We start from the raw sequence: 144179 nt of genomic DNA on the forward strand, positions 1-144179 counted from the left end.
TAGTTAGTAGCCAACACTTTGAATTGCATTCGGAGACCAACCGGCAGTCAATGCAGCTTGCGGAGTGATGTAGATACATGGGCAAACCTTGGTAAGCCCATGATAGCTCTCATGGCTGCATTTTGAACTAGCTGACATCTCCAAACATTCTTCAAAGGTAGCCCCATGTAGAGAGCATTGCAGTTGATCCTCAAGATAATAAGGGCATGAGCAACTGTGAGTAAAGACTCCCTGTCCAAATAAGGCCGCACATGATGCACCAGGCGACTCTGGGCAAACGCTCCCCTCACCAAAGCTGAGAGATGGTTTTCTAAGCTTGGCTGTGGATCGAGAAGGATACCCAAGTTGTGGACGCTCTCTGAGGGGGTCAAAAGTCCCCCCCAGGGTAATGGATGGAAAGATGGGATTGTCTTTGGGAGGCAAAACCCATAGCCACTCTGTCTTGTTGGGGTTGAGCTTGAGCCTGTTAACCCTCATCCAAACCCTAACAGCCTCCAGACTCTGCACATCACTTCCACTTCTTCACTGAGTTAGCATGGGGTGGAGTATCATCAGCGTAAATACAGTAGTTTCATCTCATGTGATACATAGCAATAGTACTTGTTGAACTATGTTTAACTATGAAGAAAGTTCCCCAAGCAATTAGCAGTCCTGCTAAAAATAATAATAAGACAGAATGAACAAAGCTATAATCCAGAAACCCCTATAGATTTTTTATTCCATAATGTGATCAGGTCTTTTACATTTCCCATTTCATTCTGATTTTCATATGGAACTAGAGTCTCATTGGAAGCTTACAGATTGCTGCTTTTCGTTAAATAACAATTACTATATGTGCAGAATATTGGTTTTGAGGGAAATGGTGTATTTGCTAATGTTTTCTCAAATAGTACTTGTACATGCAATAGCATATTAGGAAGATATCAACTCCTTTTCTTTAAATAATTTTAGCATACAGATGCTCTAGCTATTTGCAAACATCTAACCAAGTCCAGGTGTTCTCCCAGCAGGAGTGAAGTTATTGCAACACTTGTCTCTCTTGCTGGTAATTTTTAGCTTGCGTGTTGCACAGTTTAGTGGCAACAAAGCAAAACCACATTCTTAGAGAAGTTTTGGAAAGCAGCTTAATTTGGATTTTTTTCTTCTTCTTGGTATCATGAAAATAAAGCTTTCTATTTATTTTCTGGCAGCCAAATTTTGTGCAATTTCATCAAAGTGAGATTTAAGTGCAGGGCAAAGACTGAATATCACTTACAAAGCTATTTTGTTCAAGTGGAGAAATCAATACCTGATATCCATAATGGAAGAAATCTGAGAGGTGCAGTTTCATGAAGACATTCAGATGAATCAAGGAGCATGAGAGAATACAGGTAACAAATGTAGTACAAGCTCACTGGATGGAACTTTCAAATCGAGCATTTAAATTAATGCTAAAGGATGCTAAAGGAAATAAAAGAATGCTAAAGGAAATAAAAACACTGGGTCATCCAAAAGTTGTGACAGCTCCAACACTGGAGGTTTTTAAGAAGAGATTGGACCACCACTGTTGTGATTCAGCCTGAGGCTCCTCAGGGACCGGCTGGAGCTCTGCCGGATCCATGCCCAGAGGAGGAGGACAGTGACCAGGAGGGGGAGGACCAGGCAGACGGGGGAGAGGAACGTCAGGAAGAGGAGGAGGGAGAGCAGCCTGAGACCCCCCCCGGGGGGGGGGGGCTCTCCCCAGCTAGTAGCCTGGATTCATTGGATTAAGGCGCACAGGCTATAATAGACATGAGGCAGCGACGTGCAGCTCAAAGACGGGGACAATTAGAAAGGTATTTCAATCCCTGAATTGGCAACAGATGGGTTTGGGTGTGGTTCTCCTCAGCAGGGTTGAAAAGGCAGGCCCGCCCTTACAGTCTTGTGGAGAATTATCAACTGGGAGTCCTGTGACCTTGCTTCGATTCTTGGCGTCTCTGATCTTGGCTTGTGGCCTAGAAGTCTGAAAGACTTGGGGGAGGCGTGGGTTTTATTATCTCCAGCATTGTTTTTGCCAGCAAGAATCCTGTTTTATTGCCTGGCCTTCGTGAAACCTCTGTGATGCTTCATAGTGTTCCTGTCTGTAAGAACAGTTTTTGTTACCTGTGTTTGCTTTCAATTATATAAACTGCCTTTGCTTTTTACCAGTGTGTCTGGCTACTCTTTTTGGTTGGTATTGGCGTCTGGGGGGACCCAGACAGAACAACCATTTGTCGGACATGTTATAGGATTTCCTGCTTGAGTAGGGGGTTGGGCTTGAAGACCTTCAAGATACCTTTTCGACACTGTTATTCTGTAATTCTTTTGAGGAGGATATGATTATATTTTTAGGACATTGCCCCTTAATTTATCTTAAAGTTTCACCCCATGAACATATTTTTCTTTATTACATTTCTTCTTTCTCCCATGTTTGCTATCTGGACTGAAAACTTACCAAGAATTGCCTGCGGAATTGCTTGCAGGAATGAAGGTATAGTAGTTGGAACTTTGGCCAAAAGTGGCCATGTTATACTGGACTTCATTTTACATTGGATTTCAGAAGATCCAATTTTTAATGAACTCAGATGGAAGGAAACATATGAAATCCTGCAATAGATATTTAGGAAAAATGGAAATCCCACTCAAGTAAGATTATCAAAAGTGCAACCACAAGAAATTTTTAGCAAAAAAAAAAAAGAGGAGACATTTAAAAACATCAATATAGGTACAAATATGAAATATAGAAAAATGCATGCAGTAACCATTTGGTGTCATCAGATTTCTGGCAGAACACTAGTTGAAAAACACTGCATTAAGGTGTGCATCCTGAAGCTGAAATAGAATTATTTTATTGGCCAAGTGTGATTGGACACACAAGGAATTTGTCTTTGGTGCATATACTCTCAGTGTACTTTTAAAAAGATACATTTGTCAAGAACAATGAGGTACAACACTTAATGATTGTCATAAGGGTCAAATAAGCAATCAAGTAACAAATCTAATAAATTGAATTGAATTGAATCAATATAAATCATAAAAATACAAGCAACAAGTTACAGTCATAGTCATAACTGGGAGATCTGTGATAGGAATGATGAGAAGACTAATAGTAATAGTAATGCAGCCTTAGAGGATGGAGACAGAATCAGCAAGTGCTGGTACTGCGTGGGGGTCTGTGGCTACGGAGTAGCAGAGAGAGGGAGAGAGAGACAGACAGAGAGAGAGGCTGCGCCATGTACCCTCGTCAGGAGTGCCGATCATGAGCAGGGCAATAAGTGGAGGCCGTTCACTCCATTCCACCCGCTTTCCCTCCCCATTTTTTGGAGGCTGCGGGAGCCAGTAGGAGGGTCGAAGTGAAGGCAAAGCTGGAGTGGATGCCTTCCACTCCGCCTTCCTTTTCTCCTGCCCTCTCAGGCCCCAAGCATGAGGAGAGTAGTAGTGCGGTGGTGTGTACGCAAGCGCAGGAAGGAAGCATGAGGAGGAGCAGGAGAAAACCTTGAGCCACCTGGCACACCTCAGCTCTGGACTGGGAAGCTCCAGGTCTGAAGTGCTGGAGAGGCAACCGCTCCTGCCTTCTTCTCTTCCTCCTCCTCCTGCCACTGCAGTCTTTGGCCCCACTGCGAAGGGCTGGAGGGGTGCTGCTGCTGCTGTCGGCGCCAACACCAGTACTGCTGCAACTCCTCTTCCTGCTTGGCGGCTGCTGCTGCTGAGCATGATTGATCTGCCAGACACGAGATGGAGGAAGAGGCTGCCCCGCTGCAGAAGTGGGTGGGATTGAAGGGGGAACCTGTTTTGCCTTGCCTTGCATTCATATTAAGTCACGGAACCCCTGGCTGGCCCTTGTGGAACCCTTGGGTTTTGCAGAACCCTGGTTGAAAAACATTGCAATAAACTGAAGAACAGATATATAACCACAAGGCATTTGACAATTTCTCTTTAAAATCATACTTTAAATGTCTGACTTTACCTTGTGTTGTGGTTAGCTCTGGCCCAGCTCCTGCCCCAAGGACTGTGGATGTGGGGGAGACATCCACATGCTGCAGGCCTGTTTTGCCCCCGGTGGAATCTGCTGATGAAGGCTCATCTGACCAAGAAGACATGAGTGACAGGGAGGAGGAGAGTGTGGCAGACAGCTCAGAAGGAGATCAATTATCTAGCTCCTCCTTGGATTCAGAACAAGAGTTAATGATACAGCCACCCATGTGGAGAGCGATGCATAGGCAACAGCAACTGAGAGATTATTATCAAAGAAAATGAGGCCACCTGTGGTTGGGTGGGGCTGTGGTAATTAGTGAGGCTGCTATAAATAGCAGCCTGTGGGTTTGGCCATTGTGGAGGATTATCTGATCGTTGTGTTTCGTGACTGCTTTACTGACTTTGACTTTTTGTGTGCTGATTTCCCCCCGCTTTGAAACTAAACCAGAGCAAAGTGTGTTTCATTTTGTGAAAGAAGAAGGACTGTGAATTACCTCACAGCTGCAAGCTAAGTATCACAGAACTGATAAGGGACTTGTACAAATTTGTTTGGAGACGAGTACTCTTTGCTATACCAAAAGAGGGCTTAGTTTAAGTGAATTTTCATTGTAAAGAACATTGTTTTGAATTTTCAAATGTGTGTGTGTTTGAAATTTGTACCTGTGAATTTTTGGGAGGATTCTACCAGAGAGCCCGACAGAACACCTTGTTATATAGGAAAGCCGTTCTTGCCTAAATTTAATCAAAGTTGTGTTAATTTTGCTATTGCTGTACATTCTCCAATGTGATATTGTGGGTAAAAGTGTCTCTTTATTTAATGTTAAGAAAGATTTCTCCTTGCAGCCTTTAGCATATATCCTTGCAGCCTTTAGCATATATCTTAATATAGTGGTTCTCAATCTGTGGTCCACAGACTTCTTGGAGGCCAGGATGCTATTACATGGAGTCCACGAAGGCTTGAAGAAATGTTATGATTTAAATCTTCATGGTCTGAGGTCAAGGTCCGTGGCCACAAAAGGTATTTAAGGGGAGTACATGGTGAATAAAAGGTTTGAGAACCACTGTCTTAATAGATTGTGACTTTTAAAAAATTCATTTGTTCTGGAAAGGTTTTTGAGAAACAAAGTTTCAATTCAGTTTTTGTTTTAAAAACTTCTATTTCTGCATATGTCTTTCCAGTAATTTAATTTTTTAAATACATCTACCCAATATGAGAAATTTTTTCTTCTGTATTACAACATTTTCAATATTTATTATTACATGATTTATCTATTTTTGCAGTTATGGACAGAGTTATTACCATCTATAAAATATTTAGTACCATTTTTTCTTAATTTACAGCTTTAGGATTTTTTTTTTACTAAATTCTTTAATAAGTCCCTCAGCTGTTGTAATGTAATTTTTTCTTTAAAGGTTTGTGCCCAGTTTATCACACAAGATTTTCCTACTTCTATCTCTGTGTCATATTTCAGGAGCAATTTATATATTTGTCTTAACAGGTGGTTCTTTATACATATTTCAGATTCTATTATTTGTCTCCTTCCTTTTAAGATCACTTTTTATTCTTCCAGAAATGTGTAAATACATCAGCCATGGTCAATTTCAGCTTATACCAAATAATTCACACTGCGACTTCAGCCTGGATGTTCCATATCCACATAAGTGATTGTACTTTCCTTACAATATTTTTTTCTTCAGAATAAGTGGCATTTGAGAGTGAAGCTAAAGGTGAGAAACAAAGTCAATATTGTCTTGTTATTGTTATTGTTGTTGTTGTTGTTGTTGTTATTGTTATTGTTATTAATAATTAGATTTGTAAGCCGCCCCTCTACGAAGACTCGGAGTCGCTCACAACAGACAATATACAGAGTACAAATCCAATATTGAAAACAATATTTAAAACCCTTATAGTAAAAAAAAAAAAAGTAAAAAAACCCAACACTAACAGGAAAAGGGAGCTGCAGTTCAAAATAAACAAACGGAGGGTTAAAAATAATAACAATAATTAAAATGAATGCAAACTCCAGAGCCAGCAGAATTACATACAGCAGAAAATGTGATAGTTGCATTAACACAACAATTTAGAATGGTTATGAAGAATACTCGAGACAGGCAGGCTCAAAGACGGTTCCTTTATTTAGCTCTTTTTGGAAAGTGACATTCAGCAGGGAACGCGTCTGCTATCAATGAGAAAAGCCGCTCTATTTATACTTTTGCGGCTCGCAATCAGACGCGACCTCTTGTTATTTACATTTTCTGCCCGGAGACAGCTTTGTACAAGGATTTAACTATTTACATAGGATTCAACACCCCTCCCTCCTTAGTTCAGAATATGTCAATCAGTTAACCATGTGATATAGTCCTCCAATCTGCTCGGTCTACGCGAGGCTCTCTCCGACCTGCGCAGATCAGTTAAGTCCTCGCTTTCAATGGTGGAGGTCGGTTCGCCTGTACCTCCCCAGTGCGGCTGGGGCCGAGTTTGAGCTCCGGCCTGCTGAGTTGAGTGGGCAGGCACAACACCGACCTCTGAGGATGAAGATGGCTCGGTGTCGCTGGAGGACCGTTCCTGGCTTGGTAAGTCCATTTGTAATTCCAGTAAATCGGGTTGTGAGTAAAAGTCTGATAGGGGGGAAGAGTTTTCATTAGCGGTTTGTCCCTGGGAGGATTCAATGCGTCCTCTCAAGTGATCAATGTGCCGCTTCCACATGCGGCCATCTTCTAATTGTACATAATATGTTTTGGGAGCAGTTTGCTGCACAATCTTTCCCTTAATCCAGTTTAACCCCCCATCAAAATTTTTAGCAAAAACATTTTGTCCCAGGTACAAATTCCTTTCAGGATTTACAGACATATAATCAAGACATTTATTATTACAATATCGTGGGTGTAACCTGTCCAGAGGTGATCTGAGTTTTCTACCCATTAGAATTTCTGCAGGACTCTTGTGTGTAAGGGAATTGGGTGTAATATGCTGTACCAACAAAAATTGGTCCAAATGTTGCTGAATTTCTCCAGGGCCTGCTCTGCGCAATGCTTCTTTGGCCACCCTTACGTACCGTTCCACCAAACCATTAACCCATGGCGAGTAAGGTGATGTGAGTGCCTGTCTGACCCCCAAGTTACTGAGGAATATTTCAAATTGCCTGGCTGTCAATTGGGGCCCATTGTCTGACACTAAGATGTCAGGACAGCCATGAGTGGCAAACAAATGGCGCAAAACCCTTATTGTAGCACAAGTGGTTATATTACTCATTGCAATTATCTCAACCCATTTGGAGAAAGCATCTACCATAATCAGAAAATACTGAGACCCTATTGGGCCTGCGAAATCAATGTGTATCCTGGACCAAGGCCCAGCAGGCTTTTCCCACTCTACTGGAGCTGTTTTGGGGGGATTAGGCCGTGACTCCTGGCATGGGTCACACTTGGCTATCCACCGTTCAATGTCTGCATCCAGACCTGGCCACCACAAGTGCCCCCGGGCTAGACTCTTCATTCTGACAATACCAGGATGGCCTACATGTAACATAGTGAGTACTTTGGTCTTCAGGCTTTCAGGAATGATTACTCTATCACCCCACAATAGACAACCCTTAATAAAAGACAATTCTAACCTTTTGGTTGTAAACTCACTTAATTTTACCTCCTCGGGGTCTCCGTGCCATCCCTTTAGTACACAGTTTATAACTTTTTGTAGAGTTGGGTCTTGCTGGGTGTGCGCCACCACCTCCTTTGCTGTTGTTATTGAATTTTCCTCAAAATCTATTATTAACACATCCTCAGATGGGGCTGGGTCTTCAACTAAGTCTGACATAGGGCACCTACTTAGGCCATCAGCGTGGTTGATGGTTTTGCCCCCTTTGTGAATGAGCTCATACTGGTATCCCGAAAGAAATAAGGCCCACCTAATTAGTCTGGGGGACATAAATGGGGGTGTTGGTTTGTTAGAGGCCAGAAGGCCTAATAAAGGCTTGTGGTCAGTGATCAATTCAAACTTCCTTCCAAACAGATAGTTATGGAACTTTTTAACCCCAGCCACTAAGGCTAAAGCCTCCTTATCTAGTTGGCTATAATTTCTTTCAGTGCTGGTCATTGTTCTGGAAAAGAAAGTGATTGGGGCTTCAGTATTATTAGGCAGAACATGTGCCAATACCCCACCTACCCCATAAGGTGAAGTGTCGCACGTAAGCCTGACGGGTAGTAATGTGCTATATTGAACCACCACGCTTTTAGAGGTTAATAATTGTTTAATTTGAAAAAAGGCTTTGTGCTCAGTTTTGCCCCAGGTCCAGGGAATTCCCTTCTGAAGCAGCCGGTGTAGGGGTTCTGCTGCCGTTGCCTTCTGTTTCAAAAAGATAGAGTAAAAATTAAGAAGGCCTAGAAAAGCCTGTAACTGTTTTATTTTTTGGTTCTGGCGCTTCTGTAATAGCTTTTAACTTTTTGGCAGTGGGGTGGATACCATTCCCATCTATTCTATATCCTAAGAATTCTACACTTTCAGTTCCCCACACGCATTTGTCAGGTTTGATCCTCAAGCCCTTAGATTGCAGTCTATGCAAAACCTCCCTTATTCTTTGGTTTAGTTGTTCCTGGTTTTCCCCACAAATTAGTATATCATCAAAGTAGGGGATAGTCCCCTTAACCCCGGTCAATAAACGTTCCATTATGCTTTGAAAAATCCCAGGGGCTATGCTGACCCCAAATTGTAGTCTGGTGCATTTAAAAGCACCCCTGTGGGTAATGATAGTCTGTGCTAGAGATGTTGGTTCATCAACTGGGAGTTGTTGGTATGCCTATGCGAGGTCGATCTTTGCGAATACCCTCCCTTCCCCCAGGGAGTGAAGGATTTGTTGCACTACTGGAATGGGGTATGGCTGATGTTGGAGGGCTTTGTTGAGTGTGGATTTATAGTCCGCACAGACTCTTAAGGAGCCATCTGGTTTTAGAGGTGTGACTATTGGCGTTTCCCAAGGCCCTTGTTCTATGGGGACCAGGATGCCCTGGGCTATGAGTTTGTCGAGCTGTAGGTCAAGCTTGGGGAGAAGAGGTAAAGGCACCCTTCGGGGCTTGAGTCTGACCGGGGGGACCTTAGGATCAATAAAAAATGATATAGGGGGCCCTTTATAAGTTCCCAAGGTGGGGCTAAAAACCTCTAGAAATTCCTGTAAAAAATTGGGAATGTTATCAGAGTTAACAGTACAGTCACCCGATATTTCAATACCCAATGGGTGCATCCAAGTTAATCCTAGAAGACAGTGTTTAGCCCCTGCAACCACAACCATAGGAAGGAGACATTTAACATTTTTAAAATCAACAGGTACATGTACTTTTCCTAACACAGGTATGATATTCCCTTGAAAATCCCTAATTACCAATGTAGTTTGCAATAGATCAGATTGTAAGAGGTTAGGCATGTACATCTTAAGTTTCTCCCATGGCATAATAGTATATTTAGACCCCGTGTCCAGTTCCAGATTGCATGGTTTGTTGTTTAGGAGCAGCGAGGTTACGATTTTGCTCCCATTTTTTGTTGTTGTGCTATTTACAGAAAATTGTTCGTTACCTCTTGTGTAGTCACGGTTAGCGGTTGGGTAGTTTCAGCGGCTGGAACCTCGGGAAAATCTGTTGTCTCGCGGTTGGGTTGTCTGGTTGGAAAATCGAGGAGGGCGAGGAGTGGAGAAGGATTCCTCGGGCAGAGGGGCTCTGCAGGCCTCAGCGATGTGGCCACGTCAGTTGCAGCAGCGGCAGATGGCATCCCGGAAAGGGCAGCATTGGCGCGGATGGCTTCCTCGGCAGCCGGAGCAAGGAGCAGTGGGGCGAGGGTATCTGGGTTGTCCCGATTGGTCACTCTGGAGTAGGAGACAGTTGTCCTCGGCGATGGCAGGTGGGCTGAGGTCGTCTGGGGCTTCGGCGCGGGAAGGCGAAGAGACGATTTTGGAAACGGTTTCTCGTTTGTCATGTTCTTTTAGCTCTTTGGTGGCAGCGTCGGCGACCTCAGCGGTTTGTGCCAACTTGATTACCGCCTGGAGAGTAGGCTCGTCTTCGGTGAGGAGCTTGTTGCGGACTGTGGCATTTCCCATGCCGAAAATGAGGGCATCGGTGAGGCGAGCTTCTGGGCTGTCAAACTTGCATTTTGACAGCACCGTTCGAAGTCGTGTGGCGAATTGGTTGATGGACTCGGAGTCGAGTTGTGTCATTCTAGAGAACTGGTGCCTGAACACGACGGCTGGTTTCGTGGGTTTGAAGTGGCTAGCGAGCCTTGCTTGTAGGTCGTCCCATGGAACGGATTTTGCTGGCAGCGGGTCGGTTAGAGTTTGTGCGAGGTCGAAGATTTCTGGGCCGCAGTAGTTTAAGAAAATTGCCCGCTTTCGGTCGGCATCCCTCATCCCGGCGGCTTCGAGGAAGATTTCGAATTTTGCCATGTAGGCGTCCCAGGATGACTTCTCCGGATCGAAGTATTCAGGAGCCCGGCCAATTTGAACGCGTGGTTTCTCCGTCCGTCGTCGCCAGTGAAGAATACTCGAGACAGGCAGGTTCAAAGACGGTTCCTTTATTTAGCTCTTTTTGGAAAGTGACATTCAGCAGGGAACGCGTCTGCTGTCAATGAGAAAAGCCGCTCTATTTATACTTTTGCGGCTCGCGCCAAAAGGAACTGTCATGCGTCTGAACCAATCAGACGCGACCTCTTGTTATTTACATTTTCTGCCCGGAGACAGCTTTGTACAAGGATTTAACTATTTACATAGGATTCAACAGGTTACTTTGTAGCTTTATGTGGAATTATAATGGCCTATCATTTTGTTTTCTGTTATTGTATAGTATCATATTTGTGTTTCTGTCTGCATGGGTACCCACCCACCCAACCACACTCTTAGAGCTGGAAGCTGCAATAATGCTTTCATACACCAGGGCCATTGAATAGCGCCATTAACACTCAGAAAGGCATCAAGCAAGGCTGCATGGGTTCAACCCCTTCATTCTTTACATCAACTGCCATTTCCTCAACCTGAACATCCAGATTTTATTTGAAGTTTCACTCCCCAAAAAATAAGCTGGAATTTCTGTTTTATTTTGTGCAATTAATGCAGCAATACTCCCAATAATACCGATTGATCTTGAATTAGCCCAATATTGCAGAGAAGGTCAGCAAGGAATTCAATTATCAGAAAATCAAAATTATGACATTTGCCAATATATACTCCATAGCCTTTGCTCTATCACATATTTGGGAAGACCAGTTGTCCTGATAGACAGTTTTCACCAGGGGGGGAAAAAACACTTAATCTCTGCCCTGGTACAGCCAACAAAGTGAGGAGAGCCTGTGGTTATTACACCTACTTAATATACAAGTAGCCCGGGTTCAAATTCCAGAAAGTGTAGGGCTGGCTGACAAGAGTTAATATAGCTTGAAATAGATCTATAGTAATATCCCTTTATTTCTTTGTCAGTAGAATACAAATTCAACATCTTAAAATTAATTCATTTCAACCTAATTTGGATGACATCATAAGCAAGATACTCTTTGTCTCCTTTCTTTGAATTTTTCTCTTTCAATAGTAGAACATAAAACTTTCAGAAAAAAACTATCCTGCAACCTGTAGCTCATCCGCTGCAAAAATATATGGACAACTCATCTAGATCAAGGGAAATCTATAGATGCAATTTATATCGACTTCTGCAAAGCCTTTGATTCAGTGGTCCACGACAAACTACTCCTAAAACTCAAATCCTATGGCATCTCAGGATCCCTCCACAGCTGGATTAGAGCATTCCTGTCAAACAGACAACAAGTGCTCAAAATAGGAAGCACCATATCCACCCCCGTCCCAGTTAAAAGCGGTGCTCCCCAAGGTAGTGTACTGGGACCAACGCTCTTCATTCTCTACATCAATGACCTTTGCCATTACATCACAAGCAACTGTGTCCTCTTCGCTGATGAAACTCTTCAACACCACCAACTACTCTCCAAAAAGACCTGAACTCTGTTTCTGAGTGGTCCAACACATGGCAACTCCAAATCTCAACTAGCAAATGCTCTGTACTACACATTAGGAAAAAGAATCTGAACTCCAAATACGAGCTGAATAATCAAATTATCACAGATAATCCCCACTCGGTTAAAGACCTCAGTATATTAACAACAAAAGGTTTAAGTGCCAAAGCCCACTGCAGCAACATAGCCAAGAAGGCTTCAAGAGTTGTAAACCTAATCCTATGTAACTTCTGCTCTAGCAATCTCACACTACTTACCAGAGCTTACAAAATGTTTGCCAGACCCATCCTCGAATACAGCTCATCCGTTTGGAACCCATATCTCATCTCAGACATCAACACCCTTGAAAATGTCCAAAGATACTTCACCAGAAGAGCCCTTCACTCCTCCACTCGAAACAGAATACCCTACGAGACTAGACTTTCAATCCTGGGCCTAGAAAGCCTAGAACTAAGACACCTTAAACAAGATCTAAGTATTGCCCACAAGATCATATGCTGCAATGTCCTGCCTGTCGGCGACTACTTCAGCTTCAACCACAACAACATAAGAGCACACAACAGATTTAAACTTAATATTAACCGCTCCAAACTTGACTGTAAAAAATATGACTTCAGTAACCGAGTTGTCGAAGCGTGCAACTCATTACTGGACTCCGTAGTGTCATCCCAAACCCCCAACACTTTACCGTTAGATTATCCATGGTTGACCTATCCAGAATCCTAAGAGGTCAGTAAGGGGCGAATACAAGTGCACTAGAGTGCCTTCTGTCCCCTGTCCTATTGCTCTCCTATATCTCCTATACCTTTCTTCTATTCATATATCTCTTCTTCTATTCTTTCATTGATATGTTCTATTACTATATCTTCTTTTCTATTGTTTCATAGATATATTTTACTATGAGTATCTCCTCTATAACCTTCATCATGTATTTTACTCTGTGTGTGTGTGTGTATGTGTGTGTGTATATATGACGGTCTTGGTATATTCGGGTTTCTTCCCATGTAGGATTTGGAAATTTCTGGCGACGTTTCGACGAGGTCCCACTCGTCATCTTCAGGCTGGTGTTTCTGTCCTTGTTCTAAGGTGAACACTGCGAGACCTGAGCTGCCTTCCTTCTTCTGTCTCTTTTTGTATTACACACCCCAAGAACCAAGACATAGAACAGGACAATGGCATCGCCCTCCTCCCTTACATCAAAGGCACCACAGATAAAATCAGTAAAATTCTCTGCAAACACAACATCAAGACAGCCTTTGGTACAGATAAAAAAATAGCCAACATCCTAAGAAACCCGAAAGACAATATCCAACTAGAAAACCAGGGAGTTTATCAAATACGGTGTAAAATCTGCCCAGCCACATATATTGGACAAACTAACAGGAGAGTAAATGCATGTGTTGCAGAACATAACAATGCATTAAAGAAAAAAGAAAAAACCTCCTCCCTTTTCCAACACTTCAAAACTACAGGACATGAAATTGATTTTGACAGTACCAAATTAATTTCCAAAACAGAACACTACAGCAAAAGAATAATCATGGAAGCCATCGAGATAGAAAAACATCCCCAAAATATGAACAAGCGGGATGATACCTCCCACTTACCAGACATCTGGAAACCAGCCCTCAAACATATCCCAGCCATAGAAACCAGACTCAGAACACACATTGCAAAACAATCAAGTAGCCTGCAAGTTCCAACTACTCAGGATATCACGCCTAATCTACAACCATTAACTAATCAGCATACCTCAGCTACATCAGCGACCCCAGATGTTACCTCACTGACTCACCAGGAAGTTTCTACACAGCAGGCAATTGCTGAGCCATCAAACCACACCCAGCCACCAGTATTTATAGAAGGAAGGCAGCTCAGGTCTCGCAGTGTTCGCCTTAGAACAAGGACAGAAACACCAGCATGAAGATGACGAGTGGGACCTCGTCGAAACGTCGCCAGAAATTTCTAAATCCTACATGGGAAGAAACCCGAAGATACCAAGACCACCATACCTGTACCCGTGAAAATCTATGAAAACATATATATATATATACCCACTAAAACTCTCATTGTGTATTGGACTAACTAACTAAGAAAGAAAGAAAGAAAGAAAGAAAGAAAGAAAGAAAGAAAGAAAGAAAGAAAGAAAGAAAGAAAGAAAGAAAGAAAGAAATCTAATACCTTTCTCTCTTTTTGGCATAAGTGTAATTGTAATATGTAATCCTAATGTATTGTAAACCATTTTATTTTCTTTTGTAATCCAATAGATAGTTTAGGATCTAAATTATATTTTCCTGTGTTTGTACAGACAATAGCTTTATTTTACTGTGTTCTGTACAAACAGAAAAATATAATTTAGATCCTAAGCTATCTATTTTATTTGGGGAGGGGGGAATGGTTTATAATGCATTAGGAAAAAATATACATGTATTTTTGTATGTGTTTGTAAAGGCAATAGTTTTATGTAACATAGTCTTTCACACCATTATTGATGCCTCTGCCTGTATTTTTCTTTAGCTATTACAATATGCCTAAAATTGCTGAGCCTCACAGACAGATCAACTTTGGTATCTACTTTATATATTTGATCTGAGTGTGTTCTTCAAAGTATAGCACCTAAAATTCCCCAGATCAATAGAAGAGTTGTATTCTTTTAAATACTCAATTATTTCAGTTTTGAAGAGGTGGACTGCAAATGTCAAGAGTGATATTGATTGGTCTTGATACTTTTCTTTTTTCCAAATACAGTACTGCTAAAAATCAAAATCGAATATCATGTTTTCTCATAACTACTTTGGTCAGATGAATACCGTATTTTATCAATACAGGCATGAATAATTTTTCTAGTTATTACAATAAACATTTAAGGAAACTTGGACATTGCATATTTCTTTTAATCCTTTCCACTTCAGGTTTAATTCAGATGAAATACATACTTGTATTACAATTTTTAAAAATATATGATATTTTGAGTCAATAAATAGAGATGTTAGCACAATTGGTAGTATAATGAACAATTAAAAGTAATGTTCCACATGGAGACAATCAAGCTAAATGCTTGAGAGACTTCCTAGCACTAAGGAAGCATAGAAACATAGAAGATTGATGGCAGAAAAAGACCTCATGGTCCATCTAGTCTGCCCATATACCATTTCCTGTATTTTATCTTAGGATGGATATATGTTTATCCCAGGCATGTTTAAATTCAGTTACTGTGGATTTACCAACAACGTCTGCTGGAAGTTTGTTCCAAGCACCTGCTACTCTTTCAGTAAAATAATATTTTCTCATGTTGCTTCTGATCTTTTCCCCAATTAACCTCAGATTGTGCCCCCTTGTTCTTGTGTTCACTTTCCTATTAAAAACACTTCTCTACTGAAACTTATTTAACCCTTTAACATATTTAAATGTTTTGATCATGGCCCCCCTTTCCCTTCTGTCCTCCAGACTATACAGATTGAGTTCATTAAATCTTTCCTGATAAGTTTTATGCTTAAGACCTTCCACCATTTTTGTAGCCCATCTTTGGACCCATTCAGTTTTATCAATATCTTTTTGTAGGTGAGGTCTCCAGAACTGAACACAGTATTCCAAATGTGGTCTCAGCAGCGCTCTATACAGCAGGATCACAATCTGCCTTTTCCTGCTTGTTATACCTCTCGCTATGCAGCCAAGCATTCTACTTGCTTTCCCTACCACCTGACTGCACTGTTCACCCATTTGGAGACTGTCAGAAATCATTACCCCTAAATCCTTCGCTTCTGAAGTTTTTGCTACCACAAGCAATATGACTTTGTTTTTAGAAGATACATTTGTTGGTGGTAATGTTAACTAATCTTGAAAATCTAAGCAAGTTCGTCCTGCTTAATATTTAGACAGAAAATCAGAACACTCCAGGAGATAAATTAGATTAGAAAGTTGAAAAATCATCCCAGAAACAAATAATGGAAATGCATATTTATACCTTCTGGGGAGGTCATTGAGGTCATGGTTGTCCCAAAGGTGCTTTTTCAAAAGGAAAGTGGATTTTTCCTTGAAGACATTTTGCTTCTCATATATGAAGCTTATTCGGTTCTGGATGTCAAAACAAAGAAAGTCCAGTTGCCTTTAGAAAAAGGCATATCTCTACAGGTAATCCACAAGTTATGACAGTTCACTTAGCGACCATTTGGTTTCTTTGCCTGCTTCATTGCTTCAGGACGTTCATGCATTGGTAGAGAACAGAGGCATAAAGTACCATGAGATCACATAAGATCAGTAGCATGAGATTTCATGTTACTGAACTTGCGTGATCTCATACTACTTTACTAAACAATCAATAAGTTTTAAAAACAAAACTTGAATATATTAAGTATTGTTTGCTGTTTGGAAGCAGAAAATACTTGGGAAGCAATCTATTAAACTGAGATTTTATGTATCTGCTGTCTGAGATAAATTTCAAGACAAATAAAAATTCATATTAAAAGGCATAATTTTGGATACAGAAAGTTCAGAAATATATAGACTTTAAAATGGCAATTGAAATCTGTACTTAGTTTGATTTTTGTGGATGATATTTAAGAAAATAAAATTAATGCTGGAATAGAATTAAATGTATGTAGTAAGGAGACTTGTCATTCTGATATGGTTTTTAATCCACCTTCAACAGTATGCATATTTAAATTGTTATTATTTTTCACACAAAAAAGTGTTACAATATTGTAAGTCTTAAGATTGTGCACTAAACTGAAACTAAAATGTTTTGGAAAATAAGAAAGATTTTCAAGTTAATAATTCATATGATAATCTTCAATGCATAGATGATTAATGAAGCCTTAAAAATAGATTTCATCACAAAACACAGTTTGCCATAAGAGTGCATTGATCTCTATAAGATTGCTGGTGGCAGTTTATCCATCATTTCAGAAAGTCATTTTTCTTGGAAAAAATTCAGTCCAGAGTGAATTATATCATAAAGGCACAGGAGGTTTTTCTATTTGAGTATCAAGAATCTCAGCAGAACATTATGGCAGCCAGGCTGGTCTAATTCTAAAGATTAAGGCACTAGGCTAGAAACACTGTGAATTCTAGTCCTACCTTAGAAATTGAAGCTGACTGGGTGTCTTTGGGCCAGTTATTCAATCTTCCAACCCAACCCATCATACAAAGTTATTATTGTACAGAAAACAGGAGAAAGGAAAAATATGAAGTATGCCATCCTGAATTAATTATAAAAATAATAAAGGTGGGAAATAATCAGTCAATCATCAATCAATCAATCAATCAATCAATCAATCTGTATCTACTCTTGAAGAGAAGCTGAGAATTTCCTTGATTTTTTTTCAATTTCATGAGACATTTAACACTTCTTCTCAAGAATTGCAAAGCAGATTTAGTTAAGTAAAACCAAAATCACACGGCAAAAAAATCTCACAGGTTTATTATTGCTTGATTGATTGATTGCATTTAACCAAGTTGCTCAGGTTTTGAAAATAGGAAAAGGAGAAGCATCAAAGGGTCCACTCCTTTGATCCCCATGGCAGAAAGATTTGATCACAAGCATAGTCAAGTAGCAACAATGCATTTTTGTACGTTTCCTGTCTATGAAGTAGTCAGTTAATAATACAAGTTATAAGAAATCATAATACCCATATTTCAAGAGGTGAACAAAAATTAAAGCCCTTTCACTGTGCACAAATAATTTATTTAAATCAAAGAGGCTATGCCAAATATTTTAGGAGTTAAATAAAATACAGTGAGGTCGGCAGCAGGATAATTCATATGTAGCAATAATAGAAGAAATTACAAGACCTAACTGAAATATTGAATCAGAAGGTTTATATATATTTTCAGTGTATGGAACCTTTGGGGATGTTCTTGAATTTTCAAACATTAAGATAGCCATTCATATTGATGACACTTTTTTCATATCAAGCTGAATTGTCAGGTAAAGAGGGATGTGTATTACAAAAAAGCAAGTAGAAAGTCATCTGTTTTGAAGGCTAATACTATAGAATTGAGTTACAAATTTTATCTCCTTTATCTCTGTGGAGATTCCAGCATTAGGGAATGTTAGGTTCTTTTTGTGTTCAGAGTAATTTATATAGTGTCATCTGTATGAGGCCACATATTACAGTTTGCAACAGACAGGTAACACTTTTGCTGGCTTGTATACTTGAATAACACTGAAAACTTAAAAAAAAAAAATTCCAGTAGTAAGTTTGGAACCATTTGCATAATTCAAAGAAGTAGAAGTTGTAGAGTAATAATATATGCAGTATACATAACAAAAATCTGGTCAGGTCTAAGTTTATAACAACAGTATATGTGAACGCTGAAGCTGGAAACGTAGGAACCAACAATTCTCAGACTAAACTGAACTTATTTATTATTTATTTATTTATTTATTTATTTATTTATTTTGTCAAACAATTATAGGGTGGTAATTTGTACAAATAAAACATTAGATAAGTAATGATAAAAAGTAACAAAAGAAGACAATAGGACAGGGACGGTAGGCACAGTGGTGCGCTTATGCACGCCCCTTATAGACCTCTTAGAAAGGGGGAGAGGTCAATTGTAAATAGTCTAAGGTTAAAGGTTTTGGGGTTAGGAGTAGAAACCACAGAATCAGGTAGTGCATTCCATGCGTTGATTACTCTGTTGCTGAAGTCGTATTTTTTGCAGTCAAGTTTGGAGCGGTTGACATTTAGTTTAGATCGATTTCGTGCTTGTATGTTGTTGCGGTTAAAGGTTAAGTATTCTGTGTAAGTACTAAATCGATGTCTCCTAATGGTCAAAAAAGTGGAACAAAAAGGCTTAGAAATGTGTGTGTGTATTTTGTGTGTGTGTGTGTGAGAGAGAGAGAGAGAGAGAGAGAGAATCAGACAGACAAACAGAAGGAGACAAAGAGAAAGAACTATGGCAAGATAAGTTGTAAAATGGAGTAAAACTCACTTAGCAAGAGGAATTTGGGGCTCCACTGAATTATACATTGAGGATTACTGTATTAAGAAAGGCAAACATACACGCACATGCATATAGACATACACACATTCATACATGGGCTGCTGTGCATCTGTCTATTTTTAAGTAAGTGCCAAGTATGAATTTAAGTGACAGAGAGCTAAGATTTATTGCAGGGCCTAACATAAAACCTGAGACTGTCAGAACATCACAAAGAAATGCCTGTTTGTTTTGTTCAGGTTTCTTTCCTCAATAAAGCTTTGCCAAATAAATAACTGCAGTACATGTTGATTGCAGTAAGTCACATTTGCAGTAAGGAGCACTTTAAAGAGCAAAGCAAACTTTCCAATCTGTTCATATCAACCCCAATGAAATATTTTGAAGTTCTGCCTACACAAAGGCAGGTCTGCCTGTGGTCTGCTTTTATAAAAAGGTGCAAGGCACAGCTGGAATTCATAATGTAAGATGAGGCTGCTAAATTGCCATTGCAAATTCAGTATATTTCAGGATTTGGATTGTACCTCCTAAGTTCCAATGCCAGAAGCAAATCCAAAATTCTGTGGGTTACATCTCAAAAAGGTTTGCTTGCATTGTACTTTAATTTTACTTTAATTTTGCTTGACTTTTCTTTTTACTAAATCATTTTTAAGCTGTACTATAATTATAAATATATAAAGAATACAAGACTCTTGTTTTTTCACATGCAAGCAAACAATGAAAAATACAAGATTATCGTGATGGATTCAAATCAGCTAATAAAGTCTATTCTCCTATGTGGCATTTCATACTAAATTTTGTACTCATTTGTAGAAGCAGGCAAGCTAATAGAGATGAGTGTGCTAAATTTGAAAGACTGGTATGTTTCAACTAATGCTGCCAGTGAACATATAATAAAATGTGGATTATTTATGCTTGTCTTGTTAATTGTTTTATCATTCCTTTGTGATTCTTAAATATCGTACATTTGTTTTTATTGTGACTTCATTGTATTTTACTTGGCTATTTATGCTGCATATTATTTGGACATCTGTATTGTATGAGATAATTTCTTTTACAAAGCATTTGACAGAATGAGCCAGTAAACAATGCCCAAATTGTTGGGAAAGCATGGTGGGCTGAAATCAAACATGCTAAATGTTTAAAAACTGAAAAGAGATGAATTGGAATTGTTAACTCACACAAAAAGAAAGCTTAGAGAAGCTATAAATATTTTCTCACCAAAGAAAGAAGCATTATAGCATAAAACAGATGTCCTGGGTTTGTATCCTGGGTTTATGTTCCATGATATTATCCTTCACCTGGAGACAGTTTCAAGGAAGAAATTCTTCCACTGTCATTAGGTTGCTGGAAAGTTGGAATATTCACTTACACTGTAGTTTCATCCTTCCAGCTTTTTAAAGATTTGTCAGTTTTAGTTGCTTCTGGGTATGCAACGGAAACAAAACTGTTAAATGAATATAATGAGGAACAATGCAAAACAATTTAGCAGAACCTGAAAGTGGGGTCAAAAGATGAATCAGTCTAGAATCTTTACGGAGCCACAAATGGACTCAGTCCAAGCACACTTGAATCCCTTTAAACTTTACCTAGTGCCAAAATAGTGCTATTTGAAAAGATAGTGTATTAGTTTAGTATCTCCTGTGCCTAGGCATGATCAATAAATCTATTTAACTGGAACTTCAAGTGTGGTCCTGGTCTTTTGTGCCTGACAGCACTGTGTATGTTCATATATATGTATGCATGCATGTATGAACACACACACACACATGCAAACATACACAGGAAGAGATATATTCTTAACCAGAAAATATGATAATTGGTTTATAGATCCACTGTATATAGACTCCCCAGACTGCATAGAGCCATATGTGTTTTACAAAACTTTACAGTCTTTTTCTTTTTATTAAACAATCCAGTTTAAGGGCATGTTTGCATTCTGGGATAACTGAATCAGCAAGCTCAATAGGCCAGTGACATTATTTCATGCTTGTCATTCAGGCATAGATTTTTAACTTTAGTTCAGTAAAAATCCACTGGTCCATCCAGTGTTATGTCCAAGCAGTTGACTTAGTTTAAGCAAAATTATTAATGTGATATTTTAAAAGAATCTAAATATGTGGTGCCTAGCCTTGAATTTCAAACAAAACACCCAATTTAAGGCTCTTCCCAGAGGGTTGCAGAGAACAGGTGCAATTAGGAAAAAAGACATAGCATTCACCTAAACAACCACAACAAAAAAACACTGGCAATTACCAGCACCTGAGGAAAAGTGATATCAGATACAGATTTTCTTAATGGCTTTACAGTCAACACTGAGCTTAATGAGGCAAATAAGAAAAGCCATTGGGATCTCCTACTTGATTTATATCAACAAGTAACTTCCATGGAGCTGATATATGGGGAAAAGATGGAATCGTATGTATTGAATAGCTATCCTTATTTGCCAGTAAGATTTAATGAATGCTATTAGATATTTTGCATGTGAAACGGTGGATTAGGTTTGTACACAGGCCTTCCTGCTCTTCTATTCTTCTTGCATGGATCTGAAAAGGACCTGTTTCTAGCATGTGGGTTTTATTTCTCATTGTTTTCCACTAAATAAATCACTAGAAATGTACTACGTTCCTTCTTGCTTCCAAAGCTCTATCATCATCCCGGTGCTAAAGAAGCCCACCATCAAGAAACTGAATGATTACAGACCATATAGTTATAAAAACCTTTGAAAGGCTAATGATGTCCCACCTGAAATCCATCACGGATCCACTGTTGGAACTTCCTGCAATTTACATACTGTTCTGTCTGGGTCACTCCAGAAGCCAATACCAACCCAAAAAAGAGAAGCCAGACACACTGGTAAAAGGCAAAGGCAGTTTTATAAAATCCAAGAAAAACACAGGAAAATGCTGTATCTTCAGATATATTCACGAAGGCCAAAAGTCCATGCAGCAATACAGAATTCTTGCTGCCAAACCAAAGCTGTAGATAGCAGACCTATACCTCCCACGGATCTTCCAAAGCTGCTGGGCCACAAGCCAGGAACAGAGACACCGAGAAACAAGACAGGATAACGCCACGCCAAGCTGATAACACTCCACATGGCTTAAAGGGCTTGCCTGCTTTTTAAACCCTGCTGATGAGTACCACACCCAAACCCAGCTGTTTCTACTTCAATGGTGAAAATATCTCTTTAACTGCTCCTTTCGTTGCTCTGAACGTCGCTGTCTCATGTCAATGACAGCTTGTGCGTCATCACCTAATGACTCCAAGCTACTGGCTGGGGAGAGCCCCCCCCCCCGGGGCTCTCATGCTGTTCCCATTCCTGATCTTCCTCTACCCCGTCCGACTGTTCAGCCCCCTCCTCTGTGCTGTCATCCTCCTCCGGGCATGGAGCCAGCAGATACAAAGCTGGTCCCTGAGCAGCCTCAGGCTGAATCACAACACATACCAAGCAAATAGATCGACAGATGATGCTGTCAATATGGCTCTGCACTACATCCTACAACAGGGGTCCTCAAACTTTTCAACAGAAGGCCACTTCCCAGTCCCTCAGATTGTTGGGGGGCAGACTGGATAGGTAGGCATGGCTTGGTGGCCATGTGTGAGTGGGCATGGCTTGGTGGCCATGTGACTGCGTGGGCATGGCCAATTTAGCAGTCCATTTTGCCAATTTAGCAGTCCATTAAATAATACACAAAAATTAAGTTTCATGTGTTTGTTTTCTTCCTTCGGGTGTTTTATTTGCTTTTGCTTGACTTTTCCTTTTACTAAATCATTTTTAAGCTGTTTAAGAATCTAGTGGTCCACTTCAGAAAACTCATAGTTCCCCCCACCCCAATAGAATGGACCTGTGAGAGTGGATGAATATTTTTGAAAAAAATATTTCTGATGTATTGCTTTGACATTTCTTTTAATGGATGACATAGATTTTCAACTTTGGTTTGGAAAAATTGTATTCTATTATGTATCTCTCTTGGAAATGGTTGCTGTTTTTATTCTGTTCCACATGCTGGAGGTCCATCAATGCATTCATGTGGCAACCCCCTCAACCTTCAGCTTGCTTCATGGTAAGGTTAGAGCCAAAAACATCCACTGCTAATCTTGAACTAAGAGTTCTCTGCCATGCTGCTCATCCACTGTCAGTGAAATGAAAGATGGAGAATTATTGTGCTTCATTGCAAAATGTCTTCTATCAGTTCTGATAGATGGAATTGTGAGAAAAGTATTAGACTATCAATCTTAGCCAATTCACTCAACAGCCTGGTAACAGACCCCCTTAGTCTTAAACTCTGAGTAATTGTGAACTATGGCATGAAAGCTTATTCAGTTGATGCCAGGGGCTAAAATCTGTACGATTCGTAGTAAGCTATAAAGTTTCTCAATGAAAAACCCAGAAAATGCTGTTAGAGAAAAGCTTCCTCTTTGGGGTCATTCCATGAAGCAATGTAAAAGATGACAAATTGGTACTTGAGTAATGTGGTTAAACCAAATGTCACTTGTAGTTAGAGACCTTTTAGTAAAAGCCACCTTTGCCAAGAGAACATTTTGGGGTCAGTTATAAACTCTTGAAATATAGGGATTTTAAGAAAAGTCGACATCCCTGGAAGGATGGGTGGGCAGACATATGCTGAGGCATAAAAGCAAGCCACTGAAACTGTCTATTGAAATGGCAAAGTTCCAGAATCTATAGGAACTGCATGGTGACTAATTGATAAAATTGGCATGTTCTCTCTTTCTCTCTTCCCACTCTCTCCATTTCTCTCTGTCCCTTCCTCTGTCTCTCTCATTCTTCTTCTCCCGTAAATCCATGGCAGAAAAAACTTCTGCAGAAAAGAAAATACTGCAAAACTGCCATGAAAGCTATTGGAGAGTATAACCAGCTGTCGATATTGTAATAAAAAAACCAACCCATATTCTAAATAGTATAGTTTAGAATTAAGTATATATTTATGTCACTTAGTCCTTATCTGATTATTGTTTTGGTGTAAACTGCCAAAGCCAATACTTACTTTAAATGAACTTCTACCTCTCTTAACTGATAATAGTAATTTAACTATTTATCCATCTATCAGAGCCAAAAAAAGAAGTGGACATAGCAAGGATGTTTTGGGGGTTTTTTGGTTTACATGAATTACAGAGCCACACCCCGCCCCCGGCAAAAATATAGTTTCTGTCAAATTATATATTTTTTAATATGACAGAGGAAAAATTCTGAAATGCAGGGAAAGTAATAATTTTGATCATAATTAAATTCACATACGTGTGTGTATGCCACTCCGAGTCTCAGTAAAAAGGGCAGCATACAAATCATAATCATAATCATAATCATAATCATAATCATAATCATAATCATAATCATAATCATAATCATAATCATAATCATAATCATAATCATAATCATAATCATAATCATAATCATAATCATAATCATAATCATAATCATAATCATAATCATAATCATAATCATAATCATAATCATAATCATAATCATAATCATAATCATAATCATAATCATAATTCCGAAAAAGTGGTCGAAAATGAGCAAGCAAAACTACTGTGGGGCTTCCGACTTCAGACTGACCGAATTCTGAAGCATAACACACCAGACATTGTGATCGTGGAGAAAAAGAAAGTATGGATCATCGACATCGCAATCCCAGGAGACAACAGAATTGAGGAGAAGCAGCTAGAGAAATTAGTGAAATATGAAAAATCAAGCTGCAATGACTCTGGCATAAGCCAGTGAAAGTGGTCCCAGTGGTACTTGGCACGCTGGGCGCAGTACCAAAGGATCTCAGCGGACATTTGAAAACCATCGGAATTGACAAAATCTCCATCTGTCAATTGCAAAAGGCCGCTTTACTGGGATTGGCAAACATAATTCACCGCTACATCACACAGTCCTAGGTGCTTGGGAAGCGCCCGACTGGTGATGAAATACGAAATCTAGCATAGTGATCTCATTTGCTGTGTTGTACTGATAATAATAATAATAATAATAATAATAATAATAATAATAATAATAATAACAACAACAACAACAATAACAACAAAACAACAACAACAATAATAAATGTATATATGTGTGTATAAATGTGTATGTATGTATACATACATTTACCTTTTGTTGTAGATTCCTAATTCTTTGTTCTGGCAGTTGAATTAAAGAGAATTTAATATACATTTGCATTGTGAATTGTGATTCTCCAGATATTTAATTCCCAGCCTCATTAATGCTAGTTCAACGCCTGGAAATTATGGTTCAACAACCTCTGGATGTCCACAAATTCTTCATGCACACTCTACCCCAATTTGGAGCCTTTCAGAATATTAGAATTGCTGTTCACTTCTCCAAACAGCACAGAATCAGGATGGAAATAACTAAATATACAGGTCTTTGCCACCCCATGGATAGAATAATTATATACTATTCAAAAGCTTCCTATTAGTTCCCTTTTTCCAAACTGCAATCCCTGGGGGGGGTGTTTTCTTTTGCCTGCAGACAAACATTGTCCAAATGTGCACAATTCCAGACTTTCCTTCTGCACTGTGGACAATGCACTTACAATATTCAGACAATTGCTAAATTCCTGTTTCTTGGTTGTTGTTGTTGTTGCTGGGGGGGAGGTTTGTGTTTGTTTTTTTTTGTTTGTGCATGTGCACTACACTCCCATTTATTGTTTTTTTTTTTCTATTGCATCTATAAATTAGATGTCATCTTTTGGATCATGATAATACACTTGCCAAGTATAATCACACTGCTGTTGAATACATCAGGCAGTACAAGGCGGGATTATATTTCCCCTCATGGAGGATAAAGAAATATTATGGATTTTATCACTGACATGTGGAAAAGCAATCAGACATTACATTAGTCAGCTGTCACTGCCCATTTGCCTTCTTATTTTCTCCTGTTATATGAAGAAAAAACATTTCCTTCCCTTCATGGCTCCACTGAAACTGACATGGCTTTAGCCGAATTAAGCAAATGTTTATGACAAATATAATATCAAACTTTGGATTTCATTGATGCTCTTTTGATACTGTGTGCTTTTTCTGCACAGCAAGATTTTGATGCATTATAATATAGTATATATTTAACCTTCAGTCTTCTTAGCCGAACCTACATTTTGTATTGATAATTCATGTCACAGTATGGATGACTTCTTTTTAAGGGTTTGCTTGATTTTTTATTTTTTTTTGTAATAAAATTTCAGCTTCCCAGTGAAAGGCATCACACAATAACAAATGTATCACCTTCACTGCATTTGTAAGAAAATAAAGGTTTCCTTTAGATAACAAAACTCCCTAATGTATGTAACGAAGTTGACATCTATATATAGTATAATCAACTTCCTCTGTGTGCTGTGATTTTCTGTTCAAAATGACAGGTCACAACAATAACTTCATTTATAGACACTATAACCTATGAAGACATAGTGTTTAGAATAACACATAAGATTCCACAGCTGCTATCTGTCTTGCTTCGAGGATAATAGGACTGAGAAACTTGAGTAGATCCATAATCTGCCAGTGTGAGGCAGCTTAATATTTCCGGAAAAGGATATTTAGCCTGTAAACACTCAAAGAAAAATCTTACTAAAAGCTTGCTGATACATATATATGAATATTTAAAACCAACTTTTCATTTACAGGAAAGTATTTAAGATTTTCCCTCATAAACAGCACAGTTGTTTGGCCACTTTTTAAGTCAGCTTTTCCCCATGAAATGAACATATTATCGTATAAAATGTAAAACCAAAAGAGAAAAGTTTTCTTCTCAGATCAGGTCATTTTAATTTTATTGTATATGTAGAAACTTTGCATGAAGAAACCTTGAGCAAGTTCATCTGCTTGTAGGGCATTGCGCCGGAAGTGGAGTGAAAACGTGGACACAGAGCTGGATTTAAACTGGGTCATTTTTATTAATTAAATAAAATTTTATTTAATTCAAAACCAAAACTGGGACCCGCAGAGGTCAATTAAGAACATTTGGAGCGGAAATGATGTAATAAACTTCCTGGGCAACTATGGGCGTATTTTCTATTAATTGAGGAATGCAGACGAAGGTAGTTTTTAAAAACCTTTTATTTTTGAATGTAAGTACTTATACAAATGATGCCACTCGGGTAGCCATGTGTCTTTTTCTTTCTATATGGCAGAAGGGCCATTTCATGAAAAAAATAATGTCAAGAATTAAAACAAGCATTCTGGAGATGCAGGTGAATGAATGACACTAATCACAATCGTGACCTGTCACTCTAAAGATATTTCTTTTTTTAGATGTACGAAACAGTAATACGTAACCTTGGAATGTGCAATATTTGGTTACCTGGAATCACCTGAGGATGGACAAAACTAAGAAGCTGAAGAATAAATAAATGCCACTGCAGCTGTTGAAAAAAGGGAAAACACTGATTGTGAATGATTGTGAAAAATTATGGGAAAGTACGATTAATGGCTTTGGGAGAGCTGTTCCCTCAATAACCACTTTCAACCAAAATCAAACCTGGAAAACATTGGGGTCAGCACTATTTCTGATTGAACTGACAAATCTTTGCACATGGAACCCTTAAAGGAACATATTAATCATTCCAACCACTTCCTCCAGGGAACTGTGGATATACAGGATTTATTCTCCCTATTGAGCAGCTGAACAACATTATAGGTTTATATTTGTTTTTAAGGACAGTCTGATGATTATATATATATATATGTGTGTGTGTGTGTAGATTGTTCTGAGTTCGGGTTTTGCCCCGTGTAATATTTTGAGTGTCTATGCAACGTTTCGGTGAAATCACATTCACCATCATCAGGCTGAAGTTTTAAGCTTCGTGCTGTTGTAAATATGGAATGTTTGCAACTGCCATTTCTTCCTTATATATAGTGTTAGGTGTGGAGATTTGGTTTGAATGTAGCAAATAGATTGGGTGACTATGTTTTAGTGATTTGATTGGTTGGTGGAATCACAATTACTTGAAGGATTGACATGGTGATTATTATGAGATGTTTTTTTTGTTTAAGGCTGGTTTCCAAATCTCTGGTAGGCGGGACGTATCATCCCTTTTGTTCATGCGGAGGGGGTGTTTCTCAATCTCTAGAGCTTCCAAAGTAATTCTTCTATATAAATTTTCTGTTTTGGAAAGTAATTTAGTTTTTTCAAAGTCAATTTCGTGCCCTGTTTTTTTAATGTGCTGGACAAGGGAGGAAGTGTATGTGTGTGTGTGTGTGTATATATATATATATATATATATATATATATATATATATATATATATATATATGTTAAATGTTTTTTTAGCTGGAATTTTTTAAAATTAAGGGAGACTAGGATAGATCCATTTCGGCCTTATTAGGCCTCATCAGCTAGCCACACCCTTTCTTTACTGGGATTCGATTCGATCTGGGAAGCTTCTGCATTGTAAAGCAGAGAGCTAGCAATTAGACCCATCAGATCTGAATCCTCCCAGCTCTGTACCAGGGAGGGGGTATATGTTTTTCTTATGTCGGATCACCCTGGTATATTTTTAAGGAACGTCACAGCTCCTTTTTTTTTTTTGCCTCTAGGCCCAACCCAGGGCCACTGCAAGGCAGTAATATATTTATAGCCGACAAACTATATTTTGTATGTGTTAAATGTTTTTTTAGCTGGAATTTTTTAAAATTAAGGGAGACTAGGATAGATCCTATATATATATATATATGTATGTCACATGTTTAAGCTGAATTTGAAAATTAAGGGAGACTAGGATAGATCTATTTCGGCCTTATTTTGGCCTCATCAGCTATCCATACCCACTGGGACTTGAACCTGCAACCTTTGCCTTGTAAGGCAGAGAATTATCCTCTAGGCTACAGTATCCAATCCCTTCAGCTCTGTACCAGGGAAGGGTTACATATTTTGTGTCGAATCACCCTGGTGTATCGAAAGAACATCACAGCTCCTTATTTGCCTCTCGGCCCAACCCAGGGCCATTTCCAAGGCAGTTAATTTTGTTGATAGCCAACAATTCTATCTATATGTGTCACATGTTTTTTTGCTGAATTTGAAAATTAAGGGAGACTAGGATAGATCTATTTTGGCCTTATTTTGGCCTCATCAGCTAGCCATACCCACTGGGACTTGAACCTGCAACCTTTGCCTTGTAAGGCAGAGAATTATCCTCTAGGCTACAGTATCCAATCCCTTTAGCTCTGCACCAGGGAAGGGTTACATATTTTGTGTCGAATCATCCTGGTGTATCGATACCATATATAATTTTCTGTTGGATCACCCTGGTATATTGAAGGAACATCACAGCTCCTTTTTGCCTCTAGGCCCAACCCAGGGCGTTCCTTCAATATACCAGGGTGATGCAACAGAAAAAACATATAGCCCCTCCCTGGTACAAAGCTGAAGGGATCAGATCTGGTGGCCTAGAGGTTAATTCTCTGCCTTACAAGGCAGAAGCCCCAGGATCAAATCCCAGTAAGGGTATGGCTAGCTGACGAGGCCAGAACAAGGCCGAAATAGCGCTATCCTAGTCTCCCTTAATTTTAAATATTCAGCAAAAATATGTGATATATTTATATCTGCAGTGAAAAATCATCACTATCTGCTTCCTGTAGCTTTCTTATTTGCATGTTGGAAATAAAAGTTGTTCTGATGGTTCCTACACATAATTTGGTATCTTGTTAATAAATTGTAAAATATGATCATGAATTGTACATTGAGTCTCCTCACTTTGTATATCATATAAGCACTTTGCATTAGTTGATTCAATGTTGCATATCAACCACACACAGTATTGGATAACTTAGTCAGTCATACAATTGATTTCTTTATGCTGCTCTCAGATGCTGCAGAATATGAGTCTCATTTCATTAACAATTGGCATATGATTCTTGCGAAAAGATAAAATGTATGTGTAAGTATGTAGGGGTGTGTGTGTGTGTGTTTGTTTTCTGTTGAGTCGCCCTGGTATTATTATTATTATTATTATTATTATTATTATTATTATTATTATTTTATCAGACTTGTATGCCGGAGGCTTCCAAATATGGGAGCAAGCATCCTGCTTTCCCTTTTGCCTCTCGGCCCCTCTTGGTGCCATCCAAGAAAGATAATTTCTTTTTATATAGTTGACAAACTATTTATTCATTCATTCATTCATTCATTCATTCATTTATTTATTATATTTGTATGCCGCCCCTCTCTGCAGACTCGGGGCAGCTCACAACAATAACAAAAAACAATGTATCACAAATCTAATATTTAAAAGTCTCTAAAAAACCCTTATTTAAAAACAAGACACACACACAAACATACCATTCATAAATTATATAGGCCAGGGTGAGATGTCTCAGTTCCCCCATGACTAACGGCAGAGGTGGGTTTTAAGAAGTTTGCGAAAGGCAAGGAGGGTGGGGGCAATCCTAATCTCTGGGGGGGAGCTGGTTCCAGAGGGTTGGGGCTTCCACAGAGAAGGCTCTTCCCCTGGGTCCTGCCAAACGACATTGTTTAGTCGACGGGACCCAGAGAAGGCCAACTCTGTGGGACCCCACAAGGGAGGGACCTAGAGGTTGACCTCTGACCCCCCACTAACACTGACTGCGATCAACCAGAGAGATAGGAGGAGAACCACTGAATAACACTGCCTCCCACCCACAACCCCTCCAGCCGGCGCAGAAGGATACCATGGTCGATGGTATCAAAAGCCGCTGAGAAGTCAAGAAGCACCAGGACTTAGGATAAACCCCTGTCCCGGGCCCGCCAACTATAATATACATATGTAACATATTTTTGCTGATAAGTGAAATGGAAGGGAGACTAGTATAGATCTATTTCAAACTTGTTATGCTCTTGTCAGCTAGACATACCCTTGACAGGATTTGAACCTGTAGACCTCTTATGTTTGTTTTCTGCCGAGTCACCCTGGTATACACAAATATGGGAGCATGCATTCTGCTTTCCTTTTTGTCTCGACAGAAAACAAACATATGGCTGTTCCCTGAAAAGCTTTTCAAGCTGATTCGGAGTCAAGCCTGTAGATGTTAATATCCTGTCTTGTATGCACAAAAAGATGACACCACAACTGAATGCAGCCCAATATGATTTTTACTGTTTCCTATCGCTTTGGTAGTAGGGTGTATCTGTCTGTGTGGCATGGACATAAATCTATTGTAAGTAGTTAGCAAGATATGGGTGAAGCTTTTTGGTTAGGTGGAATTGTTTTCTAAACTAACCCTGTCCCTGTTAGGATTGGTTAATAGAAAAAAAATAGCTGTCCCTTTTTGATGATCCTATGATACCCTAACCTTCATTTATTGATCTACATAAGGATGATCTAATGGAATGTGCACCAGGAGAAGGAATGTGGGGAATTCCAGCAAGATCAATGTGTGAGAAGGAGGAGGAATATTGTGGGAGAAGATAGTGTATCCCAGAGAGCAGTCCAGAATAAGAGGCTGCAGTCCTAAACTAAATGGGAAAGGGAGTAAGAGGTCCAGGTGGCCACACCCTAGAATCCTCCAGGTTATATTTATTAGGTTAAAATTATTTAGTTTGGCAAGATTCTGTCCATTGGGTGAAAGCAAATCAAGAATTGGATTGGATTTCACTGTATTTTCTTCGGCCTTGGACCTGACCCATGATTTCAGGGGACAAACTATAATATCAAGTAACCTTCCTTCACATCTATTAGATATATACTATAAAAATTGTTGCTATCTACATTCTGATATTTTAAGACATCTAAACCAATAAAACCAGCAAGACCACTTGGGGAATCAATCAAATGGTGAAAAAAGTCTGGAATCCCCCACAGGAATCCTTCACAAACCTGGAAATCTTTTAGTTACATTTACAGGAATATTTCTAGTTGCAATTGAATATAATTCAAGAAGCAAATGGCAACTGTGGTGAGGAGAGTCCAAAGTCAAAAGCATCTGATTTCATTCAATACTTCTAATCTAAAAGTTCAAGAACTCAGATTCAGTCCTGAAATTAGTTATACTGCCCTATTTGTTGTCATTGTTGTTGTTGTTGTTCTTGTTGTTGTTATGGAACTTAATGGACAACTATGAAGAATAATGGGCAACTTGGAAGAAGATTCAAAAATATGCGCTGATGATAACTTTCGTGGATAAGGCTTTAAATTCTTTCGCGTCCTGGAGAGAAATCACTCCAAAATGTGGATGAAACCAACCTGATTTGATTAATAGCATAGAATGTTGCATATACTTCAACCACTTCACATATTTTTATCCTACAAACAAACATGAGTCATCGTGAACATAGTAAACACAGTTTTACGTGACACTTGAATAATGGGTAATAAATTATACAAGATATAGTTATGAATGAAAACCCACAAAACAATAGAATTTAAAAAACTGTAAGTAAATAGATGACATGTCTCTGAACAGCTGGATCTCAAGCACTTTATGGATCCCAACAACTGTTCTACTTTGCAACATCTAGGATCAGCCATGTGTAAAATTAATATATCTAAATGAGCTGAATGGAAACAAAAGTGTGGGTGTGTTTGGTTGAGTCCGTGGAGCTGTAAAAACCACCCATCCTGTCAGTAAAAACACTTGCTGAAAGAGCTTAACAGCAATTATAAACTCAGAGCTCATTATATCCCTGCTCAAACTAATATAGATACAGCATGATTTAAGATTGAAAACTGTGGCTAACAGAATTAGGCTGCTCTGCATGAAACTAGGTTTATATAATCAATGTTGCTTCTACTAGAAAAGTGGATTAGCTTTTCTTTTAAACAGAACTAAAAGTTTTGCAGTTAATTTATTTTAATAAGCATTCAGTCACTTGGCTGCTGCAGAGAAAGGGCTAGACTGTAATGAAGCACCAGGAAAAAGAAAGCAAGGCTTAATTATTTTCCAGGGTCTGTAATGAATAAATTAGGCATACCTCAGGCTTCACCAATTTTAAAGAATTTATTACTTTAAGAACTATATCATGACAAAGTCAATTTTTCCCATTTAAATGCAACCTGATTGATGTGATAACATGTACTTGTGAAATGTTTCGTGTTGTCAATGTAGCTTCATAATTATATGCTAAGGATTCAGATTATGATTTGCTTTTGAGCAGTCCTTCCATTTTCTTAGGCTATCAGATAAAGATAGATACTACGTATGATAGGTAAAGTTACTTATCACAATGGCTCAGAATGAGAATAAATGGATACATGTAGTCTTCGACTTTGAACTTGTTGATTAGTGGCTGGTCAAATTTACAATGTATCACCCAAGGGTACTTATAATTTAGACTTAGAAGTCTTAAAATAACTTTGTCACTTTGAATGTACACTAATCAGCATACATTACCATAACCAAACACTACATACATGCATGCATACATACATACTTTGGGTCCAAAATTCCAATATCTGGACTCTCTACATTGTCATGTGACTTCATGTTGGGCATGTAGTAACCAGCCTACATTTTTGACCATTTGCAATTAAAAGTTATGTTTTTCTTACAAGCTGTCATTTTTTCCTTGTGTTTTGTAAAAATGTCCGATAGCAAACACTTTAGTTTATGACTGCAGCATTCACTTTGCTACCATCTTATTTCACTCAACAACTACCACAAAAAAAGGTTTTCTGATTGTCATGACTTACAATTGTAATTGACAGGTTCAATAACAGTCATAAATTGAGAACTACCTGTAATGGTTATTAATGTCCCAAAAATCTTTTATATACATAGCAGACAGAGGTGGGTTCCTCCCAGTTCAGATGGATTCTATAGAACCAGTAGTAACTGGCAGCCTAGTTCAGATGGATTCTATAGAACCGATAGTAACTGGCAGCCTAGGAGTGATCCAGGCCAGCCATGCCCCTGAGATGGTTTTCTCCGCAGTGCCGTAGACAGCACCATCTTGTTTTTTGTAGCTTTTTTATAGTACTGTGCATGTGCAGGAGGTCATTTCAGGGAAGCAACTGTTATGGAGATCTCGGAGGCTTGGTGGACAACCAACTAAATATGAGCCAGCAATTGCAGCGACGACTAAAAAAGCCACCATAATCTTAAGCTGTATCAACAGAGGGATATACTCCAAGACTAGGGAGACCACACCACACTGCATTAAGTTTTGATCACCACATTATAAAAAAGACATTGAAACTCTAGAGAAAGTGCAGAAGGTAAATACATACATACACACACACACACACACACACATACATACACACATACATACATACCATATTTTTCGGTATATACGATGGTACCTTTTTTCCTCAAAAAAGTGTGTCAAAAACTCGGTGTATCTTATACACTGAATGTTGCCAGGTGTTCGGAGCAGAGGGAGCCAGCTGCAGAATTCCCAAGCTTCCCTCCTCGCGGGAGACCAGCCCTTGACCAAGGAGCCCTTCTGGCAGGCCAAAAAGCAGTTCGGGTGAGTGGCTGTGGCAGGGGCTGGGCAGGTGCTGCTTCTCCCCGGCTGAGGCAGCTTTGAAGTCAGGCGATTGGGGTGGGGGCTGATGAAGCCGATCCCCCTCCCGCCAGATGATCAGGGCCACCCCACTGGCCTCCTTCCTCAGCTGGATGCGCAAAATGCTGAGAGGATACCTGCCTGCTGCTCTGCAGCTGCCACTGTGCACCCCACCTCACCTGCCTGGCAGCGGCTGTTCCTCACGGGTTCCCTGCCAGCATTGCCCCCAGTTTGGATGGGGCAGCTAGTTGCCGTGGGCATCCGAACTGAGGACAGTGCTGGCAGGGAGCCCGTGAGGAATGCCCACCACCAGGCAGGTAGGGCTGGGTTCACAGCAGCAACTGTGGAGAAATGGGCAGGCGTCTCCTTAGTGCTCTGCACATCCAGCCAGAGGAGGAAGCCCTGATCATCCAGCATGAGAGGGTTCAGTTTCATCAGCCTCTACTCGAATCTCCCACCTTCGGGGTTGCATTTGGAAGTATGCGGCCGTTGGTGAAGGGTGCTCCGAGCGAAACAACTGACACTAGATAATTGGAAATAATTCATATACTTCTGAGCATAGAAAAGAAATAATCAAGTATTGTGTTATTATTCATCAAGTGAACATCTGTCAAAGTAATTGTATAATAATCTTCATTTATATAATATACCCAAAGTACTTGGCTTTCATTGTGATTTTTATAATCTGCATGATGATCTATGGCACATGTGGCTTCTACTACATACTATGATGTAATCCTCTTGATAGTCTTGAATCTCAGCTCTTATCAGCCCTAGGCAGAAAGGCAATGATGAATATAAATTTACTTTATATACTTTAATAACGAGTGATGTCTTGTTATTCCTTGTATCCTATTGAGGTAATCTAAGAATTCAAATGTTTGTCGATCTTCATGGCAAATTTGAAGTGAGAAAAAATCTGAGAAAAATATTTTTCAACACATTCCATTTGAGGTAGTGTTTGGATTATACAACAAACAGTGAAATAGTTTTCCTCCTCTAAAATCTAACTGTGTCTTATACACCAGTGCATCTTATACACCAAAAATATGGTACATACAGACATACATACAAAATAAATACATACAAAATGTGTGCTTCCATTGTGGTGTGAACCAGTACAGAAGGTAAATGGAACCCACCCTGATAGTAGAGAAGATCTTATTACCTGTGCTCAACATATAGCATCAAAGCAAAAATGCAGTAGGATTAAAGATATAGAAAATAAACTATTTTGTGTCCATGGAAATAGAAGCTTCATCAGTTTTAATTTTAATTGGGATATCTCAAAGAGTGTAAACATTTGCTCAACATCACTGAGCTACTTGGGATGTGTCTTGGCAATCTCTGTCCTTGTACTTCTTCACTTCAATGGACAACTCTTCAGATTAAAATTTTGGACATCTATCAACTTCTGATGTTTGTGCATATAATATGAAACTTCACTCTGTAGCATTAGGGGAATATGAACATGTCTTGTTCATCTGATCAAGAACATCAACAACTCTAAGAGTTATATTATCATATAAAAATGGAACTTGTCACAATAGCAAATATATTCACATTCTACATCAGTTTAGTGGAAGAATGGCAGCATTTACCATTGATGCCCTTGAGGTATTTGATGTTTGATGCCTCTAATGCTTGTACTGACTTCTGTTATTTCTAGGCACTTGATTATCCAAACATGTGGCAGAGAGCTGAATGCCTACTCGCAATCAATCCAAGCTACATTCAAGTTGGTCTTTGTTTTCATGCAGTTTTCCAAAATAAACTTGTCAGTTAGGAAATGATCTTTTGTTCCTCTGCTGCTCAGGCAGCTTCCTTTCTGCTTAGGTGTAAAAAGCTTGTTTTCAGCTAGATGCTGATGGACTGCATTAGCCATCATACCAATTAGCAATCTGAAAGCTGTTAGTAAACAGGTAATTATCCTGTAGTTGCCCCTGTTGTTGTATCTTTCACTATCAGGTAGGTTTTACAAGATGTTAATGAGTTTTCAATTTCACCTCCATGCAATACATTGTTAAACTGCTCACCAACAACTGGTTGCAGACCAGTCAGATGAAACCAAAAAGCATGGACTTCATCTTCACTTGGTGCTGGACAATTCTTGATTTTCTGTGGCTTTTTTTCCACCATTTTCACTATTATTATAATGTCTTGAATTTCTTTTTACTTTTTACTCTTATCCATGTCCTTTATCCAGGTTGCATTTTTGTTGTATTTCTTCGAGTTGTCCCATAATTGTGCCCAGAACTTCATTGTTTCTTCTTTGTAAGATATTGATATTGTAGTCTCTCCACTACTGGCTTGATATACTGTATTTTTCAGAGTATAAGACACTTCTCCCCCCCTCGCCCCAAAAAAGAGGTTGACATTTGTTTAACCAATAATTTGATTTGTTTAACCAATCTCTTTTAACAGGAGATGTTCCTGATGATTGGAGAATGGCCAGTGTTGGGCCTATCCACAAGAAGGGCAGTAGAGAAGAAGCTAGTAACTATAGGCCAGTTAGCTTGACATCAGTTATAGTTAAAATAATGGAGACTCTACTCAAAAAGAGGATAAATCAGCACCTAAAAACCAATATCTTATTGGACCCAAACCAGCATGGCTTTACTTAGGGCAAATCATGTCAGACTAATCTCATTGATTTCTTTGACTATGTCACAAAGGTGTTGGATGAAGGTGGTGCCGTGGATCTTGCCTATCTGGACTTCAGTAAAGCCTTTGATACGGTTCCACATAAAGAGCTGATAGATGTGAAGATTGGATTTGCAGATGGCTGAAGCGTAGATATCAGAGGGTTGTTGTTAATGGCGAGTATTCTGAGCAGAGCCTGGTTACAAGTGGTGTGCCACAAGGGTCTGTTCTGGGTCCTATCCTTTTTAATATCTTTGTGAGTGACATAGGGGAAGGTTTGGTAGGGAAGGTTTGCCTATTTCACGATGACTCTAAAGTGTGCAATAGGATTGATATTCCTGGAGGCATCTGTAATATGGCAAATGATTTAGCTTTACTAGATAAGTGGTCAAAGCATTGGACACTGCAATTTAATGTTTCCAAATGTAAAATAATGCACTTGGGGAAAAGAAATCCTCAATCTGAGTATTGTATTGGCAGTTCTATGCTAGAACTGGAGAGGGGTGGCATACAAATCCAATAAATAAATAAGTAAGTAAGTAAGTAAGTAAGTAAGTAAGTAAGTAAGTAAGTAAGTAAGTAAGTAAGTAAGTAAATAAATAAATAAATACTTCAGAAGAGAAGGATTTAGGAGTAGTGATTTCTGACAGTCTCAAAATGGATGAACAGTGCAGTCAGGCAGTAGGGAAAGCAAGTAGAATACTTGGTTGCATAGCTGGAGGTATAACAAGCAGGAAGAGGGAGATTGTGATCCTGCTGTATAGAGCGCTGGTGAGACCATATTTGGAATACTGTGTTCAGTTCTGGAGACCTCACCTACAAAAAGATATTGAAAAAATTGAATGGGTCCAAAGATATTGGTGGAAGATCTTAAGCATAAAATTTATCAGGAAAGACTTAATGAGGTTAATCTGTATAGTCTGGAGGACAGAAGGGCAAAAGGGGACATAAAACATTTAAATATGTTAAGGGGTTAAATAAGGTTCAGGAGAGAAGTGTTTTTAAAAGGAAAGTGAACACAAGAACAAGGGGGCACAATCTGAGGTTAGTTGGGGAAAAGATTAGAAGTAATGTGAGAAAATATTATTTTACTGAAAGAATAGCAGATGCTTGGAACAAACTTCTAGCATACGTGTTGGTAAATCCACAGTAACTGAATTTACCAGGCCTGGGATAAACATATATCCATCCTAAGGTAAAATACAGGAAACGGCAGACTAGATGGACCATGAGGTCTTTTTCTGCTGTCAATTTTTTTTCCAGCTCTAATGAGATGCTAACAAGTGAAGTGATCTTCTGTGCTTTGCTGGTTAAGCGATCTTCCCTTTTCCTGCTTTTTTCATAGCTTCTCCCTCAACAATCAGCTGGGCTTCTGGGCTTTAGAAGCCTTTTTTCAGCCCTAATGCCAGTGAAGCGATCTCCCGTACTTGATAGCAAAGTGATCTTCCCTTTGCCTGCTTTTCCCATTGTTTCTCTTGCTGAAGAGAGAGAGGAGTGAAGTGTTTTAGAAACTGTTTTTTTCCCCCGACGAGGAGATAAAAAGCAAACATATGTGCTCAAAACCAGCAAACTAATTTGTTGAAGCTGACTAGACTAAGGACTAGATAGATGAATATCTGGTAGGCAAATTATTTTTTCCCTATTTTCTTTCCCCAAAACTAAGGTCTTTTTTTTTAAAAAAAAGTTTTTTTATTTTTAACACATATATTCATACAAATGTCAATGCATATACCTACAATTATATCAAAAAGGTGCCCAAATCCATATTCCTAATAATTTCTATACCCATATTACACCTTTTTCTTTTTAATAAATCATCAGGTCTGTCTTATATTCCAGTGTGTCTTATACTCTGAAAAATATGGTAAATTTGTACCCTATGACTATTTGTACTTATTTGTACCCTATTTATATAATTTATCTAATGTACTTATTTGTTTTAGTTTTACCATGTTATTTTTAATAAATATTAGTGGACAAACTAAGAATTATGTAGTAACTATAAAGTGATCTAATTGTCTGAGTGTGTCTGCATCTACTTTTATTGGAAGTCCCAGTGAAACAAGGAAGCAGTATATCCACACAAGCAGGCAAATTCCCTTTGAAGAAGTCACATGAATATTGCAAAGGATGTGGCTGCTTTCATACTTCAAAGAGAAATGCTTTGCTCATGTTGACCCACGTTTTAAAACATCATTTTCAAATGCTTGCGTAGTAATTATCAACTTGGGTCCCCCACTTAATCTCTAACTTCCGCTTCTGTTATGACTAATCTGTAATCCATTGTATGCAAAATAACTCATAACCCTTTTCACCAAAAAGTAAAATGAATTGGTGGAAAATCAGTAAAGCATTAACACATAAAGAAATTAATCATGAGAGTTCAATGAACAAGATAAGTTTTATATATCATCTAATTAATAGCAGTGTTTATTATATAGTATATTGCAGATGTTGGAATTTGTATTAACTAAGAGAAATGCTATTAACTTGAGATGGTCAAATTTAATTTGCTAATTTGGGATAAAATTCTGGTAATTAAGTTCAAAATGCTGGTCCAAAATTCACTGGTATTAAGTTTAAAATTCATTGGTGTCTTAGACTAGATAAAACTAAGGGAATAATGGAGTGCCTGTGGGCAGGGCCCATTATATCAAATAATTTATCAAGTGTCTTGGATGGAGTTGCATTGTTTGAATGGGTTTGTGCTACTCTAGACACTCCAGTGTGTAATTTGGAGTTCCTTTTAGATTCACAGCTTCTCCTCAAAGAATGGGTGGCAACCAAGACAGGAAAACCTCCATGTTGAGTGCCAGTTATGCCCTTTTCTGAATAGAACTATTGAAATACTTATCAATTTCTTCTCTTTCTCCTTTTTCAGCTGGTATGATAACTATATTGAGTGCCCTCCCAAAGTCACATGTAATACCTCTGCTCTGTGAGTTGCATTTTGTGAAAGTTTGCTACCCCATCTAGTTCAAGGTATTGGTTGTGACATTTAAAGCCCTACAAGGAATGGGCCAAGTTACTTAAGAAATTGCTTTTGTCCCATTTCATTGATTGTCCCACCTGATCAGACAGAGATTCCGGAATCTAGAGAATGTTTTTTTCTCTGTTGTTCCTCTCGCAATGCAGAATATTTTCCCCCTTGGGGGTATGGCAAGCCTTCGGTCTCCAGATTTCTGAAAATAAATTAAAACATAGTTCTCATCTAGGGAGTGCAAAGGTGCAAATAAACATGGGGCTTGTTGGTGCCCTGAGAGCTCTCCCACAAAAAAAAGAAACAGAGAAAGAAAGGAAGGAAGGAAGAAAAAAAGAAGGAAGAAAGGAAGGAAGGAATGAAAGAAGGAAAGAAAGAAACAAAAAAAGAAAGAAAGAAAGAAAGAAAGAAAGAAAGAAAGAAAGAAAGAAAGAAAGAAAGAAAAAGAAAATTTAATTCTATCATTTTAACTTTTATGTACAGGTTTTTTTATAGTCTGACATTTTTTCACAACCCAGTCTCTTATCTTGGGAAATGGGCAGTTCAGACACGCAAAATAAAATAAAAATAAATGAAGTACATTTTTCCCATTTATCCTCTATAAACACTGTCTTTTCTTCTTACCTGTAACTAGGGAATAAATTATATGAAGAGGGTTCATTTAAACACCAAGCTTCCATCATTGACATCAGGTGAAACTAGGGCAGGAGAGAATGTTGTGGGCAGCCTAATCTTGGTTTCTTCACTCTTGCTGAGGAATTTCCTGGAATGCATGGAATTTTTTTCTCAGAAACATCAAGGACACTTCCCACGGCCGACTTACCGGCCGATGGGGTTTGCGGCGATCGGCAGGAGAGGAGGCCGCCATGTTGGGGGCGGAGCCACGGCACCCACGTGGTAAGGGGTGCCGTGATGACGTGGTGTGGTGCGTGTGCACCGATTGGCCGGGCGAGCCAGGCAGCCCTATATAAGGGGGCTGCCTCATGGCGCAGCAGTCTCGCCCGGATCAGCGTGAGGCGAGGTTGCTGCTGCTGCCGGCTCCGGCGACCTGCGTCATAGGCCTGGAGGCCGGCGAAGCAGCCGATCCACGTGGGACACGCAGCCTTTTTTAAGGCCTGAAGAGCCGCGAGCGGCGGCTGGAGGCTCAGTTCGCTTCGGCGACACCCCCCACAGGGTTTGGAGGCGCATTTGGGCTGCGGTATATGGCGGGGGTGGGAGAAGTCGTTCGGGGGCCCGGCAGTGGGCTACGGGGGGGCAGACCAGAGGGCTAGGCACCCCCCCATCGAGCCACGCCGCACCGGTAGAAAGCGGGCCCCCAAGCGAACATGGAATGAGGCCCCGGGGGCAAGGCTGGCCAGGAGGCCAGTTGATGAGGGCAGCCCCAGGGGGAAGGTGAGCCCCCGGGGGCGCACAGTGGGCCGAAGGGGAGCCTCATTAGGGGCGAGGGGCCGCCGCCAGGGCCGGGCCCTACCGGTGGAAGCACTGGGGGGATCAGGTGAGGCCACTGGGGCGGAGGAGGGGGCCTTCAGCGGATCGGAAACGGGTCTGTCTGGGGTAGAGGCCCCCGCTGCAAGGCCTGCCAGGAGGGAGCAGGAGGAGGGGGATTCACTTTCGGTTTCCTCACATCTACTGTCTTCCTTGCTTGAGAAACTTGATGAGAGGCCAAAGAAGCGAGGCAGGTCCCAGCGGGGCCAAGCCACGTGCGTTGCCAATGCAGAGGGGTCTCGGAGCTCATCGGAGTCAGCAGAGAGCCCACGGAGAGCGCGGGGGACTCGGCGCGCAAAACAGAAAAGCAGGCGGAAGAAGGCCAGGAGAACGGTGTCCGGCTCCGAGGACGCAGATGATGACTCTTCTCACTGGGGTGAGTGCCCTGTGCCTAGGCACCAGTGGTCCCTCCCAAGGGGGCCTCGCGGCAGGCTACGGGCTGCTAAACGCACGACACGTGGGGCTCATAGGACCTGGCGCTCGCGCACGGCTGCTCAGGTTTGGAGGAGGGGGCGTAGAAGGGAGTTGGCCAGGAGGCACAAGAGGAAGAGGGATACCTCGAAGGATAGCTCTGGGTCGACCACCTCTGGGTCCACCAGCACCTCTTTTGACAGCGATAATCCTTTCGCACCTGGCCTCCCGGACACTCCGCTCAGTATGCACATGTCCCAGGCCCTCAAGCGTAAGATTTGGCGTGGCGCTTATGTTGACATTTTTCAGATTTTACTACCGGAGAAGTCTAAAAAGGATAGGGATAAAGAGGGCAAGAAGGGGTCAGATGACCCAAAGGACACCAAAATGGACAAGGGCATTCTGGCGTGGGCGTATGCATTTTTGGCCTACCACTCTGTGGTTGTGGAAGATGACGTCCATAAGACCCATGAGCTCATCTTGTACATGAACATGATTCTGAAGGCTTATCAGGAGTTTGGGGGCGAGGCTTGGAAGCAATATGACGAGACCTTTCGTAGGTTCGCCGCCCACAATAGACATTGGCCTTGGGATATGAGGCATAATGATTTGTGGCTTCAGGCCACGCAGCAAGCGTCGACCCCGGCCAGTGGGCGGACTCCCACTGGTCATTTGCTTTTGACGCCTGGCAAGGAGGCTACTCTTCCCCGCCCGGCGGTGGGCACGGGGACCCCGGCCTCCGGCCAGCGTAGCACGGCGGGTTCGTCCTTTCGTGGCCCGCCGTACTGTTACGAGTACGGCGCCAGGGGGGCCTGTTCAAGGTCATATTGCCGTTTTCGCCACGCCTGCGCCTTGTGCAATGGCAGGCACCCGACCTCCGCTTGTTACAGGGGAAGGGGAGGGGCCGGCTCCAAAGACGCCGGGGCCCCTGCCAAACCCCAACCGGGAGGAGCTCAAAGTAAGGGGCCCAACCCCCGTTAGGTTGGACAGGTTGAAGTACTGGCTCACCGGCTACCACCCCAAGAAAGGTGCTGATTTTCTGCTCGCGGGGTTTTCCGCGGGCTTCAGGATCCCATACAGGGGGCCGCGTAGGGCCTGCCTGGCGGATAATTTGAGGTCGGTGGCAGGTATGGGCCACGTAGTGCGGGACAAAATTATGAGGGAGGTGCGTGAGGGCCGGGTTTTGGGCCCCTTTTCGGAGCCCCCCTGCCCTTCCTGCAGGTGTCCCCACTCGGGGTGGTGCCCAAGAGAGCCGCGGGAGAGTTCAGGCTCATACATCACCTGTCTTTCCCCCCTGGTGAATCGGTGAACGATCACATTCCCGAGGAGCTATGCTCGGTACGCTACACACCATTCGAGACGACTGTCGCGATGGTCCGGGCGTGCGGAGTAGGGGCGCTGATGGGAAAATGTGATATCAAATCGGCATTTCGGCTTTTGCCTATTCACCCGGGGGATTTCGACCTGTTAGGTTTTCAGTTTGATGGCGGGTTCTTTGTTGATAGGGCCTTGCCAATGGGTTGTTCAGTGTCCTGCTCACTATTCGAGAAGTTTAGTTCATTTTTGGAGTGGGCACATGTTAAAGGTACAGGCATTGCGTCTGTCGTGCACTATTTGGATGACTTTCTTTTCGCCGGGCCGGCGGGTTCCGACGACTGTCAGCGGGGAATGACAGGTTTTCAGGATTTATGCTTGGATTTAGGCGTACCTTTGGCTCACGAAAAAACCGAGGGGCCTTCGACCAGACTGACATTTTTAGGCATCGAGGTGGACTCCGTTGCGCAAACGTGTAGGCTACCCGATGATAAACTGACGAGACTCAAGGATGCGGTGAGGGTTGCCCGAGCCGCTAAGAAGGTGACTCTTAGGCAGGTTCAGGAGCTGGCTGGCCTGTTAAATTTTGCTTGTCGAGTGATAGCGCCAGGTAGGGCTTTTATGTTTAGACTGTATAGGGCGACGGTTGGCTTGACGAAACCGCACCACAGGATCAGGTTGTCGAGGAGCGTTAGGGAGGACCTCGGGGTGTGGCAAAGGTTTCTGGACGTGTACAACGGTGTGTCATTGTGGAGACAGGATATGCTGCTGAAAGCGGACTTTCAGGTGAAGTCCGATGCGGCGGGCACGACCGGTTTTGGTGTGGTATGGCAGGACAAATGGTTTCGGGCTGACTGGCCGCAGGAGTGGCACGGTGAGGCCGTCTGCAGGGATTTGACGTTTTTGGAGCTATTCCCAATTGTCGTGGCCATCGAGCTGTGGGCCACCAGTTTTGCCGGGAGAACGGTCCACTTTTGGTGTGACAACATGGCGGTAGTACACGTAGTGAACACACTCTCCTCTAGAAATGAACGGGTTATGGGTTTGGTCCGGCATATGGTAGCGAGATGCCTAGCCAATAACATGCTCTTCCGGGCCCACCACGTTCCAGGGGTAAGAAACGGGGTGGCGGATGCACTGTCAAGGGGGCAGTTGGCTAGGTTCCGGCTGCTTGCCCCACAGGCCGAGGAGCACCCGGAAGCAGCCCCACAGCATCTGTGGCTGATTGGAGGGCCGACGTAAGCAAGGCCATGGATTTGTCCATAGCCCCAAGCACCAGGAGATCATACCAGCGGGCAGGTAGGGAATTTTGGGCTTTTCGTCATGATAGGAGATACGATCAGCTTTGGCCTGCCCCGGTGGAACACCTGCTCGAATTCTGCGCACTTAACTGCCGCCGTGGGTTGTCTGCCCGGACGATTAGGGGCAAGCTTGCTGGCTTGGCCTTCGTGGCCAAGTCACGGGGCTTTTTGGACACCACAGGGGATTTCAGGATTAGGAAGACATTGGAGGGTTGGATTAGGGAGAAAGGTCAGGCCCGGGGTGACAGCAGGCGTCCCCTAAAGCTCGCCCACCTGATGGGGCTTTATGAGCTGTGGGCCGGCTCTGCTGCTCTGAGTATGAGGCATCACTGTACCACGCGGCTGCGGTGACCTTGTTTTTCGGGGCTTTTTGGGTTAGTGAGGTTCTTGCAGCTTCCCGAGCCGATAGCTCCGGCCAGGCATTTACCACGAGGGATATCAAATTAAGTAGGAGCTCGGTGTCCCTGAGGCTTAGACGGTCCAAGACCGACCAAAGGGGTCGAGGTGTGACGGTCCGACTTTCCCGGGCTAACAACCGTAGGGTGTGCCCGGTGGCGGCTCTGGTGGCGTATTGGGCCCATAGGGGCAAAGAGCCGGGCTTTCTGTTTTGTCATGTGTCCGGCGAACCCCTTACCAGGTACCAATTCTGGGCCGTCACGTCCAAGGCGCTGGCAAGGCTGGGCTTGGATCCCAGGCGTTACGGGACTCACTCATTCAGGATAGGTGCAGCATCGTTGGCAGCAGTCGAAGGTTTCAGCAGGCTGGATATAAAGACAGTGGGCCGCTGGAGATCTGGGGCCTTCCGGACGTACATCCGCCCTTAGGTGAGTGGGGTGGGGGGGGGTCTTGCCGGGGCCGCCACTTCTGATGCTGCTCTGCTTCCTCCCTTCCTCTAGAACGAATACATGGCAGGCACCGCAGAATCCTGATATGTGGCCACAGCATGGTGTACTGGGCCGAGAGGAGGGCCCGTGAGACGACGCCCGGCACGCAGCTGGAGATGGATCATCGAGTGGTTGTTCAGTGGCTGGGCCGTCGAGGCCTACGGTGGCGCGAGGTTCTTCCCCTGTTATTCAACAGTGGGAAGGTGCAAGGGGTGCCGGGCTGTTTGGTTTTGCACGTTGGTGGGAACGATCTGGGATCGATGACAGGTGTCGATCTGCTGTGGCACATTTGGGAGGGCTTGCAAGTGATCTGGGAGCGGTGGCCAGATACGTGTGTGTGGTGGTCCAACATCCTGCCAAGGAGGAGTTGGCGGCAGGCTAGAATCCCTATGGCGGTGGATAGGGCCAGGAAGAGGGTAAACAGAGCGGTTAAGAAGTGGGTAGTTCAGGCCGGGGGTGGAGTGATAGACCATCCAGACATCAGGGCATCCCTAATAGACTTGTATAGACAGGACGGGGTACACTTGACCGACAGAGGGAACGATAAATTTATAGCGGACCTGCAGAGGTGCCTGCACATCTATGTGCAGGGGGGGAGCAGGGGGAATAAATTAAAATTTCACCCCCTGCTGTGGCCGATAGGGGGCGGAAAATAAAGTAAATAGCAACTGGTGATCTCCTTTAGGGGCACCTCTACTGAGGTGAGGGGCGCGCTCCTTCTCGGATTACAGGGCTCGACCGGCTTGGGTTCGGGGAGGGGGTCGCTCCTGTGGCTCGCTTGCTGGTGATTAACATAGACCAGTAGCGAGCCATCCCACACGCCATGGGTGGCGTGGTAACGGTGCAGGGGGCAGGTGTAGTTTACCAAGACCCGCACCCAGTTTTAAGGAGTTTTCGCCCGAGTGTTGCTCTGTTGAATTGGCTTAAAAGTTAATTCCGCCCCCATTTGATTTATGCACCCTGCAGGTCATGTGGGGTTAATTGTTTAAATAAGTTAATCGGTTAAAGAAGTTAAGTTGAGTTGTTTGAATAAAAGTGACCCCATTATACCCACACCTTGTGTCCGACTATTACTCCGCCTGCGCCGCAATTCCCACGGCCGACTTATCGGCCGATGGGGTTTGCGGCGATCGGCGGGAGAGGAGGCCGCCATGTTGGGGGCGGAGCCACGGCACCCACGTGGTAAGGGGTGCCGTGATGACGTGGTGTGGTGCGTGTGCACCGATTGGCCGGGCGAGCCAGGCAGCCCTATATAAGGGGGCTGCCTCATGGCGCAGCAGTCTCGCCCGGATCAGCGTGAGGCACCCGCCCACCCTCCCTCTGTTACAGGGTGCATATGATGGGTCGCCCTCCGGGGGCCGAGTAGGAATTTTTTGCAGTCGCAGCAGAATTGGACGAGCTGCGATTGTTTTTTCGCCTACTCCACTCTGTGCGTGGGAGTGTGGTTAGGGGGTGGCCCCACCAACTAGCGCCCTCCCCCTTAGGGTCACTGGGGGGAGGGGTGGCCGATAGGGGGCGGAAAATAAAGTAAATAGCAACTGGTGATCTCCTTTAGGGGCACCTCTACTGAGGTGAGGGGCGAGCTCCTTCTCGGATTACAGGGCTCGACCGGCTTGGGTTCGGGGAGGGGGTCGCTCCTGTGGCTCGCTTGCTGGTGATTAACATAGACCAGTAGCGAGCCATCCCACACGCCATGGGTGGCGTGGTAACGGTGCAGGGGGCAGGTGTAGTTTACCAAGACCCGCACCCAGTTTTAAGGAGTTTTCGCCCGAGTGTTGCTCTGTTGAATTGGCTTAAAAGTTAATTCCGCCCCCATTTGATTTATGCACCCTGCAGGTCATGTGGGGTTAATTGTTTAAATAAGTTAATCGGTTAAAGAAGTTAAGTTGAGTTGTTTGAATAAAAGTGACCCCATTATACCCACACCTTGTGTCCGACTATTACTCCGCCTGCGCCGCAACTATGAGTCATGATAAAACTGCAGATTCTTGCTACTAATGCTTTTCCTTGATGTATGTTGTCCCAAGATCTTTGCAAAACTAAGTTTGTTTGAGAAGATAAAACTTACATGAAAAACTGACTGGTAATCATTTATTATTATTATTATTATTATTATTATTATTATTATTATTATTATTATTAATTGGATTTGTATGCCGCCCCTCTCCGCAGACTCAGGGCGGCTAGCCTAGTCCAGGCCACAGTAATGATTTAAAGTTATCTAAAATTTCACTTGGTGATTTGTCTGTGCATAGAGCTTAATGTAGAAACAAAATATGAATATATGGAGTCTTTCCTTTATGTATTCAGGCAAGTGGTTTGAAAATGAGTTGTGTTTAATTCACAGCTTGGATTGCATTATCTAAGAATCTGCTTTATTCATATTCTGGATTAGAGAGACAGTCCTCATATTCAATCTGATATGAATATATTGTTGTACAGGCTTAAACTTAATCCAGAGTGTAGTTTCAAAGAAATCCAAGAAAGAGAGAGTTTAAATTTTGAATTCACCTGCCACCCGAGCTCTGCATTCTTTTTGTTGTATTTAGCATAACTCTTATCATTTGAAACATGACGGAGATTGTTAACGGATTAAGAAAAAATAAACCCACATATTTCTCAAGATATAAAATATATAAAATATATAAATTCAGAATCCATTTCATTTACCTTGGCAAAACAACTAGATACCATGTGTCTTTTAAAAGTTGAGAATATCTGAAAACTTTGCAGAAGCTTCTTTTGTTAATCCAGTACATTAATTAATTTCATTGCTCCTTTTTGTCCTTTGATCAGAATTTTGTAGGATTCTTAGCTTTAATCTAAGCAAGGCCATCCATACAGCCTTATTTTCTTGTACAATTTATGGATTTTCCTCACTATGTAAAGTGGATCAAGGAAAATCTCTGTGTCTGAATTAACACGAGAGGAGATCGCTTTCCATTGTGCAGAAACCCCCGTACCTAATAAATTATGCTGCCATTTCACAGTAAGTCATGGACTACAATTCAAATACTTGACCTACCATATCCATTTTAACTCCCTGTATTTGTATTGGCTTTTTTCAATATCTCCAGAGGTTATCTGGATGATTCTTTTTAAGTTTCTTTGTGGAAGCATAGATTAAACTACTTTGTAGTCAAATGTTTCAATATCCCTTTAATTAACCATATACCACTCAAACTTTTTGGAGGGGGAGGAAATGTGTGATTCATCCAAATTATATCTATCAGATATAAATTATATTTCAGTGATCTAAATCCAATTAACCTTCAGGAAAGCTAGATATATCTATCCTGCAAATGATGTTAATTATGATTCAGAAAACTAAGCAATTATTGGCCATGTTTGACAGACATTTTATGTTACTTCCTGATACCACATACTGTGAGCTTCCTTGATGCGAAAGGTAAAAGTATTAATTTAGATGAGGTCACTTATGATTCATGAGTTGAATATATCTTGACCATTTCAAATAATACTTCAGTTTCTTTAAAGCAATAGCTACCATTATCCTCATATTTGATTTCAGAAGAAAGTAAATAACAGCTATTATGACACAGATATGCACCTAGAATTGAAAATAGATACAGCACAGACCAAATATTTTTAAAGAATGCCCTGAAAAGCTACTTCTGATTTTGAAAACCTCTTGTGATTTTTTTTTTTTTAAAAATCAGCCACATGTAGCCTCAAGATTTCCAGAAGCATATTAAGATTCACTAGACTTCAGCAATTGAGCAATGGAAACATTTTTAAGGTGAACCATTTAATTGCAAACATGTGTCTGCTTTTTCACTCTATGACCTGTGTTGGACATTAGTTTTCATAGTGACTGAGTGTCCTGAACTGTGACTAAAAAGTTATGGACATAAGGTAGGCTGGAACAGTTATAGAATAGTTGTAAAAATGGTTCAAGATCAATGGCATAAAAATTAATTTTGAAAGCAAAAGTGGAATTGTGTGGAATGCATGGGTCTATCATTGTTTCATCATCAAAATCTAATGAAGATAAGGAGGATTGGCTTCTTCCTGGGCTGTCTGCCAAGTCCCCCTCTTCCATCTCACCGACACTTCCTTATTCAGAGGATAATTCACCGGCCGACTCCGTCGGCAGCAAAACAGGCCTATGACATTTTGATGTTTCCCCCACATCCACATCCACAATCGTTGGGGCAGGAGCTGGGCCAGAGCTAACCACAACAGATATAATAATATTCATATACATAATATTAGTAAAAAAAAATATAAGGAAACATTAGGACAGGGGATGGAAGGCACGCTGGTGCTCTTATGTATGCCACTTACTGACCTCTTAGGAACCGGGAAAGGTCAACAGTGGATAGTTGAAGGGTAAAGTTTGGGGAGTTAGGAGATGATACTACAGAGTCTGGTAGTGAGTTCAATGCATCAACTAGATGTTTACTAAAGTCATACTTCCTGCCGTCTAGTTTGAAACGGTTTACATTAAGTTTGTATTGTTGTATGCTTGTGTTTTTTTGTGGTTGAAGCTGAAATAGTTGTTGACGGGAAGGATATTGTAGCATATGATTTTATGGACTATATTTAGATCATGTTTAAGGCAACCTAGTTCTAAGCTTTCTAAACCTAGGATTGTAAGTTTAGTTTCATAGGGTATTCGGTTGTGAGTGGAGGAGTGAAGGGCTCTTCTGGTAAGGTATCTCTGGACATTTTCTAGAGTGTTTATGTCTTAAATGTGGTGTGGATTCCAGACTATTGAGCTGTATTCAAGGATAGGTCTGGTGAAAGTTTTGTATGCTCTGGTTAGTAGTGTGAGATTGTGGAGCAGAAGCTACGTAGGATTAAGTTAACAATTCTTGAAGCCTTTTTGGTGATATTATTCCTTCAATAGCTGCAAAACAGACTCTATAGTAATTAAAATTAATAAATAGCATTGCTTAATATCCAGCATGGGATATTATGAATATATGCTCTGGAGGTCTATTCATAGATTTCTACACAGGCATAAAGAAATTCAACTTGTTAGAGTAGGGCCTTTTGCTCCTCTGATCAATAATTCAGGATTGGTGTCCAAATTCTGCCAAGTAAAAATTCCCAAAGGAAACCATGACTACAGTTCTTAGATTTCCTGAGAAGGCAATTAGAATGCCAATAGCAAAAAATATGAACAATCTATGGCAAGATCTATTAACATTATTTTGGTTAGGACTGTCAAAGGGCACCATTTCTTAGTGTTGTGGTTGGCTCACGGCCAGCTCTTCTGGCCACTGATTTTGACTCAGAGGACCCGGGTTCGTCAGATCAAAGAAGACCTCTATGGTTTAACAAGGAGTCAGACAGTGAAGGGGACGGTGAGGTTGATGTGGAAGGTGAGGCAGTAAGATCTGCAGAGCCTGTAGGATCTCCAGTCAGAGCCTCATCTGAGTCAGATGAGGAAGGGGTGATGGATGATCCCATCCTAAATGTCAGGGTGTGTAGAATACTGGGATGCCAGGAGCAGCTCTGCAGACACAGATGGAGATTTTAAGGCACAGCTGTCAGCAATCAAGGAAGCCACAGCAGGGTTAAAAAGGGAAGGGCTGCAAAAGGCGGTGTGGGAAATTATCATTTGGATTTGAGAGAGAAACAGAGACATTGACATTTCGTGGTCTAGTTTTTACTTTGAACAACTTTGAAATTCTGACATTCAAGCCAAGTGAATAATTGGCAGAAGTGAGTCAGAGAGACTTTTGTTGCCATCTTGAACCATTAACCCTGACCTCTGAATCATAAACTAACATTCCGTTGTGATGCCTGTAGCTTTAAGCCAATTTGTACATAAAAAATAACCTTGCCTTTTGCAAGCTCCTGTGTGTGTGTGTGTGTGTGTGTGTGTGTTTGTATACTGCTTCGCTGGGTGGCCAGCCGGCCAAGCCGAATACTTAGTAACTCTAGTACCTTTGCAATATCATCCTTGACTCTCTATTGATTTCTCTATTCTCTCTATGTAATTCCAAAGAAAGTATAGAACTGCGATGGAGAACCTATGGCACACATGCTGGAAGTGGCATGCAGAGCCATCTCTCTGGGCATACCAGCCATCACCCATTGATCTTATCGATTCCAGCATGTACATGTACACCAGCCAGGTGGTCTTCGCGTGCGCATGTGCACCAGAAACCAGAAGACCAATTGATCGGCATGCACATGCATCTGGGGAGCTGCACTTCCAGTTTCTGGCACTTTCACACACCATGCATGGTCCCACTTTGGTACTCTGTGCCGAAAAGGTTCGCCAACACTGGTATAGAAGCTTGTTATGGAAGACAAGAAGAAAAATGTTAGAACAAAATGTTCGTTTGTTTGTCAAACAGCTACCAATAGCAGATATAAATATGAACATGGGCAATAAAGGAAATGAATACAAATAAATTGGGTCAGTAGGACAGGGACAGTAGGTACACTGGTGTGCTTATGCACGCCTCCTTTATGGACCTCTTAGGAATAGTTTAAGGTTGAAGCTGTGAGGATTTAAGGTTGTAACAGGCGTAGAGCATTCCAGGCATTGACCACTCTGTTGCTGAAATTCTATTTTCTGCAACCGAGTTTGGAGCAGTTTACTTTGAGTTTGTATCAATTGCTTGCCCATGTATTATTGAGGTTGAAGTTGAAGACATAATTGACAGGTAAGACAGATAAGACAACACAAAGTAGGGATTGATAGCGTTTTGATCTGAAGTGAATCCATGGATTTGTGGTTTATTAACTTTTATTTTTTTTTAATGTGATTTTTGTTAACATGAAAAATTAAACTTGCATTTATTTTGATATCATGACTTCCATGGTAATGACAATTCATCAAATAACCCTACAAAGCATGAAATATTCTTTTAAAAGCAAAATGCTTTTCAAATGTTTCATATACAAACATACATTTTGCAAGTACAGTCAAGTTCCCAATGGAAGGCTGGGCAAAAGTTTTATTGAGTTTAATGAAGTTGGATTATACTGTAAAAGTTATATAGATAGAAACTAAGAGAGATTTATACTTATATACTTCTAAATTATACATGACTCCCATTATTCATACCGCAGTAGCCACCAGAGGGCATTGATCAGGCATTCTAGAGTCAATGGCCTAGACACACTTTTTAAATTTCATTGTGGCTTTGTTGAGATAAATCTGCCAGCAGTGTTGTGCTAATAGGTATCCCTTATGGTTTAATTTTTGAATCTGACAGATCAGATAAGATTTTGCTCTCGTGCAAAAGGGAAAGAAAAAGGCAAGTACAGAGTAATAAAATAACCTTGAAGAGACAACTTAATTAGTATTTAAGTGATTCTGATTTACGGTGTAATTCGTATGGAAATATGTATGCCCACCTGCATATCAAATGCAGCTCCACATTTGTGATATTTTTTCCCCATACTACACAGTATTTGATTGCTTTGTTCAAAAGTAAAGAAATTGTTTCAGAGACTTATCTGCATGAGGAGATTTATATGATGTGCTGATGTATTTGAAGGTGGTTGTAGGCCCTAAGTAGTGTAATGTATGCTAGAATGCCAGAGTCACCTTGAACTAGTTGCTGCAACCTTGGAATTGTTTAGTCAGGCCAGATGGAAAACTGCATAAAGAGCAAAAAGCTCATTGATAGCCAGATGCTCTACACAGGGTATATTTTGTTAGGCAAGTAAATGACACAGAGAAATATCTACAGCAGTGACTTCCCCATCATCAGTATAATGAAAGCCTGTTGCTTTGATAGAAATTCTGATTTCAAGAAGAGAAACCATTATTTCTCATTTTGACTTTGTGTTTCAGTAGCATCCCTGGATTATATAATGAGGACAATTCTGTAGTTTTCCTTGTCACTTTTGATTTTTGGTAAATCAAAAATTGTTTTTGTAAAGACATTTATCTTTGTTTTCCAACGTAGTGTGGTGGACAGGTAAAATTAATCTTAGGACATATCTGCATTATTGAAATGTGTATTGTTTCATTCCCACTGCCATATGACCATAGTTTAACCTTTTTTCAAGTGGTATAGCAGCACTATTTTCTAAATCATGCAGGAATCTGAACAGAAAAGGAAGGGGAGGAGAGGAGAGGAGAACAAGGGAAAGGTTATATCCTTTATCTTTTAAAGAAAATTTGTTTATTTTTTTTAAAAAATGGTTACATTAGAATTCTTGCACAGAGCTTTAACTTTTTTTGATAGAGAAGTCTCTACATTTCATTGGAAGAATACATTTGGATCCTCATGTTTAAAAAAATAACAATGGGATTCACTGGAGATTCTCATTCATCTAGGTCATGGCTGTTCCCAAAGTGCTTTTTCAAAAGGCAACTGGACTTCCTGATTTTTCTTTGAAGATGTTTTGCTTCTCATCCAAGAAGCTTCTTCAGTGCTGCAGAAACCTCTTAGATGAAAAGTGAAACATTTTCAAAGAAAAACCAGAAAGTCCAGTTGCCTCTTGAAAAATGACCTCTGGGATACTGGAATTTGGACTTTTGGAAAAGGTTAATGGTAAGCTCAAAAATTCATCTGATAGTATTCACCTCTTTTCCTCTGGTTTTTGGTTTGTGTAGAAATTTGAGGTAGGGCATGATGTCTCAGTGGTTAAAGACATTGAGTTTGTCAGCCAGAGAGGCAAGAACTCAGTTTTGAGACCCGAGCTTGGTGCAACAGGGGTGAACTCCTATTACTTGCTTCAGCTCCTGCCAACTTAACAGTTTGAAAGCATGCAAATGCAAGTAGATAAATAGGTAACACTTTCGTGGGAAGGTAACAGCGTTCTGTGTGGCTTTGGTTTATAGCAATGCTGGTGACATAATCATGGAAATTGTCTTTAGGAAAGAAACTGAGAGAGTACCATACCCTAGAGTCCAACACATGTAAAGGTAAAGAGAAACCTTTACCTTTTTGGAAATCTGAACCTGACTCTTTTCAGTCTACGGCTACACAAGGGGTTTTTTTTAAGCATGATTTTCCCAATTGTTACACACTTGCTCTACTTAAAAATGTGCATTTCCTGTGTATATATTAGAATAGCTAAATTAAAAAAGGGGGGGATTTGTGCATGTGTCTGCCTGTAAGCAAATGTTTTAAATCAAATGAATCAGCCTGATGGACCATTATTTCTGTCCTGCCTCTGTCAGACAAAAGCCAGATATACTTGCCTGAAACCTGTTACAATTCACCTAAATTAATAAAAATACACAAAGTTGTCCTGTCTCATTCTGAATATACTGTAGGTCTGTCTAGGCTAGTATTTCCTAAGAGAGGCAGCCGGTCCCTACCCTTTCTCTCCGTGATCCATTTTAATTGCAGCTGCAGGAGATGAAGAATGGAATAGCCTCCATGTTCAGCATGACTTCAGCAAGCAGAACAAACATGAAAGAAAGCTGCATAAATATGTAATATACAGTTTGCCTTGTGGCTCACACAGGCCAGCTGTGCATAAGATGTGTTGAGTTACCTAGAGAAAACTAACATTCTTGGGCAATTGTGTCCCCAGTGTCAACCTAAGGTTGTCACAGATGCTAGCGTAACCCCAATGCTGACAATATTTATAAACTGAAACTCTGCCACCCAAGAGGCAATTGTTTTCTTTTGCCTCTTTTTGTAAGAGGTCTTGGTGACTAGAATTCACCGTGCTCAGAAGACCAAGACAGAATCAGCATGCAGGAGAGAGAGAGAAATTTTTTTTAGCAAAGAGACGTAACACAACTTATTGTTCTTTTTTAGGATGTTGATGAAGGGCATTGTAGTTAAGATAAAGGAGCTTTCTTCCTCTCACACAAATACACGGCCGGCATTTTAAAACGCTGGCCGAAATTGCCCTCAGGAGCCGGAGAGATGCTGCCCGTGCTTGTGTGCTTTCCGGCTTCCAGCTGCAGCTGGAAGTTTGGCTTTTGGCAGCACGCCAAGTCAGCACAGTGCCTCCTGGGCTCAGAGGGATGTCCTGAGCCACCCTATTTAAGGGCGGCTTGAAGCAACCTCCTCCTTTTTCCCTCAGCTATCCTGAAGCAAACACCCACCCGCCCTCTTCTATCATACAGCGTGCCTGGACAGGGTCGCCTCGGAGCCGAATAGGAATTTTTTGCAGCCTCTCCTATGTGTGCGGCCGTTTTTTGCCTGTTCCACACTGCCGTTAAGGATGGACTGGTTAGGGGGTGTGGCGTAATGTAGATATACATTTGATCAATTTGGCTTCCCTTTGGTCACTGGGGTTGGCAGCTAAGGGGCGGAAATGGGCAGTAGGAGCAACTGTGCATTCTCATTTTGGGCATCTTTTCAAAGATGATGGGCCACCTCTCCCCATGAACTATAGGTTGGTGTAACCTCGGGGATTGGAGGGAGGATTCCCATGGGACTCACCTTATCCAATTTCCCTTTGGGATTGGAGGATGAGCTTCTCCCACATACTTATGGGCATGGCTCGGATCCAGGTGAAGGTGGTTACCTTCACCTGGTTCAGCAAGTGTTGAATCCTATGTAAATAGTTGGTTCCATGAGAAACGCTGTCTGAGCTGGATGGCTCTTTGAGGGTTTGCGCTGACTATAAGTCAACGCTCAACAAAGCCCTCCAACATCACCCTTACCCCATTCCAGTGGTACAACAGCTCCTTCACTCCCTGGGGGAAGGGAAAGTGTTCGCAAAAATCGATTTAGCCCAAGCTTACCAGCAACTCCCTGTCGATGAACCGACAGCACTCGCACAGACAATTGTCACCCACAGGGGTGCGTTTAAATGTACCAGATTACAATTTGGAGTAAGCATAGCTCCCGGGATTTTTCAAAGCATAATGGAACGTTTGTTGTCAGGAATTAAAGGGACCATTCCCTATTTTGATGACATTTTAATTTCAGGAGAAAACCAAAATCAACTCAACAAAAGAATAAGAGAAGTATTACATAGACTACAAGATAAAGGGTTAAGAATCAAACCTGACAAATGTGTGTGGGGATATAGAATCGATGGGGAAGGCATCCACCCCACTACTGAAAAATTAAAAGCCATCAGGGAAGCCCCAGAGCCACAGAATAAAACAGAATTGCAGGCATTCTTAGGCCTTCTAAACTTTTACTCTGTCTTTTTAAAACAGAAGGCAACAGCAGCAGAGCCTCTACACCAGCTACTTCAGAAAGGAACCCTTTGGACATGGGAGAGAACTGAGCACGAAGCCTTTTTGCAAATAAAGCAGTTGTTAACTTCCGCAAGTGTAGTAGTCCAGTATAGCACTTTACTACCCGTCAGGCTTACGTGCGATGCGTCCCCATATGGCGTGGGAGGGGTCTTGGCACATGTGTTGCCAAATAATACAGAGGCCCCAATTGCTTTCTTTTCCAGAACAATGACCAATACTGAGAGAAATTACAGCCAACTAGATAAGGAGGCTCTAGCGTTAGTGGCTGGAGTGAAGAAGTTTCATAATTATCTCTTTGGCAGGAGTTTTGAATTGGTTACCGACCACAAGCCTTTACTAGGCCTCTTAGCCCCCAACAAACTCCCCCATTTATAAGCCTCTTAGCCCCCAACAACTCCCCCATTTATGTCTCCAAGATTAATTAGGTGGGCCTTGTTTCTCTCAGGATACCAGTACGAGCTCATTCACAAAGGGGGTAAAATCATCAACCACGCAGATGGTCTTAGTAGGTGCCCAATGGCAGAGTTAGTAGAGGACCCTGCCCCATCTGCTGATATTTTAATGATAGAATTCGAAGATAACCCACTAACAACAGCAAGGGAGGTGGCTGTGCACACGCAGCAAGACCCAATTTTGAAAAAGGTGGTAAACTGTGTACTTAAGGGGTGGCAGAATGACTCTGTAGAAACTAACTTAAGTGATTTTAAAACCAAAAGATTGGAATTGTCATATGTTAAAGGTTGCCTGTTGTGGGGTGATAGAGTAATCATTCCTGAAAGTCTAAAGACCAAAGTACTCACAATGTTACATGTGGGCCACCCTGGTATTGTCAGGATGAAGGGTCTAGCTAGGGGGCACTTATGGTGGCCAGGTCTGGATACTGATATTGAAAAGTGGATAGCCAAGTGTGATCCATGTCAAGAGTCTCGGCCAAACCCCCCCAAAACAACTCCAGCAGAGTGGGAACAACCTGCAGGGCCTTGGTCCAGGGTCCATATTGATTTTGCAGGGCCAGTGGGGTCACAATATTTCTTAATAGTGGTAGATGCATTTTCCAAGTGGGTGGAAATCATTGCAATGAATAATATAACCACTAGTGCCACAATTAAGGTTCTGCGCCATTTGTTTGCCACCCATGGCTGTCCTGACATCTTAGTGTCAGACAATGGACCCCAATTGACAGCTAGGCAATTTGAATTATTTTTAGATAACTTGGGGGTCAGACATGCTCTCATCTCGCCTTACTCGCCCTGGGCTAACGGGTTGGCAGAACGATACGTTCGGGTTGCAAAAGAAGCATTGCGCAGGTCAGGCCCTGGAGATGTACAACAGCATCTGGACCAATTTTTATTAACACAACATATTACACCAAATTCCCACACACACATAAGCCCTGCTGAAATACTAATGGGAAGGAAACTTAGATCCCCACTGGATAGATTACACCCAAGGTATTGTACTCATAATCCTATGTATGTAAATCCTGAAAGACAATTGTACTTGGGTCAAAGTGTTTTTGCAAAGAATTTTGATGGGGGTTTGAATTGGATGAAGGGAACAATTGTACAACAAACTGCTCCTAAAACATATATTGTAAAATTGGAAGACGGTCGAATGTGGAAGCGGCACATTGACCATGTACGAAAGCGAATTGAAACCTCCCCTGAGCAAACCGCTAAAACAGACTCTCCCACTCTAATAGACTGTAACGCGCAACCCGCCTTAATGGACATTCAAATGGACCTATCGAGCCAGGAAGGGTCCTCCAGCGACGCCGAGCCATCTTCGTCCTCAGAGATCGGTGTTGTGCCTGCCCAATCAACTCAGCGGGCCGGAGCCCAAACTAGGCCCCAGCCGCACTGGGGAAGTACAGGCGAACCGACCTCCACCTTTGGAAGCGAGGACTCAAATGAACTGCGCAGGTCGGAGCGAGCCCTGCGTAGACCGAGCAGATTGGAGGATTTCGTCACGTGGCTTACTTGATTGATGTATTCTGACTAAGGAGGGAGGGGTGTTGAATCCTATGTAAATAGTTGGTTCCATGAGAAACGCTGTCTGAGCTGGAAACAGGAAGTCGCGCCTGATTGGCTCAGACGCTGGCTGCTCTCTTTTGGCGGGAGCCGCAAATGTATAAAAGAGCGGCTTCTCTCCAGGTTAAGCCAGACGTGTTCCCGCTGATTGTCACTTCCCTTTTAAGAGCTGAATAAAGGAACGGTCTTTACTTAAGCCTGTCTCTGGACTTTTCAGCAAGGAGTTATGCCCAATAGTTGCCTATGAATATTTTGACAAGTAATTTCCTCCCTATTAGTTGTTGGCCTCTGCAGGTCCTTTTGTTACACTGTTATAAAGTTTGATTGATATTATTTAAATTTACGTTATTTAAATATATGCTAATTTAATAAAGTGACTCTATATTAAATTCCAGCTACTGTCTCAGCGTCGTTATTCCGCTTCCGGGGCAATTTTTTTTGGTTTATTTGTTTGTTTTACTAAATTTATAGGCTGCCCAGGGCAACTTATAACAAAAATTTGTGTATTGCTTTGCTCAGATTCTTCAATTATAACTGTAGAGTACTTTGAATCCTAATGCATTGGGTTAGAATGGGCAATAGAGCACGGGAAAAATCAAAATGTGCATTTTTCAAAAAAATACACTGTGGCACTATTTGAAACCAGTTGTTTCCTTTTGGGAAGCTATTAGATAAAAAGGCTTAGAGGATAATAAGCAGAAGTAAAGTGCAGGCTTGGGGCACTGAAGAAAGTTTAACCACAAGATATATATTTTTTCCATTCCTGAGGACATTTCTCTGTAAAAGCACAAACTGCACAAAACAAAATTGATGGGCCTCAGTAAAGGATTATTATGCAATTGATGTGAACTAAAAACAAGGAAAAATCCAGGAGCATTTGACTGATTTCAAATGATAATCATTTGGCCCTCTGGTAAGTTGAATATTGTTTAATATATAATAATTATGGACTGGGGGAGGAGAGAGACAACTTTGGCATATTTCATCCTTGGCTCATTCATTAATTATTGAGGAGCATTGGAAACCCTGCTGGAGGATAAAACCAGCAGATTTATTTTTAACCATTTCATCCCCTTCCCGATTGCCCATAAAGCCACTTTACCTTCTGTTCAGAGGATCCCAACTATATACTATATACTATTAGTAATCATGTCTGTTCCAAAAAAACCCCCACAACTTTAACATAGATTTACCAGTGGCCAAATGTAAATGCTAGAGTAGATGCTATTTAATAAATACTGGACATGCACATGTTATAAATTAAATATTTTTATTTATTTTATTTATTCATTTGTCCAATATACAAATACATAGGAAGAAAAATAGACATGTAGTAATATATATAAGGGTAAAAGTGAACTTAGATGAGAGGATATATGAAAGAAAGAAAATATATATGATAAGTGAGAGAAAGGAAAGACAATTGGACAGGGGACGAAAGGCACAGCAGTGCACTTATGTACGCCCCTTATTGGCTTCTTAGGAACCTGGAGAGGTCAATCGTGGAGAGTCTAAGGGAAAAATGTTGGGGGTTAGGGGTTGACACAATTGAGTCTGGTAATGAGTTCCACGCTTCGATAACTCGATTGTTGAAATCATATTTTTTTACAGTCAAGTTTGGAGCAGTTCGTATTAAGTTTGAATCTGCTGCATGCTCTTGTGTTGTTGCGGTCGAAGCTGAAGTATTCATTGACCGGTAGGATGTTGCAGCATATGATCTTGTGGGCAATAAGAATGTTAAGATAGATGATAGATAGATAGACAGACAGACAGAAAGACAGACATACAGACAGATAAATAGAAAACAGAGGAAGCCTTAAAAGTAATATTTTAGTCATTCTATTTCTTCTGGAAGGAATGAACACTCAGTACATAGGGACTTCCTAGTTTTTTCCAAGATGTTACTGGTATTAATTCTGCTGCTTAAAAACTAACATAGGTAACCATTTACATTTAAATATGTGAGCTGTATAAAGGTAACATTTTAAAAGTTTTAAAATTTGTATTATGAGAATGTGTGTCTTGATAATCTATGTAGCCACCCATCCATTTATCTACTCTGCCTGAACACACATAGGGAGAAAGAGTTAGAGACAGATGAAATGAAAAAGAACAATAGAGAATTATTTTGAATGTGTTGACATAATGAATGTTTTCAGAAGAGTTGCTTATTTCTTTGTTGCAACAAAAGCTGGTCTTGCAATACCAGAAGATGATAGTTTTTATGAAGGGACTGTACATTTTCCATAACTACCAATGTATATATTTTATGAAACAAATATAAACTATTAAATGTAGTTTGATAGTTACAAAACCCTAACTTTCATGATACCAGATCTCTGCAACTGTTAAGGGAATCACCTGTGAGATAATGTTCCATATTTTTTGGCAGGTGTCTCACAAATATTTCACTCCTAATAGTATTTCTTCAGATGTTAAATCCCTTTCTTGACTTTTTTCCTTGGCACAGATAAACAAAACCATTAAATGGAGTCAGGTGTTTGGTATCCCAGTGCATGAAAAACATTGTAGCTTAAAACTTTATAAAACTTTATATAATGGTTGCAGTGAGAGTTCAGCTAAATTTGTTCCCCACTAGTAAACATGCATTGGATTCTTCTCTAAATCATAATCAAGACATTATTTTTTCCATTGGAGCAGTTATCTGATAACAGTAGACATATTTTTCATTTAGGCATATAGGTCTAGAATGAAAGGAAATGTACTTTTGTTCAGTAGGCAGAAATGATTGCCTAGGCAAAAGTGGCTGACACTTTTAAAACTTCAGAACAAATTCAGACAGACACCTCCTGTTATGTCCTGAGAAGGAGGAAATTTTCACTCCAGTCTGACAAGGAAGTGAAACAGGGAAATTCTGATTGGCTCCTTCCCAAAAGGGCTCCCTATTTAAACCCCTGCCAAAAGCATGCAGGGGCTGATGTTTGAACACTATAACCAATAAAGACTATTAATCCAACTAGATATTTGGAACAATAAATTCCAATCCTGGAACAATGGATCCCTCCCCTTTTTCAATTGTTGCAGCTCAGTTCTGTATCTGATCCCAAACAAGAGGTCTATATTAAAATAAGACTAACTGAACTCAGTGACATATATTTCCAGATATGTATATATAAGAATGTAGCTTATATGCCTGTGTATATTATAGGGTCCTTCAGACAAATAGAATAAATCCATTATGGATTTCAATGGAAACAAAATAGTGTTACCTACATGAAAAGTCTCCATTAATATGCAATCTATTATTATTCACTTAATATATTTGCACAAAGAAGTGATTAAAGTTATATCTAAAAAGAGAGAATCAATTAAGAGAATTTGTCCATTATGTATAGTTTTTAAGTGCATACTTCAAAAAGAAAGTTGCAAAAAATGCACATGGAAAAAATGAATTGTTTTTTCTTTTAAAAAGATTAAAATAATAGGAGGACGAATACCTTAAAAACAGCAGGGAAAATAGAAAAGAAGAAGATCTGTCAATGACTAAGAACAAGAAAGTTGTTGAAAGAGACCAAGGGACTAATTCTGGCTGCACAAGACCAAGCTTTAAAAACAATATCGCTGGTGGTCTTCATCCCCCGGCGCTTTTGCAGGAGGAGCCAGCAAGCCCTATAAAAGGCTTCGCGAGATCTCGGCCAAAATCTTGGGTGGCTTGGCCACCCGATGACGAGTCCGGGGAGGAGCCAGCAAGCCCTATAAAAGGGCTGGCTGGCTCGAAAATCCTCCTTTCTCCCCGAACTCATCAGAGCAAACACACACCCGCCCTCGCTATCTTGCAGTGTGCCACTGGGGGTTGCCCTATGGGGCGGAATAGGAATTTTTTGCGGTCTTGGCATTAGCCACGATCGTTTTTTCGCCTATTCCACACTGAGGTGACGGATAAGCGGCTAGGGGGTGCTTTGCCCCTGTTTAGGTTAATTGGCTTACCTTTGGTCATTTGGGTAGGCAGGTTAGGGGCAGAAAACTGGGTGGTGGTTTAGCAACTGCGTGTTCTCCGTTGGGCATCTTTTGGGGATGATTGACAGGTTCTCTCCAAAGGCTTGTGGTGCGAGTGACCTGAGCAATTGGGGGGAACCTGTCCTTGGGCCCCGCCCATTTAATTCCCCTTGTAGGGGTTAGTCGGCGGGACCTCCCACATGCAAGTGCATGGCAATGTCTCAGGTGAGGGAGGGGTCCCTCACCTGGATTAGCATGGAGCTACACCCATAAGTTGCCCCAGAAGTTTTTCTGACATCATTTTCCGCCCCAGAAGCAATTGTTTGACCCTGCGGGTCCAGTTTAGGGTTATAGTTAATTATGCTAATTATGCTAATTTATTTAATTAAATTATGCAAATTTAATTAATAAAAATGACCCAGTTTTAAATCCAGCTCTTGTGTCCATGTCTTTACTCCGCCTCTCCTGCAAATGTATAGAGAGTCAGAATTGTGAAGACCGCAGCAGACATCAAGTACCACCTTTGAAAAGAAGCTCAAGAAAAACAAACAAACAAATAATCAGAATGGAGTTGGAAGGGTCCTTGGAGGTCTTCCAATCCAGCCCCGGCTCAGCAAGAGACCCTGTACCATTTCACACAAGTGACTGCCCAGTCTGTTCTTAAACACCTCCAGTGATGAAGCACTCACAACTTCTGAAAGCAAGCTATTCCACTAGTTAATTGTCCTCACCATTAGGAAGTTTTTCCTTAATTCCAGCTTGCTTCTCTTTTTGACCAGTTTTCATCTTGTACCTTGTGGATCTCCTGGTTAGCTGCTGCAAGAAAATCATGCAGACTGACTGCAAACAATGGCATGACAAAATAACAACAATGGTACATTAGAAGATCTGCAAGAAATACCATTTGCCTGTAAACAAGATCTGGTGGAACCATAAAGTGGAAAAAGTCATAGAAAATTAAAGGAGCTAAATTGGTCTGGGACTTTAGAATTCAAAGAGATAGGCGCCTGCCATATATAACTTTCCATATTCAACAACGGTTGATAAAAAAGAGACAAAAAAATCTGAGTAGCGATAATGGCAATATCTGGAGACAACAGAACAGAAGATAAAGAAGTGGAGAAGAAAACAGGATGGAAACAGAAATAGAACAACTGTAGCAAAAGAAAGCAAAAATTAATACCAATAGTAAATGGAGCTTGGGTGCAATCCCAAAACTATGGAAGGGCTTATTGAACACCATTGGCATTGGCAAAATCACCACCAATCAATTACCAAATGCAACTTTGATTGGAACAGCTTATATACTGCGATTATATCCCAAACACCATCAGACTTCTACATCTGCTTATCCCATGTTCTTGGGAAGGACATGATAGATGGACAAATCCAGTCTGAACATCTGGCTGACTGTGCAATTAACCATAATAATAATAAAACCCTGAGAACTGAGATGAGAAACTGTTTTTTTAAAGGAGCAGATTTGATATACACATTAGCTTACATAGCATGGATAAGATGCTTGGATGAGATAAATAATTTTCCCTTTTGCTTTTTTATGGTTGCTTTCCTAGCCATATGATAGCATTTAAAATTTAATTGCAATGGGTTTGATTGTGTCCTCTTTTTTTAGGGATGGGAAACAATTATTGGAAAAATTCTGCCTAACAGCCTAAAAAAATGTTAGGATTCATGCTTGTAACTCTTTGGTCCTGGGAATATAACTAAAGAAGCTCAAAATTATAGCTTCTTTGAATTTGGCCTTTGCAAGCAATTGAAATACAGCACATCTGGTCTTTCCTGGAATTCTCACAGGGACACTTTACCCATGTTTTAACTAACCATGGCAGATAAGAGCTGTCATCTTAATGTCATGCTAGTTCAGGGAAATCGTTTGTTCTTACTTCAGATAGGACCAGCTCATCAGTCAGAAGAGTTGCTTAACCTTAGGCAGATACAGCTTTCACCCAGCCCTCCTCCCATGTACTTTGAGATAAAGACATTAGTATGTGCAGCTAATGGCTACACCAGTTCTGTATATCCTGCCCTTGGATGCCAAAAGTATCCTGCAGCTTTCTTCATTGGGATGATGAGAGGGATGTAAATACATCTGTAAATGTATTTACAGATGCGTAGCCATGGAATGTTAGCTTCAGGAAGGAAAAAAAGAAATTAAGAAAAAATCCAGAAAGTGTTAGAAGTATAGCATAAAGTTTCTTGAAGCTAGTACTTTTACCTTATTCCAAAGTTAAAACAATTGCCCTTTTAATCATTAGAAAAGAAATCCAAATAATCAGATAAAGATACTGTCGTGTCTTAATATTTATTAGAGTAGCTTTGCACTTTATAAAACTTTGCTACTGTAAACCTGTATCTAGGATTTAGTCAGGGTCGACACCAGAAATCAGAATGACTGGTCTGCTGAAGATTCAAAAAGCACAAGACTAGTGTCATTATGTCTTCAATCTAGTTTTCTTGATGCCATTGTCTTCTCATTTGGTTTCTCAACCACTTGTTGTGCTTCTCTCTCTCTCTCTCACTCTCTCTCACTCACTCTCTATAGATAGATAGATAGATAGATAGATAGATAGATAGATAGATAGATAGATAGATAGATAGATAGATAGATAGATAGATATTTGATTTTTATGCCGCCCTTCTCCTTAGACTCAAGGCGGCTTACAACATTTTAGCAATAGCACTTTTTAACAGAGCCAGCATATTGCCCCCACAATCTGGGTCCTTGTTTTACCCACTTTGGAAGGATGGAAGGCTGTGATGAGATTTGAACCGGTAACCTACAGATCTACAGTCAGCATCAGTGGCCTGCAGTACAGCACTTTACCTGCTGTGACCACCCCAGCTCGTTACTTCTTCCCCTTTCTCAGGATATGAGTCACCATTTGAACATGATGCTCATAAAGGTGAGATCAACTAAAGTTCACCTTTAATACATGACAGGTAATTGGGTCCAATTGTAAAGTACCTAATGTTCAGTGCTCGGTGTTGTGAGTGCTCCTTGTCCACCTCAGGTCATGTCAGATTCTGAGGAGGATGAGCCAGGTCCCACTGGATACTCTGGGCTAGGGGGGTTGCCAGCTGATTGAGAGTGAGGGGAAAAGTGACCTGAGTGAGCCTGAGGAACCACTAGAGGGAGCTGATATGGAGAAGTGGTCCCAGTCAGAGGATGAGGAAGACATTAGAGTAGAAAGTCAATGGATAGACCCTTGCTATAGAAGATTGCTCAGAAGGCAAGATGAGTTGTATAGTAAAATGTATTAGTGTATTGATTTAGTCTCTTTGTGATGTGATGTCACTTCCAGGAGTATAAAGGCAAAGGATCTTGGAAAACTGGGTGTGGGAATTCAACGTCGTTCAATGGAAGAGATGTGAGACTGGGGTGTGTGATTGAACAAGGCTTTAAAACCATGATTTCTGCCACAATAAAACTAATTTCTCCACTGGATCTTGTTGCCAGGACTCCGGTGAGCAAAATTCATATGCTTAAATGATAAATGGGCTGTATTATCTAAGAATGCTGATTTGGTCGAATTTGACGCCTTTCCCGGACATTGTTGATGTTTAGTTCTAAAGAGAAAATACTCCCTTCTTCTTGGCCATTTAAAAGCTGCTTTTCATTATGCGTGCTTATATCAATAAAGAGTTTGATTTATTCATAAAATAAAGGATTTTTGAGTTGGGGATTTAGATCCGAGGGTCGTGCATAGAACACCCAGTATCCAAGAAAAGGTTATATAGACTGAAATGTTATATCCACTGAAAAGAGATTGGATTATGTTTTCTTCACATATAATCTCCATAGGAACAGAAATATAAGTGACTGACAACAATATAGCTTGATGCAGGTGGATGAGCCAATCAGCATCAGGTGGTTGCCCAGTTAGATGGTATTTGGTGTATTTGAGAAAATGGTCTATCCTACAACATATTCTTTAAAGTTTTTATGGGCCAGCAACTCCCTCAGTCAAACCCCAACAACATAGGATTTTGTTGGGGGGAATAGAGGAGGAAGGTCTGTTGGATACTAAGAGCCAGTTTGGTCTAGTGGTTAAAGGCAACAGACTAGAAAGTGGGAAAGTGGGAGTTCTAGTTCTGTCTTGGCCATGAAAGTGGTCAGAGTGACCTTGGGTCAATCACTCATTCCCAGCCACACTGACCTCATAGGATTTTTGTTACAGGAACAATAGGAAGAAAAAATTATGTAGATATGTTGAAAACCTACTGTCATTTGTAAAAAATGATAAAGGCAGGATGCAAATAAATAAATAAACAGACAAAAATATGTTTGTTGCATTCAATTTATAAAAAATAATAAAATAAATAAATAAAAAATGTATGTAGTGTTTGTGTGTGTCGGGAAATGTAGACATGGTTCAATAACATGTGAATTTGCCTTTGCTTGGGATCTTTTATGATTCTCAGAAGGCTAGCTGCCTTCATGAATAATTTTGCAAGGTTTGGCTGAGTTTCAAGCAATATAAGGCCAAGCACTGAGAGAAAAGATTTATGTTTTCCTGGAGAAACTAAGACAGCCTGACTGGGTTCAACTGACTTTTATTTTGAGAACTATGGCTCTAAACCCCTATCAAAATAAAGCTTAGAGGGACAGTTTTCATGACAGCAACAAAAATCATAATCCAGCCCTCAGGATGCAAAACTCGGCAAAATGTTAAATAAAAGAAACTCTGCTACCAAACACACAAGGCTGAAATAGCTGGGATTTGCACAGCTCTAATTATCACCACTGCACTCCAGGCTAATGATTATTTCAGCAGAACTGATCATATGAAATATGCACAAATGCTGCATATATGAGCACATATTACAGTGAATACAAAATATTATTTGCTTCAGGAGCAAGTATGCAACTAGAATGGATAAACTTTGTAAAATGGAGAGATAGGAAGAAGAAAAGGAGCCAAATGATAGTATGGGTTTTCTTGTTGCATTATTTTGTTTTCGGAATCATTTTTTAAATTGTTATCTGATCCCAATTAAGATAAACTGGTCATTATCAGAGTAAATGTCTTTAGCTATGAAGTCCAAGAAAGCAACTGGCCCTTAATATTACAGATATTTGAGTCCAATTTACAGGCCTATGTCAAATATTTATATTTAACCTCTACTCTTACTTGCAATGATTATGTTATATAGTTGGATCATGAAAAATGTTCAAGTAAACAATAAAGCTCAGAGGGCATCAAAGAATCCACATTTCAACCCTGAATTACAAATATTCACTTTTGTTATAAATATTTAAGATTTCTTCACAATTCTGTACATATTAGTAAGCTATCAAATTCAGCTGTGATTAGAACATAGAACAAAAAATAATAAGATTGGAAGGGACCTTAGAGATCTTATCTTCCAACAAACAGGAGATCCTAAACCATTCCTGACAAATGGTTGACCAGTCTCTTCTTGAAAACCTTCATTGATGGAGCACCCACAACTTCTGGAATCAAGCCATTCCATTAATTAATTGTTTTCACTGTCAGGATGCGTCTTCTTAGTTTAGATTGCTTCTCTCCTTGACTAGTTTCCTGATATTTCCAGAAAAGAGTTGTAAAAACGATTATTTCAAAAGATGAACAGATGTTGCCTGTTTAATATAATAAGGGTTGATAAAACTGATAATTTCAGTTAATGCAACAAATGTTCCAATGTTCCTTAAAAGCTAATTTAAGGATAATCATGGCTAATGGGTCATTGTTTTATATCCACTTTGTTGTAAACCATCCTGAGTTATTTGGGATTGGGCGGCATTGAAGATAGATAGATAGATAGATAGATAGATAGATAGATAGATGGATGGATGGATGGATGGATGGATGGATGGATGGATGGATAGAGAGAGAGAGAGACAGACAGACAGACAAAGAGACAGACAGACAGACAGACAGACAGACAGACAGACAGACAGGATACATGGCTTAGGACCAGATTATCTTCGAGACTGTCTTCTCCCTCATAACGATCGTCAGAGCATCATCAGAAATCCTCTTTTCCAGGAACCTGCCCAGCACTTTTCTAATCTTCTAGGCTACTGAAGTAAGCCATCTCTACGCCTCGAAGTGGATATCAACACAATATGACTGGAAGGTGAAGATAACCATGAATTTCCAAAACTGCATTTCTGAACAGCATTAAGTAAACACAGAGCCAAATAAATGGTAGCTTAAAGGAACTCAAAACAATGAAGAAAGTCTGACCTAAGTATCCTTTATCTGTACGCAAAATTAAACTTGCTAATATATTAGCAAACTTGCAATATATCTTTATAGCCAGGATGGTGAACCTATGGCACACATACCAGAGGTCACACACAGAGCCCTCTCTGTGGGCATTCAGGCCATTGCCAGCTGGTCTTCCAATTTCTGGTGTGTGAATGTGCGCTGGCCAGCCGGTGCTCACATATGCTGGAATGTGGGAAATCCGAAAACCAGCTGTTCGGTGTGCATGCATGCACTAGAAATTGGAAGACCAGCTGGCCAGCATGCATATGCATATCAGCCAGCTGGTATCCCGGCATTCTGGCACATGTGAAGGCCAACTGACCAGTGTGCATGTGCACACCAAAAACTGGAAGACCAGGTGACCTGCACATGCATGTGCTGGTCTTCCAGTTTGCATGCTCTGGCATGTGTACATGCATGCAGTTGCATTCTAGTTTCAGCCCTCAGTCCTGAAAAGGTTGACCATCACTACTTTATAGTCTTTCATTATCAGAGACTTTATAGATCTCAAGGTGTCAACATTACATTATGACATGCAGCTTTGGAAAGAATACCAAATAGTCATGGACCTAGAAGTCATATTCCTCATGATTTTCTTATGGATTTATGCAGTATTATCCTGTTTCTCAAAAGCATGATATATAGCTTAAGAGTTTTCCTATTGTCATTGCGAAGCATCAAGAAGCATTGATCAAGCAACACATCTTATTTTAATGTACCGAGAGTACAAGAGAAAACAAACAAACAAAAAAGTATGGATCTTTTAATGGGATTGAAACTGGTGGCTATTTTTCTGGGATTGATTGAATTGGATCATTAAATCTCTTTTGTTGGCTTTAATAGAGAATGATTGAAAAATCAATGGATACATACTTCAGATCACAGAAATGATGACATGTCAAAATGTCATAAGGGCTGAAGGGGTAATGATAGAGCTCAGAAGAAAATGGATAAAGTCTCTCTGTGACTATAGTGCTTGCCAAGTTGAAAACATGAAAGCTACTAAGTGAACAGGCTTTTTGCTTTTTTATAGCCTTCAACAATTATTGTGACTACATTTTTCTTTTGTTCTAAATTGAAAAAAAGCCTCCAAAGAAATCTCAAGGCTGATCATTCTTCAGTAGTATGAGAAAAAGACATTATCTCAATAGCTACTCAACAATATTCCAATTTACATATGAAATTACAGAAGCAAGGAAACACTAATATTAAATTCCCCACACTTGATTGTTGATATTAGTATCCTCTTTTTTATTGATGGTAAATATGCATGGCATATTTCAAAGCAAAATGAACTATGCAAATTTTAAATACGTTTTTGGAGTATAAGATGCTCCGGACTATAATATGCACCTACCTCTTAGGGAAAGGAAAACAAGAAAAAAAAATCTGCCTCTGCCTCCCAGCAACTTGCCTTCTTGCAGCAAACAGCAAAAAGCCTATTTCATTTCACTTTCAGCTTCAACATGGCCTGATTAGCATAAGGGGGGGAGGGAAATCTACCTCTGCCTCCCAGCAATTTGCATCCTTGCAGCAAACAGCCTGCTTCAGCTTCAGCAAGCCTGATTAGCGCAAAAAACAACAACAACAATCTGCCTCTGCATGTGTGGAAGTGGCAATACCTGTAACCTGAAACAGCAAATGGTCAGGAGGCATTCAAATCATCTGCTTGTGTTAATCAGACTGAAACTGAAACATGCTGTTTGCTGTTTGCTATAAGGAGGCATGTCAGGGTTCCAAATAGCATTCAAATTTAAATCAGAGTCCCAGGCAAAGTCTTCATCAAAGTCAAAATTTATTGCCAAAGTCATGTTGGCACATCTGAAGAAAACCTGAATTTGACACTCCCAAGGTTCCTCACCCAGTTGAAAGTTCACACCCTTGTCCCCACCACCAAATCCCATCCAAGAGATCATCCAAGGGCATGGGGTGAGGTATCATCAATATGCCGATGATACCCAGTTGTACATCTTCACCCCATGTCCAGTCAACAAAGCAGTGGAAGTGATGTGCCGGTGCCTGGAGGCTGTTGGGGCCTGGATGGGTGTCAACAAACTCAAACTCAACCCAGACAAGACGGAGTGGCTGTGGGTTTTGCCTCCCAAGGACAATTCTATCTGTCCGTCCATTACCCTGGGGGGGGAATTATTGACCCCCTCAGAGAGGGTCCGCAACTTGGGCATCCTCCTCGATCCACAGCTCACATTAGAGAAACACCTTTCAGCTGTGGCGAGGGGGGCGTTTGCCCAGGTTCGCCTGGTGCGCCAGTTGCGGCCCTATTTGGACCGGGAGTCATTGCTCACAGTCACTCATGCCCTCATCACCTCGAGGCTCGACTACTGTAACGCTCTCTACATGGGCTACCTTTGAAAAGTGTTCGGAAACTTCAGATCGTGCAGAATGCAGCTGCGAGAGCAATTATGGGCTTCTCCAAGTATGCCCATATCACTCCAACACTCCGCAGTCTGCATTGGCTGCTGATCAGTTTCCGGTCACAATTCAAAGTGTTGGTTATGACCTACAAAGCCCTTCATGGCACCGGACCAGAATATCTTCGGGACCGCATCCTGCCGCACGAATCCCAGCGACCGGTTAGGTCCCACAGAGTCGGCCTTCTCCGGGTCCCGTCAACCAAACAATGCCGTCTGGCGGGACCCAGGGGAAGAGCCTTCTCTGTGGGGTCCCCGACCCTCTGGAACCAGCTCCCCCCTGAGATTAGGATTGCCCCCACCCTCCCTGCCTTTCGTAAAACTCCTTAAGACCCACCTCTGCCGTCAGGCATGGGGGAACTAAATATCTCCCCCTTGCCCATGTTGTTTTGCCATTGATTGATTGACTGTGTGTCTGTTTTTATATACATTGGGATTGTTTTATGAATTTATTAATTTTAAACTGTAATTAGATTGGTGGGCATTGGATTTGTTATTATGTACTGTTTTTATTATTGTTGTGAGCCGCCCCGAGTTTGCGGAGAGGGGCGGCATATAAATCCAATAAATCTAATCTAATCTAATCTAATCACATTGCCCACTAAGGTTCTGTCAACCTAGTCATTCCTCCTCCCAGCTTCCAGGCAGGTGGTGGACAAAGAATGACCTTGAGCATGTAGAAGGAATGTGTTGTCTACATGTGATCCCTCATGAAATCACCACTCCCAGATTCAATAGTCATCCGACCTTCTAAGAATAGTGTTGCGAGTAATGCCTAAATCCAGCATCGCTTGACAAGGAAAATTGCTGGGAGGCAAAGGCCAAGAATGGGGGGCAGTCTATAATATGCATCCAAATTTTAGGGAGGAAGTGTGTCTTATACTCCAAAAAATACGGTATGTGTTTCACTAGATAATTTATATCATCTAGCAGTAATTCATATCATCTAAAGAATTTTATCCCGGATTTCCCAATAGAAGTAGAATTTAATGTTTATCTTCTGTTTTTGACCTCTTAACAATATTGAAGGATAATGTAACTCACATTATTTAAATGCTGAAAGAGTTTAGTGCTATTGTAAAACATGGCATTAAAAGATTTAAAGGAGAATATTTGTAGCTCCCTTTTGAAATGAGGGGTCTTTATGATGTTACCTAGCTTTGGAATGAAACATCTGCAAGAAAACAACCAAGCTCATAGAGCACCAACGACCCACCCCATTAAAATATGTTAATACAATTTCTAAAGACAACAACAACATTTGATAACCACACTGTACACATGGAACATGTTTTCTAGCCAACTTTTAAAAAGTAAGAATGAACATCTATTTTAATATGTACTGATTTCTCACTCCTTGAAGTAATCTTACTTCTAGGATAGATCTACTCTAGAAGTCATAAATTTCTGTCTTAATGATATGTTAAGGCATCTATTTAGAAGATTCAGGAAAAACATAGCTAATACTACAAGACATCTGTATCTAATAAAAATGACTTATTGAGCATAAGATTTTGTCTTATTTTTATGAATGTTATTAGCGTTATAGCTCTTGATATGTGGAGGGGGAAATCAACAATAAATGTTTAAAGAGTCACAGAATTAGTGAGAAAAAACCTGAATTCATTTGACAATGCATAAATTTTATTAAAGGTATCGGCTTTAATTTTATTAAAGGTATCGGCTTTGCAATTTATTTATTTATTAAATTTATATGCTACCTATCTCCCTAATAAGCATCCAGTGGACTGTATTAAAAAAGGCCATCTTAAAAGCCACTGGACTTTATGTAAGACAAATAACTAAAGGTAAAAGGAAGAAGAAACCGCTATGGTTTAGCAATGATGTAAGGGCTATAGTCAATGAAAAAAAGGCTGCCTATAGGAGGTATAAAGAGTCTGGAAGTATAGCTGATAAGGAGGTATATAAAATGAGACAGAAGGAGGCGAAACAGATAATATATGCTGCTAAAGCCTCAAAAGAGGAAGAAATTGCCAAATCTGTAAAGAAGGGGGATAAAACCTTCTTCAGATATATTAATGATAAGAAGAAGAAAAACTGCGGCATCACGAAGCTTAGTACCGGGAATAATACATGCATTAATGGGAATAAGGAGATCGCTGACCATTTCAATAGCTACTTCTGTTCAGTTTTCTCAAAAGACACCTTACAAAATAATACTATAGAGGGATATAGCATTGCTTCCAGCTGTACGGATTCAGCTCCAGTGATCTTAGAAGCCGATGTCTTAGAAGAACTTGAATGATTAAAGATAAATAAGGCAATGGGTCCAGATGGCATCCACCCCAGAGTTCTTAAAGAACTCAGATCTGTCATTGCTACCCCCCTGACTGATTTGTTTAACCAATCCTTGTTAACAGGAGAAGTTCCTGAGGATTGGAGAATGGCCAGTGTTGTGCCTATTCACAAGAAGGGCAGTAGAGAAGAAGCTGGTAACTACAGGCCAGTTAGCTTGACATCAGTTGTAGTTGAAATGATGGAGACTCTACTCAAAAAGAGGATAAATCAGCACCTAAAAAACAATAACTTATTAGACCCAAATCAGCATGGCTTTACTGAAGGCAAATCATGTCAGACTAATCTCATTGATTTCTTTGACTATGTCACAAAGGTGTTGGATGAAGGTGGTGCCGTGGATATTGCCTACCTGGACTTCAGCAAAGCCTTTGATACGGTTCCACATAAAGAGCTGATAGATAAATTAGTGAAGATTGGACTTAATCCCTGGATAGTTCAATGGATTTGCAGCTGGCTGAAGCGTAGACATCAGAGAGTTATTGTTAATGGCGAGTATTCTGAGCAGAGTCAGGTTACAAGCGGTGTGCCACAAGGATCTGTTCTGGGTCCTATTCTTTTTAATATATTTGTGAGTGACATAGGGGAAGGTTTGGTAGGGAAGGTTTGCCTATTTGCCGATGACTCTAAAGTGTGCAATAGGGTTGATATTCCTGGAGGCGTCTGTAATATGGTAAATGATTTAGCTTTACTAGATAAATGGTCTAAGCAATGGAAACTGCAGTTTAATGTTTCCAAATGTAAAATAATGCACTTGGGGAAAAGGAATCCTAAATCTGAGTATTGCATTGGCAGTTCTGTGTTAGCAAAAACTTCAAAAGAAAAGGATTTAGGGGTAGTGATTTCTGACAGTCTCAAAATGGGTGAACAGTGCAGTCAGGCGGTAGGGAAAGCAAGTAGGATGCTTGGCTGCATAGCTAGAGGTATAACAAGCAGGAAGAGGGAGATTATGATCCCACTATATAGAATGCTGGTGAGACCACATTTGGAATACTGTGTTCAGTTCTGGAGACCTCACCTACAAAAAGATATTGACAAAATTGAACGGGTCCAAAGACGGGCTACAAGAATGGTGGAAGGTCTTAAGCATAAAACGTATCAGGAAAGACTTAATGAACTCAATCTGTATAGTCTGGAGGACAGAAAGGGGGGGACATGATCGAAACATTTAAATATATTAAAGGGTTAAATAAGGTCCAGGAGGGAAGTGTTTTTAATAGGAAAGTGAACACAAGAACAAGGGGACACAATCTGAAGTTAGTTGGGGGAAAGATCAAAAGCAACATGAGAAAATATTATTTTACTGAAAGAGTAGTAGATCCTTGGAACAAACTTCCAGCAGATGTGGTAGATAAATCCACAGTAACTGAATTTAAACATGCCTGGGATAAACATATATCCATCCTAAGATAAAATACAGAAAATAGTATAAGGGCAGACTAGATGGACCATGGGGTCTTTTTCTGCCGTCAGACTTCTATGTTTCTATGTTTCTATGACTGTGGAAGTTTACAGAAAATAAATAAATAAATAAATAAATAAATAAATAAATAAATAAATAAATAAATAAATAAATAAATAAATAAATAAATAAATAAATAAATAAATAAATAAGGAGTTAATTTTTTAAAAAATTAAATATTGAAAAAAAAAAACCCTGAACCCCACCCAGGAATAAGGACTTGTTGAAATAATAATCGTTATTGCTTTAAACATATTTTTCTAGTTTAGAAGAAAAAACAGTTTAAAGGTGATGTTCACTATACTAGTGTATATTTAAGGAAGAAAAAGCTTTAAAGGTACTAAAGTTTAGATCTGCATTTAAAATCTGTTTCAAAAGATTCTTTGTTTTATTTCCCCATAATCAATACGCTGATATTGCGACCAAAAATTTCAAGGAGAATTCTAGCTTCAACGAATAACTTACATCCCCTAACTGTTCTAAAGCTGGTATTGAAAATTATCTGATTGCCCATACTTGAATGTAATAATTCTTTCAGGACTTCTCCTTCTCATCTCAATTAATACCATGAAAAAAAAGTCATTTTTTTCTATATATTTTAAAACCATGTTACATGTTTGAGGTTCAGCATTTTTAATTACATTACTCACAAAGCAGTTCTATGAGTACAGTTCTCTCATATAGTTCATGACTTTTGTGACTTACTTAAACCTTAAGATTTATCTAAAATCTTATTTTAATATTGAGTGGTTCTCAATCTTTCTAATGCCGTGACCCCTTAATACAGTTCCTCATGTTGTGGTGACCCTCAACCATAAGTCTAGCGACAATTCTTCAAATAGAGTTTTATGCTGATTAGCAGGAAGGTCAGAGGGAAAACCCCCACTGTAAATGCCTGATTGGTTGCATTGTAAAAATATGTTCCAAGGCACCAGAATAGAAGCTTTAGTTCCTAACACCATGGGAAATTTGTCTTTTTGTGAAATGGCCATTCGACCCCCAAAACGATCCCAGCCTTCAGGTTGAGAACCACTGATATAATATCATGAAATGAGAGCAAGCTGAAGCTTTTGAGGACTATGAGGCAGGAATCCTGTAGAACGATGGAACAAAGTTTAACAGAGTCTTAATACCACTCTACTACGCCCTGGTCTGACCACACCTGGAGTACTTTATTCCGTTCTGGTCACCACACCTCAAAATAGACATTGAAACTCTGGAGAAGGTACAAAAAAGAGCAACCAAGATGATTAAGGGATTGGAAACCAAGACTTACGAAGAGAGACTGAGGGAACTGGGCATGGATAGCCTAGAGAAAAGGAGGGCCAGAGCGGACATGATAGCACTCTACAAGTATACAAGGGGATGTCACAGAGAGGAGGGGATCACTTTATTCTTCAGAGGGCCGGATGAGGAATTATGGCTGGAAGCTGACCAAGGAGAGATTCAACATGGAGATAAGGAAGAACTTCCTGACGGTCAGAGCGATCAACCAATGGAACAACCTACCAGCGGACGTTGTGAACTCCAACACTCTGGACATTTTTAAGAGAAGATTGAACTGCCACTTGACTGGTGCGCTATAGGGTTCCTGCTTGGGCAGGGGGTTGAACTCGATGGCCTTCATGGTCCCTTTCAACTCTAACAATGAATAAATAAATAAATAAGAGAAAACTGGAGAAAACAGTTTAGAAAGAAGCTGATTTCATCAATAAAGAAAGAAAGGAACCCCAAAGGGAAGGGAAAAACCTGGTTTATTGGAAAATAGATTTTGGCATAGTCTCAGTCGATGACTCTTCTCCTAGTGGTTCCTTAAAAATACTGATGGATTAGTTTTATTGTGTTTAAAAGTCAAAATGTCTGGAGTGGATTTGCTTAACTACAACATTCCTATTTTACCCTATACAATCTAAGCTGCAGCTTTCTCAAGAAAACAGCATTCATAACTATCCACCTCTAATTCATACTGCTCGGTGCAGCCCTAAGGTCACAATTATTTCTGAATTCCACAGCAAATAAGGACAGGATAAGATGACTAAAGCAGAATAGCTGGATATTTTACCCTTCCCTCCTTGCTGCAGTTCGGAGAAGTCCTCCTGGCTGAGAACAATATGTCACCTCTAATCTTATTTCCTACTCACTGCCTCCATTTTCATTAACCCAATTTTGATAGACCACGAGCTTTGTTTTGAGAATAATTGTGGGAGACTTAGAAAGGACAAAATTGATAGAATCAATTAAGAAACCAATCGGAGAAGAGTATTTTTCTTTTCTTCTTTTTTTATTAAAAATTATTCCTTTTTCTGAACAATGTCATTTGGAAATAGAAATTTAATGCCAGAAGTTTTTTAAAGCTTGCACACATAGTCACATACACGCACACACACAAGCACACACATTATGCACTATGTCTGTTTTTTCCTTTCTTTTTTTTTTCTCTGAATATAGTACACATTTTGTTCTTCTTAAGAAAATCAAATAAATATTTCAATATTATTCATTATATGCTTTTTAAAAATATAATTTGTTTTATAATACTGTACAAGTATAAATAGGGTCATATTTCATTATTTTCTATTATAAGTGGTTCCTCCCCTCCCCTTTCCTCTGCTCTCTTCCCCACTCCCTTTTTTCCTTTCCATTTTTTTTTAAAAAATTATAAAACCAATAAAAATAGATAATATAATAAATAATAAAAATTAATAAATAATTTAAAAAGGAAAAATATTTCTATTGAACCAAGTCTCTTAAACACTAGGCAAAATGTTTGTTATTTTGTTATTTTAATAATAATGGTAAAAGGAAGGTTCCAATGTTATTACCATGCAAAATGTCTGGAAAGGTATTTTTAAAAATTAAACATTATTGTGTATACTTGTATCAGCCTGCCATTTATTTGTTTGTTCGTTTGTTTGTTTTCTATGCCTCCCTTTTTGAGGCGACTCAGGGCGGCTTACAACATTAATATAACAATATATAAGAAATCTAATATCTCTAACATATGATAATTTACTAAAAACATTTAAAAGACGCCATGAACATTCGCATATATTCATCCAATCCAATCATATCTCATATCGTCTGGAGACAGTCTCATCACTCATGGCCAAATGTCTCAGGACAGACATATAATTCTTTAGTCAGTTTAAACTTCAGCTGCCATGAGCTCCAGACAGGAGAAGTTTAAATTCTAAGTGTAGACATACCTCATATTGCCTATTCATTTGCTGGAGGGATGGGAGATGTGAGATGCTATCTAATTGTCTTATGCTCCAAATGGATCTAAGAAGTTACAGCAGAAAGGAAAGTTGTATATATCTATCACATGTTTTTTTGCTGAATTTGAAAATTAAGGGAGACTAGGATAGATCTATTTCGGCCTTATTTTGGCCTCATCAGCTAGCCATACCCACTGGGACTTGAACCTGTAACCTTTGCTTTGTAAGGCAGAGAATTATCCTCTAGGCTACAGTATCCAATCCCTTCAGCTCTGCACTAGGGAAGGGTTACATATTTTTGTGTCGAATCACCCTGGTGTATTGAAGGAACATCACAGCTCCTTATTTGCCTCTCAACCCAACCGTTTTCGTAGATTTTCACAAGTATATGTATGTAGATTGTTCTGAGTACGGGTTTTGCCCCGTGTAATATTTTGAGTGTCTATGCAACGTTTCGGTGAAATCACATTCACCATCATCAGGCTGAAGTTATAAGCTTCGTGCTGCTATATCTATAAAGTATATCTACAGCAGCACGAAGCTTACAACTTCAGCCTGATGATGGTGAATGTGATTTCACCAAAATGTTGCATAGACAGTCAAAATATTACATGGGGCAAAACCCGAACCCAGAACAATCTACACACACACACACACACACACACACACACACACACACACACACATATATATATATATATATATATATATATATATATATATATATATTTTCATAGGTTTTCATGGGTATATGTATGTAGATTGTTCTGAGTTCGGGTTTTGCCCCGTGTAATGTTTTGAGTGTCTATGCGACGTTTCGGTGAAATCACATTCACCATCATCAGGCTGAAGTTTTAAGCTTCGTGCTGCTGTAAATATGGAATTTACAGCAGCACGAAGCTTATAACTTCAGCCTGATGATGGTGAATGTGATTTCACTGAAACGTCGCATAGACACTCAAAACATTACACGGGGCAAAACCCGAACTCAGAACAATCTACATACATACATACATACATACATACATACATACATACATACATACATATATATATATATATATATATATAGTATGTTTGAAGGTATGCCCACTTAAAATTTAAAATCTATAAGGTTTTTCATATCACGGAAAGAAAGGAATAAATATTATCAATGAGGCCATGTTTCTATATTAACTTTTCTATTCACAATCTCTATTCTAAGGGTTAGAAATTACTGAAACAAAGTTAAATTAGAGTTTTAGAGAAAGACTCAAAAACCAAAAGGGGAAAAATAAGTTTCTGTAATGTGTATTTCTACATGTGTGTTTGCTTATTCCCACATTTCTAAATCAGTATCAATTCAAAACTAGCTACATAATTTTGCAAGCCAGCGTATTGTTTTCTTTTTTAAAATAAAGACATTTAATCATTGTGCCAAAGGAAGTGGCATTCCAGAAATAACAAAGGGAAATTGAAAACGGAGGCTTTTTCCTATGAAATGTACAAGGCTCAGTTCAAATTGATATTTAAGAATGTTATAGTTGCAAAAAGGAATTGCTTAGAAATAAACCATTTAATGTTTAGGGGGGGAAAACCCTCAGGACACTCACTGCATGCGAACATTAAATTAATGAAGCTTGTATCAGCAGAGCAGTTGGAAATTTTTAGCTATAATATAATCTTAATTTCACTGAATCAGTTGGGGTTTTACTCATTGGTTTAATGAGCTAATAGTATACTCTTTGCTATCCTGTTCTATCACCTCTTTACTAGCCATTCTGTTACTTTGTTAGCAGGAATTTGTTTGGATAGGGCAGGATTCTGAAGCAATGACGATGATTAAACAATCATATTTTTTATTTACTTGCCATCACTACCTTAACTCATAATTGATCAAAAAATATAGCAAATCAGGTATCCCTAACTCCTAGGTCACAAACCAGAACCTGTCATTGGCAGGAACCAGTACCAGTTCCTGGTACTAGTATCACCACCTCAATTTTACCTCAGATTAGCCATTAAATTCTTACAGGAGCACAAAATCTCCTCTAAACTGCACAGTGCTCCACTCCCATCCCTGGTCTGTGGAAAAATAGTCTTCCACAAAACTTGTCCCTAATACCAAAATATGGGGGAAGTTTGAGTTAAATACTATTGATATGAAAAGGAAGCCTCAAGCTATCGCCTCAATTTGATAATTCAGTTCCATATTCAGGAAATGCAGATATGGATGAGTTTTATTTAGAATCACTCCCTGGAACTGTGAGAAACAAGATCACTCTATTTAGAGACATTGACCCTATCCAGACTACTAGATTGATCCAATTCAAGAGAGCTTCTTCTCTTCAAAGCAAAGGAACAAAATCAGGTCTCGGGCTAATTGCCTGGATTCAAATTAACACAGTGGTTAGATGTGACTGATCTCAGCTTTTTCAAAACTGCATCTTTTTGTGTGAACAACACATGCACAGCAGCCTCTTCTAGCATGCAGATCAAAGTGGAGATGATGCTGTGATCTAACATTTCAAAGGTAAATACATCCTCGATCTTAAGGTGGGGCAGCTTCATCATTTTTTTAAAGGTAAGCCACAAAAAAACTATTTGTTCATGGCTTATTTGTACTGCTCAGTTAACCCATTCAAAAATTGAGCCTTAACATACTTTCGAAGTGACCTTGGGTGGATTTTCTGTTCTTCACTTGCAAAATACATGATTCCACTTTCTATTGCCTTACTTCTATCTATTTGGGAAAGAAAACTTTTGTTTGTGCAATTTCTTCAGGAACTTTTTTGGCTACTTTGCAAAAAAAAGGCTACTCCTTCAAATGAGTCTCTGTTGTATCACAATTCTAGTCATTTTCATATTTCCTCTTGCTAATACTACTGAATTAGCATAATGGCTGAAAGCTTTTCTTAGCACATGGAAGTTTGTGGATTCAAAAGCTGGTGGACAATGATGATTCTTTTCTTGAGTAGCTGGTTTTCCCCCATGCTTTTTGAAAAATAAGTAACTCCAAGGTTTTACCATTACCTGAGAAAGAAAGACTTTACTTCCAGCTTCCAAATAGCTCAGACAAATCTATGCTCATCTCCCATAACATTTACAAAAATTGCAATCATCCATTTGTGTTCTGAACATACTTATCATACTCAGGGCAGATTCTACATCCCTACTGTAATCTTATAAAGGGAAGCTTGCTTTTGGATAATGAATACAATGACTATGCAAGTGTATGATAATTTTCATAGCATTATCATTGATTAAACATCAAAAACATTTTCTGTCTCATATCTGGATGTTATCTATTAAGTTTTGTCAAAAAAAAGTGGAATTCCCATTTGGCCTCCAACCTAATCCTTTGTCTAACTACTAGAAACATTATGTAGAATGGTTGAAAGGATGGTTGAGCATATAAGTGAGCAATAGAGAGACTGTGCATACCAATGAGTGTTGGTTCAAACACCAGCATACATTATTTGACAAAAGAATTCTTGATAGCACTCAACATTATTTACTGATAAATTACAATGGAATTCCTGTGGTATCACATATTATATTCACATTAAAACCAAATGAGCTCGTTGTGATTAATGTTACTGCAATGAATTCTAAAGGAACTGCAAATGATTACCCCTTCTCATTGTAAAGTGTTGCTGTTAATAATTAGAGCTGCTACACAAAAAGGTACACTTTAAGTAATCATCATAATTAATTCTTTCAGTGTTGTATTATCTGTTGCTGATAACAATGACAGTTTCCTGATTCTTCTGTGGTTGTCACATGTATATCTGTCAATTCTCCTTTGTTAGACTCCTCACTAGATTAGTGTCAAATCACAAACATGTCAGTGAAAGATGACCTATAAGAAATATATTTATTATGCTACTATTATCTTTTTAAATATGCTGCTGCAGCAGTGTGTGTCACTCTACTTCCTCCCTCTCATATACTTTATGCTAGTATGCCAATTACTAAACAATGTCAAAATGGGTGAAATTGTGTCCAATTGGGCTACTTTGGCTTGATTAAAGTAAACCAAAATTGTTCTATACTGCAGGGAGGGCTATGCTGCTATAGAAACCCAAATACAGCTTCTCTTTTTATAGCCATATACATTTGGGTATCTATCTTTATTCACTTTTATTTTTCCTATTTGGTTAATAGAAGGCTGAGAGAGAAGACAAGTGAAAATGGCTATTAATTAATGTGGAGTAATTTCCCACAGTCTTCAGTTACAACAGTATGGTAAAGGATAGTAAAACCAACTAAAACTTGATCTTCTGAGCTCCGTGTTTTTTATTGTATCAGGATGAAAGGGAGCCCAGCCCCAGCATTTCTTTTTAAACTTGGCTCAATTTCAGAAAATCTAGTTTTTTCTTTCTGTATTCTATGTAACAATTTTTAAAAAAATATCTACAAAGAATTTGATATAGAAGGGTGGTCACTTTATCCTCCTGTTAGCTTCTGCTGGTGTTTGTTTAAATTAGAGATTGCACTTAAACTGCATATTTGTAATACCATCTTTCCTATAGATTATCCTGAAATTATCAAGTGATGATTCCAATAAAGAAGAATATTTGTAGCTCAGGGTTGAAAAGAGGGGTCCTTGGTACTCTGAGCTACATGCTATACTCTACATATGCTACTGTCAGGCCAAAGCCATTTTATTTGGGATATTTAGCCTGCCACACTTTATGCTATTTTAAAAATGTATTCTTTGCTATGGGAGGGGTCATCTCATGAGGGATGTCTGCATGCAGCCATAATAAATGGCTTCTGAATTGTCAAGATCATCTTTTTTTCTTTGTACTTCTGCACCTGCACTGAAGGAGATGGGAGTTGCTGCCAAGGCGGCAGATGAAGATTGGTAAAGGTGTTGAACTTGGGGGTGTGGGGACAAAGAATTGAACTTTCAATTGGGGGGAGAAATCCCTGGGAATTCAGATTTATAGCTAATACAAACACCTCCCCAACAGCAATCAGCACTAAGATGAGCATATATAAACTCTAAGATTAACATCAGTCCAACAGTCTAATTGCCCAAGTTCGCCTGGTGTACCAGTTGCGCCCCTATCTAGACCGGGAATCACTGCTCACAGTCACTCATGCCCTCATCCCCTTGAGGCTCGACTACTGTAATGCTCTCTACATGGGGCTATCTTTGAAAAGTGTTCAGAAACTTCAGATCGTGCAGAATGCATCTGCAAGAGCAATCATGGGCTTCCCCAAATATGCCCATGTCACAGCAACACTCCGCAGTCTGCATTGGTTGCCGATAAGTTTCCAGTCATGATTCAAAGTGTTGGTTATGACCTATAAAGCCCTTCATGGCACTGCCCAGATTATCTCCGGGACCATCTTCTGCCGCACGAATCCCAGCGACCAGTTAGGTCCCACAGAGTTGGCCTTCTCCGGGTCCCGTCGACTAAACAATGTAGTTCGGCGGGACCCAGGGGAAGAGCCTTCTCTGTGGCAGCCCTGGCCCTCTGGAACCAACTCCCCCAGAGATTAGAATTGCCCCCACCCTCCTCGCCTTTCATAAGCTCCTTAAAACCCACCTCTGCCATCAGGCGTGGGGGAACTGATATATTCTTTCCCCCTAGGCCTCTACAATTTATGCATGGCATGTTTGTATGTATGTTTGGTTTTATAAATAAGGGTTTTTTAGTTGTTTTAGTATTGGATTGTTACATGCTGTTTTTATCATTGTTGTTAGCCGTCCCTAGTCCACGGAGAGGGGCAGCATACAAATCAATCAATCAATCAATCAATCAATCAATCGATAAATAGATAAATAAATAAATAAATAAATAAATAAACAAACAAACAAACAAACAATACTCAATGAATTGCCAAACAAGGGAACAGTAAACAGCTACCAAAAAACCTTCAAGACCACTTCCATCAACACTGACAGAGCAATACATTCAAATATAAATAGAGAGCAAACTCCATTCTTTACTAGCACTGATGATATTACCTATTTTGAGTAATGAAATGTCTGCAAGAAAGCAATTAAGCTCAGAAAGCACGAGGACCTCTCAAGTGATGATTCAGTAATTAAAATTATGGAGCCTTATTTAAGGTGGGCTTTCATTACCTTATCACAATAAGCACCATACTCCTTATCTTGTCTAGTGACATACCAAGTCTGATTCATTTCAGAGGAGCTACTACATTGCTAACAAGGAGAATCACTAAGCAGAGTTGCCAAATCCATTTGGTTTGCAATCCTCCTTATTTTTCAAGGTTTCGGGAATAAACAACCATACTATTAAGTTCACCATGCTATTCAGATAAATATAAGAATGCGGGCCTGGAAAACATCATTTAAATGCATGGTCATAAATTCAAAACATTTTCCTAGTGACTTCATATTTGCCCTTTAGATACGCCTTCTTTGTTACTTAGTCGCATGGTATGAATCACTATTACAAATGCCCTTTCCTTGAGCAACTGTCATATATTCCTCTCTCCTTTTGTGTTTTCTGACAGTTCCAACTTGCATAAAACACCCGAAAATCATGTTTTCAACAAATGTATTCACCTGTGGATGATAAAATGAAAGAGGTGGTGGCTGATAGTGCTGAATTATAGGGTGATGTTTAAAAGCTTAAAAATGATAAAGTCTTGGGGGTCTGTAGAGTTCAACATCCATTAAAATGTCTATTTTCAGTCAACCTCAGCTGAAAGTGCAATTCATCCATTCCATTTTGTCCAGAACAGACCTGACAAGACAACTTCTTGCTCGACATTGAAGATATTGAGGTTTTATTCCCCACCAATAACTTTGCATATTCCAGTATGATAGAAGTATAGGAGAGTAAAACGACCTTCACTGAGTCAATTCACAGATGACTCCTATGTTTTGAAGGGTGAAACAATTCATTTTTTAAACAAGGCTCATAATGTAGATAGTTAGAACTCTTTAGAATAGAATAGAATAGAATAGAATAGAATAGAATAGAATAACAACTTGACCCCCTCTTCTTTGTGACAGCCTCTGGGATAATGGAATACTGCTATCATTTCACCCCATGTCCTTCTTTAAATTAAACTAGGCATACTAATTTCCAACAACTATTTTAACATGTTTTAGCATCCAGTCCCCTAATTATCTTTTTTGCTCTTCTCTGCACTATTTTTAGAGTTCCAACATATTTTATACATTGTGGCAACCAAAACTGGATTCAGTCTTTCAAGTATGGCCTTATCAAGGCATTATAAAGCAGTATTAACATTTCATGTGCTCTTGATTCTTATCTGTTGAGTTGATAGGTTTGTCTCATAATAAAAAGATACAACCAGAAACCAACAGTTAGAAAAAAAATAAACAGTATCAACATATTCATTTTGTTTTCTTTAAATAATCTAGCCCAATTCATTTTTTTAATCATCAGTTGAGTGTAGATCAAGTTACAAATACAAGAATTAAATTGACACAAAACTAATATTGATGCCAGCTTTGTATCCAAGGGGAAAGCATTCCATCATCAGGGCACCAATGGTTTGAAGGGTATGCATACTGTAACTAATATCTGTTGTATCCTGAAATGGCTACCTTGTAACGCTGTAAATAGTTTGTTCCTCTTTCCCAGCGCTGTCTGAGCCCAAGCAGGAAGTCGCTCCTGATTGGCTCAGACGCGGCCGGCTCTCGCTTTGGCGGGAACCGCAAAAGTATAAAAGAAGCGGCTTCTCCCTGCAGAGCCAGTCGGTACTCGCTGAATTGTCACTTTACCTTGCTGAGCTGTCACTTATTCTCTGAGCTGAATAAAAGTACCGATTGCTCAAACCCTGTCTCTGGGTCTACTTCACTGGCGACGAACGAACGGAAGAACTTCGCGTGCAACATGGACAAAATCCAGATCGGCCAGGCTCCAGAACTTTTCGATGCCGAGAAAATGACTTGGGACGAATACATGGCCACCTTCGAGATATTCCTCGAGGCGGCGGGAATGCAGGACGCCGGAGCCGATCGCAGACGGGCTATTTTTCTAAACTACTGCGGCGCAGAGATCCGTAGACTTGCCCAAACTCTCACCGAACCAGAACAAGCAAGAGCCACAGCGTGGGACGTCCTTCAACAGAAACTAGCGAGCCATTTCAAACCAACCAGACCAGCCGTGGTTTACCGGCATCAATTTCACATGATGGCTCAGAGAGAAACCGAGTCGATAAGCCAATTCACAACGCGGCTTCGAACGGTACTCGCTCAATGCAAGTTTCAAGATCCGGAAGCTCGCCTCACCGACGCCTTGATTTTCGGCATGAAGAACCACACAGTGAGAAGTAAACTCCTCACCGAAGATGAGCCGACTCTACAAACCGTAATCAAATTAGCGCAAACCGCGGAAGCAGCCGACGCAGCGGCAAGAGAATTAAAAGAGCACGGAAGGCGAGAAACCATTGCCAAAATCGACGCCGAGTCTCCCAGCGCCATGGGAACAGACGTCCGCGGCCAGCTAACTAGCAACGGGGACGACTGCCTCCTCCTGCAAGACCAACCGAGACACCCTAGAGCTACTCATCCAGCCCCCTGCGCGGGCTGCCGGGGAAATCACCAGCGCCATCGATGCCCGTTCCGCGACACCATTTGCCGCCGTTGCAACCGGAGAGGCCACATCGCCATCGCATGCAGGGCAACGGCACCAGAAGAAACTTTTGCCACACAACAATACCAGCGACCCCAAAACCACCCCCCCCAATCGCGAGAAAGGAGACCGTTCCGCAACTCGGGTCAAAGGAATTACCCCACCGCTAACCGAGACTACAATAGAGGTAACTCTCAATATTCCGTGAATAACACGGCAACCAAAAAGGGGGCTAAAATTGTTATCTCGTTGTTGCTAAATAACCAGCCTTGCTCAATGGAGCTAGATACGGGTTCGAGATATACCATCATGCCCTGGGAAAAATTTAAGCTATATATGCCTAATGTGTCTGAGGCTGACCTAATTCAAACCTCTTTGGTGATCAGAGACTTCCAAGGGGGGGTAATCTCGGTCCTGGGAACTGCAAATGTACCTATTGTATTTAAGAATGTCAAATGTACCCTTCCCATGCTTATTGTGACGGGGGCCAAACACTCCCTGCTAGGGCTAGCATGGATGGAACCGTTGGGGATTGAAATTTCGGGTGTGTGTAATGTAAACTGTGATATTATGCCTAACTTTGTGAAAGAGTTCCCTGAAGTGTTCAGCCCCACCTTAGGATCGTATAAGGGAACCCCCATATCTTTCTCTATTGACCCCAAGGTCCCACCAGTTAGACTGAAACCTCGCAGGGTTCCCCTCCCGCTTCTCCCCAAGCTAGACTTACAGCTGGACAAACTCATTAGTCAAGGTATCTTGGTCCCTGTGGAACAGGGGCCATGGGAAACTCCCATAGTGACACCCCTGAAGCCAGATGGCTCCTTAAGAGTTTGCGCTGATTACAAATCAACCCTGAATAAGGCACTCCAACACCACCCCTACCCCATTCCGGTTGTGCAACAACTCTTACACTCCCTGGGGGAAGGGAAAAGGTTCGCAAAGATCGACCTGGCGCAGGCTTACCAGCAACTTCCGGTCGATGAACAAACAGCAAACGCTCAAACAATTGTAACGCACAGGGGGGCTTTCAAATGCACGAGGTTACAGTTTGGGGTGAGCATAGCCCCAGGGATATTCCAGAGCATCATGGAACGCCTATTGTCAGGGGTAGATGGGGCCATCCCATATTTTGATGACATCTTAATTGCAGGGGAAAACCAGGAACAAGTGAACAAAAGAATAAGGGAAGTACTTAAGAGGCTACAGGACAAAGGGTTACGAATCAAGCCTGATAAATGTGTCTGGGGAACTAACAGTATTGAATTCCTAGGATATAAAATAGATAAGGAAGGTATCCACCCCACAACTGAGAAGCTGAGAGCAATTAGAGAAGCCCCAGAGCCACGAGATAAGAGTGAGTTGCAAGCATTTTTGGGCCTCCTTAATTTTTATTCCGTTTTTTTAAAGCAGAAGGCAACAGTAGCAGAGCCTCTCCATCGTTTACTCCAGAAGGAAGCCCGCTGGACATGGGGGAAAATTGAACGTGAAGCCTTTGCTCAAATAAAAAATTTACTAACTTCTAAAAGTGTAGTAGTCCAATATAGTGCCTCACTACCCATTAGGCTCACGTGCGACGCTTCGCCGTACGGCATAGGAGGAGTCCTAGCTCACGTTCTACCTAATCAGACAGAGGCCCCAATAGCATTTTTTTCAAGAACCATGACCAGCACGGAGAGAAATTATAGCCAGTTAGACAAGGAGGCTCTGGCATTAGTGGCAGGGGTAAAGAAGTTTCACAATTACATTTTTGGAAGAAACTTTGAGCTAGTCACTGACCACAAACCCCTACTAGGCCTGCTAGCCCCCAACAAGCCCACTCCACCTTTTATGTCTCCAAGACTAATCAGATGGGCCCTTTTCCTCTCTGGGTATCAGTATGAGCTCACCCACAAGGGGGGGAAGGAAATCAATCATGCAGACGGCCTCAGCAGATGCCCCATAGCAGACTTGGTAGAAGACCCTGTTCCAACCACAGACGTGCTAATGATAGAACTCGAGGAAAACCCACTAACCACAGCAAAAGAGGTAGCTGCACACACGCAGCAAGACCAAATCCTGAAACAAGTAGTGAACTGTGTTCTAAAGGGATGGCAAAATGATATTGTTAAACCTGAATTGTGTGATTTTAAGAACAAAAGGCTTGAATTGTCATATGTAAAAGGTTGTTTGCTGTGGGGGGATAGAGTGATCATCCCCAAACGCCTAAGGGAAAAGGTACTCAGAATGTTACACGTGGGCCATCCTGGGATTGTCAGGATGAAGAGCCTAGCAAGGGGGCATTTATGGTGGCCAGGGCTTGATGCTGATATTGAAAGTTGGGTTTCAAAGTGTGACCCGTGCCAAGAGTCTAGGCCCAATCCCCCCAAAACAACTCCGGCTGAGTGGGAACAGCCTGCTGGCCCTTGGTCTAGGATCCACATTGATTTTGCTGGCCCAGTGGGGTCTCAGTATTTCCTAATAGTGGTTGATGCTTTCTCCAAATGGTTGGAAATAATAGCAATGAACAACATAACCACAAGTGCCACTATCAAGGTATTGAGCAGACTGTTTGCATCCCATGGTTGCCCTGATCTATTGGTATCTGACAATGGACCACAACTAACAGCCAGGCAATTCGAATTATTCCTAGATGGCCTGGGGGTCAGACATGCCCTCATCTCGCCTTACTCGCCCTGGGCTAACGGGTTGGCAGAACGTTACGTAAGGGTGGCAAAAGAGGCATTGCACAGGTCAGGCCCTGGAGATGTGCAACAGAACTTGGACCAATTCTTATTAACCCAGCACATTACCCCTAACTCGCACACACATGTAAGCCCTGCAGAGTTATTGATGGGGAGAAAGTTGAGGTCACCACTAGACAGGTTAAACCCAAGGTTCTGTTTGAATAATAACCAAATGTGCATAAAACCAGAAAGAGAAATGTATTTGGGTCAAAATGTATATGTAAAATGTTTTGATGGAAATGTAAACTGGATGAAGGGAATTATTGTTAAGCAAAATGCACCCAAAACTTATATTGTTAAACTGGAGGATGGTCGTTTGTGGAAACGACACATAGACCACATTCGGAAACGAACTGAAAACCAATTACAACAACCCGCTGACTCGGACTCTCCCCCTTCAACAGACTTTTATACATTGCCCGAACTAAAAAACACGCAGAGAGACTTATCGGGCCCGGGGGAACCATCCAGCGACGCCGAGCCATCCTCGTCCTCCGAGGCCTTCGTTGGGCCCGCCAGGCCTAGTCCGCCGCACCGGGAGAGCAGCGGCGGGCCATCCTCCACAGTCAGTGGCGAAGGAGAAAATGGACTGCGCAGGTCAGCGCGAGAGTCTCGAAGGCCTCACCGATTGGACGACTTCGTCACGTGGCTTTCTTGATGGATGGGTCCAACTATGAGGGGAGGGGTGTTGTATCCTGAAATGGCTACCTTGTAACGCTGTAAATAGTTTGTTCCTCTTTCCCAGCGCTGTCTGAGCCCAAGCAGGAAGTCGCTCCTGATTGGCTCAGACGCGGCCGGCTCTCGCTTTGGCGGGAACCGCAAAAGTATAAAAGAAGCGGCTTCTCCCTGCAGAGCCAGTCGGTACTCGCTGAATTGTCACTTTACCTTGCTGAGCTGTCACTTATTCTCTGAGCTGAATAAAAGTACCGATTGCTCAAACCCTGTCTCTGGGTCTACTTCAATATCCATTAGAAGAACACAACATACTTCAGATGTGTCTAATAGTGCTGAGAATTTCTATATACCATATTTTCGGAGTATAAGCTGCACCAGAATATAAGTCACAGCTTAGTTTTAGGGGAGGAAAATAGGGAAAAGAATCTGCTTGCCAGGTATTTATCTGGCTACTGTTCTTAGTCTGGTCAGCTTCAGCACATTATAATATCCCCTGGTTAGGGCTTTAAAAAAACTTTATTTGGAGAGGGTAACAATGAAAGAGCTTACATGCCAGTAAGAGCTGGGAACATCATTAGCACCTGGAAATAAACATTTGGAGCAAGAAGAGCAATGGAAAAAACCTGCAAAGACTTAGGGCCTGGAAAACATTCTTCTTCACAGAGAGTAACAATGAAAGAGCTTGCAAGCTGGTAAAAGCTGGGAACATCGTTAGCACCTGGTTAGGGCTGGAAAGGAACTTATTCGGAGCAAGTTAGAGCAATTTAAAAAAACCTGGAAAGGCTTTGAAAAACATTCTTTACAGAGAGTAACAATGAAAGAGCCTGCAAAGTAAGAGCTGGGAAGATTGTTAGCAGCTAGTTAGGGCTGGGGGAAAAAGCTACATTCAAAGTATTTATTTATTTATTTTATTTGTTGATTTTGTCCAATACACAATGAGGGTTTTAGTGGGTATACACATAGTAAAATACACGATGAAGGTTATAGAGGATATATTCATAGTAAAATATATCTAAGAAAGAATAGAAGTTATAGGAATAGAACATATCAATGAAAGAATAGAAGAAGATATATAGGAATAGAAGAAAGGTATAGGAGATATAGGAGAGCAATAGGATGGAAGGCACTCTAGTGCACTTGTACTCGCCCCTTACTGACCTCTTAGGAATCTAGATAGGTCAACTGTGGATAATCCAAGGGTATGTATGTATGCATGCATGCATGCATGTATTATCTATCTATCTATCTATCTATCTATCTATCTATCTATCTATCTATCTATTTATTGGATTTCTATGCCACCCTCTCCGATGCACCCAATTTATCAACCTGTTTTAGGGACGAAAAAGGTGTGTCTTATACTGGAAGCATATTGGCAGGTGGGGCATTTCCTTTACAACCAAAGAAATATGATTTATAACTGATGTTTTCTAATGGGCTTGGAAGGACAGAAGCTTAAGCTCAAGTACTTTGGCCACCAAATGAGAAAAGAGGACTCATTGGAAAAGACGCTGAAGTTGGGAAAGATTGAAGGCAAAAGGAGAAGGAAATGGCAGAGGATGAGATGGTTAGCTAGTGGCATTTTCAATGAACATGAATTTGGACAAATTCTGGGAGACAGTGGAGGACAGAGGGACTTGTCCTACTATGGTCCATGATGTCACAAAGGGTTGGACATGATTTAGCAACTGAACAATGACAATAGGTTTTCCTCAAATGTCTCCTACTTCGAAGAATAATGGAATCATAGAGTAAAACATTTTGTACTCTTTCCTAGATAGTGGAGGGAAAGTTGATTTGGAGTAACCAATAGATTCTAATTTTGCCCAAATTATATAACTGTTGTTTCCTATGAGAAAACATGTTGATGAAGGCCATTAGACATGGGTGCCTTCATCAATGAGAACTTATGTATCTGTATTTCATCATCAATCAGTAGCGGGTTTTTTTTTTCCATGAATCCTTAATTTCAATCTCCCATGTTGATACTAATAATTTTGCAAGAGCTGCCAAAAATTACTTATTGTTCTGTTAATCATTGCTAATAGGAACAGAGGATGTTTTGAGATGCCCCATGAAAATCATACTAATTAGAAATGTTTGAATTTGTACAAATCCTTGGAGATTAATTTATTCATCATAATCAGTTAATCACTTTTTTTCCTTTACATAATTAGACATTGCCTGTTGAAAAGGAGGAATCTTTTTGTTCTCCTTCATAGAAGTAAAGTACTTGAAGCTGGCAATCAAGAGATGGAAGGCGGAAATGTGAGGCTTATTATCAATACACGTTCAAGGTCTCTACTGGGTGCTGAGAGCAGGTGCCATCACTGTCTACTTTCCAGCTTGAATGTGTCTTCTTCTTCTTCTTCTTCTTCTTCTTCTTCTTCTTCTTCTTCTTCTTCTTCTTCCTCTTCTTTCTTCTCCGCCTCCTCCTCTTCCTCCTCCAGCTCCTGCTCCTTCTAGGACCTATAGCATATATGACTTACATTCATGCAAAATAAGATTGCATGTACCTTAATTTTATTAAGTTGTATTAGAAGCATCAATCATCTCATTTTATTCGTTTGTAACAAATACGGATTGGGGAAATTCTTTTTATTTATATGCATATCAAATTTCACAGCAGTGTCCAATTATTTTTCTGTAAGCAATTTTAATAAGAACATTTTATTTTCCAAATTACACACAAACGATTTTAATTTATTTAAAAAGTAAATGCCATACCTCATCATCTTGACTTTTACAAATAGTCAGATTTTAAATATGAAGACTAAAATGATGTAAGGATAAGGAATGAGTTGGAAAATTTATGGAACCATTATAATTATATTAGACAATTTATCAAGACATTTCCTGTTCATTAAAGCAGTTGAAAAATGTCAGAAAGTTAGAGTAAATACCTGTGTATCTTCTGAAATTTCTAGAAATAAGTTACATTAATCATTGTGGTAACTATTCCAAAATACAAATATATTATGAGGTAATATTGATAGTCCTCAGCTAATGATTGTAAATAAGATTAGGTATCCTACCACTAAGCAATGCAGTCTTAAAGTGAAAAAAAAATCACATGACTGCACCAACTTATATCAGTTCCAGTTGTGGGGGTTAGGTGAATAACTCATGGTGATTAAACACAATGCCACATGCCTGGAACTTGTGACTTTTGCTAGATTTCCCATTAACTTTATTTATCATCAAGTGAAGGATACAAATGGGGATGGGGTAATCATGGACAGTCTGATGGGCATAACTTCAGAGTCTGGCCATGTCTGCTCATTTTGTATTATAACTTTGAACAGTCGCTGGATAGTGCTTATATACTATAGAGATGCAGAGCTGGGCAAGTCCATATTGTCTATGGAGAATCTCAACCATCCAGGTCATGGCTGTCTCAAAGGTGTTTTTTTTCCTTTCTCTCTCAAAAGGCAACTGGGTTTTCTTGATTTTTCTCCTTCAAAAACCTTTCACTTCTCATACAAAAAACTTCTTCAGTTCATATAAATATCTGAGTAATATCCCAGCAGCAGAAAAAACAAAAGTGATATGCACTGCAAGAAAACCTTTTCATGCTCTGCTTTCTGTAGAGCAGAGATGTCAAACTCAAGGCCCACAGGCCAGATCTGGCCCATGGGGTGCTTAGGCATGACCCAAGGAGCCACTTTTGAAACCGCAAAGGATTGGCCCACAGTGCCTCTTCCAATGAAAATTGAACTTCCGAGGCCCATTTTTGTTTGTGACATCTCCATTTTCACTAGCAGAGGGCTGCAAGAGGCCATCACAGCTGAAAACAGGGCCCAGAGTGGGCTGCATGCACCCTCACCCCAAGCTCCATTTTTACTGCCAGAGAGCTAAAAAAACAAACTAAAATTAAGCTCATCTGCTACAACGTCCTTCCTGTCAATGACTACTTCAGCTGCAACCACAGCAACACATCAGCACACAACAGATAGAAACTTAAAGTAAACCACCCTAAACTTGACTGCAGGAAATACGACTTTGGTAACCAAGTAGTTGATGCATGGAATTCACTACCAGATACTATAGTATCATTACCTAATGCCCAAAACTTTACCCTTATACTATCCACTGTTAACCTCTCCCAATTCCCAAGAGGGCCATGCATAAGTGCACCAGAATGCTTTCCGTCCCCAGTCCTAATGATTCTCTTTTACTAGTATAATGTATATAAATATTGTTGTATCATTGTACTGTTGTTGTATTGTTGTACAAACAAACAAACAAACAAAGGACAGAGGGAAAGACAAAAGACAAAGAAAAATAAGGAAAGATGGGAAGTGGTCAAGAAAGGAAAAATAAGGAAAGAAGGGATGGAAGAAGGAGAAGGAAAAGAGAAGGAAAGGAAAGAAAGAAAGAAAGAAAGAAAGAAAGAAAGAAAGAAAGAAAGAAAGAAAGAAAGAAAGAAAGGAGATTATAATGAGAGTGAGGGAGGGTCTGAGGGAAGATCTGCCTTAGCAGTTGGCCATTGCAGTGACCCACGACATGAGTAATGTTGAGCTGGCCATGCCCACCATGGCCACACCCATCATGGCCATGCCCACTTCCTGGCCTTCCAAGATCAAACACTGATGCAGCCCTCAATGAAATCAAGTTTGACACCCCTGCTATATAAAAAGCAATGGAAACACATAGGGTCCAAGGTTATATAAACTGTTCCCATGTGGATGCATATGTTGATATTGGTTAGGTTGATATTGGAGAATATTTGGCAATAGGATGGCAGAATAAAATAATATGAACTAAATGAAAGCCCAGCAGAATATCAGGAGTAATGGGATATAGGTATAGAAAGCTGAGAGGCAGATTTAGGCCAATTTGAAAATCAATGTTTCAAATAGACTTTTAGAAAATATTTATTGCATTATCAAAGCCTAATGTGCAAAGTTTCTCCAAAGAGTGAATCTTGCATTTAAAAAAAAAATCAAATTGACTTAAAGTAGTATTTGAGAAGCAATGGAGTCAGATGTAGTGGGAGGCAGGACGGGGAAGAAGGAAAAATAATTTTATCTTGAAAAACATGACATTGATCTCTAGTATCAGTGGATACTTAGCCCATTTCTAAGCAAAATTTAGTACTGTAAATCCATGTTGGAACTACAAGAATAACACTGACAGATTGAATGGTCTCAAAGATGTCAAGGAATCTATAAGTATAGACTTAGATCAGCAGTGGATTTCACATATTCTTGTCACTGGCCCTTTGCACATGTGCCCAGCCTTCTGCAAGTTCGCTGCAAAAGGCTACAAAAAAGCAATTTCTAGGCTGGGAAGAACTAGAAAATAGTCAAGAGTTTAGCTTTGAATAAAGTTATTAAACATACTATTAGTTGGTTGTATTTAGCCAGATGATGAACCTTTAGCTAGGAAGATCAAACATATTTCCTTTATTTTGTAAAATGAAATGAGCAAGGCTCCAGTCAACAGGAAAATGGACTGAGATTGTTCTTTCATAATTCTGAAAGAATAAAAATATCCTCCCAGAACTTTTCCCATTTTCCTTGGCTTCAGCTGTGAACATGAGGAGAAGTTGGGAAAAACATTTCAAAAGTAAGACATCAAATTTCATCTAACTCATATCTCTCCCCCCCCTCTCTCTCTCTGTGTAAGAGACACACAGAGAGACAGAGGGGGATGTTATAGGTGCATTTGAGAATGACATAAGAAGTATCATTCAAAATGATGTAAGGTTGATGTGAAAATTTTGCCACATTATTTTAGGAGAATTAGTCAAATACTCATTGCCTGGCTTCAGTCCTATCCTACACACATCATGGTAAACCAGATTAGCAGTCATTTGTCTTTTACAAGAGGGGATAAATTGGTCATCCAGAATAAGGTGAACTAGACTGAGCTGTATTTTTGATTTTCAACACCCCAGTGTGGTGGATAATGAAAGTTGCGAATAGGGTAAAACAGGGAGGAGAATTTACTTCACAAAATCCTCTTTCTCACATCTCAAACCATCATGATGGTCCCACATCTTATTCAAGTTTTCAGCAGAAAAAGACAAATGAAAATGAAGCGCCAGGTTGCTTTTTTCCTCTTGAAGTTGCAGTTTCATACAGCTAAGCATAAGCAACAATATCACAATTCCTTTTCATCACCATGCTTAGATTTAAACAGGTAAGTGTTTTTCTTGAGGCCAACTGCACATAAAAAAGATTGGTATGGATTAGAACACTCACCAAAACCATGTTGACAAACTTTGAAGAGTAAATTTAAGGCAAAATGATGGTGTGATACCACAGCAACAACAAACACTTGAGTGGAATCAAGTCCTAGTTTTCTGATAATTCTTCAAATTGGATCTAAGGATATTCTCCTCTGTGTACTGGCAAACAGTCTGTTCATTTGATACTGTAACATGGAGAGCCTAAAAAATGAAGAGAAATAGCCAGAAGTGTCAGTTTCAATTCATTCTCCAGATTCTATCTCAGTTATGAATTTCTTGAACGTCTGAAATGTATCCATTACAAATGTATCCATTATTTTCTTTTCTCCACTACCCTTCAGTCTGAGACAGTGGGTGTTTTCCCAAAGTAAACAATTAAGATTGTTCTTTGCTGTTCTATTTTTTCAAGAGTTCTGATCCCCTTCAAAATGCCATTCATATCTTTAATTACATTGGCTCATTGTGTGTGAATTATGTCTACTTAGATTTGATTGTCTTATCTTCAACTCCACAGGGGTATGTTGTCCATCATCCAAACAAAATCTTTTTGAAAGCAGTCTCAGATTTCCATTTTGAGTGTTCCCTCTTTAGATGTACTCATAGCCCTGTCTTTCTAGTGCGATAAGCCGCTTTCCTTTAACCATTCACAGGTTCTTTTTCTTCTAACAAAGAAGAGTCAGTCCTCTACAGAAACTGAAGCACGGCTTCTGGTTTATGAGATATGCTGTTGAAGCTTTTATTTTTCATACCTATTTTCCAATAAAATATTTTTCATCTTTGCCTAAGTTCTTTGCATGATTTACTAGAGTTGTGAATTGATCTCAGGTTTCTACATTTATTAATATTATGTTGGTCAATAGCAGTCATGACCTTAAGCAGAGATATCATATTTTTTTTCTATCTTGCAGTACCTGGACATAGTAATGTCCTTCTGCAATTGATATAAGCTTGTCCCCCATGTAATATGAACAGAGGCTGTGAAAAAAACAGCACTTCTTCTAATGGTAATTTTGCCCTGTAGTTTTTCTCCAAATAAAAATGCCTTTACTGCCACTTATTTTCTTCTCCAATGTTTACGCAACCTGCAACCTGTAACCATCCAAAGATTCTTGTACAAATAGGAAAATGTTTCTTGGGTGTGTTTCCTACGCAAAAATCCTTTGCAAAACTAAAAAAATAATGTTCTACACTTTATAAACTGAGCTGAAGTGGCACAGCAGGTAGAGTGCTGTACTGAAGGCCGCGGAAGCTGACTGTAGATCTGTAGGTCAGCGGTTCAAATCTCATCACTGGCTCAAGGTTGACTCAGCCTTCCATCCTTCCGAGGTGGGTAAAATGAGGACCCAGATTGTGGGGGAATATGCAGGCTCTGTTAAAAAATGCTATTGCTAACATGTTGTAAGCCGCCCTGAGTCTAAGGAGAAGGGTGGCATAAAAATCAAATAAATAAATAAAATAAAAAGGAGGGGCAGGGTATTTACTTTGCTTATCCAACTAGTTTTCTGGTGTCTGTCATGCATGCATGGGGAGGGGTCATACGGGGGCAAGGTGCCCATGTAAGAGTTGAGCACATATAACGGTGACATTCACATTTGCATGGGGGGCATGCAGAGGTCAGTTGCATAGGTGCATGTGGGGGGTCACATGCATATGTGTGGGGGCACATTTGAGAGGTCATGTGTGCATGCACAGGAAGCAGAGGAAGCGTGGGGGAGTCATGCACATATGCATGGAGTCAGGGCACATGTGGAGGTGTGATGTGCTCGGGGGGGTCATGCACGCATTGCATTATTGGTGCACATGCACACACACACACACACTTTTGGCACATGACTAACAAAAAGTTAGCCATCAATGTCCTATATGGTTGGGTAGGCATGTCCCTCGTATGTATAAATACACAGATAATCCAAAATCACAATTACATGTAACTATTGGTTTGCACTTGGATACTCCAGAGATTCATATAGTTTAGGTCAAATAAGCTGAGCACTGAGCACTGGAGTTGTATGAGTGCATTTGGAAGCATCAAAAGTCAGTTTTGTGCCTTGCTTCAAAATCTTCTCGTTCCAAATTTCTTTCATATTTTATTTTGGGAGGTTAGGAAAGGGAGAAATATAAGACTTACTGTAGTAGAAAAGGGGAAAATTATGTCTTTCTTTTATATAAATAGACAGAACTGAAGCACAAACTAACCAAGAAAAGAAGTCTATGGTTCAGGATAGACTAAGGAAGGAAATGAAATGCTATGTTGAATCTCCCATTCTCCATTGGAATGCTGTACAAAAACTAGGGGAAATTGTTGCTAAATGATAGAATTCTGAGATTAAAATTAAATAGACTTCAATAAAAGCAGCAACTAGGAACTTAATCAAAATCTTCTTCTTGTGGGAAAATCACAAATTTAGACTAATACTTTGGCTAATATGTCATGTGCCAGAATATTCATACAAAATTATTATTTCTGGAATGCCCAAAGTCTAAATATGAGATGTATTTTTAACATATAGAAGTTACATTAATAGTATCATTGCTTTCTACATCAAATGATTTATACTGTGTGAACTACTCGCTCAAACCACTTTTTTCTTTAAGAGGAAAATCCTTTCCTTTCCCATGGATATAGCCTGTCAATGATATCAAAAAACAAATAATTGTTAAAAATTCATAAAACACACACAAATTCTTTGTGGGACAAACATCATGTCAATTAAAAACTAGGAATACCAAAATGGCTGCCAGTAAAATGCTGCATTCCCAAATCCTTAGCAACTCTTCAAAGTTACAATGGACCTTCTCACCTTTATGGCTGTTTGCAACATCCTGCAGTCATATGACCATGGTTTTCAAGGATTTTTTTTGGGGGGGGCAGTTTCTGGTGTTTACTTCTGTTCGGGTCCAAGGAATGCTTTCTTAGACAGACAAACTCCAGGCAAATGGGTAAATCATACAGATTACATTTATTGGCTGGTATCTTACTAAGAGACTTACTAATGAGATGAAATTCCTCAGCATATATGACCATAATCTGCCCCATTCCATGTAGGTGGAAAGAGATTCATTTCTTCCATCTGCAGGCTGTTACATGGTCCTTTGTTAAGACTTAAAATGGCTGTTGGTGATCATGGCGCAATTATCAGCAGCCTAGGTATAGCCCAATGGCCAATATGAACATACAGATGAAGTCACATGTCATGGACTACATTACCCAGAATGCAATCTGTTACTACAGTCCCCTAATGCAATCTCTTAAAGAAACAGCTCTTAAACTGAGCTAAATATCCCTTTAGTCTATCAGCACAACTTCTAATTTCTGTCATAAAAATTCCATTGAGTAAAATGGATTCACCTAACCACCACAATACTCACCACAATGGTGTTTTTATAACAGTCACTAAAAAATGTCATAAAATTCAATCTGGTCACATGGTGACCCATAGAGAAACCTCAACAATTTATGATTACAATTCCATACTCAACTATGGTTATAAATCAAGAGTTACCTGTGATCAATCTTCTTAAATCTTGTTTTTAGAACCGTGTTGAATACTCCAGTCACAAAATATGACAGAGATTCAGTCTCAAGTATCACTGATATAAATTTTTACCAAATAATGCAGGACAAAAGTATTGCAAACTCCCAAACCTATAAAAATACTGTTTTGTGCTATATAGTCAACCAATTTCTCCTAAAGGTGTGTAGCATACAAGTTGTTCCCTACATATAAGAGGCTAATTGGCAGCAGCTTCCCAGATTCTATTTACCACCTTTTGTGTATACTTGAATTGTAAGAGAAACTAGTCCAGTCCTTGGAGAGCTGAGAAGAATGATCTATTTGCATAAATAAAGAAATCAACATTGGAGTTCACCAACCCCAATTTAATATTTTATATTTCTATTTAATGCATTTTGCGAGGAAGTTCCTAGTATCTGTATGTAAGGTGACTATCCCATGCTTCAAAACAGAAAGGATGGCAGTGAGCTGAAAAGAATACAGTATCAGGAATGCATCATTTATAGTGAACAATGAAGTCAATAGTGGCAAGTTGTGTAGGGTGCCAATCTTTCCACAATGGCTGTGGAGTAGGACACAGAAAGCCACAGCTGATAGTATAGATATAGATATCACTAGATATTCTGTTAATGTTCTTAAGAAATTACACAGAACCGAAAGATTAATGATGGTCAGTAGGGCTTTCTCTGGAACTGTTTGTAGATTTTTCCATGAAGAAAAGACTTCTATATCATGCACATGTTACTTTGGAAAGTTTCCTAATTTAAAAAAATGGTTTTATCACATGTCTTGAGTAACCTACATTTCTCTTTGACAATAGGTATTAGTTGCTTAGACTTTTCGCTCCCAGGGTTTATTTCTACCACAATGATCTTAATTTGTTTAGCTAAGATACAAACTCTCTTTATTATTATGTACTGTTGATTTTACTTTTTTGCTCCTGAGAAACAGTGGGCTGGCTTTCTCTAAAAGCCTTTTCTATGTATTCAATTTATTTATTTATTTATTTATTTATTTATTTATTTATTTATTTATTTATTTGTTTGTTTGTTTGTTTGTTTGTTTGTTTGTTTGTTTGTTTGTTTGTTTGTTTGTTTGTTTATTTATTTATTTATTTATTTATTTATTTATTTATTTATTTATTTATTTATTTATTTATTTATTTATTTATTTATTTATTTATTTATTTATTTATTTATTTATTTATTTATTTATTTATTTATTTATTTATTTATTTATTACTTACTTAGATTTGTATGCCGCCCCTCTCCGAAGACTTGGGGCCGCTCACAACATGTAAAAACAAATCATAAGCAATCAGACAAATTTAAAATATTTAAATATTTAAAAAACCCATATGCTAACAGACACACACACAGACATACCATGCATAAATGCAAAATATATAGTGGAGGTGTCCATCAGATCAATAACCAAGTTTTCTTGAACACTGCCCTTAATAATTCAGGGTTAACGTTAGCGAGCCTAAATCTTCCGGATTAGAACTTGTCAGGAGGACTATACAAACAAATTATATATAGTTGGGATGTGCTGACAAGTTGAGTGATGGTTTTTAGTGAGCTGATCTGACTACAAAGTCAGTTTTACTTCAGACTTCATTTATGTTTAACCCTATTCTCTTGGGGATAATAGCCTCCAACCCAACCTGCCCATTATGAACATAATTACATTTACAGGAAAACTTCTGGATTTCACTTTAAATCTTACTTACCTAGAGCCTGCTCGCAAAACAGTAGACATTTTCCACTAAATTCTTCCTCTGTAAGTAATGAATGTATGAAGCCTATAATCTGGGGGAGAAAAACAGTACTTGCTATATTATTTTTAAAGATAAACCTTGAAAATAACAAATAAGTTTTTACTGAAGTTGTTGTATTCTCTGCTCCAGTGGTTGTTGTTGTTTTTAACATAGGAACTGACACTTGGAATAATTACTAATTTTTATTTATCCCAAATGCTTTTCATCTATGAAATTTTTAATATATTACATGGGTGCTTAAAGCTTTACAGACATATTATAATCTACTAAAGAGGAACTGTCATGGCAGAAGACATCACATCATCATTCCATTAACTCAAAAGCCTTTTTTTCTCTAGTTTTTTAAACTTTAAATCTTCTTTCCCATTAAAACTAGAAATTAGAAAAAATTTATTCTACCATGTTACCTGCATATTGGAGATTGTCTTACCCAGATTGCTTTTACTTCAAATTCTAGCATGTTGAATTTTGAATTTAATTCTTCTGATCCAACTAGACTGAAATCCTATGCATTTTTTTTTACTGAAAGCACATTTTGTTTTTGTTTTTCTTTTTAAAAAAGAGTCTGCAGATTTTACTCCATTAGTTGTTGCCAACTATAGGGATCAGTGCTCATCTCAAGACCATTGCTCAGGCTATCCAAAAGACATTTCCAGCATGTGGCCAGCATGGTATTTATTTATCTACTTGCACACTATTTATCTACTTGCATGCATTTCCATGCTTTTGAACTTCTAGGTGGGCAGAAGCTAGGGCAAGAACAGGAACTCATCCCATCATGTGGTGCTCAGTTCTCTAATCTGGACTGTTGGCTTTGCAGCAGACATTTTGTTAAATACGATAGAAATTCAACTCCTTTATATATGTGCTATTGGATTTCTAACACTAACTTTTAATGTTTACGATAAAAATCAGGAGTGAAATTCAGCAAGTTCTGACATATTCTTGAGAACTGGTAGCAGGAATTTTGGGTAGTTCTGCAAATACCACTTCTGTCTGGCCCCAGAGTGGGATGGAAATCGAGATTTTGCAATATCGTTGCCGTGGGGTGGGAATGAAGATTTCGCAGTATCCTTCTGCTGCCACGCCCAACAAGCCATGCCCACGGAACCAGTAGGGGGAAAAATTTGAATTTCACCCTGATACACATACCCCTCTTCACTGAAACATGCAAGGCTTCATACCACATTTTGTTTGTCTTTCTCATATGTAAATATCCCTCTCCACCAAAAAAGCTGAGAATTTATCAGAAGAGGGTGAGGATTAGGGTTGGGATTAGTGGAACTGCAGGAGGAAGCAAGGAAAATAGAAGAGGGAGCATTAGTACTTTAAAAAGTTTGTCAGGGTTGAAGGAGTTAAAAAAAAAGATTCTGGGTAGATTACATTGAGCAATGTACCACATATACTGTACCTGTGCATTTTGTTTTTTCTTGCCTAAATGTAGAACCTTACTTTTTTCACCATTTAATTTCATTTTGTTATATAGCACCTGCTGTGTCTGCATAGTAACAGCCGGCTGTCAGAATCTAGCTCGCGTATCCCTCTCCAGGGTGCTGATTGGGCGCGTAAGCCCAGTTACTCGTAAGCGGGAACTTTCCTCTGTATTCATTGGTAGCTGCCTCAGAAGGCATGCTGTATATAAGCCTGTGTATTCATGTTTGAGCTCTCAAGCCTGTACCTGCCCTGTTGGCACGACCTGTCATTAAACTGTCATGTTTGATTAAAGGCCTCAGTTATTATACTGGCGACGAGAATTCAACCCTGCCTTTCCATCTCGCATCTATATCTGCAGTAAGTGAAAATGTCTGTACAGCTTACTTTTCCCCCTTTCAACCCACAAGGGGAGACCTGGGACTCTTATGTCGCCCGGTTCGACTGTTTCCTAATTTCAAATGGTTATACCGAGATTTCTGGGGACCGCAAAAGATCTTATTTTCTCGGTTTCTGTGGCCCCGAGATGTTTGAGACAGCCAGGGCTTTATTTGCTCCAGTCTCCATACACGATGTGCCTTGGCAGACGTTCCTGTCAACGCTTCAAGATCATTATGCCCCATCCCCATCCCGCTGTGCCCGGAGATACGTCTTTTATCAGAGGAACCAGGCGGAGGGGGAATCGATTAATGAATTTGTGGCCGCTCTCCGCCGGGCTGCTTTATATTGCGAGTTTTCCGACTTGAATGATTATTTGCTGGACAGGCTAGTATTCGGAGTCCGGGATGGCCGCCTTAAACGCCGCTTGTTAGCCACCCGGGAATTAACTTTTCAAACGGCATTAGCTGAGGATCGTGCTTTTGAACTTTCCACACAATCTCTGGCAGCCATGGACAGTTCCGTGAACGCAACGGCCAAAGGGCCAGCTGTGCCAGAGAAACCTAAAACCGCTGCGGAAAAGGAGGACAGCAGCGAGGCTGAGGAGGAGGAAGTCTGCCGGCTGGGGGCTTCTCGGGGTCGTGAGCCTCCTGCTAGCCGCCCCCGTCCCCCTCTGTCCCCTTGCAGAGGGTGTGGGGGAAACCATTATCGGTCCAATTGCCCATTCAAGGAAGCGGCTTGTCGGCGTTGTGGGGCCAGAGGCCACATTGCGAGAGTCTGCCGTTCCCGTAGGTCCCCCCCAGCCGCCCCCAGAGAGCAGAAGGAGTTCCAAGGATTCAATCCCCGCTGGCAGAGGAGATTTTCTTCCACGAAGAGGGATGACTGCAATGCCATTTATAGCTGCCCGCGCCCAGCGACCACTTATGTGAGGAAAACATTGGTTTCTACTGACAAGATCTCCGTGATGGTTCGCCTGGGAGGCGTGACTTGCTCCATGCAAGTGGACACGGGCTCCGCTCATTCCTTGGTTTCCTGGGCCACGATAAAGAGATGCATGCCCTGCTTGAGCAAGAATCGCTTACAGCCATGTACTGTGACTTTACGGGACTACCAAGGGGCACCCATTCCGGTTTTGGGGGAAGGGAGATTCCCTGTCAGATTCAAATCGTTCACGGGCAAGTTGCCTCTTATGGTGGTGGACGGGCCATTTTCCAGCCTCCTGGGTTTAGACTGGTTCAAGTCTCTGGGGCTCTCTGTTTCGGGGGTGAACACTGTTAGGGGGGGGTCTGTATTTAATGAGCTTACTAAGGAATTTCCCTCAGTCTTCGATGACAAGCTGGGTTGTTACACGGGAACCCCGATTTCTTTCAGCCTTGACCCCAAAGTGCCAGCGGTGAGGCTGAAATCCCGCAGGGTGCCCATTCCCCTCAGGCCAAAGGTTGATGCTGAATTAGACCGTCTGATTGCCCAAGGGGTGTTAGAGCCGGTTGACCAGGCTGTTTGGGAGACCCCACTGGTCATCGCTTTTAAGGGGGATGGGGGTTTGAGATTATGCGGGGACTATAAATGCACTGTCAATAAGGCTCTGGCTCACCACTCGTACCCGCTCCCAGTGGTGCAGCAATTACTCCACACTCTGGGTAATGGTAAACTCTTTGCCAAGCTCGACCTATCCCAGGCTTACCAGCAGCTCCCCGTGGACCCCATGACTGCTGAGGCCCAGGCGATTATCACACATAGGGGGGTTTTCAGGTGCCATAGGCTACAATTTGGGGTCTCTATTGCACCGGGTATGTTTCAAGGATTAATGGAGCGATTGTTGTATGGGCTGGAAGGCACGGTGCCCTACTTTGACGATGTCCTGGTCTCGGGGAGTTCCGAGGACGAACTACTTCGCAGGGTAAAGAAGGTACTGGTCAAGTTTCAGGAGGCGGGACTTAAACTCAAATAAAAAAAGTGTGTCTTTGGGGTTCCAGAGGTTGATTTCCTGAGTTTCAGGGTAGATGAAAAGGGAATCCATCCCACCCCAGAAAAGACTAGGGCCATATGGGAGGCCCCCAGACCCCAGTCGAGGGAGGAGCTGCAGGCTTTCCTGGGTCTCTTGAACTTCTATGCGGTCTTTATCCCGCATAAGGCGTCGGTGGCAGAACCGTTGCACAGGCTGCTGGACAAGCGGTCTGCTTGGCACTGGGGGAAGCGGGAAGAAGCTTCTTTTAGAGGGGTCAAAGGGATACTCACCTCAAATAGCGTCCTGGCACAATATTCCCCAAGTCTGCCATTAGTTCTTACCTGTGACGCCTCCCGGTACGGAGTGGGGGCAGTCCTCAGCCATAGATTGCCAAATGGCTCGGAAGCCCCTTTGGCGTTTTTTTCTCGGACCTTGGCCGCGGCGGAAAGAAACTATGGGCAAATAGATAAGGAGGCATTAGCCCTTGTGGCTGGAGTCCGCCGTTTCCATGAATACTTGTATGGAAGAAGGTTCGAGTTAGTAACGGACCACCAGCCCTTGTTAGGGTTACTATCAGGTAACCGCCAGAGCCCAGCTGTGTTGTCTCCGCGTATGACGCGCTGGATTGTGTTTTTGGCCAATTACACCTACACCCTAATATATAAACCAGGTCGCCACATTGCGCACGCCGACGCACTCAGCAGATGCCCTATACCTGAAGAATTAACAGACCCGCCAGCTCCGTTTTTGCTCTGACAGAAGGACCTTTAGTGCTAGCTGCTCCAGAGGTATCTAGGGAGACAGGAAAAGATCTTATTTTGGCCCAGGTAAGGCAATGGGTTTTAAGGGGGTGGCCACTCGCTGCCCCAGCAGACCAATTCATTCCTTTTTTTCGCTGCCGCACTGAGTTCTCAGTGGAGAAGGGAGTTCTTTTGAGGGGTGGCAGAGTGGTTATACCAGGTAAACTGAGGAACCAGGTGTTGTCTCTGCTGCACAAGGGTCACCCCGGCATAGTGAGAATGAAGGGTTTGGCCAGGGATTACGTATGGTGGCCAACCTTAGATAAGGAGGTGGAGCAGCGTGTGGCTGACTGTGCTGTATGCCAGGAGAGTAGGTCCATGCCCCCCCCGTGTGGAACCTTTGACTTGGGAGCCACCTGCCGGCCCCTGGACGCGCTTACACATAGATTTGGCCAGTCCCTTCATGGGGCAAACTTTCTTAATCACTGTAGATGCATATTCCAAGTGGGTGGAGGTGGCCCAGTTACAGTCCACTCAGTCACAGGCCATTATTGAGTCTCTGATGACCCTATTTGCCACACATGGATTTCCGGACCTATTAGTTTCGGATAATGGCCTGCAGTTCACATCTGTCCTGTTTGAGTCATTTTTAGCAACTGCAGGTATTAGGCATGCCTTAACCTCGCCTTGGCATCCGGCCAGTAATGGCCAGGCGGAACGGGCAGTTCGGACAGTTAAAGAGTCCCTCAAAAGGTTGCCTCCGATGTCTTGGAAAGCTAGGTTGGCTGATGTGCTTCTGGCCCAACATACTACCCCATGTGTAACCACGGGAAGGACACCAGCGGAGCTTTTAATGGGTCGCAAGTTGAGGATTATACTTGACAGGCTGCACCCAGGGTACACGGCAGCAGTGCAATGGCCTGAAGCAGCCGGACGAGAGGTGTCAGTGGGAGATGCGGTTTTTGCCCGCGCCTATTCGGGCCATAAGAATTGGGAGAAAGGTACAGTATGCAGGGAACTGGGGCCTCGTTCGTTCGAGATAGAGTTGAGGGACGGGCGAATTTGGAGAAGACACCTGGATCAGGTCAGACTTAATAGAGAAGGAATGCGTGGAGACCGGGAAACCAATGAGTTTCAGGGGGAGTGTTTTCAGGAACCACCCACGGCAGAAGAGAGTTCAGGAAATTCATCCTCGGCAAATAGCAGAGAGGTGGAGGTGGTTCAGGCTCCCCAAGCTATCCACCCGGCTGAGATCACTGGTTTTGGACATTCCGCAGAGCCCCGGCGCTCCGAGAGAATTTGTCGCAGACCGTCATATTTAAAAGATTATGTCTGTGTCAGCCGAAGGGGCAGGAGTGCTGTGTCCGCATAGTAACAGCCGGCTGTCAGAATCTAGCTCGCGTATCCCTCTCCAGGGTGCTGATTGGGCGCGTAAGCCCAGTTACTCGTAAGCGGGAACTTTCCTCTGTATTCATTGGTAGCTGCCTCAGAAGGCGTGCTGTATATAAGCCTGTGTATTCATGTTTGAGCTCTCAAGCCTGTACCTGCCCTGTTGGCACGACCTGTCATTAAACTGTCATGTTTGATTAAAGGCCTCAGTTATTATAGCACCCATTATTCAAGCTTGTCAAGATCTTTCTGTATTTTGTACCTATCTTCTGGAGTGTTGGCTTATGGAGTGTTCAACGAAGCAGAGTAAGTGATGTGCTGGTGCCTGGAGGCTGTTGGGGTCTGGATGGGTGTCAACAGACTCAAATTCAATCCGGATAAGACGGAGTGGCTGTGGGTTCTGCCTCCCAAGGACAATTCCATCTGTCCATCCATAACCCTGGGGGGGATTATTGATCCCCTCATAGAGGGTCCACAACTTGGGCATCCTCCTCAATCCACAGCTCACATTAGAGAAACATCTTTAAGCTGTGGTGAGGGGGGTGTTTGCCCAGGTTCACCTGGTGCACCAGTTGCGGCCCTATCTGGACTGGGACTCACTGCTCACAGTCACTCATGCCCTCATCACCTTGCGGTTCGACTATTGTAATGCTCTCTACATGGGGCTACCTTTGAAAAGTGTTCGGAAACTTCAGATCATGCAGAATGCAGCTGCGAGAGCAATCATGGGCTTCCCAAGGTATGCCCATATTACACCAACACTCTGCAGTCTGCATTGGTTGCCGATCAATTTCCGGTCACAATTCAAAGTGTTGGTTATGACCTATAAAGCCCTTCATGGCATCGGACCAGAATATCTCCAGGACCGCCTTCTGCCGCATGAATCCCTGCGACCTGTTAGGTCCCACAGAGTTGGCCTTCTCCAGGTCCCATCGACTAAGCAATGTCATTTGGCGGGACCCAGGAGAAGAGCCTTCTCTGTGGCGGCCCCGACCCTCTGAAACCAGCTCCCCCCAGATATCAGAGTTGCCCCCACCCTCCTTGCCTTTCGCAAGCTCCTTAAAACCCACCTCTGTCGTCAGGATGAGGAAATTGAAATTTCCCTTCCCCCTAGGCTTATAGAATTTATACATGGTATGCTTGTATGTATGAGTGGTTCTTTAAATTGGGGTTTTTAAAGATTATTTTTAATATTAGATTTGTTTACATTGTCTTTTTATATTGTTGTTAGCCACCCCGAGTCTTTGGAGAAGGGTGGCATACAAATATAATAAATGAATGAATGAATGAATGAATGAATGAATGAATGAATGAATGAATGAATGAATGAATGGCTATTCCTGCCAGTTTGGTGTCATCTGCAAATTTGATAAGTTCCTCATCTATCCCCTCATCCAAGTCATTGATCTTGGGACATATTTTTTCAAGATCCACCTACAAAGATGAAAATAATTGGTACTTGCCTTTTCAGCACTGGCGAGAGGAAGAGCTGTGCTGACTGCTGTTGTATTGAACATTTGTCTGGCATCATTGCTCTAGGGAAAGAATAGATTGAAACTTGGATCAGAATTCTTTGGTTTCCTTTCCAGTTGGGTACAACCTGAGAGACACACAGCCTAAAACTCATGTGCAGAATTGCTATATGTTAAAATTATATTTGGAATGAACTTTTTGTATCCAGGTGTCATTGATAATTTTCACCTAACTTTATCCTTCTCAGTGAAGAAATAGTTACTTATGTAAACCGTTAAATATTTAAATATTTAACGGAAAGGATAGGATTGTATGTGCAGCTATTCTCTTGTGCTCTAATCCCTTACACTATGAAAAAAATGTGTTCTAATATTTGTAATTTCAGAGGAAAAGTCATCATCATACTGATGTTAAAAAGCACAGCGTTATTCCCCTTGGGGAAACATAAAACATATACTATAAACATATAAAACACAATGACAAATAATATAACATCTGATGGATCTCTGAAACACAAATGATTTTGCACATCTGGAACACTTCTTCTCCAGCTTGTTAAAACTTGGCCATTTGATAACAATCTCGCAGTGAGATGGGAGAGGAATATTCTTCTTTTATATTATTTTTAATGTATTCTCTTTTCTTGGGACCAAACCAGAGTCAGTCTGGAATAGAATGACACAGACATCTATATAATAATAAGCAAATAATAATTAATTAATAAAAAATTAATAAGCAAATAGAAAAGAGAGAGAAAAGGAAAAGAACAATTGTTTAAGAAATTGTTTTAATTAAGAATGGAAGCATTAAATTTCCATCTCCAAGAAATATCCCAAATGTTCCAAAAGATTATAAGAGGACCAGAGAAATCATGATGTCGGAGAGGTGTGGGACAGGATGCGAATTATGAAATATTTGGAGATGGTGCATTTCACACATGAGTGACATTGTGGTGGTGATGAAGATGCTCACCTCCCACCTGGAAGGTTGACAATTCAGTCCTAGGTAGTGGCAGATTTTCTCTCCTAGGATGCAAAGAAAAAAAATCTGCTGTGAACTCTATGTAGGCATCAGGAAGGGCATCTGGACAGTAAATGCTTAGCTGCATCCAGTCACTCTGGATTACAGGGTCATGTGCATATTGCACAGATCCATAAAAGTATTTTCACCTTTGTCCCATTGAGATCATGCAAGCCATCCTTATTAATTCTGAGAATTGTGAAGCTGGGTATTTCTTTTTCATCATTGCGGTAGAGTAATAACTTACAGGGAACAGTGATGAACCACCAAAAATAAACTGCATTAAGCAGCTCAGAGCAAATCTGTTTTCATTGCAATGTGAAGTTATTTTATAAACTGGAAAACTGGCTTCCATTTATAATGGATTAGGATTATTCCCATTGCTACTGTTTCATCATGACTGGCAGCTTGAATTCTTTCATTAAATTACAAATATTTATAGTATACTGATAGCTACAGTATATAGAAATCAATATATCTACTTCCAAGGATGGAATGCGTGTGTGTGTGTGTGTTTGTTTGTTTGTTTGTGTGTCCATGTATGTGTAGATCAAGCTATAAAATAATCACTATAAAATAAATCTATGCATTTTTTGTATGTATATGTGTATGCATATCTCTCTGTGTATATATACATACAAACAAACCTGCATATATACCACCTATGTATAAATATTCACAATATAGATTGGTTCAGGCTTTGCCCCAAGCCATGGTTCCTGTAATCATTGTTTGTTGAACAAGCTGTGATTTGGGTCACATGCTATAAACCTTGGTTTGAACATCTCAGATCACATTAATAGAAATAGCACTTAGTCGTATGTATCACTTCATAATGGTTTACAGACCTCTCTAAGCTGTTTGCAGAATCAGCATATTTCCTCCAACAATCCGGGTCCTCATTTTACCCACCTCGGAAGGATAGAAGGCTGAATCAACCTTAAACTGGTTAGGATTGAGCTTCTGACAGTTGGCAGAGTTAGCCTGCAATACTGCATTCTAACCACTGCATCACCATGGCTGCTTAAGAGAAGATGACTCAAATAGCAGGGTGGTTTGACATAATATGTCGTCCCAACCAAAGCTTCAGAGAACAATTAGAGCACTTCTTTTTCCAATAAGAGACGGTGACAACTTAAATGAATAACTAATCCTTAAATCAGGAATTACCGTCTATTTTTTCCCCCCAGTGACAAACTAGCTATATAGTTTTTAAACCAATGAGTTCATTGCTAAAGACAATGGAGGTCATTCATTTCCCAGTGGAAAAGTGTAGAATGTCATAAGCTATTTTTATTCTTAGTTGAGCAGAGAATGTTAATTGAAATCTAAAGTTACATATAAGATTGTTGTAATTTCAAAGACAGTAGACAAAAGGTAAAATGTGGTGTCATTGCAAAAAGGTACATGTACAGTAGCTAAAAATGTGCCAAGACAGAAAGTGACAGAATATAATTAGAACACTAAAAGAAGAGAAGAAAAGCAGGTCTTAGGGTTCATTTTAGGCATACTAATTTTAAAACGCCAGTCAGTAGGGGGGGGGGGATCTTCAAATGTCAGGATAGTTAAACACAACTTTGATGCCAATCCAACTGCATTAAGATCAGGGTGAAGTTTTACAACAGAAGCAAATGGAAAATTTATTAAACACTATGGTTTTATCCTCCCATTACCTAATTTGCATCTGTGTTTATTTACAGCTCACTTTTTCTGAGTGTCATTCAAATTGCATTCTTGCCAACACATACTATTTTTTTAAAACAAAACAAAACATGATTCTCTTTTAATGAGAGCCAATGTACTGTTCAAAATTCCGACAAGCTGGATCAAACACCTCCACTTGCAATTTGCCGATTTCATAAATTAATAGAAGAATGAAGATTGGCTAAAAGGTTCTGATAGTTGAACATTCTGACTATACTCCTAGTTGTTTCTGTGAAGTTCAAAAACTTTATTTTGGTTGACACCAGTGAAGGGCTATCAAATTTTTTACTACCACACTGTGGGCATGGCTTATGCAGGATCCCCTGCATTTTCTTTCAACATCTTTCAGTGAAAATTGGGTGCTCTGGGGTGGAGCTCCATTTTCGCTACCCCACTACGTTCCCCCACATCTGCACAGTAGCCCACCCCTGGTTGACATGCTATATATGCTGTGTTTCCCTCAAAATAAGAATAGAATAGAATAGAATAGAATTTTTATTGGCCAAGTGTGATTGGACGCACAAGGAATTTGTCTTGGTGCATATGCTCTCAGCGTACATAAAATAAAATATACATTTGTCAAGAATCATGTGGTACAACACTTAATGATTGTCATAGGGGTCAAATAAGCAATGAAGAAGCAATATTAATAAAAATCTTAGGATATAAGCAACAAGTTACAGTCATACAGTCAACATGGGAGGAAATGGGTGAAAGGAATGATGAGAAAAACTAGTAGAATAGAAGTGCAGATTTAGTAGAATGTCTGACAGTGTTGAGAGAATTATTTGTTTAGTAGAGTGATGGTGTTCGAAAAAAAACCCCTGTTTTTGTGTCTAGTTGTCTTGGTGTGCAGTGCTCTGTAGCGACGTTTTGAGGGTAGGAGTTGAAACAATTTGTGTCCAGGATGTGAGGGGTCAGTAAATATTTTCCCCGCCCGCTGCCTTATATTTTTTTGAATCCTGAAATAAGCACTTGGCCTTATTTTGGGGGAGGGTGGAGCAGAGTGGGGCTGCTCTTGCCCTCTTACCTGATTCCCAGCTCTGTCTCCCTAACCTTAACCAAAGGAAATGGTATTTTGGGGTGAGGGCTTATTTTCAGAGAATCACAGTACACAACAGGTCAATGCATCTGCCAGCAATGTTGATATGAAATTGTTCACTACAGGTAGTCCTCAACTTACAACAGTTAATTTAGTGACTGTACAAAGTTACAAAGGCATTGAAGAAAATGACATTTTAAGACTATTTTTCATGCTTATGACCATTGCAGTATCTCCATGGGTCATGTGATCAAAATTCTGATGTTTGGCAACTGGTTCATATTTATGACAGTTGCAGGATCCTGAGGTTCTTACTAACTTAGTAACTGCAATGATCAACTTAAAAACTGTTGCAAGAAAGGTTGTAAAATGGGGCAAAATTCATTTAAACAATTGTTTCATTTACCAACCAAAATGTTGGGCTTAACTGTGGTCGTAACTCGAGGACTGCTTGCACTATATTTTGGATTTCTTGCAAAGATCACTTTAAGAGAGCTGGATGCAAAGCCCTTTTCAAACCCTACATTCTCTCCTTCTAAAGCCTGTTCAGATAGCTGCAAGAGATAAGCTTTTGTATGACACAAATCATATGAAACAAATTGCATAATTTTTCAGCTGGAAAATGTTAGACAACATTTGCTAAATCAGGGGATATATCATTTATCCTATTAGGCTTGGATTTGTTGTTTTCAAATTATTGAGAACTGTGCTCAAATCTCTACAGACATATCTCTTTCAACAGACTTTTCATTTGTTAGATTATTTTAGCACAATTTTTATTGTTAATTATAATTTGGGTCTTTTGTAAGCCCTTCTGGACATCCACCAAAGGTGGCAGTTGAAAAATAAACAAATAATAGAAAATAAATTCTGAGCAATCCATGTTAGAACTCATGAATGTTTATTTCCATACAATGTTTTATTGAAACCTTGCGGTGTCTAATATATTGATGTTTTAAGGTTAACTTATATATAAATTTGATCTCTCTATATAAAAGTGCCGCAGAAATCATGAAAGAAAGAAATCAGAGACCCTAAAGTCTTCTTATTGAGCTTTCTAAGATAAAATTTCAGGAGATTGTCTGCTTTTATCATGGCATTCTCAAAAGTGAGAACAGGTAAAAGGCTTACTGTTGCAACAAGTTTGAGTTGGCTTACAAAATTTAAATTAAGACTTGTGACCTAAAATTTAAAAAAATAATTCATGGGGGTTTTTAATTGAAGGAATGAAAAATTTGGTAAAGGTTAAATATTTGAAGTAATAATAAAAAATAACAAATATGAAACTTCTGAACTCCTTACGCCTAACACTGAGAATCTTCTCTTAATGCTTTTAAATGACTATGGGCAAACTATTCTTTGAAGGAACTTGCAAAAAGCACTTGTCTGGCCTTTCTAAAACATACAAAACCCTCCCCCACCACCACCCAAAATCTTTTCCCCTCCATTTATAGGAATTTTGTATTAACCTAAACAGAAAGATCTAAAATAAACACTGGCAAACAAAATGTTCACAGGATAATTCACTTAGCTCCCTAAAGCTAAGCCTTCTTTTTGTCAATTCTGTGAGGGAGACTGGGTCAAGAACAGCCACTAGAAGAAATATTAAAACACTTCTTTTTTAATATAGATTATTATAATCACACTCTCTTGAAAGATTGAGTTTCTCATTCCCTTTCTTTTATACCCCATAAGGATCAAAGTGCTGAATCTTGAATTGCCTCCTCACTGACTACTGTTTTCTGACCTAAGCTGATATTTTTGTTAACAGTTGCCATATTTTTTTCTTAAAGGCTAACTTTGTGTTCTACAATTCTCATATTCTTGCTCTTCAAGGAGACCTATCTAATGCATATAGAAATCTGGATGATTCTGAATTTGTGCTGTTACCTAGTGGTCAGCCTGTTGAACAGTTGGCTGGTTGACCCATCGTTTAAAGGTCTCCACATCTGTTTGTATGTGTCTGGATATGAACTTTTGAGAGCGGAAGTCCAATAAATAAATAAGTAAGTAAGTAAGTAAGTAAGTAAGTAAGTAAGTAAGTAAGTAAGTAAGTAAGTAAAATGTTAAAGTTGATAAGTTCGAAAAATACTACACCACAAAAAAGACTTGCTCTAGTAAATAAAAAAGCATAGATAACTTTGGTTCCTTTAGTTTGTCTCCATTACTCACCTATTTTAAGCTAACATACTTTGTGCTCCTTTGCTTGTCTGGACTCTGTATGGTCATTTTGAGTGGCTGCCCATTTATTCTTCTAACAACTTAAGCAAAAGTATGCTTGACTTTACCATAATGACTTGGAAACAGAATATTCTTTTGCGTTCCTTTTCTTCAGCATAGAGATAAAACTAAACAATTTCAATCCCTAAGTTTCCTTCTAGAGTTGTGTGCACTTGTTAGGTTTTTAATTGACTTTTCCTGCAGGTTTAAATTCAGTGGGTATTTCATGTGGGTCAGGTTCTTTCTATTTTTGAGAGCTGGTTTTCTGCCTAGTATGGCTCCCGAAAAGCAATTGATTCCTGCATGTACCACATATTCTCTCTACAAATGTTTCTGTCACTCTGTAATTTTGATATAATATTTTCATCTTCTTTTAACGTGAATGCCTCTACCTGATCTCTTTTGTTATTACTCTTGGATTAACCTCAGCTGTAAATTTTCCTGTAATTGATACAGTATTTCAGTTAAATATATTTCATTTTCCTTTGTTTGGTGACATTCCTGATTTTTCCTTCCTTCTCACTTGAACCCGAGAGTACATGTTCAGCCATTATACATTATTATGTTATCCAACTGTATTGTTTAAAATAATGGTTGTTTGTTTCAAAAGCCACTTGAATTCTTCACTCTCTATGGTTCTGTGTTTCAGTTTTCACAACATTACTTATTTACAGTATTCCTCAAAACTCTCAGATTCTTTCACATAAATGTACTGTTTGGTCCATACATTGACCTTTTCCCCTTCATTTTGCAAAAATATATGCAGAAGGAATCAGAGAAACCAAGGTCTGGAATGCTAGTAACTACTCCCCACCCCACCCAAAAAAGGAAGCCTTCCACCAATTATATGGTTACTGGGGAAGAGGGAAATATATTTAGAGTAGCCACTCATAAGAATAAAACCACTTACATTTTGGCACTGAAAAACAATGGAGTGTAGTATTTCACCCACATATTAATTACGGAAGTGTAACAAATTCATTCACTTAAATGTTTGTTCAATGAAGCAGTTCTCAACTCAAGATGCAATAAGACTTTTCATAAGTACCTTGATAATGGGAACTCTGAATTTGTGGTGCCCGAACAATGACATCATCAACCTATATCAAGTCTCCATTTGCTTGAATATCCCAGTTATACGAGCTACCTGAAAACACCAGGCCACTAAAACAGCTTCTAGTTTATTAAACTCTTTTATGATATGTAATTGATATAGCAGCAAAGATATAGTCGTACAAATTTTTAAAAAGGCCAATACAGATAGCAGCTATCTTAAGGCAAGCGTTGATGCCTGCTTCCTTAGCTCCATATTTAAACCAAGACAGCAGAGCTTGTCTGCAAAATGAGTTTCATTTGCAACTGGCTTTATATGTGTGAATGAGATTTACGGAGTGCTGCTTGTTAAGATACAGCTGTTCCCTGTTTTGTAACGCTCACAAAATATGTGGTGCACACATGGTGCTAAAAGGCAAGAAAGTGAATGACTATTTAAATGACTGGGACAGGTATGAAATGATTGATGGGATGTGTTTTCTGCTGAGTGGAAATGGTTAGAGGATGCCAGAGAGAAAAGGAAGTGGTAGGCAATATGTATTTTTGCTTTATTTTTTAATTAGTTTGTTCAATCTATACCCTTTTACTCAGGCATGTTACATCACAGATTGGCTATTTTCCCTTTCTTCTTCTTCTCTCAACGCACACAAAAAAATGGGCAGATGAAAAAGAATCCCTATGTATGGGACATTGCTCATCTAAGGCATTTTGTTCTTTGAGCTTTATCTACTTTTATTTTTGTGCATATAGAATGCTAGTCCAAATTGAACTGTCTAGCTTTTCTACATACCTAAATGCCTTTATGGTAGCATGATAATAGCATATCAGCTTTGTAATAAAGATTAAGCTACATAACTATGCCATTAGTGTCCTCTTGCACCGATGAAGATGAAAATGAAGACATGAAGCTCCAAAGCCTAAATAGCTCAGACAGGTCAGAAACAATATTGGCATAATTAATTGATTGATTAATGCATCTGAATATCTTTGCTGCTCTATCAAGTGCTAGTCTGAGGCATATTTCTTGGCTGCTGGTTCCTTAAGTGTTGATTAATTATTTGCCCCATCAGGTTGTTGTTGACTCTTTACAATTACAAAGATTTCTCTCCTGGGCAATTTGTTTCCAACTTGGTCCCTTAAATTTCTCATTAGAAATTTATCTCATCCCAACCCAGCCTCTTCCAACTGTTTGATTGGTATGCATGTTTGTTTTGATTGTACTGCTTGGGGGTTTTATAATATTTAACATTTTATTGTTTAGCATTTAATATCTGACTTTTTAAATTTTTGTATTGTATTTTTATATTGTTATAAGCAGCCCTGAGTCCATGCGATTGGGCGGCATAGAAGTCGGATCAAATGAAATAAACAAATTAAATAAATAGATATTCAATAGATAGCCTGAATAATCAGGGACAGAGTAAGTAGCTTTATCTTATTCCTTTGTTGACTTGATAACAACATTGCACCACTCTAGAGAGTATTTATCTGTCCTGTTTATAGGTTTCGTTTGATATTAGATAAATGCTCTGGGTTCTCAATTTCCAAAGTACTATTTAAATACATCTGAATTTGACATAGTTGACAAAAGGCTATTTCAACTAAAGCTTTTCTATAACTAAAGAAGCACATATTAAGTTTTCTGTTGGTATTCTTTGCTTTGTTTGTTTGTTTGCTTGTTTGTATTTCTATGCCGCCCTTCTCGGTAGACTTAGGGCGGCTTACAAAACAAGAATAAATACAAATACAACATGTAAGAAACCTAAACTTAAAATCTAAAATTTAAAATCTACAAAATAAACCTAAAATTCTAAAACCCCAAGATTATTAATACTGCTTTCTCAGTTATCCAGTGTGCATTAGCAATGCTTGTTCCTCATTTATCTTAAAACCGCATGGGCACCTGTCATTTCTCTCTCCACATAAAACTCCAGTTGCATGGGATGATCTTAAGTATTATTTTACTGGCAAATGAATTCAAGTATATTATACAATTGTTTGTGTACTTTATTAAGTCTGCTAAGCATATGCAGACTACTACCTCCATTTAACTGGCCATTGTGTGATTTATTTATTTGTTTGTTTGTTTGTTTGTTTGTTTGTTGTATATTGACTTACAATCTTTACTGATTCTTTAGTTATTTGCCATATTTCTGTAGATATTCTATTTCATCAATTCCTTCCTAATGAATAAGGATCAGAGGGTTTGATATAACTTTATCTTCTAATATTGAATAAAATATATATTAAGGTATCTTGAGTGCTGACATTTCTTCTATCTACAATTTCAATATATTCCTTCATTGACCTTTGGATCACCACTGGTATCCTGTAGCATACTGACTTGATGTTGGAGTCTCCTCATAAATTCAAACATATTTTGCATTTTTTTTCTTGTTTTTCTATCTTTCTACCTTTAATGTCTCTGCATGTGTTGTCACAATAGTGTTTGTTGTCATTTCTAGCAGCTCACTGAAATTCATTCTCAATTTTTTCCCTGAGACTTTTGCCTTTTATTTGTGTTCTCTTCTTGGAAATTTCCAGCATCTGATACAGTTTTCCTTCTTCTGAATAACAGAATAACAGAGTTGGAAGGGACATTGGAGCTCTTCTGTTCCAACTTGCTGCATAAGCAGGGTACCCTGTAGCATTCTGTTCAAATGGCTACCCAATCTCCTCTTAAAAACAACCATTGACGAAGCATCTACAACTTCTGAAGGCAATCTTTTCTACCAGTTAATTATTCTCACTATCAGGAAATTTCTTCTTAATTCTAGGTTGCTTTTTTCCTTGATTGGTTTCCATCTATTGCCTCTTATTCTGCCTTCTGCTGCTTTGGAAAATAGGTTGACCCCCCTCTTCCTTGTGGTAGTTCCTCAAATATTGGAACACTGTTGTATGTCACCCCTAGTCAGTGTTCCCTCTAATTTTTGGGGGTGGGTGGGGGGAAAAGTATAGTGTCTGAGCGGCAGTCCCTTTGGGACTGGGTGGCACTAAATAAATAAATAAATAAATAAATAAATAAATAAATAAATAAATGAATGAATGAATGAATGAATGAATGAATGAATGAATGAATGAATGAACAAACAAACAAACAAAAACCCACCCTGTTTTGCCTCAGAGAATTTCAAAATAAAATACTGTACTGTGTGTCTATAACAGTGAGCTCATAATAGGGCAACTTAAATAGTTGAGCTAGTTTCAAACTAGATGCCACTTAATGCCACTTAAATAGTTGAGCTAGTTTCAAACTAGATTTTGATTTTCTTTTTCTCTTCCTTACTCCCATTCTTTTTCTTTCTCTTTTCCTTCCTCTCTCTTTTCTATCTGTTTCTCTCTCTTCCTCTCTTCCTCTCTTCCTCTCTCTCTCCTTCCCTCTCACTCTTTCCCTCTCGGCTTCTGGGCAGGTTTGGAAAACTCTGAATTGATGATGATTTTTAAGTGAGCGATTGCTCACTGCTCAGCTTAGAGGGAACTATGCCCCTAGTCCTTCTTTAAGTTAGACTAGACATAGCCAATTCTTGCAAAGGTTCTTCATATGCTTCTGAGTTTTTGTAGTCTGTTTTCATAGTCATCCTTAATGTCTAGACTTCCTCTATCAATGAGGTTGAATGTATGAATAGTTAGTGATCTATTTATTTTTGCTTTTGGCTGTCACATGAAATTATTCTTCAACTTTTGTTTCTCTTTGTACCATTAGGATAGTTAATTTCATTTTTGTTGCTGCCTAGTTATATTTATGAATATAAACATACTTGGGTGTGTGTATATGTGAGGAAAATGTTAAAAATGAAGAAAACATTGGATTGGTAGAAGCTGTTAAGTTGTTTTCTTGCATCATTTCTTTTTCCTAGATCATACAGTCCATTTTCCTCCTTCTTCCTCCTAGACCATACAGTTCATTTTCCTCCATTTGCATAATAAGCAGTATGGTCCTCTGACTTATCCAATTCCAGTCACTAAAGTCATCAACCATCTCCAGTATGCATTGTCCTATATTACAGAAAGTCCAATTGCCACTTGAAAAAGCACCTTTGGGAAAACCATGACCTAGATGAGTGAGAATGTACATAGACATAATATATTGCTGCTATACAATGCAGATGCCTGTTTGCTTTGATTTAGCACCTGTAAAATTTTCATGACTTGCATTAATCTATATTTTCTTGATTTAAACTTTCAGTTTCCTCTGAACAGCATCATCCAACCCCCATAAGGGATAGCAGGAAATGGTTTGGGATTGGTATCTATTATAAACATCTATTATATAGCTATTGGATAATTCTGTGAATAAAAATAAAAGCAGCATTCCCAGCTTTTGTGATATAAAAGCAACATATATAATGAAGATGATGTCATACATTCAGTTGTTTCTGATCCTTGGTGACTCTGTGAGTAGTGTCTCTCCACATTTTTCAATCAGTTATGTCTACATAAACATTTTCTGATCCTATTGATTAATAAAAACATATTACATATCAAGAATTTAAAATAAAACCATTGTATAGTGAAATTTTAAATATCACTTAACAAGGATGTAAAATGTTTCGATCAAGGGGGGACATGATCGAAACATTTAAATATGTTAAAGGGTTAAATAAGGTTCAGGAGGGAAGTGTTTTTAATAGGAAAGTGAACACAAGAACAAGGGGACACAATCTGAAGTTAGTTGGGAGAAAGATCAAAAGCAACATGAAAAAATATTATTTTACTGAAAGAGTAGTAGATCCTTGGAACAAACTTCCAGTGGATGTGGTTGGTAAATCCACAGTAACTGAATTTAAACATGCCTGGGATAAACATATATCCATCCTAAGATAAAATACAGAAGATAGTATAAGGGCAGACTAGATGGACCATGAGGTCTTTTTCGGCCGTCAATCTTCTATGTTTCTATGTAAGGAGATTCTATAGGTTACATTTGAGGGTGAGATTCAGCCAGTTTATATCTGGTTCACTGAACTTGTTGCAAGGACTGGCTGACACCCCCCCCCCCCCACCATTTCCAAGAGTCTTCATGTAGCCTGTTTTGGATGCCAGGTAAGTACAAGGCCTGGGTGGAGGCTCTGGGTGGGTGAAAAAAGGACCTACTAGAAGAACTGGATGTCTGGAAATTGTTCTGTCTGGGTGCCCCCAGACTTCAACACCAACTGAAAAAAGCAGCCAGACACGCTGGTAAAAAGCAAAGTCGCTTTATATTTTTGAAAACAAACACAGAGAACAAATGGAGTGGGAAGCAGGACAAATGATCAAAAAGGGGGACTGTCCCACTCAAAGCAGGACATCTGGTCACCTTACCCTATGGCCATACCCACTCAGTAACCAGGCAGAGAACTGGTTTCTAAATCTTTTCAATCCACCCCTGGTTCCATTGGCTAAAAAAATTGGATCAGTGGGATCTAAAAAGAGTGACTTCTCTGCTATTGTCCCCTTTGAAACATCTTACTTCCAGAGGTGAGCTGACTCTTCATATTATTATTATTTATTAGATTTGTATGCCGCCCCTCTCCGCAGACCTGCCTTTCAAAAGACCTGACTGTGTTATGCAACTTGGCTAGTGACTTAAGGGTGCTCCTTCCCACCTTTTAGCCTTGTTAACTTGTTTGACTTTTTTTATTTTACTTTGTAAATTTTAACCTTGGGTTTTTTTAACTCTGTTTTTTAACCTGGGTATTAACAGCACTTGCAGATAGTAATTAAGAAATACAGTATTGCATATCAATCTTTTACCTCCAGGACTTAAAAAAACTGAATAGAATAAACTTCATTGTTTCATCTTTCTCCAAAGGGAGAAAAAAGCCATTGAGTCTTCTAAAAATTGTCTTCGAATTAGCTTATCCCAAATATCTCTCAGCTGTCCAGAAATCTGATATCTCATTCCAGCATTGTTCAGCTATTTTGTTTTTAACAGAAATCTGACAGATACATACATGTATGGATCTATCAAATGCAGGACTGCTTGATTGCGTAGCCATCTGCCAATCTCTGTGTTTTTCATGCAAATTCATTTTCAAAGTAATGCATTCCAAACTACCCTTCCTGACACTCATTGTGTGAACTATCATATTTTGCCTACTTTTATTAAAGAGTGGTATTATTATTGAGAATACTTTTAAAATATTTTAGACCTACAACTAATAGATCTAAAAGAGGTCTACAAATCTAGAAACCTTCAGAAGATAATCACACGTAAACATACTTTCGAAGGTAGCTTTATTTTATTTTATTTATTTATTTATTTATTTGTTTGTTTCATTGATTTTTATGCCGCCCTTCTCCTTAGGCTAGCAATAGCACTTTTTAACAGAGCCAGCCTATTGCCCCCACAATCCGGGTCCTCATTTTACCCACCTTGGAAGGATGGAAGACTGAGTCAACCTTGAGCCGCTGATGAGATTTGAACTGCTGACCTTCATATCTGCAGTCAGCTTCAGTGGCCTGCAGTACAGCACTCTACCTGCTTCGCCACCCGGGCTCTATTTTATATTTATAGTTAAAACCAAATCTTCTTCAATAGGGGGCCTTAATGTTTGGTGACTTCATGGTCACATACATGTTGGGGACATTTTGGGTAGCAGTATAGAAGTGGTGATTTGTCATTGTCTTCATTGTGTGATAGCTATTTAATTTCCTAGCCTGACCTCTTATTATATAGGAATGTGTAATAACATATCATAGAATAACATATTATTTTGTTCTATATTGTGACACATTATATTACCCCATGTTATAGTATTATATAGTTTTATTATATATTATATAATACTCTTTTTCTATTCTATCTTCCATGTCCATGATGGTCAACCTACGGCACAGATGGCATGCAGAGCCCTCCCTGAAGACATGCAAGCAGATGCCCCAGCTCAGCTCCACCGTGCCTGTGCGCATCTCCCACCAGCCATCCTGGTTTTGGGGTCTCTACAGTACATGCACAGGGAGATGTGCATGTGGTGGGTCATGGGAGCAGTGGGGGTAATGCGAGTGTTGCATTATGATTATGTGCGCTTTCAGCAGGCGGTGCCGAAAAGATTAGCCATCAATGTTCTATGTTTTATCTTTTGGAGAAGGGGTGCTAAGCTATGTTCTCTTAACAGCTATATGATGAAGTTCTGACATCCACATCCTATCCAGATCTAAACTTCTTTAGCATCCAAGCCCAGGCAAGGACAACACATAACACAGCAAAAATTTAAACTTGCTATTACAGTATTGAATGGAACTGCTATTGATGTTTAGAATGTAAATAGAAAATTAAGCAACTAGGTCACAACCATAATATATTCCATAACATTGGTATTGATCTAATTTGGTCATGACCCGAACCTAATTTTTGAAATTTGGTGCTTACAACAACAACAACAATGACGCAGAAGGGGAAATCGGCTGCAGGGGAAAAATGTGATTTTTTAAAGTCAGAATCTGAATTGGTCATGGTCAGAAGCATTTGTGACCAGAGGTTCTAATCTATTTAATATTTTAACAGAAAAAAATATGACTTTGCTAAAGCTACAATGGTTTAATAACTTAACTAATACAATGACTTACTTAAAGCTCTAAATTATTAAATTAACATACTGGACTATTTTGATATTGACAAATGTATGCTGTCAACATCAGGATCCCACAGATTCATGTGTACCACTTTGTCGTCCCCCCCCCCCCCCCCCGCTTTACTGGGACTTTTTATATAACTAACAATTTCTTCCTACATGGCAAGGAGGACAATTGGTAACTTCCACACATGCATAATGCATGTGGCCATTACAGTACATAGTTCGAAGCCAATCAATTACTACTAGAAATGGAACACTGAGCCCAAGTTGAGAGCAAAGACTGTTGGGACAAAAGTTGATGAAATACTTCTATACCAATTTACAATGTACGGAAAAGTTACCTGTTTCATTAACTGAAACTTCTTTCAGGTGGTGACTCTACAGAATTAGATCCTTGAGTGTTTATGAAGAGATCAAGGCCCTACTTACTGAAAAGCACTGCCTTCATCATGCTTATCAGAATGACCCATCATCAACAGCTAAGAAAAATGCCTTCAACAACACTTGCAGGATTGTACAGAGCAAGCTTTTCAAGATTTATTTTTTTTATTTATTATTTATTATTTGGATTTGTATGCCGCCCCTCTCCGAAAACTCGGGGCGGCTCACAACAAGTGAAAAGACAATCCAATACATAATCCAATTAATTAAAATATTATAAATTTAAGAAAAACCCCAATACTAACATACACACACACACACAAGCATACCATATATAAATTCAACGTGCCCAGGGGAAGATGTTTAGTTTCCCCATGCCTGACGGCAAAGGTGGGTTTTGAGGAGTTTACGGAAGGCAGGAAGAGTAGGGGCAGTTCTGATCTCCGGGGGGAGTTGGTTCCAGAGAGTCGGTGCCGCCACAGAGAAGGCTCTCCCCCTGGGGCCCGCCAACCGACATTGTTTAGTTGATGGGACCCGGAGGAGGCCCACTCTGTGGGACCTAATCGGTCGCTGGGATTCGTGCGACAGAAGGCGGTCTCGGAGATATTCTGGTCCAGTGTCATGAAGGGCTTTAAAGGTCATAACCAACACTTTGAATTGTGACCGGAAACTGATCGGCAGCCAATGCAGACTGCGGAGTGATGGTGAAACATGGGCATACCTAGGTAGGCCCATGACTGCTCTCGCAGCTGCATTCTGCACGATCTGAAGTTTCCGAACACTTTTCAAAGGTAGCCCCATGTAGAGAGCATTACAGTAGTCGAACCTCGAGGTGATGAGGGCATGAGTGACTGTGAGCAATGAGTCCCGGTCCAGATAGGGCAGGACTCCTGGTTGAATACCAAAGCAGATGAAATTTAGAAGTTTGCTGATAGAAATGATGTTAAAGCACATTCTATGAAGTCTTCAGCTTTGTGTACGGACCTCAGCCCTCAGGGGACTCCCCTCTACTGGACACAGCTGATGCAACACTCATCACTGAGAAGATCCTGATTCTACAATGTTGGGCTGAGCACTTCCAATCTGTACTGAACTGCCCATTTTCCATCAATAATGAGGCAATTGACATCTGAGGCCAGAACAACATTCATAGCAGAAGAAAAGTGAGCACTTCGCAAAACTGGAGCTGCAAATGTTGCTACAATCGTGCCCAAACATGTCTGCCCAACATGTGGAAGAACATCTCATGCCCGTATACAGGCCTTACCAGCCACCTGCAGACACATTGCCTACAGCCCACAACCCATTAGATGTCAAGGTCTTCTCCAAATAGGACGAACGAACATCAGATTCTTGAGTAGTTGGTTTCATGAATAGCAGATTCTTTTCTTCTTTCACAGGTGTCCTTGAAGTATTCTGTTTCATTCTATTATGATACATATGCACCTAATGGTGCCAAATAGCTGAACTTGACCTGTTCTTTCACTTTTTAAATAACCACATTAGGTCTTTTTAATGGTTTTTCTCTTACTAAGACATTAAAGTAGTGAGAATGACCTTTGGTTGTGTAAAATCCTTCCGCTTTGTTTGCAACAATATCATGTTCAGTGTCATGAGGAATGCATTGTAGGTTCCAGCCCCACAAAAAACCCTCTCACTGTAGATAAAAGTTTCCCTGAGCATGTTTGTCTTTCTGCTGTGGTCACCTGTCTCTTCTGATTCGGTTGCCAAAGTTTAATACTTTACAATTCACATGTCACAGTTTTAAGCTTCTCGTTCCTAAAACTGATCTCTTCATGTGTTGCTTAAGGACAGAATGGAGTTTAAATGGGAAATATTTATGTGCAAATCTTTGAAAGCTAAACAGCTACAGTGGTACCTCGAGATACGAGTTTAATTCGTTCCGGACCTGGGCTCTTAAGTCGAGCAGCTCTTATCTCGAACGACTTTTCCCCATAGGAATTAATGTAAATAATTTTAATTGGTTCCAGCCCTCAAAAAACTCACAAAGTTAGTCTAAATTATGCAGAAAGACATGTTTTTAATGAAGAAATGTACATGTACATATAAATGAATAATGAAGTTTCTTTCACTTAACTTGTAAACTTTCTTAAACTTTTAAATTTACATATGTTCAACTTCTCTGCCACCCAATCCTGTAGGACAGAGGTCCCCAACCCTTTTTGCACCAGGGACCGGCTTTAAGCGATCAAGAGAGGAATGGGTGAATGAATGGACGGAGGGTGGGAAGGAAGGAAGGAAAGAGGGAAGGGACAGGAACAGAGGAAGGAAGCAAGGAAACTTATGAAAGGGGAGAGTAAGAGAGGAATGAGTGAAGGGAGGGAGGGAGGGAAGAAGGTGGGAAGGAGAAAGAAAAGAAGAAATAGAGGAAGGGAAGGTAAAAGAGAGAAAGAAAAAGAGCAAGAAAGAAAGAAAGAAAGAAAGAAAGGGGGAAGGGACAGGAACAGAGGAAGGAAGCAAGGAAACTTATGAAAGGGGAGAGTAAGAGAGGAATGAGTGAAGGGAGGGAGGGAGGGAGGGAAGAAGGTGGGAAGGAGAAAGAAAAGAAGAAATAGAGGAAGGGAAGGTAAAAGAGAGAAAGAAAAAGAGCAAGAAAGAAAGAAAGAAAGAAAGAGAGAAAGAAAGAAAGAAAGGGGGAAGGGACAGGAACAGAGGAAGGAAGCAATGAAACTTATGAAAGGGGAGAGTAAGAGAGGAATGAGTGAAGGGAGGGAGGGAGGGAAGAAGGTGGGAAGGAGAAAGAAAAGAAGAAATAGAGGAAGGGAAGGTAAAAGAGAGAAAGAAAAAGAGCAAGAAAGAAAGCTGCAAGCACCCCCCCGAGCCCCCCAGGCCGGCTGCAACCTTTTAAAACACGCGCGCCGCTTCGCAGCTGTCTCCTGAAGCCGAACGCGGAAGTTAGCGTTTGGCTTCAGGAGACAGCTCCTTGGCGCTTGTATCTCGAATTTGGGCTTGTAAGTAGAACAAAAATATCTCTCCCCTCCCAGCTCTTATCTCGAGTTGCTCTTAAGTAGAGCAGCTCTTATGTCGGGGTTCCACTGTATTCTCTTTTCTTTTTTACAGATTTTCTGAAGGAATCATAAATTTTGAAAGAAGTAGCCATTGAAGAATTAATTCTTATCATACCAATCCCTCTCAGTACATCAAATGCAACATTATAATTATTATTATTTTTTTTTAAAAAATGAGTTCTTCTTTCTTCTTCATTGCTTCAGTTCACCAGAAGTTGTAAAGTTAATAATAATTAACAATCAATAACAATCAGGGAAGAAAGAGAAAGGAAAAAAATCTCCTAAAATTGATCCATTGTGTGACATTAAATCCCTGACATGATGATGCACGATGTATTGAACCTTGTAATAGTTCACAACCAGTATAATAGGATGACACTGACAAAATTGTATAGGGAACAGACTTATTGTAATTAAATTGCAGCTTTCAGCACTAATATCATCCATCTAATACACAGCACACAAAGTGAATGGAAGTGTGCTAACATGATTGTAGTGTTTACAACAAACTTATCAAGACTTCAAGCTCCCTGTTAACAGCAATATATCTCCGGATACAAGTCAGCAACCAGTTCCTGCAGTGTTCTGCATTTGACTGTGGATTTATGAGAAGCCAAGCTAAGTTTTTGTAACTCACATCAAATGCCTGCAAAGTCAGAAGGAAATGGAAGTGCATTAGCAATCCCTATTCATCCCTCTGAAATCCTTATTAGGACAGCAGGGAAATGCTATGCATGTTTAACTCAACAAAAGTAAAGCTATCTGTATTTGGGCCTTCTCCCTACCCAAGCAAAATACAGAATTTATTCTCATTACACAGGATGTATTTTAAAAAATCCAACAATCTTTGCTATTGTGCTCCTTCAAAAAACTTGCCTTAAGAAACAACTGAAATGCACTCAACAGCAGACAAGTAGAATCCTGGTTAGAATATAGGAGTCAGTCGTGAGCTAAACGGCTAAATCTGCAGATCTGCCAAGCAGCATCTTTTCAGCTCCTATAAAGTTTGTTCTCCACAAACCTAAATGCCAACCCTTCTACACTCCAGGCAGAGACTTCACTTCTTCTGAGTAGATCCAGTATGAAAAAAATATATCCCTACAATCAGCATGTTTCACAGGAAAAGATTCCTCATACTTTACAGATGTATATACCTGAGTTTACAGACTCAGATCTTGTTTCCTATATCCTGGCATGTACAGCTATTATTTATTTATTATTTATTTATTTATTACTTAGATTTGTATGCCGCCCCTCTCCGAAGACTTACAACCTGAACCTATTTTGCCTTGCACCTATCAACCCTAAAAAGCACTGGTCTGCTAGGAAAATGCAATTTATCTGAGCTTTGCCTTGTAATACAGCAGATAAAAACTTTATGATCTATATTATACAGATGAAATAGGAGAATGATCAAGGTACTTGACTCCAAGCCCTTGGAGACCACATTAAAGTCCAAGAGTTTCCCACAACTATTGCTAAGCAGCCCCAGCAAGTAATAATTGTCATTTCCGCCTCATTTTGCCCTCCATATTTCAGTGTTGCATAATCCCATCTGAATTAATACATTAATTTACTGAAAATAAAATAGTCTTCTCCCAGTTGCAGATTTCTGCTTTCTGTTTATTTTCTTTCTCCTCCTTTTTCCTCTCTACTTTTCAAGTATATTTCATATTCAAAGTCTAGCTCTCAAGGCATTATTTGAAGCTACAGCCCCCACATCAATTTGTTTTCACCTTTTCACCTCCCATTTATTCATTCATTCATTCATTCATTCATTCATTCATTTATTTATTATTTATTTATTTATTTATTTATTTATTTATTTGTATGCTGCCCCTCTCCGCAGACTCGGGCCGGCTAGCAACAGTAATAAAACAGCATATAACAATAATCCAATACTAAAAATAGTTAAAAACCCATGATATAAAAACCAATAATACATACAGACATACCATGCATAAAATTGTAAACGCCTGGGGGAAAGTGTATCTCAGTTCCCCCATGCCTGGCAGCAGAGGTGGGTTTTAAGAACCTTACGAAAGGCAAGGAGGGTGGGGGCAATTCTAATCTCTGGGGGGAGTTGGTTCCAGAGGGTCGGGGCCACCACAGAGAAGCCTCTTCCCCTGGGTCCCGCCAAGTGACATTGTTTGGTTGACAGGACCTGGAGAAGACCCACTCTGTGGGACCAAACTGGTCGCTGGGATTCATGCAGCAGAAGGCGGTCCCTGAGGTAATCTGGTCTGGTGCCATGAAGGGGTTTATAGGTCATAACCAACACTTTGAATTGTGACCGGAAACTGATCGGCAACCAATGCAGACTGCAGAGTGTTGGAGTAACATAGGCATATTTGGGGAAGCCCATGACTGCTCTCGCAGCTGCATTCTGCACGATCTGAAGTTTCTGAACACTTTTCAAAGGTAGACCCATGTAGAGAGCGTTACAGTAGTCGAGCCTCGAGGTGATGAGGGCATGAGTGACTGTAAGCAGTGATTCCCGGTCCAAATAGGGTTGCAACGGGTGCACCAGGCGAACCTGGGTGAATGCCCCCCTCATCACAGCTGAAAGGTATTTCTCTAATGTGAGCTGTGGATCAAGGAGAACGCCCAAGTTGCGAACCCTCTCCCCCCCCGGGGTAATCGACGGACAGATGGAATTGTCCTTGGGAGGCAAGACCCACAGCCACTCCATCTTGTCTGAGTTGAGTTTGAGTTTGTTGACACCCATCCAGGCCCCAACAGCCTCCAGGCACAGGCACATCACTTCCACACGTGACATGGCTTATATTATAATATAAGGCTTATTATGTAGCCTAATGCAAGGTTTATTATGTAGTCCTCGGAGAGGGGCAATATATAAATCCAATTAAACAAACAAACAAACAAACCTTTGGTGATGTCATCAATGGTTTTTCTGCTGACAGAGCCTGTGGGGAAAAACAGGGATAATTCAGGGTGGAAATTTAGAAACAAATCAGCCAAGACTAGCTAAAAATATAATCTCTACTGAACTTTCAAGACTGGTATGAGTCACTCCTTCAGAATTGCTATCTTGACTGAAACAGGTCATGTCACACTATGCAATCAATATGATAGTAACTAATAATAATGAGAAGGAGGAAGATCAGGGACAAGAAAGATGGATATTATCATCAAGTTATTGTGACACATACAAAAGCCTAGAAATCAAATTTCCAGGTTCATTCCTCATAAATTGTTAACTGTGCAAGTAACTGTCAGAAGGAAACCCAAGAACCTGTAAGCAGCAAAATACTTGGGAGGGTCTTGGGCGGTTCTGACTTCAGAAGATCTCCTATGTGCTAGTGAACCATTACACAGATCATAATGCAAATCTAACTGGTTTGTAACAATGGGTTTTGATTGCTGAGAAAAACGATCTTAGGTAATGCAGACTGATCCTACTGCACTTACAGTTACTGATAACTACAATTAGTACACATTTATAACTCATTGTAAGAAATACTGTCCTGGAGAAACTGAAATGCTGATGTTGTAAGACTTTTCTGAACCATATTAATGTGTGATTACAAAATATGACATGGCCTGTTCCATTAAATGAGATCATCCAAGGACATGGGGTGAGGTATCATCAATACGCCGATGATACCCAGTTATACATCTCCAACCCATGTCCAGTCAATGAAGCAGTGGAAGTGATGTGCCAGGGCCTGGAGGCTGTTGGGGCCTGGATGGGTGTCAACAAACTCAAACTCAACCCAGACAAGACAGAGTGGCTGTGAATTTTGCCTCCTAAGGACAATTCTATCTGTCCATCCATTACCCTGGGGGGGAATTATTGACCCCCTCAGAGAGGGTCCGCAACTTGGGCGTCCTCCTCGATCCACAGTTCACATTAGAGAAACACCTTTTAGCTGTGGCGAGGGGGGCGTTTGCCCAGGTTCGCCTGGTGCGCCAGTTGCGGCCCTATTTGGACCGGGAGTCATTGCTCACAGTCACTCATGCCCTCAACACCTCGAGGCTCGACTACTGTAACGCTCTCTACATGGGGCTACCTTTGAAAAGTGTTCGGAAACTTCAGATCGTGCAGAATGCAGCTGCGAGAGCAATTATGGGCCTCTCTAAGTATGCCCATATTACTCCAACACTCTGCAGTCTGCATTGGTTGCCGATCAGTTTCCGGTCACAATTCAAAGTGTTGGTTATGACCTATAAAGCCCTTCATGGCACCGGACCAGAATATCTTCGGGACCGCCTTCTGCCGCATGAATCCCAGCGACCGGTTAGGTCCCACAGAGTCGGCCTTCTTTGAGTCCCGTCGACTAAACAATGTTGTCTGGCAGGACCCAGGGGAAGAGGCTTCTCTGTGGTGGCTCCGACCCTCTGGAACCAGCTCCCCACAGAGATTAGGATTGCCCCCACCCTCCTTGCCTTTCATAAACTCCTTGAAACCCACCTCTGCCGTCAGGCATGGGGGAACTAAAACATCTCCCCCTTGCCCATGTTTTTTGCTGTCTGATTGATTGTGTGCTTGTTTTTTATATATATTGGGATTGCTTTATGAATTTCTCAACTTAAAATTGTAATTGGATTGGTGGGCATTGGATTTGTCACTATGTTCTGTTTTTTACTATTGTTGTGAGCCGCCCCGAGTCTGCGGAGAGGGGTGGCATATAAATCCAATAAATCTAATCTAATCTAATTAAGGAAAGAACCCAAACCTATGGGAAAGAACCAACTGTGCTATGGTGCATGTCCATGCACTTGTTTCAACTTTATGTAGCCCTGTCTTCTTCTTCTTCTTCTTCTTCTTCTTCTTCTTCATCATCATTATTATTATTAATAATAATTAGATTTGTATGCCACCCCTCTCCACAGACTCGAGGCGGCTCACAACAACAATAAAACAGTATACAATAAACAAATCTAATATTTAAAAAATATCTAAAAGATCCATTTTTGAAAAAAACATTTATTTATTTATGTATCTATTTATCTATTTATCTATTTATCTATTTATCTATTTATCTATTTATCTATTTATCTATTTATCTATTTATCTATTTATCTATTTACCTATTTACCTATTTATCTATTTATCTATTTATCTATTTATCTATTTATCTATTTATCTATTTATATATTTATCTATTTATCTATCTATTTACTTACTGATTTGATTTGATTTGATTTGTATGCCGTCCCTCTCCATAGACATATAACACAAGCATACCATATATAACATTATATAAGCCTGGAGAAGATGTCAAGGATGCAGCTGTAAAGGTGGTCAACAGTATTAAGTATCTGCAGATAACAAATGTCTTATGTCAGATGAGGAGAGCATATCTTTCTCCTTCTGTCCTGGCCACTTTTTAAAGAGGTAAGATTTAAATGTTTTAACAAACTGCATCACTGTTTGGTTTCATGGCAGCAGTGTCTCAGACAGAAAGTCCATACAGGGAGTGGTAAGGACGGTAAGATTATAGGAAGCTTACTTCCTGTTATTTAGGATACTTCTTATAAGCACTATGTGTTTAGAGCTCAAAGTATTGATAGAGACTCCACGTACCCACTATTTCTGTTGCTCGCCTCTGGAAGGATGTTTCTAGCAGGATTACCAGGTTCTGTAGCAGCTTTGTTTATTATTTGGATTTGTATGCCGCCCCTCTCCGAAGACTTGTTCCCCATGCCATCTGTCTCGTAAACTTGCAATATTAGTTTTTCTTGCTGTGTGCATGCATACATCCATGTTGTTTCTCTGTGTCATGTAATATGCGTGTATATATGCATAATTTTGTATTTATTCATTATATGTTTATGTTTACGCTCCTGTACTGTATATTGAAGGCGGTGACCCTTTGAGAGCTGGATGCAATGAAATTTCATTTTAATATATGTCGATTAGTCTACATCCAAAGTGACAATAAATAGTCTATTCTGTTCTGTTCTATTCTTGAATGAAAGATTTTTGTTAGACTCGCATTTCAGTTCGTATCTTCCCTGCCAGCACTTGGATCAACTGCAGGAAAAATGTACGTAGCAGAGCCGAGAGGAGGACAGGAGAGATGGCCACCCCATGCCATCCCTTGCAAGAGAGGGAAGGATCCTTAAAGAAATGGGGGGGGTGGAGAGAGAAAATGAGGAGGCTGTGAGAGCCTGTATCTCAACTTCCAGGACACCCCACTCCCAATTATTATTCCAAACTACCCCTTTTTGTTAGATTTCAAGGACACCTGACTCGCATTTCAGTTCGTATCTTCCCTGCCAACGCTTGGATCAACTGCAGGGAAAATGTACACAGCAGAGCCGAGAGGAGGTAGGAGAGCTGGCCACCCCTTGCCGTCCCTTGCCTTAAAGAAATGGGGGGGGGGAAATGAGGAGGCTGTGAGAGCCCGTATCTCAAATTCCTCACAAAGTTTTCAGGGAACTAAACAATCGCGCAGCCCAAACTTGATAGAAGAAATGTGCCCCCCCCACCATCCCCAGAGCCCACCGCACTCCAGTTTTGCTCTTCTTTAGTTGACAGACTGACCTCCCCCTAAACCGCATCTCCATCGCCTGTGCTTCGCTGAGGACCGGAGCTCGGCGGCTTGATCCCCGTGAGCAAAGGGGAAGGAAAGGAGCCTCCCCCGGTTCTCTATTGGCATTCAGGGACACACTCCCACACACCAGAGTGAGAACCAGGGAGCCTTATCTGAGGCCGATACTCCGGATTTCCCTTTGCTGCCACCGCCGAAAACACTTTCAAGGAGAGTGGAAGCCCGGCCAGCTGACAAGCCGCCAGGCTGCTTCCCGCATGTGTTAATCACCCATGAGGCTCCCTCTGAGCAGCCTCTGCTGTGTTTCCCCCCCTCCATCCACCCCCGAACAAGGATCAGAATGTCTGTGGTCATAAGGCAAAAGGGGTGAGTTTTGGACTTGCACGCATTATTTGCTTTTACATTGATTACTATGGGAAACATTGTTTCATCTTACGAACTTTTCTACTTACGAACCTCATCATGGAACCAATTAAGTTCGTAAGACGGGGTACCACTGTATAGTCTTAGTTGAATACAGCATCATTGCTGGTGAGATATCCTGTACTGCTTTGATGAAATGAAAAAAATAAATTGTGACCACTGTTTTTGGATCATTTTATATCAGATAACTTTGATGTGCAAAGTTGGTGTATTTGGTGTAAGTATAAAAAAACCATTCCCAAATATTTAAAAGATTTCACTTGATCAATACTCTGGCCATTTATCCTCCAGATGCCCAATTTAGGTCTCTTCATAAAGACCAGTATTTTAGGATTATATGACTATATATCCCCAGGCCAGTAAATGTACAATTCCACATATGCTCATTACAGGATTGTATGGCTTATGTGTGCTTCCCATATGTTCAGCCAGCTTTCCCCAGCTAGTGCAAAATCAGAACTTGGGTTTCTTTAAAACACAGGGATGAGAGAACTAAATGAGAAAGCTTTACTTGGCTTTTGCCAAGATCATAAAGAGGGGAAGAAGACACACTGCCTGTAAATTCTCTAAGCTATAGATCCAAGACAATGCATACAAACACACACATACACACAAATGTGTTTGTGTGAGTGCGTGCGTATGAGTGTATGTGTATGTATATGCAGATGTATATGTATATGTGGGTTTGGTGTGTATAAATTATATAGAAAGAAACAGGTTTGTGGATTCTTCAAACCTTTCTACTTTTCTCAGATTTTATTTTTAATTCCATTTTTCAAGTTTTAGATTTCATTTAAAACAAATGGGCACTTGTTTATAATAATCCAAGTTGCTTTAGATTATTATTGGAAATGAACCTTTACAGTAATACTATTGATACTATTTGAAAATTGATCTGAAACCATGCAATTGTATGCTCTTTTGCAACTAGTCCAGAACTTAAAATAATTTCATTTTATAGCAGCAAGAGAATAATGGCAACATACATCAAGAAGAGAAGTTCAGATAGAAGATGTTCTTCAAGAATCTGATCCAAATATTACACACACACACACACACACACACAGAGAGAGAGAGAGAGAGAGAGAGAGAGAGAGAGAGAGAGAGAGAGAGAGAGAGACTCTATATACTATATATATTGGCATTATACTGGTTCAAAACTAATAACAATTTTAACAACTGCACTGTATGTAGTAGACTAATTAAGAACGTATCAGTCTGCCTCCCAACTTATTAATACTATTTATTCCTTTGGTTGAATATTGGTTGGCTCATCCTTCTAATGGTAGAATCCAGAGATGAGTTCTAACTTACTTTGCTGCCAGTTCGTTTCCTCCCATGCCTAAAGTTTATAATTAAAGATTATAATTTAGCTAAAGCAGGACACCATGTAAAAATACCTTTAGGACAGGGTCCATGGGCAGGGGTGTGGTTCTTTCTGGCCCGGACATTGCACGGCCTCTTGCAAAGGAGGGTGGCGGCTTGGGCAGCCTCCATGAGCAGGACGGCCGGGTGGGAGAGGGGCATGTATTTTTTTGTGGGAGCCACAGGGCTTTATTGTGGGAGGGAGAGGCACCTCTCATAGGAAGACCATCACCGTCCAATTCTTGCTCCAGCAGGTGGAAGTAGATCAGGATCCGGTCAAGCATGCCGGCAGCACAGCTGCCCACACGCTTCAGCGCCGCCACAAAAAAGATGCCCATTACCTGTTTGTCCACCCGCCTCCTCAAAGAAGATGCCCCTCGGGAGCTGAGCATGCCAGCAGCACAGCTGCCTGAAGACCTGCCCACCTGCCTCAGTGCCACCGCCACCATCCTGGGAAAGCCGGAGGAATGAGTGGCAGCATCAGTGAAGGTCAAGCTGGCGCTCTGCATGGGCAACTTATCAGCACCAGGCACAGTGCTCTCAGTCTGGGGGGTGGGCTTGGTGGGCTTCCCTGAGTTCCTGGTGGATGCACGTTGCATGCTTCCCCGAGTTCCTGACCCGGCCAGCCAGGAACTTGGGAACTTTCCCAGGATTGTGATGGTGACACTGAGGCAGGTGGGCAGGTCTTGGGGCAGCTGGACTGCCAGCACGCTCAGCTCCAGAGGAGCATCTTCTTTGAGGAGGTGGGGGGATGAGACAGAGGGATAGAAGGGCGAGGGGCATATTCTTTGAGGAGTGGGGGAGAAGGGGGAAAATCACATGGGGTTTCTCACATTTCCTCATGCTGTCTTTTCCCTCAACCTTGGGGGCTTTAAAGTAAGGTGACCAGATGTCCCGTTTTTAAAAAATCTGGATTTTTAAAAAATGCCATGGAACACGGGGTAAATTTCTCAAAAGCAGGACGTCTGGTCCCCTTACCCCTCAAACTACGGTCCATGGGCAATATATAACCCACTAAAACCATTTATCTGGCCCATGCAGGATCAAGAGGGCCCAGTCTAGCTTCTGTGCTCAATTGCTAGCTTTCTTTAGTTCAGAATCAGGAGGAGGAGGAGGGGGGTTTCTCCTTGAGTTTTTAAAACTGAGGTTTTGTTCCTGCTCTACTAGAAGTGCAACTTTGGGAGCCTTGTTTCTCTGCATGTGTTTACTTAGGTTGGTGAACATTTTGCTATCATTGTGCTCAATTGCTAGCTTTTTTTAGTTCAGAAGTAGCCACGTGGGGAGGAGAAGGCTGGGGAAGGTTATTTTATTGTTGGTTTATTGCCTGTGTTCCAGGACCTAAATTGATTAGCTGTGTAATTACCAGAGTAGGCCTGTTTAACTTAAAAGTTTTTCTTTTCTTTCTCTGTCAGCCCTTCAATATTAAATGAGGTGGACCTGTCCTTTCTGATCAGTTCTCCTGATCTGGCCATTTTTAGATTTAATCAGCATTAAAGTATTGCATGTAACATTTACTTTATATATAATATTTACCTTTTAAAGCAGATTGTTTTGTGTGTGTGTGAGTGAGAGAGAGAGAGAGTAAATCAGAGGAGTTGTGTTTGGCTACAGACAATTTAAATGGGGTTTATATAACTTGGAATCTATTCATTTTAAATAAAGTGAGAATTGCAGTTTTATAGTCCTGGAAGTAATAACAAAAGATAATTCCATAAGTTAAATGCATCAGAAGTCAATTTACAATATATAAGATATGTTCTGCCTGATTGGCTCAGGCAATGTGTAACAATCCAGGGAAAAGAAATCAAACACACACGTGCTCTGCTAATCAGCAAACTTGTATTAAATAAACAAAAAAGGGTTACTCAAAACAAGTCATAGTGTCCGAAAACAATGCAAGGCTTACTTCAGCCGCATACAAAAACACAGGAAAAAACAAACAAAGACAACCTGGAATGAGCAAAGATGTTTCAGGAGTCCTTTTGAATCTTTGGAGCAAACAGCAAGTCCCAGAGTTTTCACCTCCCACTTGTCTGAAAAAGCTGGATTGAAAACTCCAACAGCACGGAACAGAAACTTCAGAGCAGGTACCACAAAATAACACAGATAAACAGCCACAGTTTGCCTTGGCCTTTGTTCCCTTTTATCCCTTTAGCCCTCATTAAGGGAACCACACACAGCCCTCAGTATAAGAACCACACCCAGCCCAGGTGCTCCTATAATGACTTGTAATACTCCTTAAAGCGATCCCTTCTTTGCATAGCTCTTCGGCTACACAGATCAATATATTGATCTGCAGAAGAACCCATGGATGAAAGACTGTCTGAGGGACTGCATGCCAAATCCCCTGGGCTGTCTGCTGAATCCTGCGTCCCAGTGGCTTTGTCCTCCTGGCTGTCTGCCACATCTTCCTGGCTGTCAGCCAGGCTTTCGCATTCACTTTGTGACGCGTCTCTCCCATCTGTGGGAGCAACGGCTGGCCCAGGCCCAAACGCAAGATATATGGTGCATTCAGAGAAATGCAATGCGAATGGATTTTAGAGTGATCTTCTTTCCCAATCTTGGGGGATTTAGTTGCAGTCTTCATTGGTGCAGTTCTCAGTCCGGTTTATTGTATGGTCTGCTTTAGTATAGCATTTAGACTTATATATCGGTTCACAGTGCTTTACAGCCCTCTCTAAGTGGTTTACAGAGAGTAAGCATATTGCGCCCAACAATCTGGGTCCTCATTTACCAATCTTGGAAGGATGGAAGGATGAGTCAACCTTGAGCCTTTTGAGATTCAATCTGCCAAACTGATGGCAGCTGGTGATCAGCAGAAGTAGGCTGCAGTACTGCACTCTAACCACTGTACCACCAAGGAGTTATTTTGAAGGAAATCCTGTTGTTTTTATTCTTTTTTTAATGGCCTATTTTAAGAAGCCTATCTTTGTATTGAAATTAGGCAAGTGACAATAAAATGTGTACTCTTTTTCCCTTGGGCAGGAGTCTTATTAAATAAATGGATGTGCTTGGGTTCAACAAGAACAGCCTAGGAAGGACAAAGTCAAAATGGACTGCTAAATTGGCCATATCCACCCAGTCACATGACTACCTAGCCACTCCCACCTAGACAGTCCGCCCCCCCCAACAGTCTGAGCGACTGTGAATTGCCACCCTATTTAAAAAGTTTGAGGACCCTTGCTTTAAATAGTCTTTTATAAACAAGGGGATCACATAAATATTATCAATGTCTCTCTTATGATATATTTTGACTCAATATCAATGGAGTGATTTATTTATTTATTTATTTTATTTATTGGACTTGTATGTCGCCCCCTCTCCGTAGACTCGGGACGGCTAACAACAGTGATAAAAAACAGCACGTAACAATCCAATACTAAAACAACTAAAAAAAACCCTTATTATAAAACCAAACATACATACAAACATACCATGCATAAATTGTAAAGGCCTAGGGGGAAAGAATATCTCAGTCCCTCCATGCCTGACGGCAGAGATGGGTTTTAATAAGCTTACGAAAGGCAAGGAGGGTGGGGGCAATTAATTAGAATTGGGGGGAGTTAGTTCCAAAGGGCCGGGGCTGCCACAGAGAAGGCTCTTCTCCTGGGTCCCACCAAATGACATTGTTTAGTTGATGGGACCCGGAGAAGGCCCACCCTGTGGGACCTAACTGGTCGCTGGGATTCGTGCAGTAGAAGGCTGTCCCTGAGATAATCTGGTCCGGTGCCATGAAGGGCTTTATAGGTCATAACCAACACTTTGAATTGTGACCGGAAACTGATCGGCAACCAATGCAGACTGCTGAGTGTTGGTGTAACATGGGCATATTTGGGGAAGCCCATGACTGCTCTCGCAGCTGCATTCTGCACGATCTGAAGTTTCCAAACACTTTTCAAAGGTAGCTCACATGCGGGTATGAAGTATATTTAAGACTGCATGTTTCAGATCAAGTTACTTTTCCCTGAAAAGAAGTTAAAAATTAAAATTTGAAATACAACACATATCAAGATAGCGATTCCGACAATAAAGCAATGATTTGCATTTTTCCATAATAGCTAGAATGACCATATGTCCTTTATTTCAGAAAAATGTTCTTTAGATTTATTTTATATAATTATCTTTTTTAAATTTTTCTCTTGAATTTTCCTTTGTAAAGAAAAGTTATAAGCATATCTTTTTTAATCCTTATGAAGCTCTTTCAGACTTACCTCTTTTTCTGAAACTTTTCCTGCCTATTTTCCTGGAAAAAAGTAAAAGATAAACTTTTCCCCAAGAAAATGGGCAGGAAAGGTTTCAGAATTATACTCTTTGAATGTAACTAGGAATGGAAGTATTTAGCAGCCCTGTAAAAAGTTTTTTTTTTCTGAGATAGAGTTAAAAAGAGTGAGAGGGATGGTAGAGAACAATGAAGGGAAGAAATATTTATTTAAATATATATCGACTTGATCTAAATGCTACTTTTAACAATACTGTATTTATATAGAAGAATTATCACACTCTATCTGAAGGGGAAATATTTTAATGAAGCAGGAAGATGATAAAATTGATAACATTTCAATGGGAAATAATAAGTGTATTCTTATATTTTTCCTCCCTTTTTAAAGAAATATATACGGTGGTAGAAATCTAAGCATTCTTTTTCTTTTTCCTCCCTCTTATATTAATCTTGAAGACAAATTCCACTAAGTAACATGTGGTTTTCTTTTTCCTGTTTTAGCTGAAATATCTATGTCACTAGAGGGCAGCCATTATCTGTTGGAGAAGTAGTGAAGGTCTCCACGGAAACAGAAGCCGAACTTCAGAAGCAAAGGATGTAATTCTGGATCACTGGGCTATGTCTCAGCTGTAGTAATTTACAAGAAAAATGATAATCAACATTTCAAGTTTGTGCCTTAGGATAATCCATATAGCTTGATTTTTAAATTTGGAAAGAACCCTGAAGATGTAGGGATTGAGAGAAACCAACTGGTCTCCTGTATTCAGCATCAATTAGATTATTTTAGTCAAGTGTGTCAACTAAAATGTTATTTTTTTAAATCTGCATTCTTAACAAATCTGTAAAAAAAATTGTTAGCAGTTATTTCAGAATCTCAGATGTGGCGAATAAAGTAAATTCTTTAACTGCTCATTCCACAATATGGACATTAAGAAAAAAGGCAAACTGACTGAAGTTTATTCAGATAAGAATAAGAACACAGTCTAAGTGTTAAAACCCAATATAGACAGTCCACTCTGTATACACATATCAACAATTTCTTATACAGTATTGTGATTTTTGAATGAAACTGTGCATTATAATATTGTATAATATTGTTTTTATCGTTGTTGTGAGACGCCCTGAGTCTTCGGAGAGGGGCGGCATACAAATCTAATAAATTATTATTATTATTATTATTATTATTATTATTATTAATACGGACTATACAATAGCATTTCATTGGAACGGTAATTCCCTGCAGTCCGTATGATGGTCGTCTATGGATTTTGATGGTCTCCAGTGGCAAAGTTCTTAAATGTTCTCAAATTCTATAAAATTTTGTTCAGTTGAGATAGGAAAATGTTCCCAAATAGTTATATCATTATTACATTGGATATTTTTTTTTAAAAAAAAAAATCATTAAATACTAGGACTGCTGAATGTTTTTCTGGCATTTAAAGGCACTATATTTAATATTTGGATTCACATTTGTGTGATAATAGTAATATCTGTAAATTTTTACACAAACATCAACTACTATAAAATCATAGTTATTTAAGAATGTGAACATGGAAAAAAATAACTCAAGCTTTTCATATATATTTTTTCATATTGGCTCTGCTATGTTCTACTGTGAAGTAGTTAGACAGTTGCGGAATAATTATTTTGAATTATAAATCCATTATGAAATCAAATTTATTTTACCTTGACTAAAAACAAATTACCTGATACACTTAATATATTTGAATAATTAAAATGTGATGCATCTGTAAAATAAATGAATTCAAAATAATAATGAAAATGCTACAAAACAAATGTTGCATATATAGTTGACATGATGGTAAATATTAAAGAAAACAGTGAAAACAGAACATAAACTGCAAAATTGATAATAATACAGTGATACCTCATCTTACAAACGCCTCGTCATACAAACTTTTCGAGATACAAACCCGGGGTTTAACATTTTTTGCCTCTTCTTACAAACTATTTTCACCTTACAAACCCACTGCCGCCGCTGGAATGCCCCGCCTCTGGACTTCCATTGCCAGCGAAGCACCCGTTTTTGCGCTGCTGGGATACCCCTGAGGCTCCTCTCCATGGGAAACCCCCACCTCCGAACTTCTGTTGCCAGCGAAGCACTTGTTTTTGCGATGCTGGGATTCCCCTGCTGGGATTCCCCTGCAGCATCACAAAAAAACAGAAGTCCAGAGGTGGGGTTTCCTATGGAGGGGAACCTCAGGGGAATCCCAGCAGCGCAAAAACGGGCGCTTTGGCTGGCAAAAGGGGTGAATTTTGGGCTTGCACGCATTAATTGCTTTTGCATTGATTCCTATGGGAAACATTGTTTTGTCTTACAAACTTTTCACCTTAAGAACCTCATCCCAGAACCAATTAAGTTTGTAAGACAAGGTATCACTGTATATGCTTAAAACATTTTTCTCTCACACACATATCAATATATATGCAGATGGGCACACACACATATCTGACAAAACTTTTCCTTAAAATGATTTACTATAATTTTATAAAATTGTTTTACTCTTGCATGAGAGAACTAATTTTTCTATTTCAAGAGTGAGGCATGGGGCATAAGGCATAAATTGTGTTAATATTCCAAATTAGCAAAGATCAATTTAAAGTCTAGAAAAACCTGGGGAAGAGGAGGGGGGAATTAAATTTATTTTCACTTTTAGTTCATGCATAATTTCCATCAAAAAATCTGTATTTGAACCTTTACTGAGGATAAGAAAACCCACTTAAGGTCAACCAGCAGACTGAAATTAGATATTGTCTAAAGTAAGAAAGCTTGCTTATTCTTTGCCCCAATAAAACTATCAATGTCTATTCAAAGATAACGTTGAAATTCTTTTTTTTTTTTTAAAGACTTGGAGATAAATTATCTATGATGCTTGGGACAAAAAGATGCTTACATGACTTGCACGCAACTGGCTTCTGAAGGATTTCAGTATTGATTACTGCATTTAAGAACTATTTGGGAAGGAAAATGACAGTGGCTTTATCTTTGTGGCACAACAGTCAAACATTTCTAGTTGACCTGAAATTGCCTGAACGATGTTGGCACCAACCTTCAAAGAAAACAAGGAATTGCCTTCAGGAATTAATTATTATGAGCTTTTCAATGAATAAAAAATGGTTGAAGCTTCATATTGCTAAGGTTAGCATCAAATTCTATTTACGTAAGGAAATAGAAGCTTTTCTGCTTGCATGATGTATGACTATATTTCTATCCAGTAAATTTATCTACTCATACAGTCATATAAGAGCTTCTTTCCAACAAATTATTATTTTTGCAGCCATATTCTTAATATTCAGGGGGTTGATTGTTGTGCAATTTTTGTTGATAATAATAATAATAATAATTGATAAATATCATTACATCATGTCCACCCTACAGTACAACCTATAAATAGGCTATCCATTTGTTTCATCTTTGCCAATCTCAGGTCCTTGTCTGTCAATTAGTGTTTTTGCCTTGTTTCTTGCTTCTATTTATTTTTATTGCCAGCAAAAGTTGTTATTTTGCTTTCACTTCAAATAAAGGTGTGTTATTTTTGTAATGGTGTTTTTCTTTCCACAGCAAATATTCGTGGTCATATCTCTGCAGAAGACTTTAGAAGTTCACCTTTTGCTTACTTATAAAATTAGAAAGAGAAGTGTTTTGGTGGCATTAGCAAGGTTGGTTTACATTTATTTATTTATTTTCCCTTATTTTAATTAGACAACTGTAAAATGCATCATTTATCCATGTGCTAGCAATATAGAAAAGGATAACCTTCTGAAAGAAGATTAATTAGGACTTATAGTTTCTCAACCTGAAGGTGTTCTGCTAATGAGAGAAGGATCATGTACAATCTTGTGGGGGGGAAAATAGTGCAAACTGTCCAGGTCTTAAAACATGGGTGATGATCTAGACAAATATAGAAAACTTAACAAAAAGTAAAAAAGGAAAGGCTACTTTTCCCCCATATAAGAATCTGAAAGTATTTTGATTCATTTGAGTATTGATTTTACTGATAGGGATGTAAAAAGAAAATATACCATGTTTTCCCCCCCGTGTTTTGGTACTAAGCTCTTGCACATCTTCAATTTAACAATAATCAAAACATTTCCTTCCTCTGAAATTTAAAATAGGAAGGGGGTCAGGGAATTAGACCAAATCTTCAAATCAATTATTTCTTACAAAAATCAAACCGGCCTTATTAAAGAAAAAGTAGTTCACAATAACTTCACTTACATTTCACTGTGGTGATAATATGTATATGGTAGTATGCTTGGTTGGCATGATCCAACCAAAGTTAAATGTTTAAGTTCTAACCACTGCAATGCAATAGCAATGCATATGATAAAGAAAAACCATTTACACTATATTTAAATTTTTCTTACTGTAATCAAAAATATTTCCAATATTTAATGTTAGCATGACAAAATACTCTTGAACAGTCTTAGTTTTATTTTTTTGATAAGTTTAATCTGTACTGCTCTTTCTCATTTGTAAGTTGTGGTGCTTTGAACTGTAAACTGTGACCCATTCCAGATTAGGCATAATGCTGGCAGGGGTTGGGGTGGTAGGGAGATTCCAAATTGTTCTCAATCCTTGTTTTGTGTGTTTGGGGGGTGGGGTAGAATGCAGTTCATGGTCACACAAGCTTTAGAACAAAAAT

At 40.1% G+C, this 144179-nt stretch overlaps 1 long non-coding RNA gene across 2 annotated transcripts; it reads right to left on the bottom strand.

The window, feature by feature from the left end:
* Positions 1-38404: 38404 nt before the first annotated feature.
* LOC139165748 (uncharacterized) lies at positions 38405-99912 on the bottom strand. Of its 2 annotated transcripts, XR_011558792.1 has the most exons (5): positions 99829-99912; positions 99317-99469; positions 96339-96526; positions 40068-40180; positions 38405-38476 (listed from the first exon to the last, which is right to left on the bottom strand). It is a non-coding gene; the product is annotated as an uncharacterized lncRNA (long non-coding RNA). The 2 variants fall into 2 exon arrangements; XR_011558791.1 differs by lacking the exons at positions 38405-38476; positions 40068-40180 and having other exon boundaries at positions 95779-96526.
* Positions 99913-144179: the final 44267 nt, after the last annotated feature.

This window comes from Erythrolamprus reginae, chromosome 3 (assembly GCF_031021105.1).
Source record: "Erythrolamprus reginae isolate rEryReg1 chromosome 3, rEryReg1.hap1, whole genome shotgun sequence".
NCBI lineage: Eukaryota > Metazoa > Chordata > Lepidosauria > Squamata > Dipsadidae > Erythrolamprus > Erythrolamprus reginae.